Source organism: Peromyscus leucopus, chromosome 6 (assembly GCF_004664715.2).
Source record: "Peromyscus leucopus breed LL Stock chromosome 6, UCI_PerLeu_2.1, whole genome shotgun sequence".
Taxonomy (NCBI): domain Eukaryota; kingdom Metazoa; phylum Chordata; class Mammalia; order Rodentia; family Cricetidae; genus Peromyscus; species Peromyscus leucopus.
In genome coordinates, this window is record NC_051068.1 from 93344889 (window position 1) to 93489067 (window position 144179).

General features: G+C 38.0%; 1 protein-coding gene across 4 annotated transcripts; it reads right to left on the minus strand.

Annotated features, from left to right (window-relative positions):
* Positions 1-19155: 19155 nt before the first annotated feature.
* Ptbp2 (polypyrimidine tract binding protein 2) lies at positions 19156-85036 on the minus strand. Of its 4 annotated transcripts, none has more exons than XM_028880090.2 (14): positions 84857-85036; positions 83138-83168; positions 66492-66567; positions 60133-60305; positions 59027-59170; positions 47542-47706; positions 47346-47456; positions 39230-39425; positions 26070-26209; positions 24605-24638; positions 24093-24185; positions 21046-21262; positions 20862-20939; positions 19156-20727 (listed from the first exon to the last, which is right to left on the minus strand). In XM_028880090.2, exons 1-14 carry the CDS (start codon positions 84862-84864, stop codon positions 20598-20600), a joined length of 1596 nt encoding a protein of 531 aa, XP_028735923.1. In that variant the 5' UTR covers positions 84865-85036; the 3' UTR covers positions 19156-20597. The 4 variants fall into 4 exon arrangements, with proteins under 4 accessions (XP_028735923.1, XP_028735922.1, XP_028735920.1 ...); XM_028880089.2 differs by having other exon boundaries at positions 19156-20730; XM_028880087.2 differs by having other exon boundaries at positions 19156-20730; positions 26070-26224; positions 84857-85020.
* Positions 85037-144179: the final 59143 nt, after the last annotated feature.

Here is a 144179-nt window from a genome sequence, read left to right on the forward strand (position 1 = left end):
TAATTCCAGCTACCCAAATTACTTAACATTTAGATGAACACACAAAGAGAAATTATATTTTAATCTGCAATACTGCTGAATATTATCATTTTATGGTCTCTGAAACAAAGGCTTCCTTGCACTAGTAATAATCACTGTAAAAGTAATAAATACTGGTACATCATTTATAAAACTATGTTGTTTTTAATTCTGTTTTTGAGAATTCGTGTCCTGTTAGAACATGGTTCAAGAATGGAGGCATATGAGATTTCTGAGTGTTTATGAGTGACTTGTGACTACAGTTTCTTCAAAAACATGGAATTGTTTTTGGATTATGCTTCTGTGCACCTCCAAAGTATAGCAGACACAGAGTGAATTTACTTCAGATTATTCATTAAAACTGGCTATTGCTATTTGATTATATGCCTTTATGGCAAACCATGTTTTTGCCATGTGTGGCTTGTCCACCATGTGTGGCTTGCCCCTGTGACAGTACACTTTACTCATGTGACTCCTCTTAACCCTCAGAGTATAAATTGTGTGATGCTCTGAAAAAAATGTTGTTGCTTGAGACTTCAGTCTGCCTCACTTATGAGTTCCATTCTCCCAGGTCCCACTGCCTCTGGAGCAGTAAACAGTGTCCCTGTTGGTTTTTTGTCAACTTGACATAAACTAGAGTTATCTAGAGAGAAAGAACCCCACTAAAGAAAATGTCTCCACCAGATTGCCTTGTAGGCAAGCCTGTAGGGCATTTTCTTGAATAACGAATGATTGATATGGGAGGGCCCAGCTTACTCATGTGAAGGTAGACCTGAGTGGTTTTGGAGGCTGAGTATGGATGACCCAAGAATCCCAGGGTTAGCTACATCTGGTGTGGAATATCTGAGGGAAAAAAAAAAATCTACATACACTATGTTTTTATGTCTGTTAACTTTATTCTTCTGAGAAAAAATTTTATCAATACAGCTATAACTCTGTCAGGCATTCAGGACAAGAATAAATATAGATACACCAAGCTCTTTATCCATCTACTTTATTTCTCTGCGATGACATCCTGTCTTCATAGCTTCAGTTCCGTCCAGTTCCCTAGCTCATAGTCCTGCTAACGACTAAACTCTTATTCTTTCACCCACATCTTCATCCTCTGTGTCCTTTTTCTCCATCTCTGCTATTCTCTATTCTTGGCACTCTGAAAACTCTACCTGAAATCTGCTTACCATCTACAGAACCTCTGTCTTCCCCTCTTCTCTCTTGCCATGCCGTTCTGTTTCTACAGAAAATACCTGGCTTTTCTTTCCCTGGGCACATGGTTCTCTGCCTCCTCAGGAATGTTGTTTTTGTGAAGGGCCCCAAAACAGCTTGACTACACAGCAGCCATGACAGGCTTAGGGGCCCAGATACAGCTTCTGTGACAGGCTTACTGGCAGCCAACATCCAGATCCAGAGTTCAGGACCCTAATTGGCTGACAATTGTCTAGGGGTATCTGTAAAATAAAAAAATAGGTGTGTGCTAGACTCAAGGACATCTGGACCTTATCTAATGGTTAGAAAGTTTGTGATGTCAGGTACTTCTTCATCCCTGGGTGGATCCCTGGGTGGTATCAGCTTAAGGCTTTTCCTGGATCTAGGTGTTGCCTGCCAGTAAGCCTGTCTCAGAAGCTGTGTCTAGGCCCCTAAGCCTGTCATGGCTGCTGTGTGGTTAAGCTGTTTTGGGCCCCTCCACAGTGGCCCACTAGAGCTGAGCAAGCCATAGGGAGTAAACCCATAAAAGCACCTGCCCATGGCTTCTGCCTCAGTTCCTGCCTCTAGGTTCCTGCCCTGACTTTTCATGATAGACTGTAAACTGTAAGATTAACTAAATCAATCCTTTCCTCTCCTAGTTGTGTTTTGTCATGATGTTTATCACAGCAAGAAGAGTTATGTGTGAGTGCCTGTATGCATGGTATCTATACCACTCCTACCTCTGGGACTGGAGTTACAGGTGGGTGTAAGGTGCCCAATATGAGTACTGGGAGCTGAAACTGTGTACTCTGTAAGATAGCAAATCCCCTTAACCTGTGAACCTCTCTAGCATCAAGGATTTATGATTTTCATAGGAGGATATTTTTGGAACAAAACAGTACTGGTATGTAAGTTATTTGAGCACTGGCAAACAAATAAAAGCGGTATACACTTGTTTTTATGATAGTAGATGATTTGTCCTCATTTTCAGGGATATAACAAATGTTAGACTGGTTGTAGGTTTATTTTGGCTTTTAAGATCATCACAGCTATCAAAATAACTTCACAGCAATCTTCATTCCAAATTGTCAGTCTCTCTCTCTCTCTCTCTCTCTCTCTCTCTCTCTCTCTCTCTCTCTCTCTCTCTCTCCAATCACCCCCAATCACCCCCAGGTGTAGCTGTTGTTTGTTTTTGAGATAAGGTCTCCAGGAACCCCAGACTGGTCTCAAACCTTCCATTCTCCTTGCCTCAGCCTCCTAAATCCTGGGATTACAAGTTATGTTATGCACCACTGACCACAACTTCTTACAAGTTATATTAAATACTTATTTATTTGTATACATATCTGTGGAGGTCATTTGGCAAGTTTCCAAAGTTGGCTCTCTCCTTCACCATGTGGGTCCTGGGAATTTAGCTAACACTGAGGTCATCAAGTTAGTGGCAAGTGCCTTCATCTGCTGAGCCAGCTTGCCAGCCCAACTACAGATGTACACTCTGACTTTTATTCCTTTTAACTAGAACACAGAAAATCTGTCATCATCACAGAATTTAAAATGAATGTGTATTGCACTTAATCCAACTATCACAATACAACCAAAATCAATGACGTGAAGACTTTGGCAAATATCCCAACATACCTATCGTTAAATGAATGAAGATACACCCATGATAAAGTAGCAATACACAGAGTACTTACCATCAGAGAATGCTAAATTGAAATTTTTATTAAAAATAAATGATAGGCAATAAAATGTCTGTGATTGACTGATAGGCATTTCTCAGGAGTTCTACAAATAAATTTGAACTCCAGAGTCAAAGCAGTATTTTAGCTCTGGCTGATTTTCTGTGATGAGATAGCTTTCCTGAGATTTAACTTGAGAATAAATGAAAATTCCTGGCAGCTTCATTACTGGACTGAGACAGCTCTAAGACACTGCTTCGTAAAATCATAATCAAGTTTGTGAATTTTCAGCAAAGCTCAAGTTCAAATGTCTCAAGGTCATGATTACACTTTTTCTTTTTTAAATTAATTTTGAGGAATGGGTGAAAACCTGAAAGTTCATTCATAATCTGAATGTTGTTTTGTTGCCATGATAACTTTAAAAGTAGACCACTCTGGGAAAAACAGGGCTGAGGAGGACCAGTGCAAAGATTTTACATATTTATAAATCAGATCATTAGTATGACCAGACTAGTACTAAGGGTGTGCAGTCAATAGCTAGATTGGATACAGTTTCTGGCCTCGATCACTGGCTGGAAATGCAGGGGAACCGACAGTGGAAAATGCTTATTGCAGACTTGATAGTTACACAGTTACATATTAAGGACTGACACTAAAATGATAAACTGAACCACAGAAAAGAGATTTTGAAGCAATTACTAATCAGGAAAAGATTCTAATAAATCAATCAGCATTAAGGTTGCTCTTCATCAGCTGGATTCATGGTATTGCAAGCTATTTACATTTTTAAATGGCTCACCTGGCTTAGCAATGATATTGAAATAATTTCCATAATGTCGCTTGACAAGGACATCTTAGGAAATTGCTTATTTAACTTGGGTCTTAATGGAACAAGGAGAGTGTGTGAGTGTGGAGAGAGAAAGAGAATGAGGAGAGCAAGAGAGAACAGTCACCCAGCCAAATAGAGGAAAACATGAAGAAAAAAAGAAAACAACATTTTATAATGTGTCTGTAAATTTAGAGTCAGCCTTCTAGAGTACATTTGTAAGTGTAAAATTGTGTGATTTCCCTAGTAGTATCACTACAATTTTTGTCACAGAATAAGCAGTAATAGTCGACGTATTTTTCATACATCTGGTAAAAGCCATTCAGACCTCAGACTGATTTGCATGTTGTAGCCTTCCAGATTAGCGTCAAACTTAAATTTAAACTTCAAAGCAGGATGATACAAGTTAAAATATAATGTCAACATCACTTTGCCAAACAACAGCAACAAAAACTTTTCCATGTTCTTGAAAAGTCCCTAAGGTGAAAGAGGCAGTGTCTACAGTTACACAGTAAGTCCATAGAGTACCCAAGTCCTCCCATATGGCATTTCTTTACACTGTGCACTTTGCCAGAAATTACTTTCTAAATTTCTCTGTGCTGAATTGAACAGGGTGCACGAGCAAATAATGAGACAACACTAAAGAGCCAAAAGGGAGCACATTGCTTAACCAGATACCCTTCCATTGGGAAGTATCATTTTGTATTGTTGGATTTTTAGAGGCTGAGAGGATTGATAATAAACAGATCAATATGGCACCATCTATCCCTTTCTATAGAAGGCTTGTCCATTCTATTCAAGCTATTAACAACATGGTACAGCCCCAAATCCCTCCAGATATTGACTCAGCTCTTGTCTTTCTGTGAATCATGTATGCTTTTATAAAGTAGATGTTCTAACAAAAGTTTTCAAATTAACATGTAGCCATCTACCACTCTCTAATACAATACAGCAAGAGCTACTTATACTAACACAGATAGCAGCTTAACCCTCTGGTCAGCTCTTCCCTCTTTTTCACATCTTCTCAGTCTGTTCTCCAGCCCATCTGTGATATTTTCCTAAAAACTACACTGCTGGAGCATATACCATTATCTTTGCTTTGCAATGCTCCATAAATTTCTCCAGTTGATTTCAATTAACTAATTCACTACAATCCACCCTCATCCCTATCAGTCAGTCATCTTTCTTATAACTTCCTGAAATTTGACCATACAGAGCCCCTATTTAAATATCTGCTATTCCTATTTATAGGAAAGAGAAAATCCTTAGCCTGCATAGATATGAGATGATCCACTTTTGCAATCATCCCCCTTGCCATGTCTCACCTATTAGATTCAACTATTTACATGAGGTGAATACAAGATCTTATTATGATACTTCAAGAATCTTTCACTGTACCCAAGATGCCATCCTCACTGTCTTCTCCTCCTGGCAAATGTCTAGTGACTCTTCAAAACTCAAGTGTCACTTCCTCTGAAAAGTTATCCTTCCTGTATGTTCTCATAACTCATATACACACACACATATAGTGCATGGATATGTGTGTGTGTGTGCATGTGTGCATTGTGACCATGTACAACATGAATGTTTTTTACTTTCTTTGTCAGACCATGCTGTGGAATATTTTTATTTAATTAAATTATTTATTTTACAATTTTTGCTTAAACAAATTTGGTACATGCCATAAAGATATATAGAATAAAGAAAGGTAAAAATCCCAGAGGCAAAAAGAGAAAAAGGTTAATTTGTTAGAAAAACTGGATAGAAACAAGCAAAGCTAATGCCAAGCATTTATAAGTAAGAATAAGTTTTCATGTATTTATTTGGGAGGTGTGTGACAGGCAACTAAAGAGTAAAAAAAAAACAACAACAACAACAAAAAAACCACAATTCAATCCTGGGAAAAAGGACAAATCAGATAGCTAGAATCAATGGAACATTCTCCAGGCAGGATGACAGAAGCTCAATTTTATGACATCAAAGTATTTACTAAAGGTAAAGTTGAAAACATGCTACACATGGCAAAGAAAGTGAGGCCTTTATTGAATGTGGGTTACATGGCTATATTCGTTCCAGATTATGTAGAATGGGAATATAAGGTATTTTCAAAAGTCAGATATTGAAATATTCTTAAGTTTCAATTCATAGATGCAGTACTTAGTAAATAATTTCCATGGACCAAATAACTCTTAGGTTCTGGAGATTCAGTGGAGAGGGGAAAAAATGACAAACGCCAAGATGAAATTCATGTTTCTAGAAGGAAAGCAGTTTTGGAAAATACAAGACCTTGCTTATATTGTCATGATAAGAGATGACAATTGTAGTGGAGATCTGAATCCTTTGAGTTTAGGAGAGCAAGAAACTCCAAGGATAACATAGACGGTTTATAAATCAAAAATATTAAATAAGTTAATCAGGATGACAAGAATTGGATAGAAAAAAAAGCCAGGTGTAAATGGCTTCAGTGCATATAAAGGAGCCCCAAAGTTGATGAGATGATAATGGGTAGAAAAGGGGGCATGGTTAGCACGTGGCCAGATGCAAACACTTCACTGCAGCCATTGTTTTGGTTTTGTTGTTTTGTTTTTTGAAAGTAGAGACTCCTATGATATCCATGAAGAGAAAAGGGGGCTGGGCTTACTTTCAGAATGTATGTGAAATGACAACTCCTGGGTTGTGTTAGTATGATGGGAAGGGCATTATGACACACATTATGACACAGGTCATCCAGGGCTCTGGTTATGGAACTATAGACCCATGGAGAGAATGGCAGTAGAGAGTTAGCTCAGAAAAGCATAGTGACATACAGCAGTAAGAGTAATGTGAGACTAAGCAATTGAGCTAACCTTGTGAACAGCAGTCTAAGAATGAGTTAGCTGACTTAAGTTTTAAGGATCACAATACTGCAAATGAGGGCAGGTTCTTCCCAAGGTAAAATTCCAGCTTTACCAAGACTTGGGAAACTCTATGAAGTATTTTGTGCTGTTAGTACACGGGAATTCCTAAATAATATCTAGTATTAAGCTGATGTCCAAGGGAAAATGGACTGTTCTGTACTCATGGAAGTTAGTAAGTACTAAGACTAGGTTCCCCCAAATAGAGAACCACAGTCAGACGTTACACACTGGACCACACAACTCTAAATGAGATCTCTCTATCAAATCCTTCCCCTCAGAGTCAAGGAATCCCACAGAAAAGAAGATGGAAAGAGTATGGGAGCCAGAGGGAATGATGGACACCAGGAGAACAAGACCCTTTAAATCAGCTAAGCAAAGCTCATATAAACTCACAGAGACTGAAGCAGCAAGCGCAGGGCCTGCACAGGTCTGCAACAGGTTTCCTGCATAATGTACTATAGCTTTCAGCTTAGTATTTTTATGGGACTCTTGAGTGTGTGTGTGAATATGTGGGTCTCTGACTCTTGTGCATTCTCTTGGGGCCCTTTTCCTCCTGTTGGTTTCCTTTGTCTAACTTTGATGTGATGGTTAATGTTTTATCTTATTATATTTTATTTTGTTAAAATTGTTTTAAATGTATGAATTATAGTGGAATTAAAAATGTCATTGAGGTAATTGTTGGAAAACTCTCTGTCAACACAGGGGTTTGGAATTCAAAAAATTAGTTTGAGAAACAGTCAGCCAGGATGCAATTAGAGTCAATCTGTGCTGTTTAGCTGACATTAGTGGTTACTTTTCTTACTCTGAATAGCAAGACCTTATTGAAATAGCAAGACTTAATGAAATTTCCTGAATTTTTTTACCAGAATATGTAAAGAAAATTAAAGATGAAATGAAAAGACAAAAAATAAAATAAAAGCCATGACTCCTTTGCAAGATTTCCAACATTATGTCTTTTTCTCATTGTTATTACACTTCTTGCAAATTTGCTGTCATTTCAAAATTCTAATAAAATATTGCTTTGTATAGTTAAAAAAAAAGTAGGTTCACTGTGGAAATGGGGACCAGAGCATTAAGAAACTCAGGATGGATGGAGATCTCCCTGAAGTCCTTAAAAATCAGAACACAGCAAGTGAGCAGGTCTGGCAGCTTGCACAGGCATAGATGCTGTGGTAGTCAGTTGCCTGGTGTCTAGGCCAATGTAACTTGAATGTTAGTGTCCATCAGCTATCTAGAGAGCTTGGTTAAAAACAAACAAACAAACAAACAAACAAAAAACAGACCCTAACCCCTTGTTTTCTTTTTTTTTTTTTTTTCATTTTTCTTTTTAAGAAATTTTCTACTCACTCCACATGCTATCCACAGATCCCCGCTCCTCCGACCCCCAGCCCTCTTTCCCAAGCCACCCCACATCCCCACATCCCCCAAATCGAGGTCAGTCAGCAAGTCCCAGCACACTGAGCCTAGGCAGGTTCAAGCCCCTTCCCACTGCACCAAGGCTGTACAAGGTGTCACACCACAGGCACCAGATTCCAGAAGCCTGCTCATGCACCAGGGACAGATCCCAATGCCCCTGCCTGGGTGCCCCCCCCCCCAAACAGTTCTAGCCAAACAACCATCTTCCATATCCAGAGGGCCTAGCCCAGTCCCATGGGGCTCCACAGCTACCAGTCCACAGTTCATAGGCTTCCACTAGTGTGGCCAGTCATTTCTGCACGTCCTCCCATCATGATCTCAATGTCCCTTGCCTGCAGAATCTTTATCAATTGGATTCCCGAAACTCAGCCTGGTGCCTGGTCGTGGATCTCTGTATCTGCCTCCATCTGTCACTGGACAAAGGCTCTATGATGACAGCTAGGTTATTTGCTAGGCTGGTCACCAGAACAGACCAGTCCAGGCACCCTCTGGACCACTGCCAGCAGACCAAGGCGGGGTCAACCTTGTGGATTCCTGAGAGCCTCCCCAGCACCCTGCCTCTTCCTATTCCCATGATATCCTCATCTATCATGGTATCTTCCTCCCTGCCCTCCCATTCTGTCCCTGTTCCAGCTTGACCCTCCCATTTCCCTATGTTCTCATCCCCCACTCCTCGCGCTGTGCCATACCCCAACCCCAGTCCACTCATGTAGATCTCATCCACTTCTCCTTCACAGGATCATGCATGGATCCCTCCTAGGGTCTTTTCCTGTTAGCTAGGCTCTCTGGAGTTGTGGGTTGCAGTCTAGTCACCCCTTCCTTCCCATTTAGTATCCACTTTGAGTGAGTATATACTATGTTTGTCCTTCTGAGTCTGGGTTACCTCACTCAAGATGATATTTTCTAGATCCATCCATTTGCCTGCAAATTTCATGATATCATTGTTTTTTACTGTTGAGTAATACTCTATTACATTGTGTATATGTGCTATATTTTCTTTATCCATTCTTCAGTTGAGGGACATCTAGGTTGTTTCCAGGTTCTTGCTATTACGAATAATGCTGATATGAACATAGTTGAGCATGTGTTCTTGTGGTAAGATTGAGCATTCCTTGGGTATATGCCCAAGAGTGGTATAACTGGGTCTTGAGGAAGACTTATTCCCAATTTTCTGACAAACTGCCATACTGATTTCCAGAGTGGCTGTACAAGTTTGCATTCCCACCAACAGTGGAGGAGTGCTCCCCTTGCTCCACATCCTCTCCAACATAAACTGTCTTCAGTGTTTTTGATCTTAGTCATTCTGACTGATGTAAGATGGTATCTCAGTGTTCTTTTGCTTTGCATTTCCCTGATGACTAAGGATGTTGAGCAATTCCTTAAATGCCTTTCAGCCATTTGAGATTCTTCTATTGAGAATTCTGTTAAGCTCTGTAGCCCATTTTTTTTTTAATTGGATTGTTCAGTATTTTGATGTCTAGCTTTTTGAGTACTTTATATATTTTGGAGATCAGCCCTCTGTCAGATGTGTGGCTGGTGAAGATCTTTTCCCATTCTGTAGGCTGTCGTTTGGTCTTATTGACCATGTCCTTTGCTCTACAAAAGTTTCTCAGTTTCAGGAGGTCCCATTTATTAATTGTCGCTCTCAATGTCTGTGCTACTGGTGTTTTATTTAGAAAGTAGTCTCCTGTGCCAATTCGTTCCAGACTACTTCCTACTTTCTCTTCTATCAAGTTCAGTGTAACTGGATTTATGTTGAGGTCTTTGATCCACTTGGACTTCTTATTCAGTGGACATAGGGTTCATCTTAAGAATAGACACTGATACTAAGTTATCAAGTAAAGCTAGTGCGGGTCCTGGGGGCTACAATGAAGAGCATTACACAGATAAATCTGAATGGGGATGCATTCCTGGCAATAAGAGGCCTATTTTGAATGAATGAGATGATCAATTAACTATTATGAAGAGAAATGTGTGTGGTTAGACATGAGAGAAGATACTGCAGAGGCTCCAGTTGATACTGATACTGGAAGGAGGTAAGCTAGAGGAAGAAAGCTTAGGACAGAGATAGAAAAATGGAACTCAAAAGAAAAAAAATGCACACAGAGACAGCAACTAGTTTGAAGTGGACCATTAATTATTTTGTGCACACAACACACCCCTACTAGACAGCAAGGTTGCACTTTTGATGTATGTACCCAACTTGAAGGTTCAACAGTAATTGAAACTCAGATGCACTAGGAAGTAAGCCTGGCACAGTTATTTGTCCTATTGCCTGACTCTGAACACTAGAGCATCAGGTAGTCCCTGCAATGAGACTAGATTTTCAAAAAAGCACCAAAAGATATTTCTATAAACATGACAAAGTATTACCATTAAAAGTCTGGGCTAGGGTGATGGGGGAATTCTTGTTTAAAACATAGTCAGGCTTTACCATTTGCTACATCTACTGAGCCTTATTCTCCCCAAAGACAATACTTGCCTAACACTTGTCATAGGTCTTAAGTGAGCCAATGCAAAGAATTACAGCATAATAAAATGTGCTGTAAGTGTCTTCCATTAAGCATGCTACAGAACAGATGGATCAACCCACATCTACTGGCTATCAAGTATTTTTCCTGTTGTCACTGATTCAACAACATGTTATTTCCTATAGCTTATTAAAAAGGGAATATTGATGTTTTTCTTGTTTGATCCTATAACACACAGGACAGCTGAGAAAAAACTCTGACTTTTATCCAAAAATATTTAGTTATATACTAGTTGTATAATCCAAATGTAAACTGTATACTTGCATGTGATTAAGATGTACAAGACTTACATCCAAAGTACAGAAGAAATGTTAGTTTTATCAGGAAGGTTTTCTGTGTCTTGCAGCTGCTCAGATCCAAGTAAAACCACAGAGGCTTATATTAATTAAAACTGCTTGGCCATTAGTTCAGGTTAACTACTGACTAGCTCTTACACTTAAACTCAGCTCATTTCTGTTAATCTATGTTGCCACATGCTGCTCCCTGAACGGTGGGCTGGCATCTCCTGACTCAACCTTCCTCTTCCCAGAATTCTCTTTGCCTGCTTATCCTGTCTATACTTCCTGTCTGGCTACTGGCCAATGAGCGTTTTATTAAACCAGTGTACAAAAGCATTATCTCACAGCAGTTAGTATTGAGGGGAGAGGATAGTGAATTCCTAAATAGGTAGAAGATGGCTAAGAAGAGAGGTCCTAGGTCCAATGAGACTGACCTCTGAGCACTTCCATGTTAGATCCCAGATGGCTTTAGCTCCTGGACTCTTGTCCAACAAAACTTTCCTCATTATTGAGTCTCTTTCTTCTCTAGCAGGTCACTGGACTCTCAGCTAGCAAGCTAACTTTCGTCCCTACTCCTCTGTGGGCCACAGATGACCTACAGGGTGGACTTGATTAGGCTAATTTCCTCTTCCTTCCTGCTGCCCCATGGGCCAGTGATATGGAGAACAGGTAGACTCCATAGGTTTGCTTCCCCCGAATTTCAAATGTCCCTACCCGTGTCTCACCCAGTTGGGTCCTTGCTGTCCTTTAATATGACCCAACCAGCTAAATGCATTGTGCCCTGTTCAATTCAAGGAGAAAGGACACCTAGCCCTACTCTACCCTATTAAAAGTATAAAAGGCCAGGTGGTACCGCATACCTTTAATCACAGCGTGCCCGAAGCAGAGGCAGGCAGATCTCTCTGAGTTCAAGGCCAGTCTGGTCTACAGAGCAAGTTGCAGGATAGACAGGGCTACACAGTGAAACCATCTCAAACCAAATAAAAACAAAGTAAATAAACCCAGACTTCCTGGAGCAGACAATGCTCTCTGGGCCCCTTCCTACGTTATGCAGGGGGCTCTGGCTTTGTGTGCTTATGTGCTATCCCTGCTGCAATCAACCTTACACATGAACTGCAAACTTCTTGTCCTGCAAATCTTTCCTTGAAGGAAAGATAGCACACAACAGTATCAAATAATGGCAGAGATGACTTAGTAGAGAGCCAAGGATAAGATTGGAGGGAGTTCATCTTTCACTGAAGGAACCAATCATATGCTTTACTTCCAGTGTTGAGTTGAATACACAACCTAAAGGAGTTTCTTGTCTACTGAAAAATCTAACAAAGCATAGGTCCCTGGACAGACATCAAATTGATTTTGTGTCATCATAGTAAATAAGAGTTTAGTATCTAATATGGATATTGTAATTTCTACAAACTGTCAACAGCTGCTATAAGCTTGGGGGGGGGGTAGTCCATTTTTGGGGACATAAGGCATCACCATAAATCTAGACCCTAATGCATGAGTTGTTGGATGTAGTAGGAACATGAGAATAAGGTTCATGTTTTCTTTCAGGAATCTCAACACATTACATGATTGATACATCTTACTTTTCATTTAAATTGTCCCTTTCATTTCTCTCAAATTAATCTAAAGGAATTAAATAATTCATGCATCTACCCCCAAGAAATCATTCAATTATTTAAAAAAAAGTTGTGAAGGTCAGGCTTGGTGGTCCATACCTTGTGCTGGCTAGTTTTTTTGTCAATGTGGCACAGGCTGGAGTCATTTGAAAGTAAAGAATCTCAATTGAGAAAATACCTTTGTAAGATTAGCTGGTAGGCAAATTTGTGGAGCATTTTCTTGATTGATGTGGTGGCCCAGTCTATTGTGGGTGGTGTTACCCCTGGACAGGTGGTCCTGCAGTTCTTATGAAAATTGAGAAGTCTATCTACATTTGTGCCCTTTTCTCAAACCTGGGTAGTTTACATATAACTGCTCCCAAGAATCCTAATTTCTAAAAGCTGAGCATATGCTAGTGGAGTCTAGTTGTTTTTCCACAAATTGTTACTAAGCCGTACTATTTCATACTGGGCTGAAGGCCCTATATAGAACTAAAGTGTATTTTAGTGTCCATTTTACCACCAGTTATCTAAGCTGATACATTATATTTGTTGGATGAAGGGGTGATCATCAAGAAGCTAAAGCAGATGTTAGCAAAGGATATCCACAATCTAGTTTTAAAATTATGACATGGCAGACAGGAAGGGGGCTCTTATAGAAGGAAGTCAGGTAGGTATGGCAATATGCTTGTGATCTCAGCAAAAGTGATGCAGAGACAGAATCTCCAGAGCCAGTTAGCTAGCCAAGCTAGTGTACAATGCAATAGCCTCAGGCCACGACTTAAAACATGGGCACCTGTTTGGGCATGAGCGTGCACACCCCACAAAAAAACACAATGATGTTTGTGAGTGACAGAAATTCTCATTTTTAAAAGGCCTGTTTGACTTGAAAGCACAATGCTGGATTAATGACATGCAATCCTTAAGGCTAAATTTTGCCTCTTCTGCTCTCTTGTGATTAAGAGTTATTCATCTACAGTACAGAAAGAAAATAACAGGTGTTTTAAGGATGAAAATCTGTTCACTCAGAAAATTGTACTATCATCTAAAAATTAGTGCAAAAAGCATTACCAAACTTTTATTACCACAGCACTTACTACTTACAGTGGTCTCACTAGCTACCCTTTTAAAAACTTCAACTAGTAAAGACAGATTATCATCAGTTTCATCTCATTGATGAGGAAGGGGCTTGGGGAACTGAATTGTTTGGCCTGAGCTACTTGGAATAGCAACTGGAAATAAATTCAACCTTGTTTCCCATGTCCAACTTAACATTATTTTACTATATGCTACAACAATAAGAATTAAGACTAGAAGCACCTTGAATAGTCATTTCTTAAAAAGCAGTATCCGCATCTTAAATAAAAACAGCACCATGATTTTTCATGTTAAGTGGCTAAGAAATATTTAATACTACGACACTTTATTCTGAAAAAGCCTTGGGGCGTGTTTGAGGAAGAGGATACAGAAGGGCTGTGTCTTAATGTAAAGTGTTGGAAGGAGGCTTTCCTGAAATAAGTTAGCAACAGAGACAAGTACAGCTCTTAACACAACCAGAACTCAAAAGCTACCATACGTGAGGTGCACACAGCATCTTTATATTCCTACCCAGCTTAGTTCAACTGGGTTGTTTCCTGTTGCCATTCTTATCTTTTCAAAAGAATCACATGTAAGTAAACATTTTTATTTTCAAGATATCCAGAAAAACCTATTATACTGGGCCTCTGTCTTATTCCTGACAATCGATAACATACACCAAGTATCTCTTGAGGTGGGGCAGGGTACCCTTCCTAAATGGAATGCCGAAGTCTGTACCATGGGAAGAATAAAACTGACAATGGAATGGAACAATTTCACATAACCTTCACAGTCAACCATAGGCAGTGGTTAGCTCTATTTCATAGATGAGAAAATTAAGGCTCATGAAGGTCTCACAGCAGTAGAATGAGGTCTCAATACCATTTAGTGTCATCAATGCTTACACTTTACAGAAGATGCCTCTATAATTAAGTAGACTTTCACATTAGAACATTCCAGATTTAGTAGGAAGGGCTGAAACAACCTCAGCAGTATTATACATTCTCCCTGAGGCAACTTGTACTGATGTTATGAACTTGAATGGTTTCATAGAACTGGGACTTCTTAAAGGAGTTCTTTAGCCAAACTGACCAATTTTTCTCCATTAAGACTGAATACATTAGGGACAAAACACCTGGAAGTTTCAAGTTTCAGGAGACTTGAACTATCACAATCTAAGGTCTGTGTGTGTGTGTATGTGTGTTGTGTATGTGTGCGTATGTAAGAAAGCTACTCAGCCAGACAAGACAAAAATACAGTAAACATCTTATTACAAATATAAAATGCATTGTCTTTTGTCAGTTCACTAGCCAGAAACTTCTATAATCTAATTGACTAGTTTTAAACTATAAACCAGAGGAGCAAGAGACAAGTTCATTTCAAAGAGGAGGATAGGGACACAATGGAGAACTAAAGTGCAGAGATGGGCAGTGACAGCAGCACAAGGTTGACAGAGCAATGAGGAAGGAAGCAGGCACAGCAAGGCAGGACAGAAGAGACACCTGCTGGACTGTAGGTATGGGGAGTAGCCCCTACAGACACACTACTCTCCAGCTGAGGCCTTAGGTATCTGTGCTTCCAAGGAAGTGAAAAGGGACATTTAAAAGGTGCAAAATGAAAAGAAAATGACTATTTACTAAAAAGACTCCAGGTTGCGTTCTCTCTTAGTATGTTGACCAAGTTGGGGCTATAGTTAATTTGCAGTAACTTTTAAGTCAGCTCTAATGGAAATTCCCCTTATCATTAAATACAGAGCCACACTGATTTCGATATTTACCTATCAACTCAAACAATGTTTATTAATACTAACAGCAACTGCATTTCCTTCAATCAGTACAATGTAAGTCAAGACTGGACTATAATAAACGCAGTGACTGGCATTTTCATTACAATTGAGTCAGTAACGTATGTGGCTTGCTATTTATTCATCTGGTCTCACAGGAACTGTTTATTCTAACTTAAAATTACTATGAAAATTTCCTAAGGGAAGGAAACAGGAAACAAAACATCTCCAACTCTGTTTTATACCATGCCTCAAGCTTGTAAGACTGGAAATCCTCCACAAATGCTGCCTCAGTTGGTGAGAGGTTCCTCCTGGTAATTCAAAGCTGATACTAACTGCCCTTGGTTTGTGGTTTTATGTTGGGAAGCAAGAGAGAAATACAAGGCTGACAAGTTAAATTAGTTCAGCTATTAGTAAAGAGACATCCAAGACAAGAGAAAATACTGTGAAGTAAAATATAGCCTTGACGAAGCTTCTTGGGCTACACACTAAAATGGGGGAAGGTTGAGGAAAGAAAAAAAGTTATATAAGGATGTTGGATGTCTTTACTTTAAATTTCTTTTAGTTAAAAAAAAATTCTAATTTTCTTGGTTTAAAAATAAAAATGCTACATCACACTAATACCAGATAAAGGGGACAAAGAGAGAAATCAAATGTTCTTCCTGTCCATTGAAACAGAAGAGGAGGAGAGGAAGCAATGTCCTAAAGAAGTTGCAAAGTACTTTTGTGCAGCTGGTGGGTTAAGTTTATATGGAGATCTTAAATATAGCAGGTTCTTAAACATTAGCTATGACCACTTTACTTTCATATATATACGTGTGTGTGTGTGTGTGTGTGTGTGTGTGTGTGTGTATTCAGAAACACTTGAGATCCAAGTAAACTATTACTCACTGAGAAGAATTATAAAAAAAACTTCTTTAGAAAAGTATCAGTGCCTTAACATCCCAATCTTAACAATTATAAACTGTGATGAAAAAAAAAATTCACACCGAACAGCTTGGCTGTTACAGTATTTTTGTTCACTAAGAAGGAAAAGCTCACGCACAATGACAGAATACGGAACAAATTCTTTGAAAAACCATTGAATAAAATATTAAATTCAAAGTAATGATTGTCTTCAGTGGCAAAATGAGGTAGGTACACAAAGGGGCAGGTAAGTCAGTCTGTAATGTTCAGCAGAGCTAAGTGGACAGATTCGTATCCATTATGTTTTTTCTCTTCATTTTTAGACTTGTTTTCACTTTGAGTAACTGATGATCTAGAACTATGAAATATACATTATTTATAAAAACTGAAGATAATTTAAGGAAAATAAAATGAGATTAAAGTTAACTATGTAAGATTCTGAAATGACTGTAATGAAGACTGACAACTAACCAATATTCTAATACTAGTTTAATAATTTTTTCATTTCTTTTCAGACTTTCAGGAAACCAGGAAAATAGAATCCCATGTGTACTCAATTTCATCAAACAATTCTATATTTACATCCTCTGAATGGAGACTGATATTCCTTTTAAATCTGCTGGGTTACTCACAAAAATACGCTGTTTCTTCCATAGTATACTGAAAAAATCTTTATTAAGCTTAGACTCACCTTCAAGTTTCATGGCAAATTTTAAAGGTTTATATATAAAATCTCCTTTTCCTGGGTAGTCTTTAACTAAAACTATCTATAGTTTATTACTCAACTATCAGATAGTTCAAATGGAAATGTGAAGCCACACCCAAAGATTCCTTTTCTTGGGCTGTGAAATGTATTCTGAAAGTGCACTCTACACCTTTTTCCTTAAACAAATAACATGTAAGTGATCTTAAAACATTAACAAACATTTCTTTACAAAAGTAGAAAGATACTGGGATGTTGTGGATTGTTGGTAACTGGGTTCACTTCAGGCAAACCTGAAGGCTAGGAATGCTGGCATTTTAATAGTTTGTTTATTTTAGAGACAGTCTCACTTATCCTGAGCTAGCAATCCTCCTGCCTAAGCCTCCTCCTGAGTGCTAGAATGTAACTTTATAAAGTAAACATAACACTGACCCAAAGCACAGCATGTTAGCACATGCCCTACCTGAACCTCACAAAAAACCTTGGAAGGAAGCATAGAATTTAGACTCAATTTTACTTCCAGGCTGAGAAAAATTATTTTTCTCCTGAAAACTATTTACCTGGTGATCTACATGAACTAAGATAATTAACACATTTTTCTATCCTAACCCTAAATCCTCAATATCATTAGTATACTTTTTAACGATTTTACAGAAGTTTGTTAACCTCTTCCTAGCAAAGGTCTTGTTAGCTGCTTTCACACACAGAAATAGGTTTCCAACATTAAATATAAACAATATGAACCCCCTTCTTAAGGAGGTACTTTGAAACACATTTTCAAAAGAAATCTTATTTAACATAAAAAGAATCAGTTTTTCTCTCAATTACATATTTAAAAAAAATCAAGTTGTTTCTAAATTCCCAAGGCAAATCTAACAAAGCAGTTCACACTAACAATATTTTAATGTTAGCTACCAGGAGAAGGAAGGTCAAGGCAGTGAAAATATAAAATTGATAGTACTTTTACCAAACATTTTCTTGCCAATGTGGGCTTACTTAATTGAACACATTGAACTTTAAATTCCAGAGTATCAAAATTCCCACTTCTGTGTCTTGATACTTTTAAAATAAGACTGTGCTGGTAGAAACTATTAAAAAATGGTAAAACCAGCCATTACATCCTTGGATGGGGGAACTTGGTCTCTGGTTATTCTCATTAAAGGGAGATCAGGAACTCCTTCACTCATCAAGTGGAAAGAGCCCAGCTCAGAACCTTTTCTTTCCAGCAAATATCACTTTACAAAGAACTACCTGGAATGGAGTTAAAAATATACTTTCAAGTATTGGAACTACTATGTAATACTGAGGAAAACCCCATTAAAGTAGTTCTGTCCCAATGCTGGTTGTAAACTAACAGAATTAAGGCATAGCTGGTGTTCCTATACCGTGCCACTGTACTGCCACATCACTTTAAGGAAAAACATGAATGATCACCCATGGCTTCCAAGCAACACTCCAATTCTTAACTCTAAAACATAATCATTTTCACTTACTGTATTTCTTGAAGCTGAGTGAATTCTTGCATTAGAACTAAACTTTTAAACATGCTCCTTCATTTTAAAAACTCTTCTTAATGTCTCCATTATGTGACTTTGAGGTATACATGTGTAACTACAAAGTTAATCAATCAGTACCAGTATTTGTAACCAAAGAAATAACTTAACTAGCACCCCGACGATATCAGTAGAAAGAGTGAACACCACAGCATCATCAGTTAAACACTGTTTGTTCGAATACCTGCATGTATATAGCTCCACCCAACTAAAAGCAGGTGACATATTCCTTTCTTTCCAGTTACACCAGAGCCCTTTGCTGTAGCTCAGAAGGTAGTCTAAAATTAGTAGGAAATCTTGAGCAGACACAAAGATGAAAGATGAAACTGCAGCAAGAGAGCATGGCAAATCCAAAAGATCTATTAGTGCATAAATCTACGGGAAAACAACAACAACAACAAAAGAGATAGAGAGAATTAACGAGCTACAGTAGAAGTTATGTCTTTAAAGCAGATTATAAACAGGGTGGGAAATGTTTAATATGTGTCCTCCTGAAAAAGCAGTTACCATCTTTTGCATTAAAAAAAGGAACAGCTGGTGCATTTTCACAGCATCTAGATTTATTTATGGTATAAAGCCATAGGATTGTAATATTATTACTCCTTTCCCACCCTGGCAGAGAGTAAACATGAATTCAGAAGCACAGTGGAGTGAAAACAAAGGAGAGAGAGAAAAGGCAGCAGAGAAAGACAGAAAGGTGAATACAGAGCTACAGAAGTGTTTATTGAGCATGCTACAGAGGTAAGCAGAGTACACACAAAATGAAATTAAACAACCATCAAACCTCCCAACTTTGTTAGAAAATTAATTTTTAATTGTGCCGCTTTCAAACTATACTGAATTTTACATTTCTAAAGATGTAAAAACTCAACTAATAGAAAATATACATGACCATTCTGTCTACATAGATAACAGAATCTATGAATCTTGAAACTAAGTACATCAATTTCAAAAAGGATTGGTCATTTAACAGAATCAACAATTCAGATTGACAAGAACTGTTCAAATAAATTTGACCTGTAGATTCTGAGCCATGTTTTTATTAAAGTCAGATCTATTCCTAAATACAAAATATTTTGAAGATTTATTAAAACTGAATATTACAATGCAAGGTAAATTAAGACTAAAGGCACATAAACTTTGGTCCCACCTGGTTGTCAGTTTTAGAAAACTGCCACAAAATTAATCTTCCTGCAAGTTTTCGCAGTACACTTTCTTTGTCTTTGAAAAATACATGCACCAGTTCCTGAACTAGCTAGACCAGTCTGCACATGCTCAGAAATCCACAACCATTTTCCAAATCTTAATTACAAACTAAGGATGGCAATATATATTTAAATGCACATAAGTCATGTCAACTTCAAAAACATCTACGAAAAATATTCAGCCACAAACAAGACATTACTTAGTGCTGACATTTATATGATACGTCCCACAAGAGTGTGTACAAAAAGGTTAAGGTTCCACAACGCTTTCCACATAGGGCTCAAACTTACAGAAATCACTTGTTGTCTTAAGAAATTAATACTCTGCATCTTGTTAATTTTAACTAATGCCTACATTCATAACTGAATCTAGACCAGATTTGTGAGATACAAAAGGCCAATGTTTTCAAAAGCAACAAAGCCTAAGATAGTAGAAACTAAAAATGCTGCTTTATTCTTTCAGTATCAAGTATCTTATTAGATTAAATAGAAAGAAATGTGATAAGCCAATAATTCAAAATAAGTTCCAAGCAGGAGAAACAAAAACTTAACCTTTTGACACACCCCTGCCTAAACATATTTTAATTCCCACATAACGATGTGCCCTAAACAACCAATTCTTTTTTCCTAGTAAATGCAGAACAGCAACACTAGTTTTCCTTTGTAAGGCACGTATGTCAACTAAGTTGAAAAAAAAAAAAAAAAAAGAAAGAAAGCAAAATTAAACTAAAAATTTAAACAGACAATAAAATGGCTTCCCTATAGAACAGATGAAACATAGCAGTTAGTAACTCTGCCTTTACATATGCCATTTCATTTTATAACCAAGGAATGATAACAGCATGAAAAAAATCAAACTCTGGTCCCCACTTTTCTGAACAGTCAATAGGTGATGACACCGAACAATGTGATTTGCCCACAATCTTCATCTTCCTTTCCTTAAATTGTTGACTTGGAGAAAGACACTCTCAGATGATGGTTTTCACCAAGGTTATAATTATGAAGATCGATCAAAGCCTGAATAGCTTCCTCCACTGTCGCCATCTGAAGAAGAGCCATTTTGTGATCTCTTCTGAAACAAAATTATGAAATTAGATACTTCAAAAGAAGAGTTTAAATATTTGATTTTTACCTATTTGAGGTTAAACAAAAAGCTATAGTTTCTATCAAGTCACAAATGTAAAGACAAAGAAGCTTGCTTACTGAAAAAACTTAAATGCTTTCACAGTGCCCCCGGTGTTAGCAAATAGAGTTCGCAGATCCTCTTCTGCTACAGAAGGACTAAAAAAATTAGGCAGAAAGAGTACAAATTAATACAAACCGATAATGAATCTCATGCATTGCTAAACAAGATGAATATCCTTGGTGAATCAGCTGAAATACTCACGGGATATTAGACAGGTGAAGGGTGGCAGAAGGAGGAAAAATGTTTTGAAAATTTTTGGATCCAGGTTTTTTAAAACGGTGCAATGGGGAATTACCAAAATCTTTTGTTAGCCCTTGATCGTCAAGCCCCTCTCGAGGTAGTTGCACAGTCTGATGTTTAGAGAGAGTAACACGAATAATTTTTCCATACATTTTCTGCCCATTAAGATGGTTCATAGCTAGAAAAATAAAGAATGTCTATTAAGATATGAAGGTAGTATTTCTAATTTGAAAAGTTTGAATTTTCTTACAATTTAAAAATAAGTAATGAATTCAGCACAAGAGTTGGTAGTTAAGACTTAACTTTCATTTTCCATTTCTACTAGACAAGGTAGTTCTTCCACAGAACAAGAAAAACCTCTACAAACCTGTCTTCCGTGACAACCCTGATGATAAGCTGGGTTTTGTCACTGCTAATGTTCCCATCCTGCTGCTGCTCACTTCCTACTGTGTTCTAGCTCCTAGTCAGCAGGGTTTGCAATGATTTGTCTAGTTCCCTAGCAAATTTATGTTCCCTATACTTCTCATTGCTCACTGTCATTTTTTAAAAATCTGGGTAACGTTAATTCTTCATGTGCCTTTCTGTTTAATCTTCTTCTATTTCCCCCCAACCCACTGAATCCACAGAGCAGTAAAAGACTTTCACATGTTATGAACCTGATTCGGTCATTACTTAGTACAAGTAACTAGGACCAAAATCTAAGCTTCTGTTTTAACATAGCTACATTTCCCAGTCTGCCCCTTATATACTTTCTGGCTTCTTTGCAGATATTTACTGATGGTATGTAACACCAACTACTATATGAGTGCTGGGAAGCAAGTAGTAAGATACTATCCAAGCTATTATGGAATCCCATCTTAGAACTGTATTCCTTATATTATACACTCTCTGCTTAGAAAGCATAATGATACTTTCTCTTAGTTTTGTCATATCATTTTTTGAAGTCCCTTCTACATAAAGGCCTTTTTTTATCATATGTTGCAAAAGTTCAGTTCTCACTAAATATTCTTTATGGATACCCTATAACTTTAAATTCACCAAAATTCATTCAAATCATTTATTATTTTCTCCCTTCAAATTGTAATACACATAAAGACAAAACAACTGTCTCTACACAGCACATAGTACTGAGAAAATAGGACATCAATAGGGCTTCTTGAGGTACCTGTCAGGATGTCATTCAAAAAAGAGATTTTGACTAGTATTAGAAGGGGGGCTGTTTTTATAGGTTCTTCACTTTGTATTGAAAGTTCAACAACACAATGGTTAACACCAAACTTTAACACAACAGAATCTAGAACACCTAGGAGAGAAGCTTCTGAAGGGTTATGTAGATCAGTGGTTCTCAACCTGTGCATATCAGATATTTTTATTACAATTCATAACAGCAGCAAAACTACAGTTACGAAGTAGCAACGAAAATAATGTTATGGTTGGGGGTCACCACAGCATGAGGAACTTCCCGGGTAGAGGCACTGATCAAGATGAACTCAGTTGGGAAGACCGACAATAACTATGGACAGCAACATGCCATGGGCTTGCATCCCAGACTAGTCAAGGCTATATAAAGCAAGTTGAACCCCAGCTAGCATTCACTGTTCTCTGCTTCCTGGCCAAGAATTCAATTCACTTCAAGTTCTTACTGATGTGAGTACCTCATTGTGATAGACTGCACCTTTAAATTGTAAGCCAAAATAAACCCTTTCCCTCTTAAGTTTCTCTGGTCAGATATTGTGTTGAAGCAAAAAAGAAAGAAGCGAATATATTCAATATGCTCATATTGGGCAAAAGCACAGGTAAGGGTGGCTGTCTCCAAGCTCAACAAGATAGCCTTCCATTTATGTTAGCACCTTGATCTGGAACTCTATCATCCATAACTTGAGCATTTTGTTGTGGCACCCAAGCACAATAAAGATTAAAATACCACTTGTTTAAAGTCTTCATATAAAATGAAAACAAAAATTGTTCAGAATAAATTTGTTGATCACTATACCACAGACAATTCTCAATGATTAATTTGGTACAACTTACAGGAAGATAAAAGCCATGTTCAATTCAAATACTGGTAGGAAAAGGAAGTACCTGAGAATGGTTTTGTTCACTAGGAACACTATCAAATGCTGTATACAAAAATAGTTACTGCAGCTGAGCAGTGGTGGCACAAGCCTTTAATCCCAGCACTTGGGAGGCAGAGGCAGGAGAAGCTCTGTGAGTTCAAGGCCAGTCTGGTCTACAGAGTGAGTTCTAGGACAGCCAGGACTGCCAGGACTATGCAGAAAAAACTCTTGTCTTGAAACACCCCTAGGCAGTGAGGCAGGTCTACAGCTCAGAGGACCTGCCTAGTATATCCAAGATCTCTGGATTTGATCCAAAGAACTACCAAAAAACTACTCAGTGATAACAAAATAATGGCAGTGAGTCACCTCAAAAAAGAGACATGCACACAAACCAAGAAAATGATAGACCAAACACCTATAGATACTGTCACTTTAAAACCAGAAAGTCAGATAATTTTCTATCAGCTGAGCTAAGTTCACAGAGTTTCAGATGGGTTTAACATCAAAAAACATTAATCCCATCAAAAATGGTAAATTTCAAAGATTAAAAAATGTAATGCAATCAGAATAAAGTAGCCTCATTTTTGAATGTTAATGAATTAAATTGTAAGCTAAGACCCTGGTGACAGAGATGCAGATTATAGATTATTACATGCTGAGTATACTAGATGGAAGCACGTATGAAAAATGATACAGATGTAACATGACTAAACTATATTTTATGCCTTTGAACTAACCATTGGTGAAGATTTTTTGTTTTGTAAAACTTAATATCTGTAAGGAATTTTCCTTTCCATTGCTAAATTGAATCAATACCTATAAATGATTTTTAGAAGAATACAAGGACATTAATCAGGGTTTTATGACCTTTATGAACAATTCTTTTCTAATTCAGGAAATAAATCAAGAATAGAAATCTTAAAACGAATTCGGAATATATATTCCTCTTACCGAGCTGTGATTGGTTCCCATCAGCCATCTGTATCAGAGCACTGTCTTTTTTATTGTACAAAATCTTCACGCGCTGCACATCTCCATAAACACCTTTTTGTGGAGTCACAGAGAGGTAATCCAGAAATGGAATTAATTTTATATGCAAGTCATCTAAAGATTATATTTCTGACACATCAATGAAACACTCAGACATCAACATGATCACTCACTCAATCTCACCATTTGCACAAATGAATAAAGAAGAACAAGATTTTGAACAGTGAATTTGAAAAGAATAATTTTTGATAAACCCTCAAAGCTATGTGAATGATATTAAATTAAAAACCATGCAAAATAAATCAGCATGCATTAAAACAAACTTTGTGTCTATGGAGAGTTTTAAATAGCAAAGAAAAATAGCAAAAGATTTACTATTCAACTTTAAGCCAAAGTGCTAGCTACAAATAAGAATTAAGGTGAAACAAAAAAATCAAATCAATAATAAAAGTATAGTGCTAACAATAACATACCGAAGAGGGTAAACAGACTTTGGGGCGTAACCATCTTTAGAAGGAGAGAAGAGCAAGCAGCGTAAGACAAGAAGAGAGAAGAGTCGAGGAAGAGCGGAGATGAACAGATCATCCATAACGAAGGGTGGTTCCCGCAGAATGGTGAGGTGGTCATGGATCATGGTTCAAGGCGGTTAATTGGGGCAAGTTGGTCCGAGGAACATTTGTTCAAGCACAGAAGCATGAACATAGGGAATGGAGACAGGGAATGAAGACAAGGACAAGGAAAATAAAGGATAAGACAGGGAAGGGAATGGGCATTTGGGGAAAGACAAGGAAAGGGGAGGTGAACACACAGGGAAAAGGATGAAATGGGGAAGGGAAACAGCAATGCAGAAGAAAAAAAATAAGGAATTGGGGAACAAAAAAAAAATAAAATATAGGTCAGTACATAGGAAATGCAGGAATTTGGTCAGAAAATGGTTGGTTTATGTACTGTACAAGAAAAACTGAGCAAAATGTAGTCATCCAAGACAAATATGGGTAAAGTACATCTATATCAAAGAGTAAATTACAGCATTTCATCTCCACATAGGGAAGGAATGCATGCATAGGAATTTTAAACTTCAAACTTTAACTGCATAAGCATGGCTGGTTATGAAATGCAGGCAAGTCTTTAAACAAAGGCACTCTGATCCAAACACTTTAGCATGCAGAACTGTGAATGATAACAGTATTAAATGATAAAATTAGGTCATATCCATTATTAACAGAGGCCAATCAAAAATGAGACAAATATTCAAATTAGACACCATAAACTGATACATCTGAGGGCCCCACATTTCATACCAGCTTTCATAGCAATCAAAATAAAATATACCAGACATAAAATGTACAACTGAAGAAAATAACAGCAACTTTATTTAACAAGAAGGGAGTAGGGTAAAGTTGAAATATATTTGTAGAAGACAATGACTAAAAACTGCAAAGAAAAAATTACTAAGAAAGACTGGAAGAGTGCCTCGTCAAGATCTTTGGAAGAACCTTCAAAGAAAAATGTATTAGAGTAGTTCACACAAAATAAGATTAAAAAAATGCAATGACACATAAGCATGAAATGAACAAGCAAATCATTAGAAAAGGCAAAGAGCAAAACTGTTTTCTAGATACATTTGCAAAATTAGACCACATTTGCCTTTGAGAACAACAGAAAAATAAAAAGCCAGACTACGGTACTTCACCATATTTTTCTTAGGAAAAATAGGTAGCTATATTAAAATATATATACATATATAAAGATATATGACTGTCTAAAAAAACAGTACTACCTAAACAAGTGCGTAAATTTTATTCAGAAGCAGAAATACAAAAGATATTTTGGCTAATGAATATACATAAAAGGAAAGGCAAGTGCAAAATGAAATAAATATGAAAACTTCCACAAATGAAATGGAGATGAAAAAGCATTAAAAATTATTTCACTAACCTCTTCATTTAAATTGCTAACCAACAGGACTGTATTGCCACCAGCTGAGACTCCAGGCATACCCACTCGGCCAGCAGCAGCTGCAGCAGCTGCTGCAGCAGCATTTGGAATAGCCAAAGGACTGAGAGCTCCTGGAACAGCTGCAACAGGAAGCCCTAATTTTAAAATAAAGCATATTTTACGAAACACACACAAGTCGTTTACAAAACCAATTTAAGCACGATGGCTGCATGGCTTATGGCTGACCGTTCCAAATGGTTCCTGTAAGTTAATTTTTATGATATTTAGAAAAATGTTTTGTTGGTGTAGAGCAGTTATAAAAAAATAACTGATTTCAACAGTCATTAATTATTTGAACTAAGGTACATACCTGTATTATGTTAGCATATTACATACATGAGTCCTGTTATCTTCCCTATGGAAAAGCTAACAAAGCATGAAGAGTAAAATTTTCAATTCCAGGATTCACAGTGAGAGGTAAATATAAGAAAACCTTCAAGACAATGGTACTCGTCATCCCGTTTCTACAAGTGTTGTCTCCTTCATAACCTAATTTTGAATCCATGCAGCACTTAACAAATAGAGTTTAGTTCCTACAAACAAGATTGTTTTCTATAAAATTCAGCCCCTACAAACAAATCCTCCTAAACAATTCACACAAATGTCCAAAAGAAAATGATAGGACAATTTGCCTTCTCAATTTCAGACTCAAATGAAACAACAAACCGCAAATACTTTCAACCCTTCAATTCTTATTTCCTATTACTCATTACTCATTAAGTACAATGCTTAACAGTACAGCAGCATACTTGCTCAGAAACAGCTCTTGGCCGTGGCTGTGTAAATTATCTCTTTGTAGTGTTCTTATGTGCTGCTACTTCCAGGGGCAGAGACCTTATTCTTTCTTAGCAGGTTTCTTAGCTTTACAGAGACTGCTCTGACCTTTCACTGCAAGTTTCTCGTTTTAAGGACAAAATTCCTAAGCTTCTGACATGAATCATCCCCTTCCAATTTCCTCATTCAGCTTTCCTTCCTTTTCTGTGAGTACTCTATCACTAGAATGAAGACTCTCATAAGATTGTTCTGGGTGGGTATATTTTACAGCTTTTTGCCAACTTTCCTCGGTTGTTAGTTTTTGTTTCAGAATGTTCCAGCTTAAAGAAAAATAAGAAGACTAGAATAACATAACACCAAGTACCATCACACATGTTTAGTAATCCTGACACAATGTTTTATCAGCTACTAATCCATTTTACTCATTCTTGTATGTGGTATGTTTACCTGATAATGTAAGTGCGCATGTGTGTAGGCCCAATGTTTTGCATTGCTCTTTGGCTTGATGTTTTTAGTGAGTATCTCTCTGAACCTGAAGCTAATTGACTCAGCTAGGCTGGGTGGCAGATAAGCTTCCACAGCCCTTGACCCCTAGCTCTAGGTTTACAGGAGTGCTGCCACTCCAGGCTTTTCCACGTGCATTCTGGGGATCATTCCTTGGGCTTGACTGACAGTGGGCACTTTACCCACTAAGCTGTCTCCTTGGCCCTGACTTATTAAATACAATACTTCTCATCACATCTCACAGGTTATTTCCATTCAATGTTCAAAGTGTAATTTTAGTTTTTGTCAAGGGACGTATATACACTTATAAACTACAGACATTCATACTCGGTAATTTTTTTCTTACATTCTCTTGGTAAGTGACCTCTGAATGATTAGAAACAAAGTAACAACAACACAAGGAAACCACCCAGCATCTTCAGGCAGTTTGGCTGAATGTACAAAGCATTCAACTTAGGTTGACAATACAATTATTTAATAATAGTGGAAATACCAGATGTAGTAATTATATTGTCAAACCATTTCTTTGTTTTAGTGGCTTTAATTGGCTACCTCTTGGAAGGAAAACTAATTTAAAATGCTGTTAAATTCCATGGTCTTTATGAGACTCGGAATTAATCCTGGCAAAATTAAACAAACAAAAACAAAGCCACCAACTGCAATAAACTGGGTGCAATAGAAAAAAAAAACGTTCCATGTTAAGCCTCACATTTTTATATAAAGACTTCAAAATTCAAACAATTATTTGATAAGTTCCTTCCCACAATAACAAATGAAGTCGACTTCATTTATGGGCTACTTTCAATTCTAACAGGCAAGAAAAGGCACTCAATGCCATTAACCCAGAAAACTTTTCCTGAAAAACCAACCATAACTTAACACAAAAGTAAAACAACCTCAAGAATCCCCAAACACTATTTTCTCTAAATATCCAGTCTCTTAATCAGCATCTTCTGTTAAATACTGTAGTTCTCTTGAGCTTTGGACGTAAGCTAAAGGAATTTTGAAACCTTTTGGTTTCATGTCCCACCTTACACTTAAAAATTACTGAGGAAAACAAGCTTTTGTTTATATAAGTATTTACCTGAATTATATGCCCTGACATTTGCTATAATAAAATTAAAAATAAGAGAACATACAATTATGCCTCTATTAGACTTAAGGGTGATGTAGAAAACAAAACCCCTAAACATACTTGTAAGAAAAATCAAAGGCAAAAAGGCAAAGCCTATTTTAGTATTAATGTCAGAAATTTGGATTTTGTGGACACCAACAGGCATTAGGAGATGGCCTACAATCTTCAGGAACATTTTGTAAACAGTACACTTTACATAAGAAAATATTAAGAAATTTAAGACAAACAACTCCTTGCAAAGAGAAGACATGCTGTAGTGACACCTGAAAAGGATATCAGGGTATGTGTTAAAATTACTACTCAGTCAGTCTAAATCACTTCTTACTCATTTTCTTGCTGATATCTCAAAACAAATTATCCTTAAAATATAAACAAAGTCTATTTAAATTTTCTATCTAAATATACTTACCCCTTTGCTTTTTTGGGGGAAAAAAGGCTTCTTTTAAGATACATTTCTACTGTGACAATGATTCAATAATCTAACAAAATTATCAAAAATTTAAAACTAATTAAAATTTATTCAAAATTCTAAATATTTAAGCATAATAGTTTAAAAAGATACTCCAGGTTTTTAAATCTGGGTTTTTATCAGGGAACAAACTTGGTGGTAAAATATTTAGCTAAAGTTTTAGATTGTGAAATATCATTAAACTAAAAGACTTATTTAAATGAATCTAAAATAACTGAGAATTAAAAGGCAAACATTAATTGTTATAGATTCAAGAGGCAGTTTAAATAGTCTAATCCACATTTTAATAAATATTATCCTTTAATAAAGAGATAGCCAACTTTCATAAAAGAAAAGTTGGGGTTCAAAACAGAAGCAATTTCCAATCTCTTAGGAAGGAGGTAATGAAAGTATCACCAAAACGGTAAAATGTAAGCTTTGAGGACCTCAATAGTATTTCTACCTACTTAAATGATAATTCACAGTCTATTTATTATCACCACTCCTCAGCTACCAAGCTACAAAGCAGGTGAGTCAAATTATGTCAAAGGACCTAGATGATTATGTCATGAGTAATCTGCTATATGGAACCAGTGCTTTAAGAGCTGTGGCAACCACTACTTCCCCTTAATAACATGCTATGCTTTTATCCTCTATAATTTCTTGCTCCAGGTTGGTTACTGGAAAACTACCTTCACTTCTAAACCAGAGACATAGCTTAAACTCTTTAAAGCCTCTGTGAATGGACTTCAGCTTTTCCCCCAAAATACTCTTCTCTGAGAATTTAACTTTGATCAACATAGAAGTTTTTTAGATTTCACCTAAGTACTCGTGGCTGTTAAGAAAACCTAAAAGTTTCACGATGAATTATCTTTATTAATAAAACTGCAACGTTTACATAAATATCAACTCAATTATTTTACAAGATAATTGCTCCTTTGAAAAAAATAAAACATAAAATTTAGAAAGATAAACTGTAACTTTACTGATTTACAAACTCTAGCTACGAGCACTAATACATCTTCCATTACTGTAACAAAGTACTTGAAACTACGTACTGGCTTTGAAAGTATTTAGCTTTTTAGGCAGTCCCATCTGGTAAGAACTCCTTTAGGTACTGGTGTTAAGGAAGAAGCACATGTGTAAAGAAACCACACGGGGAGGTAAGTAAGAGGGGCCAGTCCCGTTTTTTCAGAAACCTTTTCTCAAGAACCACTAAAACAATTCTTTCACAGGACATCACCGAAGAACCTCCTACTAGACTCCACTTAAAAGGTTTCATCACCTCTTAATACTGCCCCAAAGGGGTTAAGTCTCCAACACACAAACTTTTGTTGAAACAACATACAACCTATCACTAGCTACTGTCAGTTTTGGCCCTAACTTTCTGTATGAACATGATAAATTCGTTCTAGGTCTTATAACAGTCCTATTTAAAAGGTGTATTTTCTAAACCTCAATATTTTCATTATTTCTTGGTCCAATCTGCAACCAATTCTGTAATTTTAGCCTGAAAAACAAACACCTGCCAATATGTAACAGACATTTGTTACATGCTAAGCACCGGGTAAAATCCTTCATATGCATCATTGTATTTAATTCTCCAAACAACCTTAGATCATAGGGATTATTACTGTTATGTTCACTGCAAAAAAAAAAAAAAAAAAAAAAAAAAAAAAAAAAAGAAAACCAAGCCAGACAGTAAAGCTACATCACATTTTCAATGTGGGAATGCTAGACTTCAAATCCATATGAATTCTGCCACACTGCAAACATTCCCCCCGGGGAATGTTTTACTGATCATGCCATTTCTCCTCTTCTTAATATTAATTGATTGTTCTTGTTTTTGTGAATAATCCTATGGCTCCTATGCATTGAGGGGCCACTTTGACTTTTAATCCTAACTGTTACAGCCATCAAGTTTCATTCTGAATACTGGGGATTGAAACCAAGGCCTTGTACTTAGTAAGCAAGCAACTCTACCAATGAACTATTTCCCCAGCCTCAATCTCATTTTGATACACAGTATGAATATGTACTTCCAAAATTTAATTCAACAATTTAATCTTGTTCTCTTATATTTTGAAAATTGTAAGTGAAGTTTTAAGTTTTAATCTCTGGCTTCTAAAACTCAACTCTCTAAAACTTGCCAAAATTTAGACTAAAACTCAAAATAACAGATTAGACTAGGCATGATGGTGCATGCTTTTAATCCCAGCACTTGGAAGACAGAGGCAGATGGATCTTTGTGCATTGGAAGCCAGCCTTCTTTATAAAGTAAATTCTAAGCCTGCATGGGTTACACAGTGAGACCTTGTCTCAAAACAAAAAAAATTCTACACTAAATTTCCTATTGCCTGATAGAGATCTTCACATTTCATTCTTTGTAAGTAATTATCATTAAAATAGGATGCTTTAGTTTACTTTCCCCACATTTGTTCATCTCATGCTATTTTAGACTCTTTTAAGACTTTAAGAAGCCTTTAGTACTCGTTTTTAGCTCCCAATCATCCCCTGGAACCAGTTTAAAACTAAACTGATCATCTTTATTCAACTGTTCCGACAACTGACTGATCCTTCACAACAAAGGTTCTTAACCAATTATTTTGGCTAATTATATCTTATTATCTTTATGAGATAGTTACAGAATACTTAGAAACTTATCTCTTTTGATGCTAAGAGGCTAATAATTCCTGTATAAAATTCACTTTTCACAGTAATTCCTAAGATCTTGCTCTGTAAACTTTTGTGGCACCATTTCATTCAAATTTTCCCAATTATTCTGTATGCCATTCAAAATATTTGGCCCTTAAAAGTTCTAAACAGGCTTTATAGTGTATTTTTTTAATATTATGTCCTTGGCAAACAAAACCCTCACAATTCTTCCTTTGGAAAAATCACTCATTTCAGTGTATTCAAAACCATACTATGTATGTTTGTTTTATTCTAAAATTCAACTACAGTAAAATAGAAGACTATGTATGTTTGTTTTCCTCTAATTATAACTATTCTTGTTAAACCTCCCACTTGACAATAAAATCTGTAAGATCAGGAACCTTATTTTTCTGTTCACAGTAATACAAAGAAAAAAATGTTCAAAATCAAGAATCTAATTGGAATGTTCTGTTGCATCTTGTATTTTCTAGTTGGTAAAACTCTCCGGCATAATCTTCACCTCAAGCTGCTGGAAGACTTTCTACCATAGGCAGTGACCTGTCATCTTCAACTGCATATAGAGGTTATGTGCATCTTTAGAAACTTTTTCTATATATTATGCATTATCATCTGTAGCTGTCAACTTTTAAAAATACAAAATTTCTATTTTGCTTTTCTGGTGGGACAAGGTCTCATTTGCTGTCCAGACAGTTCTTGAAACTCATGACACTCCTGCCTCAGAATCCCAAGTGGGATTTAGGTGTTCATGACCACGATGAATTTAAAATTATGTCTGTAGCCTGGTTTCATTCTAATAGATCTTTTCTAGCCATAACGTGCACTGTCATGGAATTAAGGCTATTCTTGATTCCTGGGATAATCGACTCAAGTCACCACAGTTGTCCCCCAATTTCGTTTTCAAAGAGTTAAGACTTAAACATTAAGAATTTTAAAATTCAACTACAGTAAAATAGAAGACAGGTTAATAAACCAAGACTCCACACCATTTTCTAAGATCATCTTTTCGCAAACATACTCACAAACAGGAGGTGCATTAAGACTGCTGCTGGAAAAACACGACATATTATCTTATAGTAAGTTTTGTAAGTAACTGGAGTCTTTTCTAAAATGTTTAAAAGCTATGACAACTATATAAGCCAGGAAGCCATTCACCATCATTATCAAGTATTGTGTACTTCACATTAACTATACAGTATAACTATACTGTATACTTTATACAGTGGGTATTACAACTGTTTGATAATGCACTTTGTAACATACAGTATTACTAGACAGTAGAATTTCTTAGCTACATTATAATCTTATAGGAACATCCTCATGAGATGAGTCCACTGCTGACTGAAACACTCACTAAGTAGTTCTATTTCATATGTTTCTGCCACAAAAAAAATGACATGAAGAACTTTATACAGAGGTGGAATCTTAAGCCATTATTTTTTAAACTGGTATTTTTCTAGTTATTCTGCAGGTAGAAACTGTCACCAAAAGGATATTTAGGTATTTAACAGTGGGGTCAAAACTTAAAACAGTAATTAAATAATGAGAGACAGGACAGAGAGTGCTAATCTTTGTACCTATACCTAAGATCCATGTGTCTACAACTCTTTTCACTGGCACTTCTTTTTAGGAAGGTACTTAATTCCAGCACTGTCTTAATTAATTGAAAGGAGCCTTACTTAGAAAACTAACAAGCAGCATTTCTGTCTTTCTAAGCACTGGTTCTACTAAAGGTTCAGGAAGATACTTTACAAGTAGTAGGACTCCAAAACCCCGGACAAACTAACAAACATACACAAATGAAAGCTCAGGCACTAGCATATATATTTGGAAATGATGAGAACAGCCCGATTACTCACTGCTACAATGCTCATTTGCTACTGTCTGCATTTGCAGTTTTCCTTCCCGGTGCTGTTATAAAATATGTAATACAACACATACAACATAATGTCTCAGAACAGTTGTTTAAATTTTTCTGCAGGTGTTACAGAATCATAAAAAAGCAAAACATTTGGCAAATGTAATTTCAGGAAATGCTTTTTAAAAACAGAAGACTGACAGAAAGGTACTAAAACAGCCAAGATTATCTTGAAAAAGAAAATGACAAAATGATGGAAAGCTTTTTATATTAATACCTAATACAGAACTAGAAGGACCAAAGCAGTTTGGTATCGACAAAAATATGAAAGCATGAATGAACCATACACACATACACACAAAGAAAATAAATCCAAACAGTATTTCTAATTATTATCTGAAAAAGAACAAATGTGATTCAATAGACATTCAGTCTTGGTTGGATTTGGAGAATCTGCTAGTTGAAAAATAACAACAAACTGTCCTAAGCCTCATTCCTCATACAAAAGTAACTCAAAATGGATAATGAAATGAAACTCAACTGAACAGGCTAGGAGAGGACACCTTTACAACCTAGCACCACCAGGGAAATAAAAGGTCGAAATATTATCAACTTTTATCACTTTACTAGCTCACAGTCACACCTGGCTCTTTTTTCCTCAAAATTCACAATAAGAGAGATGCTATTTATTAAAAACCAATTCATAAACCTGGCAAGAATTAGTGCTTATACCCATTCATTTTTTTTTTTTTTTTTTTTTTTTTTTTTTTTTTTTTTTTTTTGAGACAGGGTTTCTCTGTGTAGTTTTGGTGCCTGTCTTGGATCTTGCTCGGTAGACCAGGCTGGCCTCGAACTCACAGAGATCTGCCTGGCTCTGCCTCCCGAGTGCTGGGATTAAAGGCGTGAACCACCACCGCCTGGCACTTATACCCATTCTTAAATTGATGTAAGAACATAACTATTTACAGCAAATGCTGTGTCTAGCAACTATTTTCTTTAGCAAAGCAAGTAAGGAATTTATTGCCCGGAGAGGCCTAGGGATACAGCTGAGTGACATAGCATATGTCTAATAAGGAGTGAGGTTCTGAGTTTAATCTCTAGTATTGCCTTCAGACCCAAGAGTAGTGAAAGGAAAACCAGAACTGTTCTGCACACACTATTATACAAGGTAAAAGTCTAGCTTATTAAGGAAAAAAACAAATCTAGTTGTTACCACCTAATGAAAAGTTTTCAAAGGGTGGGCAATCTTTATAACCTCTCACTCTAATGAAAGACATTACTAGATCATTAGCAGAAAAATAGAATCAAGGCTTCATGTGACCACGTGAGTCACAATCAATCTCCAGTATAACTAAGTCAGTAAACATGAAAGAACCCATGGTACGTGTCTTCTTTAGAGATATGTAAGCCCAAATACAGAGGAGAGAGGAACAAATTATGATACTACAAGGAAATAATCAGAGCAACAACGTAAAACTAGAAACTTCTTAAACCTTAATTTAAGGCTTCTTTATCAAGTCAACAAAAGTGAAGTTGGTGCAAAGGAGATAAAGGACTGCCACAGTAGGAAAAGGAATTATGGAGACAGAAACAACAACCATCACTAGTATCTTTTTCAGATCCTGTTCTGCACAAAGCTACCCTTAAAAAAAACTTTTTTTTTTTTTTTTTTTTTTTTTAAATGAAGGGACTGGCAGAGCAATTCAGCCTGAGCTACATAATAAGACTCGGCCTAAAAATACCAAACATGAATAAATACACTTTAAAAAAAAAAAATTAAGGTAGGTTAGATATTTGGTCACATTAAGAAACTGTTGCCTGGCAGATGTGAACAAATACAGAGACCTACAGCCAGACAATACGCAGAGTCAGAGACCTTACATTCAGCCATAAAAGAGATGCCTCAATCAAATCCCTCACCGCTCAAGGCTCAGGAAACTCAGAAGGCTGGTAGAAAGTGTTAAGAGCCAGAGGGGAAGAAGGATACCAAGGAAGCAAGGCCTTCTAAACCAGAAGGATCAGCACACATAGAACAAGGCAGCATGCACAGTGTCGGCACGTGTCTAAACCAGATGGGGTTCTAGAACTAAAAGCAAATGTGAACATATGCCCTGTACATGTTCCTATCCCTAACCCAGAAGCAATCTCCAATAGGTTAACTTCTTGCAAATGAAAATTAGTTTTCTCCAAGGGAGTCTTACTGGGGAAACTACTCATAAGGGTAGCCTTGTGCTCAGCAGTAGACAGCCAAAACGAACAACAGTATCTCCAGTTCCTTGTTTTATAATGTCACTTCAAGGCCTTTTATTTTTCTCTTTTTTTTTAAATTTTCACTTTTTTTTTACTTTATTTTATTTATTTTATTATACTACAGGTCTTTTGTTATGGTTTTCAGTTTTGTGTTTTTATGTGATTCCTGAGTATGTGAATGAGTGAATTCCTGTGTCTATTTTTGTTTTGGGGGGTTTTTTTTGGCGTGCCTTTTTTTCTTTGAGCTTTTTCTGTTTGTTTTATCCTATGATGATATGTTGAGTTTTGTCTTATCTTATATTTTACTTTATTATTATCCCCTAAAAGCCTATTTGCTTTCTACTGAGAGACAGAAAGGGAGTGGATCCAGATTGGGGTAGAGGAACTGGGATAAATAGAGGGAGAAGAAAAAATAATCAGGATGTATTATGTGAGAAAAACAAATCTATTCTCAATTTAAAAAAAAATTAAAAAAGAACGAAAATCCACTGCCTGTTTGGGTGACAGAGGCATAAAGGAGGCTGAAGAACAAAACATTTTGAGTTTGAGGGCATTCTGTGCTACATAGATTCCTAAGGCCAGACTGTAGACTGGACCACATTAATGAGACTCTTGTTTCTATTAAATTAACCAGATAATTCTTGATGTGGTAGATATATTGTTTTGTTAACAACATTTTGAGATATTGTGGTGTTAGCTGAGATGTGACTTGTGGTATCAATGCTTTGATTTAAAACACAATAGAAAAAAAAAGTAAACCCACGGTGATCACTACTGATATGATTACAGAAATGCAGGATTCATTGTAAGACAACAATTGAAATATAAATGCAAATTGTAAAATATTACCATGTGAATGACCCATTCAAAAGCAACAATAACAAAACCACACCATAACATCGTCTCAACCAAGAAAGCTGTACTGACAGGGCAAAAGTACTACCTTCTTCACCATTTATGTTATTTCAAATTAATACGTATCTTCCAGAAAGAAATTTAAAACTATCAATAGTCTTCAATGTTTTTAGCAATAGTTCTAGGAATATAGCCTTAGGAAATAATTTAAGGTAACATTTTTAATATACTTTAATGTACACTTTCAAAGATTCAATGTACTGCAGCAGTTTGAAAAAAAAAACCAATGATATATATATATATATATATATATATAGCCATTGTAATAAATTATTAAAATTATTATTTCTACTTAAAAGTTCAAAGTTAAATGGCAATTACACTAAAACACAAAAGGTAAAATGGTTTTAATTTTGTACCAAAAATGTATATAACAGAAGACAGAACAAAATACATGAATGCTATCTTTTATGAATATCATAGCTTACAGGCTATTACTGAAGTTTTGAAAGTTATACTCACCTACTTTTAAAACCATTTGAGAACAGTTAAAGTCAAAAGCCCACTTACAAATGCAGAACAATTAAAACAAGTAAAGATGACAGAACATGTAAAGCAAGCTTAATTCCTCACATCTAACCAGGACCTCACCTGGCTTATTAATAAGCTCCAGGGATCCTCCCATCTCTTCCCGCCCCTTTCTACTCTAACCCTGAGGTTACAAATGGCCATCATTGTGAAGGCTTCTTACCAAGGTACTTGGGATTCATGCTTAGTACATGCCAACAGAGAAAGCACTTTACCAACTGTGTCAGATCCTCGGTTCATTGTATGAAAGATTTGTGTGTAAAACACTTTTTTCACCAGAGCCTTAAGATCACAAAAAGTTATACGAGTTGTACATTCCACAGAAAATTCCAGATGACTTCAAAATATGCCTCTACTCAGAAGACACACACACACACACACACACACACACACACACACACACACACACACACACACACAGCTTCTTAGAATCCTATCATGTTATATATAAACAACGTTTTAATGGAAATCTTTTGGTATTTTACCCTCAATTTTTTTCTTTAAGAAATGATAAATGATTTTTTAACTTTCTTAGAGACTATAAAATCTTTATGCCCTACCTACTTTATTTCGCTATTTATGGTTTCACTAATATACCTGTCAAAGACTTAGGAGAATGCCTAAGACCCACAAGCTACTCAACTGCAGGTCCTTTTTCTTCTTTTGTACAAGTTCTGTCAAGTAAAAAGTTAAAAGCAAAAGCTATCACTTATTATGGTCTCAATCTTGACTTTGTCACTAAACAATGAATTAATAAGGCTTTAACCAGACCCACACAGCAAATAAGATTCTGTAAGGAACATTGCCAGCAACCTAAAGCTATCTACTATTCAGTCACAATAAGCAGCAATGGTTCTGCTAGAGACACCAAATAAGGGGTCAATTTTTTTGTGGTCATTAGCACTGACTTCAAATAACAATAAATATTAGACTCATTTCACATACAAACCAATATTTTACATATTTACAAGTGGACGTGGAAGTTACATATCTATAGTAAGTATTTTAACATCTGTTTTTTAAAATGATGGACATAAACTAAAATTTTAAGATCTACTTTCTCAATCTTGGATTCTCTCTAGATAGTAATCCTGAATTAAAGATAGTATTAGTGGGGGATAAAGATGGCTCAGTGGTTAGGAGCACTTGTTGCTCTTGCAGAGGACCTGGGTTCAGCTTAGAATTCACATGGGAGCTAACAATTGTCTGTAAACTCCAGTTCCAGAGTATTTGATGCCCTTTACAGACATTGCACACATATGGTATACAAACATACATACAGAAAAAATATTCACACATAAATAAAAAAGGTAATACTACAAATTCCAAAATAAAAATCCTCAAAACATACCAAATCCAATAAAACTATTAAATTCTGACACATAAATCAGTTTGCTTATTCTAACTTACAAATTTTTCTCCAATCTTCAGTCCCTCAACTACTAGCTGCTTATCTTTACACTATATTTTTACATAAGTAACACAAATCCATAACAACGCCTAAAGAAAGAACAATACAAATTTTATGGAAAAATCCTCAATTATAATTTTTTAAGATTTTAAGATACAATATGCTTTTAAAAACTCCATGTGCCCACTCTCTTACTTTACCCATGTTAATACTTTGTTGTTTCTGCACACTGCTAAAACAATCAGATCAACCCTAAGAAGTAGGCATAAAGGCCTTAGGCTTAGACAGCAAATCTGAAACATATATATTTCAATAAACTTAACATTCTTTTTCATTCCAGTCTTTCTTCTTTCGTTTTAGGAGAGTTGAATGGGGACAAAATGAGGTGATAAAAAGAATACACTTTTAATTATACATAGCAAGTTAAAGGCTTCCTTGTAACAGAACTCATATAACCTTCTAAACAGACAAAAACAAAACTCATAAAATATGAACATAATTTGTTAAGGTTTAATATATAAAATTAATTATACTTACAGCAGTTTAACAGGTACTTTCCCACCGAACAATGGAAGAAAGGTGGTATAGACAGTAAAAATCATACCTAAAAGGGATGTCTCCTTGGCAAATGCTGCAGCAATAGCTGGGTCTAATGCAGGCTGGCCATCTCCAGATGGAAGATCAGGTCGAGTATAATCCCTACTTTTATCATTGTTGTATTTTACATTCAAATTCACAAGTTTGGAAAAATCAATCCTTAGGGTACAGCAAGCATTATAAATATTTTGACCATCTAGGGCCTGTGAAAGTGAATAAAATGTATCAGCTATTTGCAATTTGATAATTAGCAAAAATAGGAAAAGGATTAAAATTTCATACATCAAGCCATGCTACTTCTAAGTGTGTTAGTTTCTATCATTCACTGCCTTCATTAAGTAGGAAATACGACTTAACTCTAAAATATAGCATTTCATCATCAATGCTAACACTTTCTAATAAAATAAAAAACTGCTTTAAAAAAAAAAACTGGTAATAGTCACACAAACAGTCAGCCCTAATAGTATTTACTCATTTGAACAATATATTATACACACATTTTATTCAGGATGACACTAATATGAACTGATACAATTACAACCAAATGCCACACTGTATGAAGTTGCCTCATACCAAATAAATGCAGCCCCAAGATTTGTAACAATTCCCATGAAATGAAGTGAAAATAAGTACTTCCATAAGATGAACTGTTTGACCTGAATTAGAGTATCTTGATGAAATTAGAAAAGCCAATGTCATTACAGGAAATTCTGGAATAAAAAGAGCGTCAAGTCTAGAGTTAAAAGCCTAGACTTAATTACATCACCCCTAAGACCACTATTTAATCCTGAGTATCAGTATAGTAATAGAAATGACAAGGGCCACCAAGCTTACTTATAGGGTTATTGCTGGGATTAAATAAAGGATGACACATGAAAGTTTATTATGAATTATTACTATTATTATTATGATTTATTGCTGTTGTATATCAATCTAACAAGTCTAATAAGGTGTATATAGAAACAAACTGTAAATGGGAACAGTGAGTTAATTTTCATTAAAAGAATGAAAATGTCTTATTAATGGAAAAAGTAAACTATAGTTGGTGAGGTGTATAAAGTATATAAAGTTTGGAATTCATTCAAAACATTAAAATATTATCACTCTCTAGAAAAATAATTCTGTCTCCTCAATCTACAGAAATTTTACGACTACTGATCTGAAAAGCAGCAAAAAATTCATCATCAGAAGATCACAGGGCTGGTGAAAACTAACTTAAAGGCATTTCATACACATTATGACAAATTACATTTGGATCAAGCAAATCAATCACATAAAAAGTCTATACCACATAAAAGTAGACACCAAATATATCAACTTTATCAACAATTTAATGTAAAATAATCCAATATCCTCCCATGGAGGCAAATAACACATTAAAAATAGGTATTCGTTTACAGTAAAGGCATTACTGTAGGGAGAATGTGAGCCAGGTGACAGAATTTGTGATTTCTATGCAGTCTGAATGGCATTAATATCAGTGTTGCAAATGTCTACTAGTAGATGAGTAGCCAAATTTTACTCTTAGGTAAACATTTAAATATTACCAGAGAGCACTGTAACTATTAGATTATTATTAAAGAGAAAATGTCACGAGAAGAGCTGGCTTGAATCACCATCCCTAGGTTAATGCTAACAGTACTGATAGAAATTACCAAATCTACAAATCTAAGGACTTCTGAAGCATTATTTTAAATTAAAGCAATATTAAGATAGAGTTCCAAATTATCCACAATCAATGTAGCAATTGTTTCAATACCCTGTAGAAACCTTTGATATTCTCAATTTTAACTTTTAGAAAATATCTGTAAGCAGGTAAAAGATACACAGTTACACATAGACTGGTAAGAGGTGGAGAAACGCCCAGGCAAAATTTAAATTATAATTGTAGACAACAAAGAAGTGCAAAAAAGCAATCAAAAGGTGCCCAAAGTAAAGTGACTATAAGTAAGAGAGGAAGAAAATTCATATTAAAAAAAAATTATGCAAGCTTCATTTCAAGCTGAATTTACAATCCAAGAAAGAAGTGATACACAAACCCGTCCTGTGGTGCAGCCTTCAGGAATGCAATGATCTGGCTTGAGCAAAGATTACTGGCAGTTAAAGTTCAAGATAATGTGTAGCAAGCAAAGACTCTCAAATGTTCCTACTTCTAGTAAAAGTTTAGATACTAAGCAAAAATAATCAGGAAAAATTTGCCACAGAAAATTAAAATTTATAGATGAAACACAAGCATCGAAATGAAATTAAATTGTTAAAACATAGAATGTATAACAACAGTACAATGAAATAGGCAGACACTTCCATGTGCACTATTTGTACATAAGTTTTAATGAGAAACTGTTGGGCATCAGAGTTAGCAGGTGCTTTAGGAAGGCTCTAAAAGTTTACTCCAGGTTCTCTGATTACTTACTGTCCAGTTGTTACCAAGTGAGGAAAAAAGTTACTCATCAAGAATATAAAATAGGGCTTTTAACAATAATTAATTCAAATCAACTATCTGCGACAAAACTCTGCACTAGTAGATTATGTATAATTCTTTAAAACTGATCCATTATGAATTTTTAAGAAAGGTGGAATGCATAATGTTATAAACTGAAAAGAAGTATTAAGCAAGTTTAAGCAAACTGCCCACAAAGTATGATCACATTAGGTCTATCAAAACATCTACATAAAACAGTAAGTTCTTTGTAAGAAGGACTGAGGGACATGATCTTAGTGCTACAATCATCTCAGTTTTACTGTTGCTGTCTTAATAAAGCTGAAATGTAACCCACAAGTATGAGAAGATTCTAGAAGACACAGCACCATGATCTAGTGTCTACAAGGAAGACATGTTCATGAGAAGCTATTTCTAAGAAAAACAAAAGGACAGTTGCTACTCATGCACTGGTATTATAACTTAGATACAAAAAAACCACCTTTAAAGGCCCAAGTAAAAAGAAGATTCTATCATATATCTTGCTATTTAAAAGGGTATTTACATGCATCAATCAGTGTTATTCACTCCAGTTTTAAAACTGTTCTTAGGAAGCCAACGGAAAGAGTATCTTTGCTTTTCCCAGTATACTCCATGAGTTTCCTTACAAAATTATGAAGACCATTTACTTTATGATAACTAGGATTGTTGTTATTTCAGTTTATCACCATAAATGTCAATGCTCAATAAATACAGCAAAGAACAAAGTGGACACAGTATCTACTCATACTAATGGAAAAACAGTCCTCTAAGAAATAATTACGAAGCCGGGCGGTGGTGGGCACTCCCAGCACTCAGGACGCAGAGGCAGGCGGATCTCTGTGAGTTCGAGGCCAGCCTGGGCTACCAAGTGAGCTCCAGGACAGGAGCCAAAACTACACAGAGAAACCCTGTCTCGATAAACAAAACAAAACAAAACAAAAATAATTATGAAGAGCTAATCTAATTAAAAGTACAATATGGGAAGAGTTCTCCATGAAGAAATTTCTAAGCTGCAATTTGGTTAAAACAAACAAAAAAACAGTTGAAGTTGTGTAAAAGATAAAAAGAAGTATTAGCAAACGGAATAGCAACTGTAAGCCTCCAAGATCAGAGAATGCACACCTACACAGTATTTAAAGAGTCTAACATAGATAAAAAAGGAGGAAAAGAGACCTGAGAAATAAGAGGCCATTTAATCTCCTAAACCATGCTAATGACTACAGGCTTTATCCTAAGGACAAAAGGTAGTCACTGAAGGACATTAGGAGTGTAAGTAATCTAAGTTGATATCATCATGTAGTCTGTGAAAAAATACTGGGAATGGCATACGATCTTGAACTGGTGGGTTTCAGCAGAAAACCACCGACACTGAAGTAGAGATTTGCAAGAGGATGATGTCTTGATGGCTTAGACCAGACCAATGCTACTCTGACTTTTGGTAAAGGACCAGTAGCTCAGTTCATTCTGCATAAAATGAATTTGTGTCAAAAATTCTGTCAGTACCAAATGGACATGCTATTCTCTAACTGTCTTCTAAGTATTTTTTAATGTCACCTAAGTATTTTACTGTCACCTATGGCTTAAAGAAGCTTCTTTTGGCAGTAAGGAGCAGTTACTGCACACACAAGTGCTCAGCATTAAATAACAAAATCATTCTCTCCAAGGCTCAGGGACCATCACAAGATATAAGAGCCAGTTGAAGGGGTAGAGTGTTATGAAAACTGTCTTCTGGGCATGACATGGCCTTGCATTATTGAGCACTCAGTATCTGCAATTATTTGCACAAGATCTGTATGAGATTGAACCTGCCAACATTCTATCAAAGAGAAAGGAGAATCTACAGGCACTTATGATTACTAAGAAAAGACATCTTCAGTAGTGTAGGTACTGAAGTTGCCCCCGGTGGTGGTTTGAGTGAGAAGGGCCCTCACAGGCTCATGTTTTGTTTCAAAAGCACATGCCATTCCCAGTTAACTCTCTCTGCTTTGTGCCCCAGTATCACACCTGCCTTCCTTGCTGCATGCTCCCTGCCATGATGGTCACGGACTCTACGCTAATCCTCTGGAACTAAAAGTTTTCAGTAAAGTCTTCTACAAGTTGTCCTGGTCATGGTGTCTGTTCACAAACTAGAAAAGAAATTAAGGCCCTTGTTACTGTAAATAACCCTTCACACATACTCCTGTAAGTGACCATAAGATACTCACACATGGAACATACATGCTCTCGAATGCACACACACAAGAAGATTGACATGAAGTAGAAAGGGGACTAGTATGGAAGAGGAAAGGGATAAACAGGAATGATAGAGGAACAAGAAAGGGTAGTAAGAATGGGTGAGTATGATTAAAATACATTATATACAGGTATGAAAATGCTGTAATGAAGGCTGTACGTATAATTAAAACCAGAGAGAAAATATATGCCTTGTTTTTAAACACACAAAACATTCTATCAACATCAGCACTAAGTAAACTATAGCTACAAATGATTTTGCACATTAGTGCAAGTTAAAAAAAAAAAAAAAAAAAAAAAAAAACAGAAAAAAGGATTTTGAGCTACACCTGTTTAGGATGGAAACAGTTGAAGGACACACTGAACAAAAATTGAGGAATTTTTATGAGGCTTGTTAATGAGAACAATGCTGGCATCTTGTGCGATGAGACACAGGGAATACAAGGAATCAGAAGCTGCACTGAACATTCTAAGTTTGAAAGTATACAATGACTGGCTAGAGTCCTAGTCTGGGTCTTGAAGTTCTGAGCTACAGAAGCTAATGTAAGCATTGATATAACTAAGTTGTGTGAATAGACGTCTGCCAAACAGAAGTGGGGTATGCGAAGGGGAAAAGAGAGCTGGAAAGGTAGGAGAAATCTAGGTAAGAAGTGTCAGATACCAGAGGGAAAAAACAAAAAACTAAGAAAGGTGGGGTTCACAGTATACAGTATTACCTAAAGGTTAAGCAAGACAAAGACTGAAAACTACTACTGAAACTGAACTACTCTAATGACCAGTGCTAACAGTTGAAGGGTAGTTTGGGTAAACAGGGATGAAACCAAATTACAGTAGACAGAGAAATCAGGAGGATAGAAAAGATATAAGCAGCAAACAGCTTTCTTAAGAAGTCTGATTACAAAGGAAAACAGGAAGAAAGGATGGTGGATACAGAGACATGTAGAACAGTAGAATCAGCAAGATCTGAAGTAAATTCACTAGAAGCAAGCGCATTTGAAATCCTGGTGATTAAGCAGTTGAAATGAAAAAATAAAAGTCAAAGTAGATAAGACAATTATGGCATTATTACTAATACAGCCTGAGGTAGCAAAGAATGAGATCTATGGATCTGTTCTTCACTGATTTTAGAAAAGTGCTGAAATATGCCTTTTATTAGAAAGACAGGTATAAGTATCAGATTTTGCTAGAAACTACTAGAATAATCATCTGACATTTTAAAAACCTGTGACACAGGAGGGTGAGGAGAGGCACAGTAAAGTATAAACTCTGATACTGTGTAAAACGGAGTACTACTGACTAAAAGAATGTGAAAAGATTTCCCCATGAATGACTACTTTCTGATCACACCAACAAAATGTAAAGCATTTTCAACTATCAGATGATGTAATAGTATGTAATATTCTCTACGTACACCATTGAAGGCATGAAGAATGTAGATTGCTAGAATCACCAAAAGGTTTCCCATGTTGTTTATATGGCAAGAAAATAGGGCAAGTTAGTGTGGAAAGTGAATACCCTTTTCCTTCTCTAATAGGTTCAGCTACCAGAATGCATACTTAAGAAAGTTTATTACTCAGCTGGGCAGTTGGGGCCCACGCCTTTAATCCTAGTACATAGAGGCAGAGGAAGGTGGATCTCTGTGAGTTTGAGGTTAGCCTGGTCTACAGAGTGAGTTCCAGGACAGCCAGGGCTACACAGAGAAACCTTGTCTCAAAAAAAAAAAGTGTATTACTTTTAAAATTTTCACTTTAGACTTCTATCTTCTTTAGTGAAAACCTTAGTTGAGCATATATAAATAATCACAAATGTATATGGCTGGATGCTTATCTGCACAAAAGTATATATATATATATATATATATATATATATATATATATATATATAACAATTGTGGTTCTTTATCATGATATTAAATGTTAACTATAGATTACTTCAGACAAGATATACAGAACACCTATTTTTCTCTGTAACAAATGTAGCATAAATTCTAATCAAACTCCAGTTCATCGATCCTTTGTCAATATTTTCCTCTGGATTAGGCAGATTAAGAGACACACACAGACACAAACAAACAAATATATATTACACACCAAGAAAATGTATACCATTTACAAATACATCTGACATTGTGGAAAAATGCCATCAAAACCAGTTTCTAGTCACTCCAATAGTATAATTTCATACCACATCAATTTTTGGTATCTTAATAACTATTAAAATTTTCCAGCCGGTGGCGGCAGCACACGCCTTTAATCCCAGCACTTGGGAGGCAGAGGCAGGCCAGTCTGGGCCACAGTAGTGAGTTCCAGGAAAGGCTACACAGAGAAATCCTGTCTCAAAAACAAACAAACAAACAAACAAACAAACAAACAAACAAAAACTTTCCAAAGTTGGGAAGCAAAGCATGTGAAGAATAATTATTTTGGACAAGAAAATTTTAATGGTTAACTGGTATCTGAAAAGCATAGTGAAATAAGATTATATAACCTGAGAACAAGTAGGTTAAGACTAAAAACCTGAAAAGCTAAAAAGTAATATACCTCTTTAAAATCTTAACACTGTTTTATATTAAAGTGAGAAGATGCTATATTAGAACTATTCCATTATTACTAAGATAGCCTTTTTGCTGCTATCTGAAGTATTTTTTATTGGCCAAATCTGATACAGGAGGTGAAAGGAAATGAAAACAAAAAACTGGTCCAACTTTTACATGGGTAATCTTGATCTGAAGGAATCAGGGTAGTAGAGAACATGATCAATATGAAAATAAAAGAATAAAAAGTAAAAAAAAAAATTAGGTTGAGACTAGATAAACTAGACAGACTTAAAAGTTTTGTAACATTAAAGTCAATATGAATTTTTAATCGTTTAAAAATTAAATGAGATAATAAGCCAAAAGAAGTTAAACAGTAAAAACCATTGAATAAATTACACAGAAAGATTTAAGCATTTGGAACAAAAGATGTGTATGCGTTTCCAATGGCATCACAACAAGTGGTCATTTTACTTCTCTATAGTCTCTTACCTTCCATAATTAAAAATGAAAAAAAAGTGAATGATATGAATAAAGCACAGACTAAGAATCTAAAAAAAGTCTTAAGAATTCTTTTAAAACTGTGTAAGATACAATATAACTAGAGCTGATCAGAATGTCTGCACTACATCTATATCCAAGTATCTGAACTAAACTACCTTGAAAAGTTACTACCAGATCGCTACCAAAAGGTACATAACACTATGTGCACACATAACACAACCCCACCGTCTTACCAACATCGGAGAGTTTTGTACCAAATTGCACAAATATATAACACAAGCCTGTTACAGATGACTATAACAGCTATAGTTATTCTTAAAAGTCAATTCTAAGTTAAATTAATACTAAAAGTCAATGAAAAACACATCACTATCCCAAGAGGCTCAAACTTACTAGTTTTGCTTGTTGAGCATTTACTGGATCACCATACTGGAGCAAAGCCTGAAACTGGTTATTTTTTGTAAATGTGATTATCTTCAATACAGCACCAAACTTAGAAAATATCTGTGAAAACATTTGAATCAAAGCATTATTACCAACTATAGTATTTCTTCAAGTTCTAAGCAAGTATGCAAATTACACTACTTACTTGGTGAAGGACATCAAGTGTTACAGGGTAGTACATATTGTCAATAATTATTCTAAGTACTGGACTCTGGGCTGGAGTCACCGCACTCTCACTGACTGTGGTGCCACTAAGAGGTGTATTTGCTGTCTGGACAGCTGTCACAGCTTGAAGAACTGCTTGAGCACGCTGAAATTGACAGACAAGGAGGTTAGCAGCTTAGCCATTATTTTCACTTGCATTTTGTTACATATTATACTATCTCTTTATACTTTAAGTATTATACTGTATGTGTTTCAACATAGTCACCTAAGCACTTTGGCACCAATGCTGACACAGATAGGCAATGCCATTTATTTTGGGGAAAAAAAAACCACACCTGGATAGATATTTACAACCAGAGACCATTTAAAGACAAACTCAGAATTACAAAACTTTAACTCCATATTATTCACACTCTATGAAACAGGTACACTGCAGGAAAGGGACTACTAGTGATCTTTCACAAAAATTATCATTAACCTTATTATATCTAATATGAACTTAGCAATTGGATACTGGGGATTAAAAGCAATTATTTTTTTATATTAATACTATAAAATTTTCTGACCAGAAATTAATGTAATCTCCTAGAGGCCAGACCAGATCTAGGGACCCCAGTCTGTACCTCCTCCTCTGGCTTCCATATCCTGGTCTACAACTTTGGAAGAAGACTTAGGCCTTACCAAAGGCCAGGCCAGATCTAGGGTCCTATAGCCCCCCAAAAACCCAGAGCAGACACCCTACTGTACCCAGAGACAGGCTACTCACCAGAACCCTTGGCCATTTAGGCCAGAAGACCATAGAGAAAAGAGAAGCCAAGGAATAAAACACCCATCCAACAAAAACAAACACAGGAATCAACACCTAGACCTAAAATCATCCCAAATCCAGATGCCTAAGTGCCACAATCAATAACAGAAAAGGCAATATGGCATCACCAGAGCCCTCCTATCCTACAACAGCAAGACTTGAACAATCCAATACAGCTGAAGCACAAGAAAATGACTTTATGAAGATGATAGAGGTCCTTAAAGAAGATATGAACAAATCTCTTAAAGAAACTGAGGAAAAAACAAACAAAAAACTGAAAGAAAGCAGTAAATCCCTAAAAGAAGAAAAAAAAAAAAAACAGAGGAAACTGTTCAAGACCTGAAAATGGAAATAGAATCAATAAAGGAAACACAAATAGAGGGAATCCTGGAAATGGAAAATCTGGGTAAGCAAACAGGAACTACAGATGCAAATATCACCAACAGAATACAAGAGGTAGAAGAGATAATCTCAAGCACTGAAGATACAACAGAAGAAATAGATTCATCAGCCAAAGAAAATGTTAAATCTAAAAAATTCCTAACACAAAACATCCAGGAAATCTGGGACACTAAGAAAAGACCAACCATAAGAATAATAGGAATAGAAGAAGAAGAAACCCAGCTCAAAATCCAGAGAATACATTTAACAAAATCATAGAAGAAAAGTTTCTCAACCAAAGTAAGGACATGCCTTTAAAGGTACAAGAAGCTTATAGACTACCAAAGAGATTGGATCAGAAAAGAAAATCCCCTTGCCTCTTAACAATCAAAACACTAAACATACAGTACAAAGAAAGAATAATAGCAAAGGAAAAAAGGCAAGTAACATATAAAGGCAGACCTATTAGAATCACACTCAACTTCTCGACGGAGACCCAAATTGATGTCTTACAAACTCTAAGAGACCATAAATGTCAGCCCAGACTACTATATCCAGCAAAACTGTCAATCACCATAGATGGCGAGAACAAGGTATTTTATGACAAAATCAAATTTAAACAATGTCTATCCACAAACACAGCCCCACAAAAAGTACTAGGAAGAAAACTCCCAACAGGAAGTTAACTACACTCACAAAAACACCAGCACAATCCAAAGACAGACAGAAACACACACAGAGACACACAACAAACACACAACCACCACCACCAACAAAGTAACAGGAATTAACAATCATTGGTCATTAATTAACCTCATTATCAATGAACTCAATTCACCAATAAAAAAGACATGAGCTAACAGATTGGGTACGAAAACAGCATCCAACATTTTGCTGCATAAAAGAAACACACCTCAACATCAAAGTAAAGAGTAAAGGGTTGGAAAAAGATTTTCTAATCAAATGGACCTAAGAAAGCAGGCTGGCATAGGCTAACCTAATATTTAACAAAACAGACTTCCAACCAAAATTAATCAAGAGATGAAGGACATTTCATACTCATCAAAGGAAAAATCCAACAAAATAATGTCTCAATTCTGAACATCTATGCCCCAAATGTAAGGGCACCCACATTTGTAAAAGAAACATTACTAAAGTTTTAATCATGCATAGAACCCCACATCATAATAGTGGGAGAATTTAACATCCCATTCTCACCAACGGACAGGTCATCCAGACAGAAACTAAACAGAGAAATAACAGAAATTATGACTCAAATGGACCTAACAGATATATCTACAGACTATTTCACCCAAACACAAAAGAATTATCTTCTCAGCACTGCAAGAAACCTTCTCCAAAATTGACCATATACGCAGCCACAAAGCATGTCTCAACAGATTAAAAAAAAAAAAAAGAAAGACTAAACAAACAAACAAGAAAACAACTGAAATAACTCCCTAACCTTTCTATCTTATCACACCACCATGGATTAAAGCTGCATTTTCAACAATAGAAAGCCTACAAACTCATGAAAACTGAACAACTCTCTACTGAGTTACCATGGGGTCAAGGAAGAAATAAAGAAGTTAAAGACTTCTAGAATTCAGTGAAAATGAATGCACAACATACCCAAATTTATGGAACACAATGAAAGTCGTGTTAAGAGGAAAGTTCACAGACCTAAGTGCCTTCATGAAGAATTTGGAGAGATCCCATACTAGTGCTCTAACAGCACACCTGAAAGCACTAGAACAAAAAGAAACAGACACACCAAAGAGGTGTAGATTGCAGGAAATAATCAAACTGAAGGCTGAAATCAACAAAATAGAAACAAAGAAAACAATACAAAGAATCAATGAAACAAAGAGTTGGTTCTTCAAGAATATCAAGGATAGACAAACCCTTATCCAAACTAACTAAAAGGCAGAGAAAGAATATTCAAATAAAATCAGAAATGAAAAGGGGACATAACAACAGACACTGAGGATATCCAGAGAATCATCAGGTCAGACTTCAAATACCTCTCTTCCACAAAATTGGAAAATCTAAAAGAAATGGACAGGGCTGGAAAGATAGCTCAGCTGCTAAAGGCTAGGCTCACAACCAAAAATATAAGAAATGGACAATTTTCTCAATAGATACTACTTACCTAAGTTAATTCAAGATCAGATAAACAATTTAAATAGACCGATAACCCCTAAGGAAATAGAAGCAGTTATTAAATGTCTCCCAACCAAAAAGAGTCTAGGGCCAGAAGATGGTTTATAGTGCAGAATCCTACCATACTTTCAAAGAAGAGCTACTACCAATACTCTTCAAATTATTCCACAAAATAGAAGAAACATTGCCAAACTCTATGAGGCCACAGTCACCCTGATATCCAAACCACACAAAGATCCAACAAAGAATGATAATTACAGACCAATTTTACTCATGAACATAGACATAAAAATATTCACTACAATACTGGCAAACCAAATCTAAGAACACATCAAAAAAATAAGCACTATGACCAAGGAGGCTTCATCTCAGAAATGCAGGGATGGTTCAACATAAAAAAAAAAATCTGTCAATTTAATCCACCTATAAACAAACTGAAAGAAAAACAAAACAAAAAAACAAAAAAACCTCACATAATCATCTTCTTAATCGTGAAAAAGCTTTTGACAAAACCCAACACCCTTTCATGATAAAAAGTCTTACAGCAATCAAGGATACCAGGGACATACCTAAACAATAAAGGCAATTTACACCAAACCTATAGCCAACATCAAATTAAATGGAGAGAAACTTAAAGCAATTCCACTAAAATCAGGAACAAGACAAGGTTGTCCACTCTCTCTGTATCTACTCAATATTGTACTTGAAATTCTAACTGGAGCTACAAGGTAACTAAAGGAGACCAAGGGGTTACAAATTGGAAAGAAAAAAGTCAAAGTATCATTATTCCCAGATGATATGATAGTATACATAAGCAACCCCAAAAACTCTACCAGGTAACTCCTTTAGCTGATAAACACCTTTAGTCAAGTGACTGGATACAAGATTAACTCAACAAAATCAGTAGCCCTCCAATATGCAAATGATAAATGGGCTTAGAAAGAAATCAGAGAATCAACACCCTTTAAAATAGCCTCAAATATTATAAAATATCTTGGTGTACCTCTAACCAAGCAAGTGAAATAATGTATGACAAGAAATTCCATTCTTTGAAGAAAGGTATTGAAAAAGATATCAGAAGATGCAAAGATCTCACATGCTCATGGATCATAGGATTAAAATAGTCAAAATGGCCATCTTACCAAAAGCAATCTACGGAATCAGGGCAATCCCCATCAAAATCCCAACACAATTCTTTACAGACCTTGAAAGAACAGTACTCTACTTCATATGGAAAAATAAAAACCCAGGATAGCTCAAATAATTATGTAAAATAAAAGAAGTATCACCATCCCTGATTTCAAGCTCTACTACAGAGCTATAGTAATAAAAACCACATGGTATTGGCATAAAAAAACAGAGGCAAATCAATGGATTGAATCGAAGACCAAGATGTAAATTCACACACCTACAAACTCCTGGTTTTTGACAAGAAACCCAAAATTGTACAATGGGGGAAAAAAGCATCTTCAACAAATGGTTCTAACTGGATGTCAGCATGCAGAAGCTTGCAAATTGATCTTTATCACCCTGTACAAAGTTAAGTCCAAGCGGATCAAAGACCTCACCATAAATCCAGTTACACTGAACCCAAAAGAAGAGAAAGTGGGAAATAATCTTGAACACATTGGTACAGGAGACAATTTTCTGAACAGAACACCAATAACACAGGCACTAAGATCAACAATTAATAAATGGGATCTCATAAAATTGAAGTTTCTGTAAGACAAAGGAATACTGTCAATAGGGCAAAATGACAGCCTACAAAAAGGAATAAGATCTTTACCAACCCCATATCTGACAGAGGACTGATTTCCAAAGTATATAAAGAACTCAAGAAATGAGGTATCAACAAACCAAATAATCGAATTAAAAAATGAGGTACTAATCTAAAGTGAATTCTCAATCAAACAATCTCAAATGGCCAAGAAACACTTAAGGAGACCTTCAACATCCTTAGCCATCAGGGAAATACAAATCAAAATGACTGAGATTCCATCTTACACCTGTCAGAATGGCTAAGATCAAAAACACAAGTGACAGCTCGTACAAGAGAGGATGTGGAGCAAAGGGGAACACTCCTCCACTGATGGTGGGAGTGCAAATTTGTATAGACACTTTGGAAGTCAGTGTGGTGGTTTCTCAGAATACTGGGGATCAACCTACCACAAGACCCAGCTATACCACTCTTGGTCACATACTCAGAGGATGCTCAGTCATACCACAAGGACAGTTGCTCAACTATGTTCATAGCAGCTTTAACTGTAATAGCCAGAACCTGAAAACAACCTAGATATCCCTCAATTGAGAAATGGATAATGAAAATGTGGTACATTTACACAATGGAGTATTACTCAGCTGTTAAAAATAAGGACACCAGGAAATTTGAAGACAAATGGAGGGAACTAGAAAAAAAAACATCCTGAGTGAGGTAACCCAGACCAATAAAGACAAACATGGTATGTAATCACTCATAAGTGGATACTAGCTGTAAAATAAAGGCTAACTATGCTACAACCCACAGACCCTGAGAGACTAGGTAACAAGGAGGGTTCTCATGGGGGACACCCAGATCTCCCTGAGAAGGGAAAATAGAAGTGATTTCGTGAGTGGACTGAGGGCAAGTGGGGATGAGAACACGAGTAGTCATTTTGTGTTGAGGGGGGCAATGAAAGGGGAGAGTACTGAAGGGGACTGCTGGGAGGGAGCACTTTGGGATCAGATGGAAGCCTGGCACAGGGGAATCTCCTAGGAGACTAAAAGGAGGACCCCCAGCCTAGACTTATAGCAATAGCGGATAAATAGCCTGAACTGGCCATCCCCTGTGACCAGATTGGTGCCTGGCCCAACTGTCATCAGAGAGGAGTCACCCAGCAACTGATGGAGGCAGATACAGACCCACAGCCAAACATTAGGCAGAGTACAGGAATCATGTAGAGGAGGAGAAAGGCATGTAGAGGGGTCAAGGTCACCATGGGAAGGCTCATGCAATCAACTAACCTGGGCTCATAGGGGCTTGCAGAGGCTGAACAGACAACTAGGGAACCTCCGTGGTCTGACTTAGGCCTCTGCATATATGTTACAATTGTGTAGCTTGGTCTTCTTGTGGGACTCCTAATAGCCATAACAGGGCTGTCCCCAATTCTTTTGCTAGCTTTTGGGACCCTACTCCTCATACTGGGTTGTCTTGCGCAGCCTTAATACACAGGGAGGTGCTTAGTCTTACTGCAACTTGATATGCCATGTTTTATAGATACTCATGGGAGACCTGTCCTTTCCTGAATGGAGACTGAAGAGGAGAGGGTGGGGAAGGAGGGGGAAAATGGCAGGAAGGGACTGGGAGGGAAGAATGGGGGGAGGCTGTGGCTCTGATATAAAAGAGATGATTTAAAATAAAAATAAATTAATATAGTTTCTATTATAACTGTCGGGAAAATTTCCAGATATACTGTGAAGGATATTTTTCAGTGTTTATGGTAGATAATTCGCCATCCATACTGAAAAATACACCATTATTTAACTTTCATATTATCTTAACGATCTGACAAATCTTTATTTTCAGATAAATAATATGAATACAACTAAGTGATAAAAGAAAAATACATAGGCCGGGTGGTGGTGGCGCACGCCTTTAATCCCAGCACTCGGGAGGCAGAGCCAGGTGGATCTCTGTGAGTTCGAGGCCAGCCTGAACTACCAAGTGAGTCCCAGGAAAGGCGCAAAGCTACACAGAGAAACCCTGTCTCGAAAAACCAAAAAAGAAAAAAGAAAAATACAAAAGAATTAATATGCCTATGAGAGTGAAGAAGAAAATCCAGGGTTCACACAGCTCAAAACTCAAAAAGTTAAAAACACACATCTAAATAAACATTGTTTAAATGCTAATTAATAATTTGAACTGTAAATGCATGTATCAATACAAGGAGCTCAAATGAAACTCAGCATTTTAAGACTGTAACTACTTGATACTTTAATACTATGGAAAATAAAGAGACCTTAAGAGCATCATTTCCCTACACACATTTATCTACAATGACAGCATTAAATACCACAACAAACATCTGTTACAAATTCAAATGTCTTTTGAAACTAGGAACCATTAGATCACAGCATAAAATTCAGTAAATACAAAAGGTGAAGTTTTCCCTGCAACTTTGTCAGGGAAGTTTCCTTTCCTGTACTAATCTCTCACAATACAGACTGTGGCTATCTTTTCAGAAATAAAAATCAATATAAAAACACATATTAATTCCATGCTTTTTCATGGAATTAATTCCATTAATAATGCTTATTCATCATTAACCATTTCTTTTAGCTTGACAATTATGATCTCTCATAGTAGTAACAAATGACTTTACATTTGTTGTAATACATGAAGCACAGTTAGCTTGGCAATCTAGTTTTCAAACTATTACATATACATAGAAAAGGAAGCAAATGCTATAAAAGACCTCAGTAAAATGCCACAAATTGAACTTGTCTGAACTAATTTCACCTCCCAACAAAAATAATAAATAATAAAAATAAAAACCATTCTACTTTGGTCTAGCTTCTTTCAAGAAACACCATTTTATGATGTATGCTTACGCTTTGCAGATACACAGAGCATGTTCATTCTTTTTGGCCATAAATACTCCACTAAATGGATACATAACAACTTCTTTTACTGCTGCACATCTGGGTCATTTTCAGCTTTGGGCTACTACAATGTAATGGTTGCTTCATGAATTTTCTTTGCCTATCTTTTGATTCGTGTATATTTTCTCAACCACATAACTAGAAGCAGAAAATATTAAATACAGAACATGCATATACTCAACCTGAGCTATTTCAGTTTTCAAAAATGACTCTACCTATTTACATTCCAGTCATCTATATATGAGCACTCAAGCTTTCTTGCATATTAACTCCAACATCTGTTATTAGTTGTTTTGTCTATTTGTTTAGAGATAGGTCTTTACTACATTTTCCAGATTGGCCTTATCAACATTCCATCCATAGGTGAGAGCAAAATGGCAGCAAAAGACTTCAAGCAAGAGAAATCTCATTCAGTTACAAGATTAACTCATTACTTCTGAGACAGAAAAATAGGCAAATAGATGGCCATAAGGAAGGAGACAAACAATAGTTGTTCTGGGCCTTTATCTAACCAAGCACAGAAAGGACATGAGGCAGAATAACAACTTAGTGGAAATCAACACAAATAACTGTCATCTAAGCAATAGAAGTAGCAAGGATTAGAGAGAAGTATATAGGTAAGTATAAAAAGTGAATTGATAGGACTCAGTGATTTTAAATTTTTTTTTTTTTTGTTTGTTTGTTTTTCGAGACAGGGTTTCTCTATGTAGCTTTGCGCCTTTCCTGGAACTCACTTGGTAGCCCAGGCTGGCCTCGAACTCACAGAGATCCGCCTGCCTCTGCCTCCCAAGTGCTGGGATTAAAGGCGTGCGCCACCAACGCCCAGCAAGACTCAGTGATTTAATAAATGGTTGCAATAGAATTTATAGTTAAACACATATTAACTTGCCTCTCTTCTATTATCAAATATCAAAATGACTATAAATAAGTAAAATGTATCAAATACTAAACAATAGGCTAAGAATGATTTTTATTAAATTCCAAGAACAGAGAAAATAAATGAAAACAGATTAAGGACACAGTGAGCACACAGCAAGTTGGGAATTATATATAATTGGGAATTATACTAACAACAACAACAAAAAACACAAACAGGTATCAGTGCAGCAACTGGCAGGTTCACAAGACAGGAAGCACGAACACAGATTAATGGGAAGTTTAGATATTGAAAAAGCAACTCAATTCTTGCTTCTGACTCATCACCTCAACACTAAAAACAACAAAATCACCCCTTAAAAGAATCCAAAGTCCTAAAAGGCATATTTGTTAGATCAAGATAAGTCTCTTTGGCAGCAGCGGAACTACCATGACATACAATTCCTCATTACTTTAATCTGGGGGAAAATCATGTGAGTCTAACAAAATTCTAATTGTGCACTCTCAATTATGAATAAAAATAAAGAGCAATAAAGAGAATAAGAACAAGATAAACTAAAAGGTAAAACTGAAGGACAGACTACTTCCAAGAACTGCAATGTTCTTTCTGTGCCAAATTACTATGTAAAAACAGATGACAACAATGACACCAAACACTAAAGGGCTTTGGAAATTAAAAACTTGACTTACTTTGAACATTCCTTCTGTGTGTAATCAAATAGACTAGACTAAGTGATTTATTCTCTAACCACTTGGAAGTTCATTATTCTAAAGTCCCCCTCTATTTGGAGCTTTAAATAGCCATCACTACTTAAAATTATGTATCTAGAGACTCCCTATTTTTGTTCCCTTTCTTATATATTTCTTTCTTTTTAATCTTCTAGAACTGAAGATGGAAGGCATAACCCAGTGATTCAGTGCTCAACTACCATGTTTAAGACCTTGGATTTAATTCATCCAGAGCACTACATAAAATAAATGATAATGTGTTCAGAATCTCAAAAATTAAAATAATAAATAAAACTGGGATAAATCTCTTTACTAAGTATAATAAAATACATAGAAAAAGACATGCAGTACATGATCTCACATAGAGAATCTCATATAATCAAAACCATAAAAGTATCAAGAAGACTGGCTCCCATGGCAAAAAGGATGCTTAGAGGATGATCTTTGGTCAGGGTAAGTCTGAGTGGTCTATGACAAACTATGAAAACTACAGCTACCTGTATATTTCAAAATATTTTGCCCATTCTTACCATAAGGAAATAAAGTATTTCAGGTGGTAGAGAAGTCAATTTATGTCATCTGATTACCCACAAAGGACGAATATAAAAAATCACACTGTACTCCATAAATATGTACATTCATGATTTGCCAATTGATAATTAAACAAATGCAAAAAAAATTAACAAAAGGTACAGAATAAGTATTTCTTTTAGCATATTTTCTAACTTCTTTGATTCAAAGGGAATGAGATCTTTGTTACAAACTAAACCAATAAAAGCATATGGTATGTTAGCCCCCTATCCTTTAGGCAAAAGTTTTACAGCTTATTTCTCATAAGCTGTTAAAAATAATTTCAAGTCACTTTTCACAAAGTAAAGAAAATCTACAAGGAATGAAAGTTTTTGATGTAACAAATAGCTAGATACAGCCGTATCTTACTGAAGCAAATATATACAGTAAGTTTTAAAAGCACTGTATTAAAGAAAATAAAAGTCCTTAGACCATTATGTCAATTTAACATGTTTGGGTTTAAAAGCATTCTTATCTATTTTAACATTAATTTTAAACATTCTGCTGTATCATATTTTTGTAAGCCAACATTCATATAGTCCTCATTCTTAGTTTTCCTCAAGAAAATTAACACTTTTTTTTTTCTTTTTCATTTTTTTTGAGACAGGGTTTCTCTGTGTAACAGTCCTGGCTGTCCTGGAATGTACTCTGTAGACCAGGCTGGCCTCAAACTCATTGGCTCTGTCTCCCGAGTGCCAGTATTAAAGGCATGCACAACCAGTCTATGGAAATTAAGACTTTTTATGGAAAAAAATAAAAACAAAAAACTATGACAATGAAAGAACACAAGAGTCAGTCCATCAGAGGCACCGCATTTCGTAACGTCAGTTTAAGCAGCAGAATAGTGCAGTTTATACTAACAAGTTCCATCTCATCAAGCCTCTTCAACCTCTCCGGCTCCCCTCCTGCACCTAACTTCTAGCTCCAGCTGTGACTACAGATGATTGTCAGTGTTTGTTCCTTTGGTTGCTTGGTATTAGGGACTTAAACCCAGAGACTCAAACATCTTCAACTAACCCTTAGCCCTCGTTTCCATATTAAAAACTTTAAAATGCAACAAGAAATAGAAATCTCTGACAAGTGTTTAAATATAGTAAAACTAATCTAATATTTAGACCAGAAAATAAGTATCAGAAAGCCACATATTTTTGTAAATGAATACTTAATACGCATACACACTAAAATATTTTAAAGATAACAAGAAAATGCATATAGAAGCAACTTTTCTATTAATATATACTATTTATGAGATTCTTAAGATGCTATCAGCTACATATTGTATTTATATATACACACTCACTTGGTTTAATGTATTATCTGTCTTTAGTTCTTTGTGATTGGAGTACTGGATGTAAATTGGTTGGTTTCGAAGATGAGGTGTCACAGCAGAATAGTAATTAACCATAGTAATAGCTGCTTCCTCTGTTGCCAGTTCCAAAAATGCCTGAAAGTGAGTTTAGAAAAAAAACAAAACAAAAAACTATGAATTAAATTTTTAAATAAAAATTACAAATTTTAACTCAAACTCAAGTATCTGTGTAATATAGTCTGCTAATTAAACATTGTCTAGAATACAACCCTCAATTTACATTTCAGTATTCTAATAAAAAGCATTTAGTATCTTATTTAGGGCTGAAGGAGGTGGCCGGTTAAAAGAGCTTGTTGCTTTGGACCCATGTTGACACCCAATATCCATGTACGGTGCCTCACATATGCCTTAAACTACAATTCCAGGGGATGTGACACCTTTGGCTTCTGTAGGTACCTCCACTCACATGCATATATCCACACACATATAAATAATTTGAAAATAATGAAATATATCCTACAAATATTTTAATTTTAAATACACAATTAGAGCTAAATCAAGCAATCCCCCTCAAGAACAAACTACTTCTGTGGTTCATCTATGATTTACTACACCCCATTAATCTGTTTTCTAACAAAAACTAGAGAAAAATAATCATTTTCTAGCCTCAGAATTGTCCTAGAGGTCTCATTTAAAAAATATAAAGGGAAAAATGTGAAACAGCCAGAATAATTATAACATTAGCTGTCCGTTAGAGAATGTTAAGTTTCATAAATTCTACTAAATAGAACCATTAAATATTTTAAAACAAAATGTCATGCTTAAAATGCCTGGATCCTACTGCTACTGCTACTATTACTGAACGAGTATCCAAAACTTAAGACTGATTTCTACTAACACTATCAGATAAATAAGCAATAGATGCTATTAGTGCCCCTGGTTTCTGCTACTGAAAAAAAAAAAAAAAAAAAAAAAAAAAAAAAAGACTTCTTTTTAAGTTTGTCAGAAATTTAATCCTCTCATTAGGTGACAGATAATTCTCATTCTATGTAGTCTGGGGTTTATTTAACATGCTAGCAATGTTTGTAGAACTGTACCTGGTTTTTTCCTTTCAGCATAAGGATGTTAGTCACCTTACCAAAAGGTAAACCTAAAGCAATGACTTCCGTTTCAGTCACTTCACCAGGTAACTTTCGAATGTGAAGTACACGAGAGGGCGCCCCATCCATTTTATCTTCTCCTTTAAACTTCTTACTATCATTACCGTTGGCTGAAAGATATTCAGAAACACTCTTTATATTTCAGTAAGACAAAAATACATGGATTTTCCTTTTTTATGAAAAGCTAAGAATAACCTTAAAACATGGGTGAGTAAATATGAATTCTTGAAAAATTTCAATTAGACTTTTAAAAGAATGGAGAAATTATTAAATCAATTAAATCTACCATTTAGCCATGTGCAGTCTATGCAGAGAGAATAATAATCAGCAAAAATGTTAAAATTGAATTTTATACAGAAACTGTCCAATAACTACAGTATGTAAGTATATTGCCATTTAATTCTTTTCACAGACTAACAGATACAGCAAGCTCCCATTTGTCAAGAGATACATTCCAAAGCCCCCACTCTATATCTATATAAACAGCTAGAATAAAATAAACAGGTATTTTTTTCTTTGTTATAAGCAAGGTTTAATTTACATTGGGCACAGTAAGAGCTTACTAAGAACAAATAATAAAACAGAATGAAACAACAACATAATGAAGTAAAAGCATGCACTTCTGAATCATTTTTTAAAGTAGACTGGCAGTATCCATTTCAATAAATTTGCCTTCATTACAAAGTTTCACCAAAAAAGAAACACTCTGTAATTACAGATGCCTATAGATTAGATAATATATAATACAGAATTGTTTGTAAGGCATCTCTACATCTGATCAGTGTGTCGTAATTTACTAGATACTCAAGTGTATTTCTAAGACTTCAACTGACAAGAAAAATCCTTATACATGCTAATTTATTCATGAATACATTAAAATAGAATTTAAATACTTTATGATGCCACAATGTTCATGTGAAGTCAGAGGACAACTTGCCTGAGTCAGTGTTCTGCACCATGTGGGCCCCAGGAATCACAAGCAGGTTACTAGGCTTGGCAGCCAATGCCTTTACCTGCTGAGCCACCTCAGAGGCCCAGAAGTCACTAAGCATACCATTTATCATGTATTACTCAGTCCTGAGGCACTTTAAGGACAGTTTCTACTTTAAAAATACAAACAAATGAAATTTTAAAACTATTCCTACTGGAACACTTCTCTTAAGTCAAAATCTGTTTCCTATTTCAATCTAACATCAACATCTTAATGAGTAAAGACAGTACTCTCCCTGTTGCTCTGGTTTTTATTGTAATTAACTTCCTCACAAGTGCCTATCTAAAATTATTGTTTGTTCAAAACATTCGTCAGATCTCCTATAATTCACCACAAGTTACCTTCACATTAAGATAGAGCACTTAGGTTAAAAATGATAAAAAAAAAAATGAAATAAGCAACTTCATCATTGAGTCTATCACTTTTCTGGACCAGCCTTTAGGGACCACCATAGACTGAGGACTATTTCTTCTTTATTCAATATATTTTATATCCTGTCAACAGTTTCCCCTCCTTCCTCTGCTCCCATTCCCTCCCCTCTTCTTGTTGCCTCCCACTCCGATCCATTCTTCCCCTCTGTTTCTGTTCAGAAAGGGGAAGGCCTCCCATGGGTGTCAACAAAGCATGGCATTATCAAGTTGTAGTAAGACTAATAAGCACCTCCCATTGTATGGAGGCTGGGAAAGGCAAACCAGCATGAGGAACAGGTTCCCAAGAGCCAGCCAAAGAATTAGAAACAGCCCCTGCTCCCATCATTAGACGTCCCACAAGTAGACCAAGCTACACTACTGTCACATACATGCAGAGGGCCTGGGTCAGTCCCATGCAGGCTCCCTGGTTGTTGGGTCAGACTATGTGAGTTCCTAGGAGCCAGGTTAGTTGTTTCTGTGGGTTTTCTTGTGGTGTCCTTAACCCCTTTGGCTCCTACAATCCTTCCTCCCTGTCTTCAGCATATTTCCCGAGCTTGGCCTAATGTTTGGCTGTGCACAGGTCTCTGCATCCGTTTCTATCAGTTACTGAATGAAGGCTCTCTGATGAAAACTGAGGTAGTCACCAGAAATGGCTGATGACTGATCAGTCACCAATTTCATCACAGTTCAGGTTACATATCCACTATTGCTAGGAGTCTTTGCTGGGGTCATCCTTGTAGTTTTGTGGGAGTTTTCCCTTGCACCAGGTTTCTACCTGGCCTGGAAATTTCCAGTCATCTCTTTTAGCACTCTCCTCCTCCATCCAATCCTCAACCCAATCCCTCAAGTTCCCATCCTTACCGGCCTCCAGTCCACCCAGGAGATCCATGCATCCCTCCTTGAGCCCCTTGAGTCCAACTGAGGACTATTAACCCTCTCTCACTGGATCCCTTTCAATCACTCAAAATGTACTGTTATTTTATGATCCAGAATACACTATTATCATGATGAACATCCTATATATATTTATAGGTTGTTCTGCAGTTACACAGTATAGTTTTATAAAAATGGGTTACACCAAGGTGACAGAGCCATTGTTCTAATTCTCCATTGTATCCTTTTATTTACATTGTTAATGGATAAGCTTGTCAATTTCACTGGATTTAGAATCATCATGGAGACATTGTTATATATACTAGGGTATATTCTGGATCAGTCAATATGATTTAGTTTTCATTTCCTACAGTATAATATTTATAAACTCATATATCTATAGACACACTTTATTTTTGTCTTCTATTTTTCACACAATTTGACTTGGAAATTCGTCCCTACAGCTGTATCAATAACTCACACTACAGAGCTAATCAATACAGACTGTACAAAGAGCACATGATGCCAAAACAGGAATTTATCCATTCACCTGCCAAAAGACATTCAGGTTGTTTCAGATTTGGATTACTATAAATATAAGCTATTCAAAATTCACATAAGAAGATTTTTTTTTAATGAAGTTCATTTATTGTGAGTAAACACCTAGGAGAGAAAGCAGCAGAATCCTATAGTTAAGTGTACTACTTTAACTAAAGATCCTGCCAAATAGAGAAAACAACCTAGATTGACCAGGAACTGTCTCCCTACTTAGTGCTATGCAGCTTGCTGGCAGAGAAAAGATATCAATGGTCTCATCTAGCAATAAACCTTACATGCTACAATACCAGCCTATTTAGAAAGATGTGGATCAGCCCTTAGTAAGGCAATTTCTAATAGGCACTGCAAAGTTCCTACCTGTATAAAAGCAACCTAGCTAGCACCAAAATTTTGATTATGACCCCTACACCAAATTCTGTCTGCCTAAATTTGTATAATTTCCTTTCCTTCAGGACTTATGCCCCACAAGTCCCACATGTTTAGAATTCCAGTCTGAGTTTCTTTGATTCAGGGAAGCCTCTCTGCTTTGTCTATGCTGTTGTGGAGGCACTGTGTTTCAAAGCAGAAAACCAGAAGGAGCATGAGGCTCACTGCAGGGGTTTCCTTTCATTCAAGCTCATACTTTCTCTTCATCAATCGTAACAATCAACTTTGATTTGGAAGATGACTGGAAAAAGGATCAAGGCTACTACAGCACATGTACAACTGCTGTGGGATGGTCTGTATGTCAAATTACTCTGATTGGTCAATAAATAAAACACTGATTGGCTAGTGGCTAGGCAGGAAGTTTAGGCGGGACTAACAGAGAGGAGAAAAGAAAGAACAGGAAAGCGGAAGGAGACACTGCCAGCTGCCACCATGACAAGGAGCATGTGAAGACGCCGGTAAGCCACGAGCCATGTGGCAAGGTATAGATTTATAGAAATGGATTAATTTAAGCTATAAGAACAGCAAGAAGCCTGCCACGGTCATACAGTTTGTAAGCAATATAAATCTCTGTGTTTCCTTGGTTGGGTCTGAGCGGCTGTGGGACTGGCGGGTGACAGAGATTTGTCCTGACTGTGGGCCAGGCAGGAAAACTCTAGCTACAGACAACCATAGATATTAATTTTAAAAATATTCCTAGTACCCATTATTATTTATTATAAATAAAAAACTTGACAAAGCAGAGTTGCAGGTATCTGCTGTGGGATGTTTTGTATGTTAAGTGTGTTGCTCTGATTGGTTAATAAAACACTGATTGGCCAGTAGCCAGGTAGGAAGTATAGGCAGGACAAGGGGAGAGGAGAATTCTGGGAGGTGAAAGGCTGAGTCAGGGAGAAGCTGCCAGCCGCCGCCATGCCATGACATGCAACATGTAAAAGATACCGGTAAGCCACCAGCCATGTGACAACTTATAGACTAGTAAAAATGAGTTAATTTAAGATATAAAAACTAGATAACAAAAAGCCTACTGTGGCCATACAGTTTGTAAGCAATATAAGTCTCTGTGTGTTTACTTGGTTGGGTCTGAGCAGCTGCAGGACTGGCGGGTGAGAGAGATTTGTCCTGACCATGGGCCAGGCAGGACCAAAAAACTCAAGCTACAGGTATCTGAACTTGCTTCTTCATTATCAGAATCATGGAACTATGATACTGTTTCATAAATGCTATACACAAAAATAAATACTATATACTAGAAATTCATCTTTACATCATCATATTGCAGTTAGCAAATACTTATTATTTTTAAGGAAATGAAACATTAGAATTGTATATGTGTACATCCAAGTATATCAAAAGAGTTAACTGAAAAATAGTTGTTTATTCCATCCTTTTATGATCTTTATAGAAGAAAAGAAACTGGTTTCAGGAAAATAGGTATAAAATGTCAAGTTTCAAGATAAATTAATCTAATAATAATAATGGTAGTAATATATTCAAAATACAGCCTTACCATTCATAAACTAAAGTCTCAGATTAACATATATTTCTTTAGACATTAAAATATTATTTCAGATTTACCAAAGAAAAGTTCTAACTGTGGATATTATATAAATCCTCTTAGATTTTAAGTAGACAACAAAATGGAAATTCATTAAAATGTCATTAGAGCAAAGAAAAGATGAAACTACACAGAAGACAATTATGTAGGTCAACTTTGGATTTTTATTTACAGCATAGACAGGAGGGTTTATGGTATAAAATAATAAAGATATATACACAAAAATTAAAAATATAGCGCCGGGCAGTGGTGGCGCATGCCTTTAATCCCAGCACTTCGGAGGCAGAGGTAGGCGGATCTCTGTGAGTTCGTTCGAGGCCAGCCTGGACTAGCAAGTGAGTTCCAGGAAAGGCGCAAAGCTACACAGAGAAACCCTGTCTTGAAAAAACCAAAAAAGAAAAAAAGAAAAAAAGAAAAAAAGAAAAAAAAAAAGAAAAATGCAAAATCGAGGCCTGTGAGAATGGGTTCTACTTTTTAATTAAAAAGAAAGTTTTAAGACCATGTTAGTCTAAGGTGCTGATAGTCTCAACTACATGAGAGACTAACACAGAGGGGCTACTTGCCCACTTGAGCCTAGGAGGTGAAAGCCAACCTGGACACAGTGAAGACTGCCACAGAAAAGGAAGAAAACAGGAAGGGAAGGGAGGAAGAAAGGAAGAAAAGGAAATAAAGGCTTTTGAAAATATTGATTACAGGATCTAGATAAGTCTACAACCTAGATTTGATCACTTAAGTGTATGTATTTAGTAAAATGTGAAAGGGTAAACAAGTAAGAATATAGAATTTGTGTTACTTAAAAACAAACAAAAATAATGTTTTTAAATAAAAAATGTACCATAGTTAACAACAATAAACAGATAAGGGTAAAGTCTTAAGACCGGGTATGAGTCAGTGGTAGAATATTTTCCTGGCATGTGCAAGAGCTTGCTATGGAACAATCTTTGTATACTGAAAATACATATTACTCTCATTGGTTAATAAAGAGGTGACTGGCCAACAGCAAGGCAGGATAAGGTTAAGTGGGGGAGAACCAGACTAAGAGAATGCTGGGAAGAAGAAGGAAGAGGAGTCTGAGGAGATGCCATGAGACACGGAGCAAGCAGGATAGGAAGTACATACATGAGGTAAACGAGCTTCAGGGCAGCACATAGATGAACAGAAATGGGTTAAGTTATAAGAGTTAGCTAAAAAAAAAAAAAAAAAAAAACAAGCCTAAGCTATTGGCCAAGCATTTATAATTAAGTCTCTGTGTGGTTATTTGAGGAGCAGCTGGCAGGACAGAAAAGTCTACCTACAAGCCCTTGAGTTCAGTCCCTAGTATCACAATAACAAATTGAATCAGATTTAAACTTCACTTGTCCACAAAAATCATCAATTTCAGATTTCAAAACAAAAGCTATTCTGGCCTAAATTATCCTTTAGTTTTAGCATTTTGCCCTGGAAAATAGTAAATGCGGGCTGCTAAGGCAGCAACACTTACCTGTAACCACCATGCCACTCATATTAGAGTTGGGACTACTGAGAACACTGCCTGAGAGTAGCTCGTCAGATCCTCTCTATAAAAAGTAAAAACAAATTACCATAAGACACTGTACTTAAAAATAATACAAAAGCTTATCTTTTATTTCTAACTTTTCAACTACTGCACATGACTGAATCCCTAAAATAGTGGTTCTCAACCACCTTCCTAATGCTGTAACCCTTTATTTAATACAGTTAATTCCTCATGTTCTGATGATCATCAACCATAAAATTATTTTGTTGCTACTTCATAACTAATTTTGCTATTTTTATGGATCATACTGTAAATACCTGATATACAGGATACCTGGTATATGACCTGTTAAGGTTATGACCCACAGATTCAAACTGATGCCCTACAACAAAGAATAACTTCATCTCTTTTTACTCTCCCATCTCCACCAAGTGAAAGTGTTCACTTCCCTCTTTTACCCAAATTCCAAATAAGAAAAGTATAAAGTTCCATAATCAATTCTTTAAAAGGTTATACCTCAAATTTTTACTAAAAAGACAGACAAAAATAGGACAGAGGAGATAGCCATTCTCAAAAGCATTACTTGAATCTTTAATTCTACTAGTTTTGCTCATTCAAATAAATCAGGTCTTTAGGAAATTCACACTTCAAACCAGGGAGCTAGTCATTACCATAATAAAAGACAGGCATAAATATCAGCAACTAGAACATCGAAGACAAAAGCAACATCTAAGGAATGAGAAAGTTCATTGCACAAAATAAAAGAGAAAGAAAGAGAGAAATTGACTCATCTTAAAATTCTTTAGGGAAAGGTTATAATGTCTTTTATGTTCAAATCATTCATTGATGTTTTAGGTATTTGAAAATATCTGTATTTCATAAAAATATACTTCATTAGACTAACATTAAAGTAAATCAACTGTTTTGTCTACTTTAAAAATGTGTGTATTTACATAGATGGACATTAATATTTAAAATAAATAATACTGGCTGATTTAAAGAACTTATAATAAACTGAACACAAAAATCAAGATAAAATATAAAATAATTTTATATTATAAACTATAAAAACACAAAATCAAATCGTTGTACACACAAAGCTGGCTTCCACCTATAGGATGGCAGTTTCCTACAGTGAATAAAATCAGCCCTTCACTAAATCATTCCACATCTGATTCTAAAAGGGGGAACAAAAGGGGCAAGTCTTAGTGCTTTCCTTACCCGAAGATACACAGCCCTTTAGAAGGGCCAGTGTCTGATGTCACCCCTACACATAATCTAGCTTCCAACAGCCTTTCAGATGTGTATCATTATCACTGTATCTTTAAACTAATCACTTTCTTTTCCACCCTACACAATCTTAAGTAACTACAAAGTAATGGGTAGGAAATCCCTGTTCTAAGTTAAAAGAAAGCCTCTAACTGGCTCACTGCATGCAGAAAGCTCTCTTCTCCCTACAACAAATCTTCACCATGTATGACCAAGTTGCTTTGAGTGTTTAAAAATTTTTATATAGCAGTCACTTTTTATCCAATTGCTTCATACCTGTGAGTACATTTTATATATATTTTAACAGTCAGAATACAAAGTTATTAATGATTTTGAGATGTGAAGAATTACTGAGGACTATCTATACAGATTACATTCTATAAAAGAAAATTTCACTCACCTTTTCATTAAGTAAAAGGTTTACCACTATTATGATTCTACAACACTGATGTTAAGATTACCATATTAACTAATGGAATTTTACATGAAATATCTTACTCAACCTAGTCATTAACTTGGATGCTATAAAAATCACATAATGATAATAATTGATGGCTGTTACATTGTAGTGGCTGCTAAAAACAAATCAAACTTGTAATACTTAAATTCAGACTCAAACCTGTCCTTAAGAACATGTAATCTCTAAAACTGTCCATTCATCTAAAATGTCAACCTGATTTACATTCAACTAAAAATTTACATGTTAAAATTGTCTTAATGTTTCTTGGTAAATAAGTATGGTCAGAGAAACTTTGACATCTATTATAGTACAAATGACCATTTCAAGAATTAAGAAAATGCTCCCAAGAGGATTAAAGTTTTTGTCAGAGGAATGAATGTGATTTTTAAAAAATCCAAGTCATGTGTCATTATTTGAAAGGTCTGAATGAGTTTTTCTTATGTTATTAAATAGTCTTCTGCTTATTATAACTGAACCAAATTACCATCCACTACTCCCTTCGGAAGAGTTCCTAGGACTGCCAAGAAGGCAAGCAAAAAAGTTGAGAAGTCCATGAGCCCTGCTGGGTTGTAGACTGCCATCTAGCCAAGACACTTCCTACTCTAAAGATGCCAGTCTAGGAAATCCTAACCTGGGAAAAGAGAAAAATACCAAGTTCCTGAGAAAAACTAGACTTTCAGAAAATGATGTTACTCATCCTTGACAGAGAGAAAAGATGAACAGGTATGAGTGCTAACCCCTTATTAAATGCTAGAAAAGCACACGACACTGCCCATAAAAATACACAAAACGATGGCCGACACACCTAACAGAATTCTGACAGCCAAAAGTTACATTTGAAGAACTATCAACAATACAGACAGCCCTGCAGGAAGAATAGCAAGAAGGAAATAACAATTAGCAGTTACACATTATCAGACCAAGTAGCCAAGAACAAAAAGTATAGGGATCATTCTTATACCACCAGGAACTTCTTTAAAAAAAAAATATTTCAAGGATCCCTACAAAGGAAACTAAACCTAAAAGGAAACACTGATAAATCCTCGTACTATGTAGTTACAAAATCCCAATGCAAAAACTATTGCAATAATTAAAGATAATTAAATGTTTGTATGATATTGCAAATATATGTTTATGTACATACGCACACACACATGGTCTTCATTTCCATTTTTTGGCATAAAACTCTGAAAAATCCTTATAAAAATGATACTAACAAGATGACTTGATGAAGGCTCAAGGCAGGTTCAAGATTAGCAACTGGAAGAAGACCAAGGATGAAGAGGGAGGGGATAAATGTTAAGCTGATTACCAACAGCCAAATGGTTTGATCAAACATGCTTATGTAATGAAGCCTCCATAAAACTCTAAAAGGACTAGTCTCAGACAGTTTCCAAACTTAACATGTAGAGATTCCCCGAGACAGCACATCTAGAAAAGTTCTATAGCCCTTCTCTCTCACCCTGAGTACCTCTCTTCATCCGATCCCTAATAAAGCTCTAAGTCCTTTTCTTTAGTAAATTAAGTGAACCCAATAAGATAACTGTGGGAACCACTTATTCAAAGCAATGTCAAACCACCAGGGGCTTCTGACAGGCATCTCAAAATGGAAAGAAATTTAAAGACTGAACCCTCAACCTGTGCAATCTAAGGCTTTCTCCAGGTACAATGTCAGAAGTTATTTGGAGGACACCCAACTGGTATCTGTTATGGGAGAATTAATTACTTGTTTGCCAGTAGGAAGAAGCCTTCAAACCTTCTGGGGTCAGGAAAGCCTTCTGTGTCGACTGCCACTGAGTATGGGAAAGAAGAAAGTGAGTTTGTTTTCCCAAACATACCGCTGAATGGGCTTTCACCAATCAACAAAGACAGCCAGAAGAACAAGAGAAAAATTAAAATGTGCAAGGAATGGGTTCATACAATTTTAACTAACATGCAAATAATGTAACACATGGCCATATTTAAAATACCTTTAAAAGAAGCCACAGGAGATAGTCTTCAAGATGCTGGGGTAAGCAAAAACTTTTTAAATTAAACACTAACAGCATAGGAACTAGTCTCAAGTATCAACAGATGGGAGAACATAAAAATTGTTTCTATATAGCAAAAGAAATAATCAGCAGGATTAACACCCCACAAAACGAGAAAATTTTTACAACTATGCTTCAGACAAGTGTCTGAATTACACTAGAATAGCTAGAATTTACAAAGAACTGTAGAAATTTCACACTAAATAAAAAAAACAATCAACACAAAGCAAATGAACAATGTTAAAAAATTAAAAAATGTCCAATAAATATTTTTAAAAGTATTCAATATCCCTAGCCACCAAAGAAATGCAAATTAAAACTACTTTGAATACCACCTCACCCCAGTAACAATGGCTAACATCAACAAATCTCTCAAAAATGTCAGCGAGGGTATGGAGAAAAAGGACAGACGCCTCACCCCATTCACTGCTGGTAGGGGTGCAAACTAACACAGCTATTGTGTGGAAAATAGTTTGGAGATTTGTCAACAAAGTTAACAAAGAACTACTAGAATTTCACTCCTCAGCATACATACCCAAAGAATCTGCACCTCATGTTTACTGCTGCTTTGTTCATCATAACAAATAATAGGGATTAACCTAGCTGCCTATCAACAGATAAATGGATAATGAAAAATGTATGTAAAATAGAAAACTAAGGTCTAAAGAAAAAAAAAAAAAACCTAAAAAATTTGCAAGAAAAAAATGGACTTGGAATGTATAGTATTAAGCAAGATCACACAAACTCAGAAGGAGAAAACCCTGCATGTCCTCTCTCATATGTGAAATGTATATATGCTTATGTGTAAACAAATGTACATGCATGTAAAGTACATGTTACAGACAATAAGAAAGGCTAAATGTAAGGGGATGAGAAAGGACTGAAAGCAGGCAATGAACGTGAATTACGAAAGAAGATAAATATAAAACAATTGTTTTTCTAGTTCTAATTCTGCCATGAATTTTTTTGTTCTTGGTGGTGGATAAGTGCATGAAATATATCTGATACTGAAAGTGAAACGCTAATGTGAAGCTCCACATTAAAAATAAAAACAAAAAAACAATGTACACTCCATTAAGCAGGAGAAAATAACAAGAAAACAAACAAAAAATTACAACACACCAGACTAGCAGAAATTAAGAAACTATATATGCAATTCAAAAAATGCCAGAAGGAATTGACATGTAACTCTTCTGTATTAATCTGAGACATAAATCAGAATGAAATGCTGGGAAATAATCTACCATTGCCCAGTAAAGTTTAACATACTCAAGACTCAGCGTATACTCTCAAAAAACGGTCATACATATACCAGCACTGTTCAACTTTAAAAACCTTATCCCAAATATCCACCAAATGAGATAATTTGAACATTTTCACAGAAGAGCTCTCCACAGTATTATGCAACTGCACATATAATTTGGCTAATTACTGAAATCATCACTGAATCAAAACAGAAGTCACAGCCTCAGTCAGGTGTAATGGCTCACAATGGTAATCTCAGCATTCAGAGGCTGAAGCAGGATTGCCACAGGTTGAAGACCAACCTGGACTACAGAAGTAGTTCCAAATTAGCCTAGACTACAGTGTGAGACCCTGCTCCCCTCATCCCCCCCAAAAAAGGCCCATTATAGAAAACATTATACAGGTACACTATTTTCAGAAAATGTATTACATTTGTGTACCTATATGCACACACATGAACACACACACCTCCAGTTCCTAAGTATCTGGGAGAATTAGCTTTTGGATCCTTAGGGATATTAAAATAAGCGAATGCTCACGCCCTGTGTATGACATGGCGTAAGTGCTGACAAACTGTACGTATCTTCTGACACATATTACGTGTCTAAATTACTTAAAATACATAATACAATATAAACAGTAGAGATAATGCATTGTTTACAGTAAGAAAAAGTCTTCACACAAACATTTTGGAGGTAGTATTTTCAATCCAAGGTTACCTGGAGGCAGAACATAAGCTAATGAATATGGAAGACCAAATATTAATCTTTTTCATTTACATGACAAAATCATATTGGAAAGAGTAAAAAAAAAATCTTCAGGGCATATCTGTGTTAAGATACAAAGGGAGGTAAAGCTGATATAGGCATACACATAAATGGTAACACACTTTTAAGCAGTAGATAAGGGGCTAATAATATTCTCACAAATTAATTAAAGGTTCCAGGGAGAAAACAATGAATAACAAAGCATTTTAATAACCCCAATAAGCCACTTCTGTGAAATAATCAAATGATAAGATATCAAGTAAGAAAAAAAGACTCAGAACAAACTACAATCAATACTGTAGATTAAGGTATCACACAAGGTCAGGAACAGGTATCAGCAGGTAAACTAGCTAACAGGGAAAGCCTAATGACAAGAGTGTAGATCCTCAAAACCTATGGTAAAGGTGGATGTGTAGAGCCACTAATCTATAATCCCAGTACTGGTACAGGAAGACAAAGGCTGAGACAGAACTGGTCCTGAAACTCCCAGGCCAGGTAGGCTGGAGTAAAAAAGAAACGAGAAATACTGCTTTAACAAAGTGGAAGATAAGAAATTTACAGAAGATGCCCAGTGACCTCCACATGCACAATATGATACACGTACCCCCAATAAATAAACAAACAAATAAATATTTTAAGGTTATCACAAAATTATTTTCATAAGCAACATATACAACTTGACACTACATAAAAATTTACCTCATATTCTGGTCATTTCTCCTACTCACCAAGTAACATTTGTTTAAAAATTCATTTTTACTACTTTATGTGTGTCTGCATGTGTTTATGGCCCGTATGTATACAGGTACCCATGGATTATACAACAACAACAAAAAAAATGTTCAATCCTGTCTTAGTTCCTCAAATGAGAGGAACCTGGAGGCAGGAGCTGATGGAGTGCCATGGAGGGGTGCTGTTTACTGGCTTACTCATCATGGCTTGCTCAGCCTACTTTCTTACAGAACCCAGGACAACCAGCTCAGGGATGGAACATCCCACCATGGGATGGAACCACCTATAATGGGCTGGGCCCGCCCCCATCAATCACTAATAAAGAAAATGCCCTACAACTGGATCTTACAGAAGCATTTTTCTCAATCAAGGTTCCCTCCTGTAGGATAACTACAGTCATCCTAAAGATAATACTAGCCAGGGCACATCCCCTGGAGCTAAAGCACAACCTGACATGAATCCTGGAAACTAAACTTGAGTCCTCAGGAGAGCAGCAAGTGTTCTTAACTTCATCAACCCAGGCCCAAGATTTTGTTTTCTAAAGACAATATATAAACACCATTTTAAAACAGGAATATGCAAAGAAAGAAAACATGGACCATACCCTTTCTGGCCAAAGGAAAAGAAGTTCAAAATAGTAGACTGAAAATCTGTTTCATTCCTTCAACATCATCCTAATATTGATTTAAATGCCCATGAAAAAAAAAATCCATTGTAATTTGAATTCTACAATACATTCCATGTTTAGCCAAACACAGGAAGAAATTTATAATAAAAAAGCATACTGAAGAAGAAAAATGCAATCAAGTTCAACTGGTTTAACCAGATAAATTTTTGAAATAAATTTTAAATAAATGAATCAAAAAGGAAATTTAAACTTCAAACACAGGTTTAAAAACTTGGAAGTTTTTGGCATAGGAAGTAAAAATGATGAGCTGAAAATCTGTTTATTCTTCCTTATGGTAAAACAAACCCAAATTAATTCTGTATTTGGATACTTTCTCACCCACCAGACTAGCAACACTTCCAACTTTTTCATTTCCTGAGACAGGGTCTCTCACTAGGATCTGGGGCTCACTAATTATTCCACAAGGGCTAGCCAGTAAGTCCTTGGGATCCTCTTATCTCCCCCACCACCAACCTGGAGCTATAGGCACATACTATGTGTTCTTGCTATGAGACACTATCATTCATATTTCTGGATAGAAAACAACCCCCACACAAAAACATTTAGGAATATCTGGTAAAACAGTATTTATATTACACATTGACCAAAAAAAAAAAAAATCACATTTAGGAGCTATTCTATAGAAATACTGGTGATTTTTCATACTAGCAAGAGTAAGAACAATGAAATACAAGAAAGCAATGAGAAAGTTTCCTTCTTACAGCCAAGCAGAGTCTTCCAAGGACATATGCATCATTAAGTAAAATGTCAGCTATACAACATTATGCATACTGTGCTACTTTCTACATATTGTTGGGAAGAACTTTATACTTGACTATAATGGATGAGCTGAAAAAAGCAATCAATTAAGGAAAATACATATAGAAGGAATACAAAAAGTGGGGTGGTAGAGGTGGGTGGGAGCCTACCTAAGCTTCTCTGACTGTAGCTTGTTACAGAGGTCATTTTCTTGTAGTTTGTTTCAGAGGTCAGAGGAAATTTAGTTACAAATAATTTTTAAAAATGAAAACAAATCTACCATTAATTTGGTGGTAAAACAAAGAGGAATTTCAACAAACTTTAAAATTCAAAGGTTATACTATGCCTTTTTTGTAGATTATACCTTAGAGATAAAACATGGCTACAAAAAATAATAAATTGTATTAAATAAGTTAGTACAATATTAATATTGCTTTAAAAAAAACTAGTGTCTTTTTTACAAGGCTGGTGTTTTTTAAAGTGCCATGTGTGGTATACCAAGGTTAATATTAGCAAACAAGGTTTTTCAGGGACAAGAGATACAACCATAAAATCAGGGGGCTGGAGAAATGGCCCAGTGTTTTAGAGCACTCGTTCTTGCAGAGGTCTGGGGTTTGATTCCTAGCACCCACACGTCAATTCACAACTGTCCATAATACCAGGTCCAGAATGCATTCACATGATACACAGACATACATGTGAGTAAAACACATAAATAAATCTGAAGAAAATCAAATAAGCAAAAACGGTGTAACTTTAAATATGAATCAGAAATAAAACAATGAGCTAATAATATATTTCTATCAAAAAATATCTCTATCAAAAAATTCTATCTGTCCACTGAAAGGGTCCTGAAGCAGTAACAATCTTAGAGCAAGTATCCCCTTGGCACCCATTACTGTAGTTTCTAAAGAACATTTCCCACATCTTGGACAGAGACTTTAAAAGCATGGCTGATTAATTTTAAAACAAAGATACTTGAACCACATTATCACAAGTTACTGCTATTTGAAGCTCCACCTGCCCAAGATGTAATAGCATTTTTAAAAAAGTCACTGCAATGGACTAGAAGATAAACATTAAAATGCTTGATTTCATAATAGTAACAATAATTAAAAAGAAGGAACTCACACTAACTACACTGCACTAACTACACCAGAAAAACTGAGGCTTATGAGACCCAATTCCTCCCTCCCAAAGGGAATGTTAGCAGTTAATGGTTGCTGGGAGAGGGCTATCTGTTTCTTCAGTGGTATATGCATTCATAAAATTGCCCATACTCCAGTAAATAACCTCCCACCCAGGCTCATTGAAGAAACCAGGTAAATCAGTGGGTTACACTCACAAAAAAAGATAAGGTAGGAAGAGGCCTTCGTAAGAAGGAGGGCTATAGCAGAAGAGGGAAGGGGGAATGAGGAAAATAGGTATGAGAACAACTACAATGCATTATACACATGTATGAAACTATCAAAGATAAAATCTATCCTGCTTCCATTTTTAAAATGGTGTGTGGCTACAATGTAAACAAATAATTCATGAGCAAAGTTCTTAAAGGAGGAATTTTAATATATGAAGAGAAAATATGTTATTTACACAACACCAATAAAATTCCATGATCATTCGTTACTAAAAGTGAATAAATGATAGGTGCATTCTGTAATGAGTATGTGACACCTCACCCTACTGATCAACATTAATGTTCTGTTCCTCTTGACAATACAACAGAAATTACATGGATCATAGCTACAAGACATTCTTGCTAAAAATTAAACCTATATTTGATCAAGTTTCATCTAATTTATAAGTTCACAATTAATACAGAAGATCCGAGAAACAGATGAAACAAGATATAATCAGCAGAGTACTAAAGAGTAGAAATTGTACAGATGACCCAGATTCTCTAGCAAAGAAGGGGTTTGGGGATTACAAGAGGCGGGGAATAGAAAATGAGAATTATTGATAAAAAGAAGTCTAAGAGACATTAATCAAAATGTTGGCTTTCCTTTGTTCCTAATATAAAAAGAAAATTACACCATGATATTAAGTTATTGTAAATTTTATTGTATAGAAAGAATGGTGTCAATGTAACCAATAGATCATCCTTCACTTTTGGTGTACTTTTAAAGAAAAATACGAAAGAATTCAAGATCAACTTAAAGTAGACAAAATAATGGTCTATTTGTATGGCAAGACTTTTAGCAGCATTCTTAATTTGGTTACAGGTGGAATGCACTAGAGAATAAAGTTACTATTTTCACTTTAAAAGCAATGAAGCATCACAAAAAGTTACCACAGGAGTTCTGCGAACAAGCAGTTCTTCCTGTAAGTTTATATTTTAATGTGATAATATTGGAAACTAAAGGAATCTTGAACCTGTAGCTAAGATATGAGACTCACCACAATCAATTCTTCCCCAGTGACTGTGACAACTTCCATATACCCATGCTGTTTCCTATGTAAATGTTTCAGTGTTTTCCTTTCAAAACATGAACTCTCAAAAACCACCCAACAGCTATAACACTATTAGGACATCCAAAAGTTTGTAATTACCTAGTATTGTCGGAAGTTAAATCTGTGCTACAATTTGTAACTTTTCATAAATGTCATCCTATTTCATAGGGTTTACTAAGTGGGAGGAAAGATCAGAATGTAACAAAAGCCACAGTGAATGAGTTAATTATTACCTCTTAAAACATCTTTTTACCCAGAAGTCCTCCATCCTTCAATTATTACATCTCATTTGCTAAAGAGAACTGATACACATTTACAGAATTTACAGAACTGCACAGAGCATGCATCTATTTGCTGTATTCTGTTCTCTGCATTTTCAGTTAACTGGTTGGTACACAGAGACTTATATGGTTTTCGAGGGGGGGGTAACTAAGCAGGATTTTTTTTTCTATTAAAATAAGGTGCATTTAACAAGTAAGTTGTATATATTTATCACCAAGAATATTCCTTTATGTTTTGATTCATCATGTTTTGCTAGACTGAGAGGAGCATCTGTTGATCAGTAAGCACTTTTACAGTAAAAAAAAAAAAAAAAAAAACACTAAAACTCTAAAATTTAGTGCTAAATAACTGAATTTCTGCCTGTCAACACATGGATTTGTCACTGTCACTGTGTACCACTCTGTGCTCTTCCTGTCTCTCAACCTATCCACTACAAAGAAGAGCTTATTATTTCCAGGGAGCCTACTCTGATCCTGTCAGTATGGCACTTACTTAAAACCTTCAGCATTTTCTTAGGAGACATGATCCTTCTAAAGACTGGATCTTTTGAATATCCAACAAATAGGAATGTAGTAAAATAAAATTATTATTTATTTTTAATGCTAAATTGTTCTTGGATTATAAACATATTAAAGGTCAAGACACTTCCAGAGTCATTAAGTATTAACTGAGTGATCATAACTGCTTAATATGAACACTTAAAAGTGGAAGAACAATCAACAAACTGTTTTAAAAGCCTATGCTCAACAGAGCTGTTGTTCAATAGAGATTATGTTATAAGCTGAAATTCTTAGAAAAAGAATCTAGCACAAAGTATATGCTATGGTATTACATTAAAAGATTTTAATAATAATCAAAATCTAAAAAAAGCAAACAACTTTTTTCAAACACATACCTTATTAAAAATCAATTATATATTCAACTATTACCAAAAAAGATATGCTCAGCATTATTTAATTACTCCTTAAACCAAGCCAATGATGAGGAATTCAATAGTCATAGTACAACTTACAACTGTGAATTAGGAATTTATAATGTGTTACTTTTAGAGCAGAATCCAATTTGGTTAAAAAAAAAAATCAAGCTGCTTTTAACAACACTTTATCAGCACTTCAGCTATAATCACATCTTGGTTTTTAATTAACTCACTAGAAAAACAACCTCTATAAATCTGGCCATACAAGTCTGCATCTAAAGTTGCTGTATAAGGTAGCTATAAACAAACGAAAAACTTAAGGGTTAGGGTTGCTCTTCAATGAAGAGCAACAATGAAAACTTAAGAGGATACCATCAAAGCACCACTAAGAGAGATATATAGTAGCAAAACCCTGCCTTAGAAAAGGTTCATTATGTGTCTATTTGACACAGAGACAACCAGGAAGAGGGAACTTCAACTGAGGAATTTGCCTCCATCAGACTGGCCTATGAGCAAATCTATGGGGCTTTTTCTTTGATGACTGACATGGAAGGGCTCAGCCCACATCTAAGAAGGTGGTCCCAGGATGTATCAGAAAGCTGACAGAGCAAGCCATGGGAAACCAGACAATAATAAGCAGTACTCTTGCATGGTCTCTGCTTCAGTTCGTCTTGAGCTCCTACCCTGGCTTCCCTCAATGACAAAGACTGTAGCTTGTAAGCCTAATAAACCCTTCCTTTTCCAAGATGCTTTTTCAGTCATGTGTTTATTCCAGCAATGGAGAAGCAATAACACCATGAGGTATAAAAAGCACATGCCTTTATTCATAGCACTTGATGAACAAAAGGGAGGACACAACTTTGAGTTCTAGTCCAGCCTGCCTGGTCTACACAGTGAATTCTGAGACAGTCAGGGCTACAGTGAGATTCTGTTTCAAAAAGAAAAGAGAAGGAAAAGCAGAAGTTAACATGAGACAAAGGCAGAAGGGAGAAAAAGAAATGGATGAGAAGGACAAAAACTTGACAGAAAACTTCATGAAGGTGACTACTGTGAGAACATTAATAAAATCAATCAACAATCAAAACAAGGTAAAACATGAATAACCAGTATTAGAAAGCAGAAAGCTCAAGTGATTAAGGTTCTAAACCAGTGGTTCTCAACCTTCCTAAGGCTGCAACCCTTTAATACAGTTCCTCACGTTGTGGTGACCCCAACCATAAAATTATTTCATTGCTACTTCATAACTGTAATTTTGCTAGTTATGAATCACAATGTAAATATCTGTGTTTTCCAATGGTCTTAGGTGACCTCTGTGAAGATCCCCCAAAGGTTGCAACCCATAGGTTGAGAACCACTGTTTTAAACTATAGTAGATAGAGTCACACAACTTGAATCCCAGTCTCATGAAGCTGGCACATCTGTGACCTTAAGACAGGCCTGGTCTACATAGAGTTTTAGGCCAACCAAAATAACAATGAGACCCTACCTCAAAACGAAAGAAAACAATATAAAGTGTAATAGAGTACCATGAACAACTCCATCCAAATAAATTCACCAGTTCTACAGAAAATCAAATTATGAAAGTAACCCAAGAAGAAATGGGTAACCTGAATAGCCCTGCTCTATTAAACAAACTCAGTATGTAGCTTAAAACTTTCCCAGAGAAAACAAACCAAAGGCCTACAGAGCTTCACACTGTAATGACATTCCTTCCACTGTGTGTTCTGTACAACTTACAATTCATAATTAAGGGAGAAATAATATTCACCCTGATGGGAAGAACATGGTAAAATTGACAACTCTTACCACTTCGATTCAACCTAATACTTACTAACTAGCAGTCGTGGGCAAGAAAAGAAAAAAATGGCACCCAAACAGCCAAGAGAGAAAACTATCTAAGTACAACTAGACATCAATGGTAAATGTAAAAATTCTAATAAAATCTAAAACAAACTTATCAAATTTACAAATTGAATTAAATTTTTGAAACTATTTTTACTGCTACTTCATAACTGTAATTTTGCTGTTATGAATCATAATGTAAGTATCTGTGTTTTCCAATAGTCTTAAGGGATGGTCATGGCCCACAGTTTGAGAACCAATGATTTATAACAAGCTGTGAATACTTAAGGATGAATCTAACCCCTCCCAAATTAATAATAATGTATAAAACTTTTACAGTGAAATCTTAAAGAACAATCTCAAAGAACAACAAAAATATAAAGGCCTATGTGAATGAAGAGATAAATGTATTTTGTCATTGATAGGAAAATTCACAATTAAACTGTCAATTTTCCTCAGATTGTTTCACACATTCAATCCATGACTCAAATTTGAAAAAGAACAAAGTCTGACGAACCAAGGCAACTGGATTTCACACACACAAGAAAGAGAGAAAGACCAAGAGAAACTGATTCATTCTATCACTTCTATTCCTCTAGACTAGAACCCTGTCTATAAGACATCCGACATGGTGGTGCAAGCCTTTAATCCCAGCACTCAGGAAAGAAGCAAGAAAGCAGAATCAGGCAGATCTCTAGCCCAGTTGAGAAACCAGCCTAATTTACAGTGAAACCTTGCCTCAAAAACTAAGAGGAGGAGGAAGAGGAAGAAATCACTAACAGCTGGCAAAAGGCACACTGAAAATGATCATAATAGATACCACACAGAAGTACAAATTAAAACCACAATTAAATTATCACTTCACACCCACTAAACACTAAAAAACACTGAGAAGTCTCTGGAGGAACTGAAATTTTCATAGCCTGCTGATGGCAAGATGGTACAACCACTGTGGAAAAGAGACTGCAGTTTCTCAATTAGTTAAGCATATGCCAAACATATGATTCAGCCATTCTTAACAATAGGCCCCAAGAGAAATAAAAGCATATGTCTACACAAAAACGTGCAGAAATGTTCACAGCAACCTTATACTATACCCCCAACACAAATGCCCACTACAAGTTCTTAATTACCAGATAATATAATGATTCTAAGCAAGGGGTAGGGAAGGGATCACAACACACATGTAAATAACTTAAAAATTTCTATTGAGTGTAACAGGCTAAAAGACCTCGCCTTCTGATTCCATTTGTTTAAACTTCTAAAAATGCAAGCAAATCTATAATGCCAGCAGATCACTGGCTTCTGGGGGAAAGAGTAGGGGTGGGACTACAAAGGGGCAGGATAGCATTTCTAGGAGTAACAAAAGCTTCTACCTCGATTGTAGTGCTGGCATCAAAGTATGTATATAGAAAACATTGCATACTTTATAAATACAGCCAATTATGTCATATACTGAAATAAAAAATTTTAAAAGGTCAAGATATGGGTCATAACACAATATATTTGTACAAAAAATAAGACAATCATGCAATATGTAATACACAAGTCAATAATTTTTTTTTTTGTTGTTTTTTTGTTTTTGTTTTTTTGTTTTTTCGAGACAGGGTTTCTTTGTGTAGCTTTGCGCCTTTCCTGGGACTCACTTGGTAGACCAGGCTGGCCTCGAACTCACAGAGATCCGCCTGCCTCTGCCTCCCGAGTGCTGGGATTAAAGGCATGCGCCACCACTGCCCGGCAAGTCAATAATTTTTTTAAATGTGAAAGAATTTTAAAAACAATTTATCTATCTACACCTAATCAAAAAGAAGTGCATGCTACATTTTCAATCATTTTAAACATGCACATGTATGACTTTCCTTAAAATTATTTTTTACTTTTTAAGAAAGTTTAAGTGCTTGTACATAATTTTGATACCAACAAACATATTTAACCAATGTTCTAGAAAAGGATATAAAATTAATTTTAACTTTGCAAACTTTTATATTAAACAACTTTTTTAAATGGGTAGTATTCCTATACAATTTTCTAACAGTTTCTCCTTGAACTACAATACTGAAAACTGGTAAAGCCAACATATCCTATCCAGGCAGTCTAGTCTAATCCTCTTCCCTTTTCTCATGACTGCTCATGAGGTTTTGTATGTAAACTTACCTGCTAGTAAAAGACCAGAGTCTTAGAAAGCCATTTTTACAAATTACCTTCTATCATTTATTCTTTTACAAAATTCACAGAAGAAATCTATTTGGATAATAACTACAACATCAACACATTTTGTACTTTTGAGCTATTCCCGACTGCAAAGCTTTTAACTATCTCAACTTGGGCTATGACTGAAAATAAAACTAAATGTTCTATACAACATGAACTCAAGAAATAACCTAAGTATTAAAGTACGAACATCTAGTTCATTATCAAACAGAAAACACAATAACATCTCCTAATCTAATGTGACAAATAAGCCATCAAAAACACAATTTTTTAAGATCCAAGAAAAATACTGAGGGTCAACCTCATTAAACCAGGAATCCTAGCAATTCTCCTAAGGGTACTGATATTTGAGGGGTTTTATATTTATGCTTATAATTACGGCTGAGGGCACAAGCAATCTTCTTATTCCAGGCTTGGGCATATGCTAAAAGACAGGGAATATGCCCTAACAGGGCAGACAGAATTACAAAAAAGAATCTGTAATACACCAACAAGGTCTATGTCTTCCAGGAAGCGCCAGATGGTAACCATGGAGGCAATTGTAAAGGTTGAACAGTTTTCCTACCCAAGAAGTAAGTAAAAACCTATTACAGACAAGACAGCTCTTTAGGGACTCAAGCTGAAAGGACTTGAACAACTTTGCTCTTCTTTGGTGTCAGGGAAACTAACTCCCAATGTGATTCATTCCTAACATGCACATTTCACTTTAATCAGAGTCAAACTATCTTGAACTAACAAAGTGAACACTACTTCAAGAGTAAAAAAAAAAAAAAAAAAAAAAAAAAAAAAAAAAAAAAAAAAAAACACTTATTATCAAAGCCTACAGCCATTTATACTAACTATCCAATGGTATAGTTGTTTATAGACTCTGACTTTACAAATTAAAGGAAATATCTTATAACTGGGTTTTGTTGTCAAGGTTAACTGAAATTTTAACTTTATAATGGTAGTATGTTCAACAATACTAGTTTCCACTTTACTTTCAAACACAATCTCCTACCTTCACACCAACAGCAACCTCAGTGACAATTCTGTAAAGGAAAAAATAACAGTGTCAACCTCTGACTCTTCAAATGATCATTGCATAACTTTTAAACTTTCAAGATCTTTCATAAATTCTCCAGACACTGCAATACAGTCAGAAAACAAGTAGAGAGATGCTCAGTGATACTTTTTAAAGCTATTATCTACCTGGATTTTTTAGAAACAGCTTGAAACATGAGATGTTTTAGTCAGTTTATGGTAATTTTTAAGAACCTTTAACAGCAAGATGAAAATCCAGAACACTACATGCCATTCCTACAGTGCTTGTCTACTGACATGAGCAACGTAACTCCGGTTCTTTGGTAATCTAGATAGAATCTGGGAATTGGAAAACACGGGTTTCTGCTCAGGTTTTGTCATCAATTGTCTGGAGGGAATTCAGAACATGTCCAAATCTACATTTCATGTGGAAAATGGTATCCCATTAAGGTAATCTGTGGCATCATTTCTAAGATCTGTTACTTTTTATTATCTCTAAAAACATCAGATAACTAGATTGATAATCAACTTAATAAACTCGGATTTTACTTTAGATCCCTCAAACACTGATACTCACTTTAATAAATGTTCATGTTACCCGAGTTTCTTTTAATCCCCCTTGCCCTAAATGAGCTGTGAGTAGTGTCATGTTTTTATCCAGAACTGTGCCCCCTTCTCTTCACAATGAGTTGAACTGAGTCCTTTGAGATGTGGAGTTAACACGGGTGCGACATTGGTCCTCATCTTCTCACACAGCTCCCATCTCATTCTGCATCCTCTATCTCACGCCCAAGCTTTCAAAGACGCATCACGACTCTGTTCCATGTTTGCTCGGATTTCTGTTTGTTTTTAGTTTTTATTTCCCCCAGAAACTAACCAAAGCGACTTGAGGAAAAAAAAGAAAGAAAGAAAGAAAACCCTGTGTGGAATTTCTTTTCTTTTCTCTGCCATGGCTTGGTGGCCCTTGCCCATGTGATTGATGCTACCTCCATCCAACACTTCCTGGGGTTCTGTTGTGTTTACGGTTTAATTTCTGGGCCCTTTGGGCCAAGCCTTGAAATTTTTTGTTGTAAAGGCATTTCGATGGCCTCCCGCCCCCGCTCCCAGACTTGGATGAAAACAAAGGAGTGTGACATGTGCCCTCCTCCCTCCCTCCCTCCCGCCCGCCCGCCCGCCGCCGCGCGCCCTCCCCTTCCCCGCGGCTCCCACTCGGCTCTCCCGCCGCGGTGGTTCGGGCGAGGCCGGGGATGGCGGGGCCTGGGGCTTCGGGGCTCGGCACAGGCCTCCTTGGCGTTCCCCGGCTCGCGCCCGCGCGGCGGCCGCCGCCGCCGCCACCCCAGGGTTCGGGTCCCCCCGCGGCGTCGACATGGCTCCCGAGGGGGCAGGGCCGCCCCGGGCTTCCCGCCCCATCCCCCGCCGCCCGGCCCCCACCGAGTGCCCACAGCAGCCCCGAGGCCTCCCCGAGGCCTCCCGGCCCCGGCTGCGGTTCGCGCTAAGTCGCCGGAGCCGCGGAGGGAAGCCCGGGGAGGGGTGTGTGTGTGTGTGTGTGGATGGGGCGGGGGTTGGGTAACGGCGGCGCGGCCTGGGAGGGGCCGCCCGAGCCCCGCTCCCCGGCCCGACCCCGACCCCGGCCGGCCGCAGCCCGGCCACACTCCTCTCTCCCTTCCCCATCCCCTCACGGGCGCCGGGACCTTACCCGTCCATTGCCGAACCGGACAAAGCTTCGCTCCCAAGAACCGAGCCACGCAGCCAGCGAGCCACACAAGCGGCGAGAAAATGGCGGCCAGGGCACGACGGAAATTGCCGAAGGTGCCGGAGCGCACGGGGCAGCGCGCGGCGGCGGAAAGAGCCGAGCGCTCGGGCGCCCGGCGGCGGCGGGAGCCGAGCGGCGGGGCACAGGGACCGGGGTGGGGGAGTGGGCGCCTCCGCCGTTGGCTGCCTCCGCCTGCCCGCGCGCCTGCTCCCGCCCTCTGCGACGTGCCTGCTGCAGTGGCTGGCTGGGCTGCCTGGGTTCCCTTCTGTGGGCGGTGTGAGTGGGACAGCCTCCAGCCTGCTCCCCCCGGTGTGCCTTAGGCTGGCCCGGATGGCAGGATTGCTCCCAGGCAGCCTCCACTTTTCCCTCCAACCCCAAGCTGGCTTACTTCCACCCACACAGGCCAATCCCGGCCCCAGCCTGGTGACCCTCCACCTACTCAGCCCTAGGGAAAAATATTTAATAGCTGCATCCTATACCGTGTTTACAGACTGTTACCCTACTGAATAAAGACCCACTGTTTTAGTAATAATAATTACTTCTAAAACAAGGAGATCATCAGATTGGCGTTTGCTTCAGAACCCGGAATCAATCCGGCCAAGTGGAAGAAAACGTGATCCTCTTTTAGGGTAGTAATTACTGTGCATCTGTTAAAAAGCAGTAAATAAGACAAAACAAAAAATATAATCCCAGTTCCCTAAATGGGAATGGTCACACGCCGAGCAGGGTGTCCAGTGCTTGTACATTCCAACATTTGGGGATATGGAAAGGTGAGAATGGCAGCGAAGACAACTGAGTTAGCCTTGGTCAGAGAGGCTGAAAATGTTAAAATGGTCTAAACAAAGCCGCTCTTTTTTTCTGTAGGACTCAAGGTCTTAAATTTAATAGCATATTACAGGTTTTCCGTTTTCCTTTAAGGTATTTGCAGCATAGCATCAACAAAGTTTGGGTTCTGGAAAATGCTCACTGGATGATGCTAATGCCAACACCCTCTTTCTTTTAGGCTTCACTACCTACTTTTCAACCTTCACCAACTGTGTTTCTCCAGTTGTTCTCAATACCCCTTCCAGATCTGCCAAGTCTCCTTCGGGAAAACCTCTTGCCCATACCAGCTGGAATTTCACTTCACTAAATGGTAGGTTGTGGATATTTTTTAAAATGGTAAATCAGAACCTGGCCCGGTCTACTTCAGAGGATGAGATCAGCCTTTGTGCAACTTAGTGAGACCCTATTTCAAAAGCAAACACACACACACACACACACACACACACACACACACACACACACACACACAGTTGCTCTAAGAACTTTTCAAAGCCACTACACGGTTAAATATTCTTGATTTGCCTCAGGGACTGTCAATTCTTTTTAAAAATATAACTTCCTTTAATGCCTCCCTTTTGTCTACACTATTGACTTATGATACATGAAGGACCCATTATAATTTCCATTAATAATAGTTTTTCATGTGTTGTGGTTTCGTTCATGTGGTTTCACTCAACAATTAAATGTGTATGCTCCCAAGGGGAGGGAGGAATACGGTGTTCATTCTCTATATATCTCACATTGGCTCAATCAATATCGATTTATTGGTTCTTGCTTTATCTTGGGGAAGACAAACTGTGTCATGAGGGACAGAATTTCTTCTGTCAAGTGTCAAGTATTCATTAAAATATATTCTTTATTTTTCTTCCTAATAAAGTATAGGAGAACAAACATACAACATAATCAATATGTTGGTTTATTTAAGTCAGTACTTTGTAGAAAATATTTGAGGTAGTTGACCATTGTGTACCCTAATAAACTTATATGGGAATCAGAGGACAAAGACAGACACTAGATTAGACATAGAGGCCAGACACTGGTGGTACACAACCTTAATCCTATCACTTGGGAGGCAGAGATCCATCTGGATCTCTGTGAGTTCAAGGCTACACTGGGAACAGAGTAAGGCAGTGGTGGCACACACCTTTAATCTCAGCACTTGAGATCTCATGCTTTTGCTCGGAAAGCACACACACCTTTAATCCTAGGAAGTGACATAGCTGGGTGGAGAACAGTATATAAGGCGTGAGGAGACAGGAACTAAGCAGCAGTGCAACCGAGACCCTCAGGGGTGAGGACTCAGAGGCTTTCACCCTGAGGATTCCTGGAAACAGGATCTGCTGAGGAGCTGTTGAGTTGAGGTTGGCTGTGACTTGTTCTGCTTCTCTGATCTTTCAGCTTTCACCCCAATATCTGGTTCCAGGGTTTTTTGGTTTTTTTTTTTAATTAATAAGACCTTTTAAGATTTATGTTATAATATAGCAAGTACTAGATTTTAAAATGTAGTAAGGAAATAAGAGTAGCCGAGCCATGATGGTGCATGCCTTTGATCCCAGCACTTGGAAGGCAGAGGCAGGGGGATCTCAGTAAGTCTGAGGCCAGCCTGGTCTACAAAGCGAGTTCCAGGACAGCTAGGACAGTTACACAGAGGAACCCTGTCTCAAAATCCCTCTCTGACCCCCAGAAAAAAAACAGGAAGAAGAAAAGAAATGAGTGTAAAATATATTTTAAGTTTTGAGTGGTACTAATGCATCACCACAGCTGTAGGCTCCCTTAGACATCTGCCTGAGGTTTCAGTTCCAGCCATTTGTTCAGTGGTAAACACTGGCTGGGAAATACTAGGTGTAAATTCTAGAAGTAAACAATTTTTAAGTTTTAAATTATGCACCATTCTGAATAAGGCACCACGAAATCTTCTCCATCCCTCTTTGTCCAGGCAGGACATGTGTCATCTCCATGTGCAGTGTATCAAGGCTGCATATACTATCTTCCCGTTAATTTATTCACTGGACAGGTATCTCTCATCAGCTTAACTGTCATAGTAGCTCAGGGTTTGTGTATGCAAGAGTTTCTTATTTCACTCAACAGTGGTCCTAAAATGCAAGGCCAGTCATTCTAGCAATGCATAAAATGCTCCCTTGGAGGTGAAAACACAGTGGGATATTTTAAGACACACACACACACACACACACACACACACACACACAAACACATTTACATGACTTTCACTAGTATGTTCTTCAATTTACTCTGTGTTTGTTAGTTATTGTTAATCTTTAGCTGTGTCTGACATACTAGCAGTGTGAGATTGACTTACATAAGTTGTATAAAGAAGATGGATGTACAGAAAGAACAAACAGATACAGAGTTTGGGGTCATCTGCAATTGTAGGCTTCTGGTGGTGGGATAAGACTATATTCACCATGTGCTATATATTCCACAAATACACACTGTGGTGATATTCTAATTGTACTGAAATGTGATTTTGATTGTATGTTAATAAATAAAGTTGCCCCGGGGTCAGAGCTATTAGAGCCATAGCAAGAGTGTGGTGGTGGTGGCACACGCCCTTAAACCCAACACTTGGTAGAAGAGCTAGGTAGATCTCTGTGTGTTCAGGGATACAGCCAGCATTGGAGACACATGCCTTTAAGACCTGGGGGTCTGTACATACAGACAGTGATGAGGCAGTCACGTGTTTGGGTTTACAACCAATGAGAAGGCAGAGCAAAAAGACTATGAAAAGACATACACACAGGAAGTAGCTCTTTTTCGGAGAGCTAGGACCACCACAGGAGGAAGGGTGAGATTTTAGCTCTGAGCTCTGACCTCTTGGCTTTCTCTTTTACATTGTTCTGTGTTTCTTATTTAATAAGATGGTTGGTTACATCTACAACATACCCATGAAAGCCTGGCTTCAAATTTGAGATGTTCCATTTATTAGCTATGTGATATTACACATATTCATTATAACCCAAGGATGAAGTGTTCTTTTTGTGAAAACTAGATTAAAAGGAATGCCATCATCCCAGATAGTTGTGAGGTCCAAATGATTTGACTGGCTGCAGTAAATGCTTCAGAAAGGGTGCACCTGTCACCCTGAAGGTCGTTTTTGTTGTTCTTGTTATTGACACTGGTCTATTCTCTGGAGAAGGAACAGGCCACATGTTTGGCTTTCAGAATTTTTGCAGCAACCTATGTCCATATAGATATATCTGTATAGAGATTCTTCACAAAGGTTAAACATATCGCTAATGAAGTTAAATTGACACATGTGCAGATGGATAGACCAAGGGAAATGTCACCAGTAAACTTGCAAAGTCCCACCCAAATCTCAATCTGTATGATTTTTGGGGGCTAACCATGGCCCGGATTATTAATCTTAACAGTAGAGGCCGGCCAGCGTTTGTAATCTCTGACAAGGTTCTGTCCATTTTATGGACTCCTAACAGAATAAAGCGATAAAAAATGAAGTATCTGGACAGTATTATTTTCATACCCATATCTTCTTTCAGTATAATGATTGTTCTTTCTCATATGAATGGTAAATGTTTTGACCTTTTGCAGAGATTTTCACTTATGTGAACAATGATTAAATCTAAATTTCAGCATAGGCTAAGCCATAATGAGGTCTAATATTGATGCAGTAAAAATAGGAAATGGGACCATGTTCACAACATGAAGAATTTATTTTTAGCCTCACCATGGTCTGCTTAGAGTACAGAAGAGTATCATTTAACTTTTTCACAAGAAAAAGAATAATAATGCCAATTAGATAATATTTTTAAATAGGTAATATAAATTCAAGGCAGAGAAAAGGAAATTCAAAAGCTATAAAAATGTATGCAAATTCCCTGGAAAAGGAAAGCAATTAGAAACAGAAGGCAGATACTAGGTTACTTAGCACAGTGAATGGGGATGGAAAATAGATGTAAATAGGCATAAAGTTTCTTTTTAAGATGAGGGAAATGATCCCAAACTACCATGTGGCAAGGGTTGTATAATTTCCTAAAAATACTCAAACTCATTGAAACTTGATGCTCATGACTTTCAGAGCATGTGAACTATGTACCAATAAATCTATTACAAGAAAAAAGAGCATATATTTTAGGACCCTGCTCCCCCTGATTAGTTTCATATTCCTTAGCCATCCATCTTGCCACTTTATCTCATATGTTTCTCAGATATGTTCTAACACTTGTATTGACATTATCATGGTTGATTTAACCATCAACTTGACACAGTCTAAAATCACCTGGGAAGAGAGTCTCAGGAGGAAGTGTGTACATCAGGTTGACCGGTGGGCGTGTCTGTGGGAGATTGACTCCATCACATTAACTGAGTGGGAAGATGCAGTCCCTGCTGTGGCTGGAAGCATTACCTAAGGTTGGGTCCTAGACAGTATAAAAGTAGAGAGAGTGAGCTGAGTAGTGAACATAGATGCTTTCACTGGCTCTCTGCTCTGATTGTGGATGCAATTCCTGTTCCCTTGACTTCCCACCAATGATGGACTGTGCAGTGGTTTGAATGAGGATTTCCCCCACCCTCTAGGCTCATATACTTGAATACTTGATCCCTGATTGGTAGAACTATTGGGAAGGATTAGGACTATTAGGGAGTGTGGACTTGTGGAAAGAGGTGTGTCACTGGAGGTGGGTTTGAGGCCATGTCTTACTCTCTGCCTCCTGTTTGTGGATCAGATGTAAGCCCTCAGCTACTGCTCCAGTGCTCTGCTTGCCTGCCTGCCTGCTTCCACATTCCCCACCATGATGGCCATGGACTCACCCTACTGACACTGTAAACAAGCCAACAATTACACGCTTCCTTTTATAAGTCGCTCATGGTGCCTCTTTACAGCAATAGAATAGTTACTGAGACTGTCACCTGGAATTGTAAGAGGAATAAGACCTTCCTCCCTTCAGGTTGCTTCTCTCGGGTATTTTATCACAGCTACTGGAACCTAAACTAGGATGATAATTGTTCTTTTACTCAAAGGTGGTAATCATTATATACCAGGTACTATTTTATAAATTGAAAATATGTGTACTTGAGATATAAGAGATAAAAATATATTATGGAGTTTAGGAATATCTTGTTCTTTCTACATGGCTATGTATTCCACCAAGTAAATCATACTTACCTAGTCATATTGATGAGTCCTTAGGTGGCTGTGGTGATATTTTATTTGTCCTCTAACAAATAAAATGTATCTGGGGATCAGAGGACAGTGGTGGAGAGATCCATTTGGATCTCTGTGAGTTCAAGGCCACACTGGAAACAGAGCCAAGGCAGTGGTGGCACACGCCTTTAATCCCAGGATTTGAGATCTCATGTCTTTGCTTGGGAAGGACACTTTTGTGGCTTTAATCTCAGGAAGTCATGGCAGGAAGCAGAAAGGTAGATACGGCATGAGGACCAGGAACTAGAAACTTTTTAGCAGCAGTTTGAGGAAACAGGGTCAGCTGAGGAGTTGGTGAGGTGAGGTTGGCTATGGCTTGTTCTGCTTCTCTGATCTTTCAGCTTTCACCCCAATATCTGGCTCCAAGTTTTTCTATTAATAAGTCCTTTTAAAATTTGTGTTACAGGTGGCCTCTATATTATTTTTTGTGAGAAATTCTGCAATTAATTACTTTGTTTCTACGTCACTTTTAATACCTGAATACATCTGCTAGGTGACTACCATAAAAAAAAAAAAAGGTAATGTTTTGTTTTGTTTTATTCTTAATTGTGAAAGATGCTACTAAATTGCCCTACATGGGACTTGAGACCTTGGGGGAAGATTAGCAGTTGTTGTTGTAATTAAGTAATTGTCAAAAGCTAACAAGAGATAGCTCAACAGGTAAAGGTGTTTGCCATCAAGTCTAGCAGACCCATACTGAGGAAGGAGAGCACCAACTCCTCCAAGCTGTCAGATGGCCATGGCATTTGTATCCACATACATACATACATACATACATACATACATACATACATACATACCACACACACATAGGAAAGAAATAAAAATGCAGTCTAAAAGTAAACAAGTAAAAGCCAACAATCAAACAGAAAAATGAGCAAAGCATTTGACTAGGATACTAAAAGTTTACACAAAAATGAGAACAAATCTCCTCAGCTTCCCCTAACAAAATCCTGGGAATACTGTACTAGGTTGCTTTTTCTCAAGCCCTCAAAACAGACAAGCACGAAACTAAATCCTGAGGAGAAAGAGTCTCTTCCATGCTATCGTTGACACATAAAGACAGAACAGAATTGCATCAGGGCTGAAGAGATGGCACCGCAGTTATAAGCCCAGGCTGTTCCACTCCTTTGGAGCACCTGAGTCGGGTTCCCAGCACCATGTCCAAAGGCTTGTAAATGCCTGTAACTCCAGCTTTTGGGCATCTGACATCTCTGGCCTCTGAGGGCACTGGCACTCATCTGCACATATGCACACACATACACATAAATAAAAATAAAATCCTTTCAAAAAATCCTTCTATGTGCCTTAAAGTTAAAACAAAACTAACAACCAAAGCTCTTCTATACACAGTTAACTCTTTTGTTGTGACGTGTCTTTCAATACTCAGGAAAGAAGGAGATGAAACTTCCAGAAAACCTGATGTCCCATATGTGATCCAAGAGGACATTGGATGTGGGTGAGAGAAGCCCCAGGCCCTACCTATAACCCAGCCCCTATGTTCTTGTGGAACTAGAGAGCAAACACTGTAGGAAAGAGTCTCCAGGAAAAACGTGGAACACACAGGCATTAAATATATAGATCCACTAAACAGAGATGTATGGTTCTTGGCATAGGAAAAGAATAAGGAATACATGGAATTCTTAAAAGTTCAACATGTATTTATTTATCCTGTGTTGCATGTGTCTAAGTATGGGAACAATGTGCCCGCGGCATGTCCATGAAAGCCAGAGGGCAACTTGCAAGGGTCAGTTCTCTACTTTCATCATATGGGTTCTGGGGATCAACTCAGATCATCAGGTTCAGTGGCAAGTGCCTCTACCAGATGACATCTTTCTCCCCACACAAGATTAAAAACAATAATATTTCTAAAATGTAATGAAATATCATCATAGTATATTCAAAATTAAGACTGTGAAACAATTTTACAGAGAACAGTAGAGAATGCGTGTGTGCGTGTGTGTGTGTGTGTGTGTGTGTGTGTACAAGTGTGTGTGTGTGTGTGTGTGTACAAGTGTGTGTGTGTGTGTGTGTGTGTGTACAAGTGTGTACTCCAGTGTGTTAGGGTTAAAATTTTGCATCTTCCAATACAGGAAGTCAACAGATAGTTTGTATACAATCCATAGTTGAGAAAATGGCAGATGAGCTTGTAACCCAGAGGTGAGGACTAGGAGGTCACTAGGTCAGGGAGATGTGAAAAACCTGAAAGTCGTCACTTCTATCTGGGTGGAACTTGGGGAGGAGGAAGGGTGTAGTTTGGGTTCAGTTTCTTTCCTGACAGATCATCCAGAACTACTTGATTTCAAAGCTATGTGAATGTTTTACTTTGATAGAAACTAAGTTTTATGTTGAAAAAAGGGGGGGGGAGTAGGTCATAGGGAGCAAAGTATGGTTTTAGTGCGGTGTTGCTGTGTTTGTATTCAGCAGCAGTGACCGCTTGTCTGCATGTTTACTGAAGGGAAGTTTAGCAGAGATGACGGTCCGTCCTATATTGTGCACATGATAAAGATTATTCCTGGAAGAGCACACAATACCTTTGATTGGATCAGTGTTTTTCAGAATGATAACACATAAAGACTCAAACTAGGGGTGAGACAGAAAATAAAAAACACATAGAAAAGTGAAAGAGAGGTGGGTGAGTGAAATACAGAGAAAACAACATCACCTCACTTTGGAATACTATAAACCATAAAATGAAGCCTGAAATCTATGTCATAATATATGTGGCTTTGTGTAAACACCCACATACATGGTCATTTGTGAATATACAGATTTTAGCTCATACCAGAAAAGAGTAAGGCTTACACATTAAATTCTTTTTATAACTTTACAAAGAAAGGAACCAGCTTTCATCGCTATGTAAGCTAGCCAGCAGGCAGTGTTTCGTGGTCAGTTGAGCTTGCTTTCTTTATGTCCTGCATCCAAAGTAAGGGGTGTCTTCAGCAGTAGGGTTTTATCTTCTTGTTATGGTGGGTAATCAAGAGCAATGGCAATGGCCTGTGTCATGTTGGGTGATTCTGGCTTCTGGAGGAAGAAGACATCAGTGGTTTCATCCAGCACTGGACTCGGCATGCAACAGCACTGACCTGCATGACAAGATGGTCCTGCTGGCGCAACAGTGGCGTGAATGCTGTGGTGGTAACCAACTACTTTCTAACCAGCTTTCAGGCTTGTTCTACAAGAGGGATGTCATGCCCAGGACTGTAAACATGGTCAAACATGCCTGGAAATATCATAGGCCCTAATGGGAGACTTGCTATTGTTTTGCTGACTAGTCATGCTCTCGAACTGCTTTTGAATATTTACGTTTTTTTACCCATAGATTTGTGTTGCTCTCAGCTTGGCTCAGAGAAGCTTCCTTTTGCAGTGAGTAGCAGTTAATGCAGGGGCTCATAACTGGTCAAAATGCCAAGATATGTTACTGAGGTACTTAGCTATGGCTAAATCATCCATATCAACCTTCCATAATCCAAGGCTCAGGGAACATCACAAAAGACAGGATAGAAAGAATGTGAGAGCTGACAAACAAGGAGGAGAGCTGTGAAATCCAGATTTCTGGATGTGACCAAGGCTGTTATGCATACCAACTCACAGCAGCTGTTATTAAACACAAAGACCTATATTAGGTCAAGGCAGTCAGAACTCTAGCGTGGCTTGGAGAGGACCTTCAGAAGGACCCTTAAGATCCCACCCTTGAAATGAGGAACAATTGAAAGTTGATGGCTACTGAAGGAGTAAGAGTTACTTTCCTTTAGGGACATGGCACCTGTAGGTTGCCAGCGCCCCATTGGATGTCCCTACATTCATGCTCATATAGACATAACTCATTGAATTTAGAAGGTTGTTAATAACAACAACAAAAAAGGGAAGACATGAAATTGGGAGTGATACAAGGTGGCACTTCAGTGGGAGTTGGATGGAGGTTGTGTTGGATGGATAGAATCAAACTATATTGAATACATGTATGAAATTTTCATAGACTAAATAAAAAATATTACTAAAAAGGAACATTGCAAATGGAAATAGTCAGCCTCTTCTAAATCTCTTACTATTTCTAGCTTTCAAAGTAGTTTGACTCCTTAATGATAGAGAGGATGAAATGAGAAATGAGAGTTGAAAATAATCCCAGTGTGGTTGTCCTTAATTGTTTCATAATAGATGTCTCTGTTGGAACACTGTTCCTCCAATCCATGTTTTTCTCACCCCATGCCTATTTTTAACCATAGGAATAAACATTTTTCAAAAAAGGGAATGTAATTTTGTTCTTATTGAATATTTCCAATAAATAATGTTTACCAGATTTTCAAGTGATAGGTGACTTATACTACAAAAGTAGAATCAGCACTCAAAATATTGAAAGGACTACACCACAAACATAAGCACAAAATCTTTTATTCAGATTAAAAACAAAACCCCAGTTACTTGTGTTCAAGTCCCCAGACACACACCATGGAATACGAGAACAGATTCCTACAAATGGTCCTCTGACTTCTTCATGTGTTCTGTGACATAGCCCCCAAATAAATAAATACATGTAAAGACAAAGCAACATAAAAATTAGGATAGCAAGATAGCAAAGTAGAAAAAGATGCTTGTCACCAAGCCTAATATATTACTTTTCTGTTCTTCTGCTAAAATACCATGGCCAAAAGCCACTTGCAAGGAGAATTTCTTCTGCCTTACAGTTCCAGAGAGATGTCCATAATAGTGTGGGAGGCATGACAGTTAAACAGGAAGGTGAGCGATCACATCTTCAACAGCAAGCACAAAGTAAAGAGCGTGAATTGGAAGTGAGTTAAGACTATAAACTTTTCATCCCCAGTACCTAAAGGATGGAGGGAGACAATTGACTTCTTCAAGTCCTCTGTAACCACACATGTGCTATACTATGCACTTTCACACATGTGCAAACACACAGGCACTCCCCCCAATACATTTAATTAAAAAATAAAATGAATGCTCTACATTTAAGGAGATTCATGCCTTTATAACAATCCCCATCAAGAAACCATGAGACACTGACCTAAAGCAATTACAATCTTAGATCTTGTTAATGAAATTAATGTACTCAACTAAGGATGTCATAGTCCCATTGCCCTCTATTCCGATTGTGCTGACTGTTTGTGCTGAATTAGAACAAGCATTAAGACAGCAAATACTATTTGTGTCAAATTGACTGTGGAAAGTATTGTGACTGGCAGATTTATGTTTATTCTGTCCTTCCCTTGTGGAGTAGCCATGCAATTTGGGTGCATTTGACCTTCTTTTGCAGCTCTGAGAAAAGCTAATCAAAGTAATGTTCCCCAGCTATCATGATAGTTACTGGTAAGACCCAAAGTCAATCTACGCTCATGCAGAGATGGCTTCAGAGGTAAATCAATAGCGCTGAAATTTATGTTTGATGATAATCCAAATGCATTCACTGGGCGTATATATCTCTGATGGATACTAGTGGCCACACAGAGCACAAGAGAACCTACCTAGATGTAAAGCTTACAGAAAGAAAGAAAATAGTCCTGTAACTTAGCAATCTGTTCTTTCTAAGAACTGAGGAGATCATTTGAGAACATAGGGCCATCTCACTTCTCTGCTTAGACTCCTGAAAGGAAACCTTACCTCATCTGAGTAGAAGCTCAAATCCTGACGGAGGTTCATAAGCCAGCATGCACTGTTCTCTTGTCCTCTCTCTGACCTCATTCCTCACAACTGTCTTGTTTGTTCATTCCTAACTAGCGCATCAGCCTCCTCCACAGTCCCCAATGTGGTTGGCATGCAAGATCCCATCTCCTTTTAGGGTTTTAGTGTAAGCTGTTCTGTTCTCCCTCAACGTTTCTTGCCTCCCTGACAGATAATGCCTTCATTTCTCAGCCCTTATTCAACACCCCACCCCATCTCAGAGGGATACCCAGATCATGTCATCAGGATCCCACTCTAGCCTTTGTTCAGCTCCCTTGTCCTCTTTATGTCTCTATCAAAAGAATTCAGATGAGACTCAGAGCATAAAGTAAAAGACAGAGTTTATTTTTAGTAAAGTGGGGCATGAGAGTGGGCAATGGCCCGAGAGACCATTGCTTCAACCTACATTTTTTGGGTAGAGTTTAAACATTTTCCTCAAGTCTCCAGATCATAGAGCTTTCCTGAAAGTGTTTTCTTGCCCAGATGATTGATACCTTTTGGATTAACTCTTAAGGGAAGGGACAAATGGTATGGGTTTCTGTTGTTATTGTTCATTACCAGAAATCGCCCAGCTAGATAGCAATTTTATGTTCTTTGGGGGCAGTTTAGAACTTGCCATGTTTCTAAGAAAGGCCAGAGATATTATCCAGAATCTATTCTTTGACCAGTAATCAAAGTCCTGCGTTTCAATTTCTGGTTTTACTAGCTGGTAATAATGAGGGACCTTTTAACCCGATAATATCTGATTGGCTAACTAATAACCATCCAACAAATATACTGCCCCTTGTAGTATTAATTTCTCAATGCACATGTTAATATTATAGCATACTATATAATTTTTTTTAAACATTCATTGCTTTCTGCCTCTCTCACCTGGAATATAAGACACCTGGTGAGCAGTAGATATTCCCTAAGCCTTTATAGAAACATGAAGGAATAATGGCACTGGTGGATCACATATCTTCTGCACACTGAATCTGATGGGAGCCAAGGTAATTCTTTTACTCTTTATGCGTTTGCAGTCAGAATATGTTTTTAGACAACTGAAAGCCAACTACCTACTAAAATAATGAAGAATGAGCCATCCATGACATCCAGAGAAGGTTTGAAGAAGTTGGTGATGTTTACCTTGGGGAAAACCAGAGAAGAACACATCACTTATCTCCAAACAAATAAAGGGCTGTCATATAAAAAGGAGAACTGGGCATATTGTAGATTTTGGTCGACAGAGCAGAGTGGATTAAAGTTATAGAAAGGCAAATTTCAGCTCAGCATAACAACTAACTTCTAACAATGAAGCTGCCTCCCACTGGAATGAACTCCCTCCCGCTTCAGTGAGCTCTCTGTTAGTACCCTGTGCAAGCAGGGACTGAGTGCACCCATCCTTGAGGGTGGAAGGCACCCCTGCACCGGGCAATGCCTTGGACCTGGTGATTTCTACTCCAGAATGTGTTATGAAGTGTTTTGATGTGGACTCCATAACCAAAACCCCTCTCTATGCCATGCCGCTTTCCTAGTTCCTAAACCCTCTTCCCACAGAAGGGCTTTCAGCTGTGCCGCTTGCTCCCCTTGCTCCCCGTGTGCAGAGTCCTCTTGGCCATAGTGGATTAGATCATGAACCCGCAGCTTGTCAGTCAGTCTCCAGCCTACATATTCACTGAGAGGAAGCCTCCAGTGCCCTGAGGGTAAGCATCCTAACACAGGAGCAGTGGACAGCCATTTTCTAACTCATGGTGAGAGGCAGCCACTTCTTTAGAAGGAGCAAAAGAATGAAGGCAGGGCAGAGAGATGAGAAGGTGGTGGTGGGGACTTGACAGATGGAGGACACTTACTGCCTGGATTGCCTGGATTGCCACACCTTCACTCCGGGATTTGCCAAGGCCCAGTGATACTGGTACCTTGAGTGGGATGCTTTCTTTTTCCTCCCCTGCCTTCCTTTCTCATCCTCTTCATTCAGGATTCTTCTCTCTCTTTTTAAGCTAATTAATTACTTCCGTTAAGTACAACCTAAGAGTCTTAACCCATAGACATTGTATTTTGATTTTCACCTCTGTTTATTTGTATTTAATTTCCTGAATTCCTAAAGTCTTGCATCACTTATATAAATGGTGAAAAGTATGGTCTCTCTGCACGAATTGGAATTAGATACTATGAGTTGTAAGATAAGTTACATAGCATCTCTCAAAATGAATCACCTGCGTTGTCATCATTTTATCATGTGTTAGTACCCAAGGCAAAGTTCTACAATTGTGTATTTGGGGATATCATCAATGTGCCATGCATTCTTATTTTTTCTAAAGCAATTATTACATCCTACTCACTCTGAGGGGTGGGTGTTTGTTCACTGTTGTTCCTCCTCCCTTTCCCTGACCCTTTTGTCTTTTCAGGCTTAGGTATTGGTAGTGGTAGTGTGGTTGTGATAACACATGGATCAAAGAGAGACACTTTTTAAAATCAGTGTGGAACTGCAAGCCTTTAACCCCTGGACTCACGCCAGAGAACCGGAGTTACAGCCAGCCAGCTGTGGCATCATCCCACGGGGTGGGGACTTGTACTGAAGGAAAAAAGGAAAAAGTGAACTGAGCACAAGCATGCATGCACTCTTCGTTCTTTTCTGGTCATGGATGTGATGTGATGAGCTCCTCAGGCTGTGGCCATGGTGACTTTGAAACAGTGAGCCGAAATAAATTCTTTCTCCACCAAGAAGCTTCTGTCAGTCTGTGCTGTCATTACAATAAGATAGAAAACTCTTTACTTGGGTATTTTCTTATTTGCTTCCTGTGCTAAGTACTGGATTTAATGTAATACCGCTTGTTGATATTTGGAGTTATTTCTACCACTGAAAGAAAGTTTTTGTCTCTTCCTGTATCTTAAAGGTTTTTTTTTTTAACCTATGTTTTTTTTCTCTAGCAATTTCAACATTATCATTCTTATATTAATGTCTTTAAATCACTTTGAATTGATTTTAATGCACATTGAAAAATGTAGGTCTATGTGGATATCCATTTTCCCCGACACTACTTTATCAAAGAGGCTGACTTGTTTCTAATGTGTGTTCTTGACACCTTGATCACAAAATAGATGGCTGTAGCTATGTTGGTTAATTTCCTCTATTTCATTCTATTGGTCTACTGTGTTGGTTCCAAGAGTATGCTGTCTTCATCATCATAACTCTGAAGCATAGTCAAATATTATGACAATCTCATATTGCTCTTTTGGCTTAGCCTTGTTTTGGATATTTGGAGTCCTATGTGTTTTCATGTAAATTTTATGACTTTTTTTTTCTAATTCTGTGAAGAAGTAATTGAAATGTGTGTGTGTGGGGGGGGGATTGCATTTAATCTGTACTTGGCTTTCAGTAACATAGCCATTTCCACAATATTAATTTTTTCCAGTCCCTGGGCATGGGAAGTCTTTTTGTTTTCTGGTATATTCATCAATTTATTTTTTTCAGTGTCTTAAAATTTTCATTATAGAGTTTTTTCACTTCCTACATGAGGCTTATTTCAAGGTTTTTTTTTTTTAAAGGCTCCTGTTAATGGAGTATTTTTTTCTACTTTCTTATCAAGTTGAATATTGATATGTAGAAAAGTTACTGATTTTTATACATTGGTTTTGTAAAAGTATAAGAATTTAGAGTTTTATAATGGAGTTATTAGGACCTTTCAGGTATAGAATTGTGTCATCTGCAATGGGGATATTTTCCTGTCCCTATTTGTATTTCTTTTATTCACTTATCTTGTTTTATTGTTCCAGCTAAGACTTTGGGCATTATGCCAACTAAAAGTGAAGAGAGTAGGCATCCAACTATTGTTCTAAATTTGAAAGAAATGCTCTCAGTTTTCTTGCATTTAATATAATGTTGCCTATTATATGGTTTGTTGTATGTAGCCTTTATTATGTTGAGGTTTGTTCTTTCTTATACTTATTTCTTTAGGAATTTTGTCATGACAGAATGTTGAGCTCTGTCAAATGTCTTTTCTGCATCTATTGAAGTGATTATATAATTTCTGTCCTTCAGCCTATATATTTTATGTATCATATTTATTGATTTGTGTATGCAGAAGCAAACTTCCATCCGTGGGATTAAACCCACAAGGTCATGTCATATGATCATCTGTGTTTTTAACTTCAGCTGCAAGAGGTTTTTTGAGAACATTCTCATCTATGTTCACTAGGAAATTGGAGCATTGTTAGCTTTTTGTTGTTGTGTCCACATCAGCTTTGTTATCTGACTATTGCTGGCTTCACAGAACAAGTTTGTAAGTGTTCCACCCCTTTCTATTTGTTAGAACAGTTTGAGGAAGTATTGGTATTTTTCCTTAAAAGTTTGATTTTCCTTAAGAGTTTGCTAGAATTTAATAGTGAGTCCATCCAGGCCTGAGATTGTCTTTATACAGATTTTTAATCACTTAAATCGGATTGCTGGTTATGGTCTGTTTATGGTGTGGTTTTTTTTCTTGACTTAATTTCCATAGACCAGACAGGGTAAGAATGGGAAGGTGCTGTTGCCTTTAGGAAGTGGAGCCTTATGGGAAGAAGTGGGTCACTGCCCCCAGGCCTTGAGGCTGGATATCTGGGTTCCACTTTCTGACTCATTTTTTGAGTGTGGGTACAGTGTGGCTAGCCAGCTTCCTGCTCCTGTGACAATCTGTTCCTGCCGCCATGCTTTCTCGACCTGCTCCTGTGCCTTCCCATCCATGGTGGTCATTCCCTTAGGAACTATGAATCAAAACAAATCCTAATATCAGGATATTTTATCACAACGAGAAGAGAGGAGTTATAAACACCTTTCCACTCAAACCATGATGCCCACTTCAAAAAAAAAAAAAGAAGTTAAAATAAAATCACCTTTAAAATTCCACAACATTCAGATTTTATATAATTTAGAATTTCTAAGGCAGAACTGAACTTGCATAAAATTTAATTTTTGCCACATAATTCATTGCTTACAGTTAGTACAATTTATTTCTAAACAGGGTATTTAGAATAGTGCAGAATATAAACTGTTTCTAAGTACTTTTAACAACTTCAAGTACTTCACAAGTAGGGAATTTAAATACAATTGATATACTAATTATGATTAATTTATGAATAATTATTATCTATCCATTAAACCATCCCCCTAAGGATTTGTGTTCATTAATATGTTGTTTGTTAGCTATGAGAGTTTAAGTTGCTTAAGACTTAACTGATCAAGCTGAAATTATGAACTATTTTCTGCCTTTCATCTTTGTCAAATGAACTAGGGCATTTTTCTTTTTCCTCCTCAGTGATTGTGGGAATTTGGATCCAGAGTATCTCTGGAAGGCCCACAGTTTGGAAGCTTGGTCTCCAGGGTGCTACTATTGGGCTTTGGGGTATGCCATTCCCCTTCATGGGATCAGAGGACTGGGGTCCTTTCTTTCTCTTTTCCTTTCTAGCCATCATGAGTTAAACATCTTTGTATCACCACATGTTCCCTTACATTGTATTTTGCCTTTCCATTGTACCACAGCTACAGAACCAAGCAATCATGCATCAAAGCAAACATTCCTTCCACTTAATTCATTTTGGGTACTTATCAGAATAACAGAAACCTGAATCACACAGCAACTACTTCTACCTATTCAGCTAACCTCCTCCTTCATCACCAGTGCTACCAAATGTGCTGATAACATCCATCCACAGATACAAGGGGTAGCTCTTGAAGATATAATTGCTCACAAAAGCCTAGCTTCTCTCTGTAACCTCTGATAGATTCCCATAACCAATAAACTCTAAACTATGCCCAACACATTTTCCCACTAGTCATAGTTTGGAACTGTTTCTTTAAAAAGAAAAATATGGTGGCCCTGCTTTGTTGACATCCTAAGCACACATTCAGCCTAATTACTGGTTAGTTCAGCACTAGCTATGATAGTGACAGACTTGAAGAGCCTTTTGCAGTCAATGTCCCAGACCCACCAACCTGAGACCTGACAGCCAGCATGTGCCTGTGAGGACAGATGCATGGATCTGTGAGCAGAGGGCTGTTATGAGGGTGGCTTTCCAGTCCCAACAGTGCATAGTGGCTCAGGATGCACATGTATTTCTGGTCACACAATCTCTCTCAGAAAATGTTCATATACTCTCACAGTGCTCTGATGTTTGGAAATGTCATGCCCTTGTTATAAGAAAATGACAGTACTGAGTTGTGCTTCACGTTGTTTATTTAGAAGCAATAAAAGGTCATGGATCCAGTCACTCTATCTCTTCAGTGTCTCCTAGAAAAGGCAGCAGATGCCCTTGAGAAGGATGCCTCAAAATGTTGTCTATCTAGTGAGCTTCCAGAGGGTATAAGGTCTATGTAAGGAGGTCAGGGACACAGAAGCTGCAGGGGTCAGGCTATCATGCTAATTTTGAGGTAGACTTTATGTGAAGCATCAGTGCCTGGGCCTGGAGGCTCTGTTCCATGTGATCAACCCTGCCTACAGTTCATGTGTCTGTCTCTTGCATCTTTACACTTTACCCTGATGTACATGGGAAGTTCAGTCCCCTCTCTATTTACACGAATGAATCGATATTCTCTAAGTATGTGTGAGGCTGTTCTCTCTCTCTCTCTCTCTCTCTCTCTCTCTCTCTCTCTCTCTCTCTCTCTCTCTCTCTCTCTCTCTCTGAGGATGGTGGATGTCCTGCTCTGTCACTCTTTCCCTTGTCCTTTGTAGACAGGACTTCTCATTGATCCTGGAGCTTGCTGATTTTTCAGCTAGGCTGGCTGGCCATGGAGTCTCAGTGGTCCTCTTTCTTCTGTCCTCCAGGGCTAGATGTGCCAAGTCATGCACTGTGCCTTCTCTGAGTGCAAAGGATCTGAATTCAGGTCATGCTTGCGCTGTAGGCACTGTTACCCACTGAGGCAGCTCCCCCCACACCCTGTCCTCCCATTCCTAAGGATAGCAAGGAAGAGGTCTCTTGAGCAGTGTTTGACTTCTGCAATCTCTTTCTCTCCCTCGGTCTTTCTGATAGGTACACCCTCTTCTCCTCTCCCTGTTGAATAAAATGGAATTTCTCATCTTTCTCATTTTAGGGAGACATGGTTTGGGGAGCCTTTAGAATCTACTCCAAGAAATAATGCTTTCAAATAATACTGCAACTTGTTTCTGTCATGAGGACCTCTCATAGGTACCATCCCCTTCCATTGCGGGAATATTACAGCCAAGCTTTTTTTTTTTTTTTTGGTATGAGGGAAATGTTGGTTTTGATAACCTTAAGAACCTTTGACTGCTGCCCAGGGAGACTCCGAAAACCTCTGTCCTCCCACTCCTATCAGCACAAACCCCAACCAGGATTCCACTGGTAGTCTTCCTTCCTACACTTGAACACGCGTGTGCCACTAGAGTGAAGTATCCTAGCCTAGGGCTGCTCTACCAGAACCTGGTATTTCCAAACCTCCAACTAGATAACAACATTTACAGGAATAGTTTCTCCTACTAACTCTTTGATCTGTACCGAGACCACCACCCTAAACCTGCTTACATCTTAGCCATCTATGCGCTCCCATGCAGAATATTCAGGTGGGGGGGGGGAAATAACCATGAGATACATCTTTCTCAGCTAGCAGATCTTATACTGATGAATGCACACAAACTTTTCGAATTTCTTTACTGTAGTCTTGAGGATGAAGAGCACACCTTTCAGTACCTTGATGATGAAGAGCATACCTTTCAGTTCCTTGATGGTGTACCATCTGTGCTGTGTTCTCATTTCCATCAATGACCGCCCCCCACTCCCATTCATATTCTGTCTGTTGTTGAGGGGCAGGCACTATCACCTCTTTATTCATTTGCTATAGTAACTTTTGGATGGTTAAAGCTATCACTATCTAGGTTGGGCGTTGGTGGTGTACGCCTTTAATCCCAGCACTCAGGAGGCAGAGCCAGGCGGATTTCTGTGAGCTGGAGGCCAGCCTGGACTACCAAGTGAGTCCCAGGAAAGGCGCAAAGCTACACAGAGAAACCCTGTCTCGAAAAAACCAAAAAAAAAAAAAAAAAAAAAAAAAAGCTGTCACTATCTAAATTAACTCCACATTTCACTCTATGTAAAATATAGATCTCTTTAATGGGACTCCATCTTTTGGAGCCCTCAGAGGACTCTCCTTCACCATAGATGAAGTCTAACCTTGTTAGTATGGGATGAAAACTTCAATAGCATTAAGCCTCACTCCCAGGTACTGCATCTCCCACTTTATGGCACAAATAAAACACTAATACCAGCTCCTTCCATAGCATTTCTTGCGTTAGTGCCCCTGTATAACATCTTCCCAGATTGATTACCCGTGTTCCACTGTGCCCTCATGTCATGCTACCCTTCACATAATTAATTTCTGCCCACCTCGTTGGAGACAATATGTCTCTTCTACACGAAAGTCTTTCCCTTGGCGCTGTAGTAGTAGCCCTTGGTTCTCCATCACCTATTCTCATCTACAATGTTCTCTTTAAGTCTGTGTTTCATGTTCTTCACTGACGCACACTTTGTAGTATCTCAAGGGCAGAAACTTTGTTGCATTCACCTTGATAAACCAATTTCTTCACTTATGCTATAATGCTGAAATATATTTAACCAAGTTACACATAACAATTCATCATTTCCTCTGCATACCTTATGTTTAAATTTGATGATCCATTGGAAAGATCCATTGTTATGCTCCCCCCACCCCATCCTATGCTGGCTTTGCTTGTTTTGTTTTTGTGTGTTTGTTTGTTTTGGTAACAAAGTATTTCTAGGACTATCCAACTAAAAAAAATTAAAATGCAAATTATGAATTTTATAATTACAAAGTTTATCTCACTATAAGCATTTGTATTGTGAAATATTTCATAACATTTAGTGTAAATACATAACATAGCATGCAAGTATTTACAGTACTAAATAGCTTAAATATATTAATTAACTTGCACCAATTGGGTTAAGAAATAATGGCCAAGATCCTGCATGAATCTCTGATAGCAATAAGGTTCACCACAGTCTGGACATTTGGCCTAATTGGAATGGGGACAAGGTCCTTGAGCCACAGTGATGATGGCCGCAGGGAGCACTCAGTCCTCTCTCCCCACCCTAGACTACTACAGTCTTCAACCTGTGACTCTCAAAATGAATATTGTCATTTTCATATTATAATATCTGGGTTCTCAGCTAACCCCTAACCCAGCTTCAGTGGATGAAAAGGAAAACAGAAACTTCACTGGTAAATAAAACAAACTGACCACAATAAAAAGACACTGAGCTGGTGTCTGTGAGTGATCTGTCTCCTTTAACGTACAACCTCACCTCTCTCTTACATATCATTTTAGTGACACATAGCTTTGGGAGCCTTTAGCATCATCTCCAAGAAATAATAATATTGTGCTTCTCGGAGGAGCTCTGTTCCCTTCTTCTATAAGAATATCACAGAGATTTTTTAAAAAGTTAGGTAGGATTTTTTGCTATTAGAGAATATTATCTTATTCTTTTGCACACATTAAGATTAAAAATTGGGCCGGCCGGTGGTGGCACATGCCTTTAATCCCAGCACTCAGGAGGCAGAGCCAGGTGGATCTCTGTGAGTTCGAGGCCAGCCCGGTCTACAGAGTGAGATCCAGGAAAGGCACAAAGCTACACAGAGAAACCCTGTCTCGAAAAACAAAAAAAAAAAAAAAAAAAAAAGATTAAAAATTGGAAACAGTGAGGAATTTTGCAAAAGGTGAAGACCAGTGTTTTCATATATTGGACAAGTGGTTCAGAAGAGAGAAAAGGGAAAAGCTGAGACAAGCCTTAGGAAGCCTCCAGCTCGTACCTTAAGGTGTTTGGGAACTGTCCTGAGAAGAGAGTCAGGCAAGGCAGAGACAGGGCAGCAGAGTTCAGATCCAGGCGAAGCTGAGGCACCTTAAGTGTGCAGTGCCGAGGACTGGAAGCGAAGGGAGCAGAGCAAAGCTCCAGCCATCAGCAAGAGTGATCTCTGTTGGTGCCAAGTGAGCTGCACCTGTACAGGGTGAAACTTCACAAGACCAGGAGATGGGAACAAATACAGAGACCCACCGCGAGACACTGTGCAGAGAGAGACCTTGGAACAAACAGAGCTCAGGGAACCCCATGGGAAGAGGAGACAGAAAGAATGTAAAAACCGGAGGGGATGGAGGACACTGGGAGAACAAGGCCCTCTAAATCAACTGAGCAAAATTCCTGTGAACTCTAGAGACTCAAGAGAATAGAGACTGAAGTGGCAAGCAGAGAGCCTACACGGGTCTGCACCAGGCCCTCTGCATATGTATTGTAACTTTCAACTTAGCATTTTTGTGGGACTCCTGAGTGTGTGAACAAGTGGGTCTCTGATTCTTGTGCCTTCTTACCTTTTCCTAGTTGTTTGTCTTGTCCAACTTTGATGTGGTAGTTTTTGTTTTGGTTTATTGTATTTTATTTTGTCATGGGTTGTTGCTTAGAAGTTTGCTCTTTTCTAATGAGAGGCAAGAATGGAGTGAATCCAGATGGGAAGGGAGATGGGAAAAAGTGGAGGGAGGTGAAACTGTAGTCAGGATATATTATATGAGAAAATAATCTGTAGCTGGTGGCTGTTTGAGACACACCCTGAAGCACCGCCCCTAGTGAGGCAGCTGTAGCTGTTACACCTGCCGATGACCTTGAGGTACCTGCCTCTGGGGTGTGGCCACCAGGGACCCTCAAAACTTGGCATGCACATGTGTCTACCCTCTCTCTTGGCTACCTCGTAGTTCTGGATTGCTGAGATCTTGGTCTGAACCATTCAGCGTGGTGTGGTGATATATTGTGTCCCCAAAATAATAAAGCTTATCTGAGGATCAAAGGAAAAAGCCAGCCACTATATTAAACATAGAAGTCAGGCAATGGTAGCACAGGCCTTTATTCCTAGCATTTGGGAGTCAGAGATCCATTCGGATCTCTGTGATTTCAAGGCCATACTGGGAACAGAGCCAGGCATAGTGGCACACACTTTGAATTTCAACACTAGTTGGAATAAAGGTCTGGAGGTCTGTATAGACACATGGGAAGTAACAGAGCTGGGTAGAAAGAGGCAGTGATGTAGCTGGGTGGAAAGAGGAAATGATATGGCAGGGAATGGCAGGGGCAGAAATGCATATAGGTGTGGGTATACAGGAAGTAGGTCTCTTTGGAGACTGAGCAGTTGGTGAGGTAAGGTTGGCTGTGGCTTTTCCTGTTCCTCTGATCTCTCAGGTTTTAACCCCAATATCTGCCTTCTGGTCTTTTATTTATAAGACCTTTTAAGATTCATCTTATAGCATGAGACATAGCTCAGCCTTGCCACACCCTATGATAAATCTTCCTTGGTTGTGAGTTTACCAAATAAATTCCTTTGATCATTAAATAGACTCTGTGGGTTAATCCTATTAATAACCCATTTTCGAGAAAGGGGAAAAAAAGACCAGTAAAAGTGACTGAGGAGGTATCAGCTCAGTCACCCCAGTGCCACACAAGGCAGGGAGAGACTAGAATCCCTGCAAACTGGAGTCTGTCCCCCTGGGTATTCAGAGGAGATCCACGAACGGCCACAGATGAGCTATGAGCCTGAATTAGTGTTAAGATTCTTCATAATCATTCCCAACTAAGCTATAAAAAGAATCTTGAAAGATTCAATCTCATCCAAAAAGACCTTAAATGTCTGCCAAACAAATGTCAACATTCACTAAAAAACAAGAGAGCCAAGGGTGTGGCTCCCTGGTAGAACAAGTGCTTAGCATGGATAAGGCCCTTAATTAACCCCTCAGCACTGACAAAAGAGAACAGGAGGAAGAGATAGAGAGGGAGAAAGAATGTAAACATATATACAATGTAAACATTGCCATGTCCAGAATTCAATATAAAGTTGAAGGCCATCCAAACAAGCAGAAAAATGATTCTCATATCAGAGAGATATCAATCAATAATAGAATTATGTATGTCAATTATAAAGGTGATGGTTTTGTTTATTTTTGAAACAGGATCTCATAGTCCAAACTGGCCTCAGACTCACTGTGGAGCCAAGGACAACCTTGAACTTCTGATTCTCCTGCCTCCACATTCCCAGTGCTGAAATTACAGGCTTACAGCACTTCAACCAGGTATGCACAGCTGAATCCTCGATTCTGTGCATGCCAGGCAAACACTCTCCAGATGAGCTATACCCCAAGCCTGAGACGATGGAGCTCAGCAGATACTTTAGATATCACAGTATGCTCAAAAATTTTAACAAAAAATATAAAAATCATGAAGCACACAACCATGAGATCAGGAATAGAAAACACAAAGCATTATTATGGGGCTGGTGATGTACATTAGAGGGAGAGCTTTTGCCTAGAATGCATGAAGCCCTGGCTTTGAGACCTACCACCGTGGAAAAAAAAAAGATAACCTCCTTATACTACTTTGTTACATAAGATCAAATATACAGTCGGGTTGGCTTTTCAAATACCATGGAACTTCCAGGATTTGGAAAGACACACCTGAATTTTAAAAGTTGCTAGTGGGACTTATTGGAATGTAGAAGTGTTAAAAATAATCTAGAAGAAGGTCTAGGGAGACAGCTCAGTGAATACAAGCTCAGGCTCTGAGACCATGAGGACCGGACTTTGAATACTTAGCACCGGTACAAAAGCTGCACATTGTTGTGTACGCCTGTGACCCCAGCACTAGGGGGATGGAGACAAGCAGATTTGGAGCCTGAATGCAAAAGGAGAGCCACCTCCATTGATGTCCACTAGACACACTGCTTAAATACAACGGAAGGCCAAAGGGAAGTAGCCATTTGAAATGGCAGCAAAATGACTATGTTTCATTCACTTCTTTATTTTGTGAAGTAGGATTCAATTCAAAGGCCTTGCATATGCTCCGCAGGTGCTCTACCACTGAGCATAGCTCCAGACCTTAAAATGATAGTGCCATCTCTTAAAAATCTATTTTATTCTCCAAGTAAAATGAAACTATATAAAGCACCATCAGTAATAAGTCACAGTTCAATTACCTTCTCATTTGTAAGCAAATTATTACTCACAGAAATATAATTTTTTCCATTTTTCTAGAATTAAAGTGATAGTAAATATTCCCATATGTCACTGCTAATTTTAATAATACAAGATGCTGTTCTGACCCTTTCTTTGACTGGTAAAATACACAGGTCTATTTTTAACCTGCAATTTTCAAGAGATGTGTTTGCCTGGTATCCTAATCTTCAATGCATTGTTATTCAATGTCTTTCAAAGGTCTGGCCAGAGGAAAGGTATTTTGAAGAATTGACTGAAAGCAATCTCATCTATTTCCTTGCATGCTACAAAACCTGTCCTTGTACTGTGACATCTAAGGGCACCCATCTACGAACCATATCATGTTGACCTTCCACTGTGCTGTTGGTTTACCTTCAGGTGCATTGGTGGGTTACTCATAGAGTGACTATACACCCTAGTTTGTTTGGGACAGTTCTGATTTCTATTTGCCATCCCAGGGGAATTATCCTTAGTGTCCTCACTCTCAAAACTGTCACAGTTTTGTCCATTTGTCCAAATTATATGGCCATCCTAGTTATAAATGAGTTTCTCTTCCCTACATGTGTTTCTTCTTTCCTATAATCAACCTTCTCTTGTGTTCTGCATTAACCTGTTGAGGTTTACGTACACCGCAGGTTCAGCCTCTGAGAAACATCAGAAGTCTCCTTGGAAGATCAAGGTGCTGCTACATTCAGAGTATGAGGACCTGCTTCTGTGCCCACTAACTGTGTCTTCATGCGAAATAAGGTAAAGGAACCCTAACATTTCTCCTGAAAAGCTGCTTATTCTGTACTGGAATAATGTTCCTATTAGGAGGAAGAGGAGACCCCTGAAATTAAGGAAGGAAGCAGAGGACATGTGGCAGATTCTCCAGACTTTTGGTGAGATTCACAGGAGTAAAGAACTGATTGGGTGGAGTCTGACCAGCCAATCCGCAGAGAGGAGCTCTTGGGACTCATAGAGCTGCCTGCAAGCTGTGTAGAGCGTTCCAGAGTTGTAGCTTTTATGAGTCTTAACCCTGTTGAGGTCGAGTTTTCAGTTATATAGCTGATTTTGAGCCATCCATGCTCCTGTAAGTCCCCACAACACTCCTGTTAGTAACCCCTGTAAAAACTCACTGTTTTACCAAATTGCGATTTTGCTCGTCATGCATTCTCTTTCTGAAGTAAATGAACTCTCTCTTTCTCTCTCCCTCTCCCTCTCCCTCTCCCTCTCTCAATCACTGTGTGTGTGTGTGTGTGTCCAGAAAAAGTCTTTCCCAAAGTTTCTAAAGGTAGTAATCTGATTCACATGTTCATGGCTTCCTTACCTACCACAGGGCAGCACTTTGACTACTATCATGTCGGGAGTTAAGATCAACAGAGTAATCTAAGGGGGATGTACTCAATATATAGTGTGCTCACCACTTATAAGTCAGAAAAAAAGTGTTCTAAATGTTGCTTTAAAAAGAATATAGAAACTTTCATACCATCTGTACAGTCTTACAAAATATCAAACTTCCTATATAATTTACTAAACTTTTAGCAAAAATTACTGGATAACTTGAAATGATTTAAGGGTAGGAGGATTCTTAGGTAGTCTACATTGTCTTAAAAGCAAGAGATTGGAGACCAAAGGTTTTTGTGCTTAACCATAATCATTCTGCTAGGAAGAGGCAGCAGAGGGGTTTTTAGTTCAGAGCTATCTAGTACACTACCTATTAGTCATATGCCAGTATTTAAATTTAATTTAAGGTGAATATTATCACTTGTCAGTATGTGTGCAGCCTAACCATTGTCTAATATTGGTAGTCATAGGTATCTAGGAACTGCCATCATGCAATCCTCTTCAAATACAGTGGTTAAAGCAATGAGATTTTTAAATTTTATTTTATTTAAACATTTAAAAAAGTTTATCTTACATACCAATCACAGTTTCTCCTCCCTCCTCTCCTCTCAGTCTCTCCTTCTCATCCATCCCTTGCCCTTCTACTTCTCCTGCATCTCCATTCTGAAAGGGTCAGGCCTCCTATGGGCTTGAGCAAAGCATGGCTTATCAAGTTGAGGCAAGATCGAGCTTCTCCTGTTGTGTCAAGGCTGGGCAAGGTAATCCAGCCTGGGGAACAGGTTCCCGAAAGTCTGTTAAGCGCCAGGGACAGGTCCTGATCTCACTGCGAGGAGCCTTACAAAGAGACCAAGCTACACTTCTGTCACACACATGCAGAGGGCCTAGGTTGGTGCCATGGAGACTCCCTAACTGTTGGTCCAGAGACCATGAGCTCCCACCAGCTCAGGTCAGCTGTCTCTGTGTGTGTCCCCCCCCCCCCGCCTGTCATGACCCCCTTGGCTCTTATAATCCCTCCTCCCTCTTTTCAGCAAGACTCCCAGAGCTCAGGCCAGTGCTGGAGCCAGGGAAATCCCCAGGAATCCACAACGATGACCCCAGCTAAGAATCTTAGCAATAGTGGAGAGGGTGCCTCAACTGGCCATCTCCTGTAGTTAGATTGGTGACTACCCTAATTGTCCTCAGAGATACTCTATCCAATAACTGATGGAAGTGGATGCAGAGATCCACAGTCAAGCAGTGAGATTTCTAAGCACTGGCCAATGACCAAAGTCTGGCTGCAAAAGTCAGTCGGTTATTGTATCAATTGGGATTATGGAGGGCACGTGAGGTAGGAAAGTGCACTTAAGCCCCACTATAGAGTGAATTTGTTAATTCACAGAAATAAGACATCTGAGAGGAGAAGTCACTTCAGGTCCATGAGGTAGCCCATTCTGTGAATCCCTTCCTGTATTCATGCCTTTTCCGGTGTGACTTTTCAGGATGTTCTCACAGGACTGAGTCCATTTCAGTCCCATTTGCATCTGACCTTTCCCGGTGATTGCTTGGGCTAGCAGAATTTGGCAGAAGTAGTGGTCAAGGGTAAGAAGTCCCCTGTACATTCCTGAGACCACTGTTGGAATCCTACCATTGTCATGGAAAGAGACAGACCAGTTGTATTCCTGTATCATCTACAGGCTGAAAACGGGGAGAGCCGCATGATACTCAAATGGACTCCAAGAGCACTAACCAGCTAAGACAGAGCTGCAGAGGCTCTTGCATGTGTTCCCAACCTGCCCGGCCAGTGGGATCCTCTCAGTTATTTGTTACATCAATGCTGGCATGCACCCTTCCCATCCTGCTCCCCAGCCAGCTCGCTTTTCTTCTCACCTAATCATCCAGAAACATTTCTCCAAGGTTTGCCAGGATCTTCCTGAGAAGAATCAAGAATTACTAATTACTCACATCCCCCCCCCCACCTTCCTCAGGGGGAGTACTCATTCCCTCACTTTGTTCTTAGTGATCTCAGGACTTTGGTTATGACCACTGAATAAAAGTTCTGTTTCTTTCATGGGGTTGATCGCATCAGTTAAGGTCCTGTATTCATCCATGGCTAGGGCACATCATGTGCTTCCACAAATAAGCAGGCACAGTGGGAGGTTGCTCCTCACATGTGGTCAATTCACAGAAGAAAACTCTGCAGTCTTTGCTGTGTGGAGAACAACAGTGCCCACAAAAGAAAGTTAACAACAATTAAGAATTAAAGTTATCTTCACAATGAGACATTTTACTGAAAATTACTACGGGTTTCCAAAATGTGCCATCTACTTTAAAGCTCGATGTTGTTACAAGCAAGAGCTAATTTGCACATGACAACAGACTTCCACTATTGTGCTGCTGGGAAGGCTATACACTGGCTCTTGGAACTGATAGCACACAGGAAAGGTCAGGAAGACTTGGCTTCAGAGATTCGAAATCTGTCTGGGAACCCCAGTCATTCTGTTTAGCTGCCAGCTCTTTTCTCCTCTGTTTTGGCTCTGTTCAGTTCTGAGGTATAGCCTCTTAATTCAGCCACTCTAGACAAGAGTATTTTCTCCTTCCCCACAAGCTCCAAGAAAAAAAACCCATATTGATTTTGATCTGGCCAGCCCTGGACCACATTGCTACTGGTGCTAATTGCTGGTAGGGTGGGATCTAGAAAGAGGACTTGCATGGCCTTCTCAGAACGAGGTTACGCACACACCCAGTTGTTGCTTCTGGAAGAGAAAGGGAGGCCGAGCTAGGGAATAAAGAAAGAAAGGACTCCATTGGTCTAGTCAGCTATGTATTCACTTTAATAATAGATATTTGATAATCCATAATAGGCCTGGGTTTGTTGTCAGGCCTGGATTTGAATGACAAAATTGAGAGAAACATGAAGGAACACAAGACAGACCTCATGCTGTACACAGGCAACCATGGAAATTCTCCCTGAGGCCTGATAGCATCCTAAGAAGGATGAATGTAGTGATAGGCAAGGTACAGGGGCCCCTAACACAGGAACAAAGGAGACTTTAGAATATCTCTGTGCATTTGCAAGTGGAGAAAAGGGAGAAAGAAAACAAAGCACCATTATCTCCCTCTGATCTCTCAGATTTATCACTGTGCCCTTTGAAGCCCAAATCTGAATTACTTGATATTTACATTGAATAGTTCCTTAGCAACCATCTCAGGTATGTAGAGAATGGTACAAAACTGATTTAATAGAGCTGGAAATTAAGTATCTCAGCCATTTCAAAATATTACCATATAAACATATTCCAAGAGAGGTTTTTCTTTTCTTTTTTTTCTTTTTTTTTTTTTTGTCACCATGGAATTACATGTGCGATTATCAAGCATTCTTCAAAGTGACCAGCAATGCTTCAGTGACTACAAGGGTTTTAAAATAATAAAGAATTCCAAGCCTCTTAGCAAACCTCAACATGTTAATGCTTAGCGAATACATCACAATGGCCAATTACCCCAGAAGAATTGGGAAGGATGCTTTGGTTTTTTTTTTTTTTTTTTTTTTTTTTTTTGTGTGTGTGTGTGTGTGTGTGTGTGTGAGAGAGAGAGAGAGAGAGAGAGAGAGAGAGAGAGAGAGAGAGAGAGAGAGAGAGAGAGAGAGAGAGAGAGAGAGAGAGAGAGAGAGAGAGAGATCAATGGTCAGACAATTATTTAACTTTCTAGCAAAGCTAGAAAACTCTGGTGACATGGAAGGTCCAGGCTCATGAGTTCCTCAGTCCAGAAACTGAAATGCGACAGCATTTAGGAACAGACAAGGGTGTGGGCGTTTGCACATCTCTTCAGCAGGTGGTGTTGCCAATGGCTCCCTTTAGCTTTTTAGAGGAGGTGGGCAACTATTAGCCTGCAGAGAGGCAGCGGGAAGAACTACAACTCTGGCCTCCAGAGAGTCAGAGACAGCTCAAAAGGCTACAAGAGGATTTCGGGGAATCTTTAAGTTAGCATCTAATGAGATGCTGTAATAAAAACACATAGTCACATTACAGAGGAATGAAATTCAGATGTGCAATATAACACAGGGAATATTGAAAACATCCAACGAGATGAAATCCTAAAATACAAAATCATAGACTGTGTGATTTTACTTATATGGGTGTTCTGAATAAGCCAAGTGATGAAAAAAAGCAGAAATATAGCAGTTACCACAGGCTAGCAGGATGAAATGAAGAGTTCTTTTTAAAGGAGTTCAGTTTTATTTATTTTTCCTCTTCTCATGGGCATGTGTATGAAGTGTGTGTATATGTGTGGCGCATACATGTGTGTGCACGTGTGGTTAATGTCAGAATCTTCCATGATTACACTTCCATCGTATAATTTTCTATAGTCTCTCAGTCCATCTCAGCTTGGTTTGGGGAATCTCTTGTCTCTTCTTTGTAGGCTGGAATAACAGGAGGGACTGTACTCACCCAGCATTGATGTGCATTCCGAACTCCAGTTCTCAAACTTTCGTGGAAAGCACCTGTAGTTTGAGTGTGTGTAGGAGGGGCTTCCTGACCTGAAGGTGGATGGAGAAAACAAGGAGCCAGGGATAAGAGTCCTTAACAACCCACCTCCAATGACTACTATCTCCCAATAGGTTCCAATTCCTGAAGTTTCCAGAATATCCCAGAATCATAGCTGGAGCCAAGCCTTTAACCCACCAACTTGTGGGATACATTTCATATTTAAACCACAACAAATAGGGAGATGTCTCAAGTTAACGTTAAGAAAACCAAAAATAGTTGGATGGATTCTAATTTCCAAGGCTTAGTGTTTATATACTGTTGCTATGCTATACTTTGGAATTATTTTTGAAAGATTGACCTATATTTTATTTTATGTGTACAGGTGTTTCACCTGAATGTGTGGCTATGCACACCATGTGTGGGCCTGGTGGCCATAGAGGTCAGAAGAGGGCATCAGTCCTCTGAACTGTAGTAATAGACGGTTGTGAGCAGCCATATGGTGGGTGTAAGTAGAACCCAGGTCCTTTGGAAGAGTGGCAAGTGCTCTTAATTGTTAAGCCATCTCTCCAGGCCCACTGTAGTGTAAAATTTATAATCCTATTTGAAAGAACATAATCAAAGGGAAGATTAAAAAAACACCCACTTTTAAAATAGAAAGACGATCTATTTGAGACTACAGTGATTATGGTTTCCTCTGTGCTGGTATTCTAAAAATTGCAGAGTATTTTTCACATAGATTTCATTTTTGAAATGATAAACACCATGCTCATTCCATTAGTATTGCAATACCTCACAATTGCTCCTTCATTTCTCATGTCCTGCTGCAGTCTGTCACCAGCCTCTAATTGTCCTGGCACATAGCTCTGGTACTGTTATTGCCTGTCCAAAACCCATCAGTGCCTCTTCTCTGCTCAGAATAATACTCCAAATCTGTGGCTTTGATGTCAAGTACCTTTGTGGTTCACCCCTTTCCTCACCTCATTTCATTCTCCAGTCTTACCTCTGTCGTCTGGTGAACTCCATCTTCCAGAAGGTGAGTTACTGCGTCCTTCAACCTCCTTCCATCTTTTGATGTCTCTGTCATATATGTCTTTTCTCCCACATTAATTCCTTCACATTTTTTCCATCTTTAAACATAATAGCTTTTCTATTTTTTTTTTTTTTGGTCTGTTCTATTTTGCTAAGACCTTCTGTGATAAATAGCTTTGTAATCTTACACATAAATTAAAAAGAAAAAATTCAAGCAAAAAAAAAAAAGAGCACACTTTCTCTTCCGGAGAAAGATGCTCATCTTCCTTTTATGGCTCAGTATTCTATTCTCTACTACTCTATCTTGTTAAAATGAGCATGCGGAGATGCATCCCATCAATTGCCTCTTGGTCCACTTGTGAATCACTGACTTCTATGGGAAAACCTCACTGTAGTGCTGGCCTAAAGGACACCTGCTGCAACAGACTTAATCCTGTGCCTTCCTTTCTTTAAACTCTGATACAGGCTCTTCACTTCCGCTGTGCTTATTAACACAGAACTCTATGTGATTGGGACTTGTGTGCATTTTAGAGTCTTAATCAACTGTAAACTCTTTGAGAGGGAGACTGGTGCTTTATTTTAAGTACTCTGGCATCTAGAACATATTAGAGTATTATAAGAAGTTGGTGAGATAAGAGAAACCTTATATTTAATCGTCCCAAGTCATCGCATATATATTCACCCAATGTATCCTAAGAGATCCTTTCTTTCTTCTTGAGCTATATACGATTTCAGGATACAACGATGATGAGATCATTCACTGAGGGATACAGCATTATCTGTAATCAATTTATGAGGTTATTAAGTAATTCCTGAGGCATCCTCAGTTCCTAGAAACTTCCTTAGTTTGGGTACCTTTGCCTCTGACCCACACCCATACATTAGAGAAGCAATAAATGTTGTTGAAGAGAAAACACCACCTGGTCAAAAGAATAGACTTTCTGGCTTAGGTGGAGACCTAACATTCCAGTTGAGTCGGGTCAACCATTCCTAATAAAATGAACAGTCTTTAAGCCATGCTAAAGAGATAGGTGGGATATGTTATTCTTTAGTAAGATACTGTAGGTTTTCTTCCCCTGCTCAGCCACTAGCATACACCCAGTGAGCCACCAAAATCTTCCTGCCTTTCTGAGATCTGTGTCAGAAAGGTGCACATTTCTCCTTTTCTTTTCCTGCCTTTCGTTTGGATGCTGGCCAGAGCCTAAGGATGTTTTCTCTTTCTTTGGCGAGCTGACTAGTTTTGTGTCAACTTGACATAGCTAGAGTCACTGAAGAGAAGGGAATCTCAATTGAGAAAATGCCTCTGTAAAATTGGGAAACATGTAGAGAATTTTCTTTATTACTGATTGATGGGGAAGGAGCCAGCCCATTGTGGGTAGTGCCAGCCCTGGGCTGGTGGACCTGGGTTCTATTATAATGAAGGCTGAGCAAGCATGAGGAGCAAGCCAGTAAGCAACATTCTCCATGACCTCTGCATCATCTCCTGCCTCGGGTTCCTGCCCTGTGGAAACTCCTGCCTTGCCTTCACAGTCCTTCATTGGACTATGATTCAAAATATGTAAGCCAAACAAACCCTTTCCTCCTCAATTTATCTTGATCATGGTGTTTCATCCTAGCAATAGTAACCCTAACCAGGATACTTGGGCTTCATTATTCTTTCTCTAAACCCTTTCTCCTCACCCTGGGGCTGCTTATCTGCCATGTGTGGGACCTCTGGGATGGCTTTAACAACATGGCTTATTTTTTTCCTTCTCTGTTCTTTTCCAGAAAGCTGGTAAGATTTGCAGCTTTACTGGCCTAGGAGGTTTTCTTTTAAACTCTAATAAAATTATCTGTGAGCTTCTCTTCTGAGTCAGTTCTTAAATTCTTTAATTATGAGACCAAGAACCCAAAGACAGGGCTCCAAGTTCTCGTGCATGCTAGGTGAATGATCTATGACTACACCACATCCTTATTCCTTTGCTATCATTATTTTGAGACAGGGTCTCACTAGGTTGTTCATTGTGGTCCTGAACTTGCTTTGCAGCCCAGGCAGGTGTTTAACTTGTAATCTTCCTACATCAGGTCCCTGAATAATGGGATTATAGACCTGACTTTATTTCTACATTGGTTACTTAGGAGTTAGTAATTTTGTAGTACTTCTAAATCTGAAATGATGCAGGAAGGGGTTGAGAAACCTGATCTCATTTTCATAGTGTTTAGAAGTCCTGGTCTAGGAGTCTCATTAGAACACAATGATTGAAGGGAGAATAATGAAGAGGGGAAAGAAAAGAAACTGCTCTAACAGAATGAACACTTCCCCAGAAAATCAGCCTCCATATCATGAAAACATTCGAAAGGGGGGAAATCCTTTAAATATTGTTTTTAAAAAAACTTCAAAGAGGATACCCAAGACACGCAACTGTTTTTTAACATGAAAATCTTCAAAGAATATATTTCCCATGCAATACTTAAAATTCTCAAAGGGGGCTCCTTCGGGAGGCAAACCCTTTGAAGGTGAAATCTCTTCAATCATGTGAGTTTTTTCAAAGAGAAAACCTTTTTCAAATTTTCTTTAAGCTAGGGACATTTTTAAGGAGGAATTATTTCAGAAATGGGGAAGAGAAGCCCTGTCTTTTCAGTGGTTTACGCTCTATCAGACTTCTCCAAATAGAACTATAGAAACAATGAAAACAGTTATTGCCAGAAATTAGACTACAGTTAGGTTTGGAAACAAAACAGAAAATGTTTCTCTGCCCTACCCACAATGTACCTCATTTTAATATTGTAAAAATATCTAAATGCTGTGAGGTTGTTAGATACTTGTATATTTAATTAAAGTAATAAAAGCAACATTTTGTCTTCCCAAGATCCTCTTTTTGGTTGAAAAGAAAAGTGGGAATGAACTTATTATGTGTGATTCATCTTAATTTCTGGATTTTTTTCTTAGCCTCTGATGGAATTACACTGGCAGTATCCTGTCAACGCTCATTATTAAAGTTAATTTTGTCAGATTACTATGTCATCTAAAAAAGAAAACTTGCCAGGCATGTTGAGTCACATCCAGTGTCCTCCGAGCTTAGTTCTCCTGCTGGTACCCAAAGATGTACTTCGGAGGCCTGGCTACCCAGTCACTTATTTAAATGATCACTTAACAAATGTTTGTTACCATCCTTGTGTGCCTCATGATATCAATATAAAAATACTGAACATAGGCCACCAAATAGTTTATTTATTTTTTGTGTTCTCTTGGTGCTACTACAATCATGAACAAAATAATCTAGACAATGGTTGTCTTATCCAGACTCTTTATTTAGTCTTTGGCCCTCTCTCTATTGAGGAGGCTCCTAGTGAATCTTTATGTATCTAGAATATACTTTTAGTTCTCCCTCCATGTCTGTGTGTGTGTGTGTGTGTGTGTGTGTGTGTGAGTGAGAGAGAGAGAGAGAGAGAGAGAGAGAGAGAGAGAGAGAGAGAGACTGCAGTTGCAGTACCAGTGGAGGATTAGAAGAGGGTGTCCGAGCCGGGCGGTGGTGGCGCACGCCTTTAATCCCAGCACTCGGAGGCAGAGGCAGCGGATCTCTGTGAGTTCGAGGCCAGCCTGGCTACAAGTGACTCCAGGAAAGCGCAAAGCTACACAAGAGAAACCTGTCTCGAAAAAAAAAAAAAAAAAAAAAAAAAAAAAAAAAAAAAAAAGAAGAGGGTGTCCGATCCCCTGAGATAGGGGAACCTCCTGACGTGTGTGCTTTTAAGCATTGTGCCATCTCTCTAGTACTCCATTCAATTATTTTTCTAGTAAGTCTTAAAAATGTCTATGTAGTGCCCCTTAACAGATCACATTAAGGACTGTTTTTAATGTCTTTGCATTTTTGAAGACAGACAATTGTAATGACTCCAAATAAGGTCTTCTGCTTTGTTAACCAACCCTCAACATTTATTCATCATAGCTTCTGTGTTTTTACACCTAGCACTCTTCCAGGTATTCTTTCAAATATGATTTTCATGTTTATATTAATAAAATAACAATAAAACAACTTGTGAACCATGTTTGCCATACATACCAAGAAAAAGTTATATTGGAAAAACACAGCATATATGAAGAGTAGTTGCCAATGTAATGGAGGCTAGACAGGAGGAAACTGCAAAAATTCATAGACATGTAAGCATATTCTTGAGAGCCGCTTAAGCATAAGAAGTACCATTTTTTGACAAAAAAATACTCTTTGGCAAGTTTAATTTCCTTTGACCTCTACTAAAAGGTGGTAGTTTTTATAAAAGTCTTTTAATGTAAAGTGCATTTTACAAAACCAAGCATGACTTACTATCAAGACAAATTTTAGATCTGCTAATATATATATATATTCCTAGCCTCTGAGACATAATGGTGACAGCTTCAGCTTGGATTGATGGGCCAAGCAGGATTCCCTTTCAGAAGCAAGATCCACACGGGCCAAAAGACAAGTCAGCCATGTTTCTCTTGATGTTTCCCTTTTTTTCTCTGTTTCAGCCCCTTTATTCATCTCCAATCCAGGGCGCCCAGCAATATATGGAAACCTAGTTGAAGAGCTACTTTGAGATCACCTTGCTCTGCTACCCTCCCCAGTCCTAATAAAAATTCTAAGATGTTGAACTGAATTCTGTCTCTCTTTCCCTCCCCCTCCTTTTTCTGCATGTATAAATGCACATACATAGATATGTTTATATATGGACATGCTGCCATTAATGCTAATATATGCATCTATATTGGTTATTGTGAGAATTCTATAAAGGCTCACATGATCCTCAAATCCTGGACTTTCTCTTCAGATGAATTATTTATGAGCTTTAGGGATGGCTGGAGAAACACAATAAGATGGGGCTAGAAATGCAAGGGATTTATGGGGGAAATATTTGTGAAAGGCAGAGGGGAAGGCACCTAAGGAACTGGAAAGAACATATAGACACTGTGTGGTGTAGGCTTGGTACCCATGAGGGAGAAAGGGAAGACAGAGTTAGAAGGAAGAGGCACAGACTGAAGCTCAGTTAGTTTGGGTCAAGGCAACAGAGTTCTCGGGCAAAAGATATTCATTTAAAGGGTGCCCTGTTTTGTAGCATAAGCTCATCCATATGCAACACATTTCCGTGATCACACCAGCAAAACTCCTTCAAACTCCTTTATAGACCATCTCAAAGGCTGCAGGAAATGCTGCTTCATGATGTCCCCATATAAAATGTCTCACACTGATCCTACTTTAAATGTTCATTAATGACAAATCAATAATTTAAAAGACCAATTGTAGGGAGGGATGAAATCACTGTTTATGAAATACATCAGGACAAATTCATCTTGCCTTGGCTACACGAATTTGGGGCCAGTCGTAGCTACATGAGACCTTATCTCAAAAAACAAAGCAGAACAAAAAATAACCTCAAAACACCAAAAAAAAAAAAAAAATGAACCCTAAGTGTAGACTATGACCTTTGGGCAATTGTGATGTATAATGCAGGCTCATCAATTAAAGTAAGTGTACCACTGTGGTAGGGCAGGGAGTAAAAGGGAAATTACACATATGTGGGGAGATGAAGTACATGGGGATCTCTGGGCCTTCTCTCAATTTTGTTGTGAATCTAAAACTCCTCAAAAGCAAAGTCTTAAAACTAAGAAAATAAAACTAAGTAAATGAAATGAAAACAGTTTCCCTTTTAGTGGGTGAAAGAAAGATTAATTGTTATATGATAATTTGGAGGAGGTCACATATTGTATTCTCTATATTGGGAGTTTTCAAATACATACTAAGAAATTCTCTGTGTAACCTTGGCTTTCCTAGAATTCCTTTGTAGTCTAGCCTGGCCTCGAACTCACAGTGCTCCATCTGCCTCTGCCTCCTGAGTGCTGGAACTGAAGATGTGCATCACCACTGCCTGACTGTTACTTTTGAGATCATTACTAGATGATTCAATGTGCCAATTTATCTTATTTTTAATTATGTAATTATGTATGTCTCTGTGTGGGTATGTCCATGTGAGCACATTGCTTGTGGAGGTCAGAAGAGAATGGAAGATCTCTAGGAGATGGTGTTACAAGTGGTTGTGAGCATAAAACTGCTATTCATTTGAACAATATGAGTATTTCCTATTAGTGCTATACACTCATACACACAAATACTGAATATTCTGCTGTGGGATGGTCTGTATGTCAAATTGTTCTGATTGGTCAATAAATAAAACACTGATTGGCCAGTGGCCAGGCAGGAAGTAGGTGAGACAAGGAGAGAGGAGAATTCTGGGAAGCAGAAGGCTGAGGAGAGAGACACAACCAGCCGCTGCCATGACAAACAGCATGTGAAGACGCCGGTAAGCCACCAGCCACGTGGCAAGGTATAGATTTATGGAAATGGATTAATTTAAGCTATAAGAACAGTTAGCAAGAAGCCTGCCACGGCCATACAGTTTGTATGCAATATAAGTCTCTGTGTTTACTTGGTTGGGTCTGAGCGGCTGTGGGACTGGCGGGTGACAGAGATTTGTCCTGACTGTGGGCAAGGCAGGAAAACTCTAGCTACAATATTCTCTTCCCAGAATTAATATAATGAACAAGTAAATGTGTACGGTATAAAGATGTACAAATGATACTTTTCACTTTTGAGGGTAATTCATCACACTAGCTTTTTCAGTGTTTGCCTATAGTAAGATGATAAATTATGGCTTGGTTATAAATTGCTCTATTAACCCACTGTTGCTGGCAGCTCAACTTGTAAACCTGTTTGGGAACACACACACACACGTATACATGAACGAACTAACCTTATTTATTATTTTGCAAATGTCCCATTTTTCTCTCTTAGTTCCATAGAAAGAACATATTTTCATTTGTGCTGCAAACAGGCCCAGACCTCAAGAAGCAGTGTATGTTTTCACTTATCCTTCTAGTAATGTCAGTCTTTAGGATGAGAAGAACATTTTCAAGTTGCTTCCCCAATCAGCTTGGGCTCCTGACTAGGACACTGAGCTGAGCTACCACACCAGAATGAAATACTGAAGAAGCTTCCCAGGCGACATTCTGATTCTCATGCAAATAGTAATACTGATAGTAAAGCTTGCTGTTGAGTAACACTAAGACATTTTGGCTATTAAAATGAATAAGCACTTTAAATATATTTATTATTTCATTTATATATCTTTGCTTATCTGACATTGTTTATTCTTCATTTCAATTAAGAAACAGTCATTATTCTGAAATTAATGTCATATAATTTATTGTTTTCACAATATATGCTTTAATTTGTAATAACTTAATTTTTGAGCCATATGACTTGAAGACTAATTAATTTCTCAATTTAATATTTTAGCCAGGGTGCCACCAGGGTGCCAAAATATTTACCAATTTTGAAGGACTACTTATTTATGTATTATACGATGTGTTGTTCTAGAAGTTTACTATTATCTCTTAATAACGTTGTACACCGGCTGCTCATAAATTTAGATGATATTGACGAACGTAATGCCGCAAATTGAAAGTGACCTCAATTACATTTCCACCTAAATCTTCTCTTTTCCTCTCCTACTCCATTTGTTATATTAATTACTCTAGTGGTGATTGTCATTGTCTTAGGTTTCTATTGTGGCAACAAAACACCATGACCAAAAGCAATTTGGGAAGGCAAGATTATTTTATCTTACACTACCAGGTAATAAATAGTCTATCATGAAGGGAAATGAAAGCAGGAACTCAAGGCAGGAACCTGGAGGCAGGACCAGAAGCAGAGGCCATGGGATGGGCAAGGATGGAGCTACTTACTTTCTTGCTCACCATGGCTTTTTCAGCCTTTCTTGTATAACCCAGGGTCACCAGGCCAGGGGTGGTACCATCCAGAGAAAGCTGAACTGCTGTGGATATTGCTCTATATAAATAAAACACTGATGGCCAGTGACCAGGCAGGAAGTAGGTTGCCAGGCAGGAAGTAGGTGGGACAAGGAGAGAGGAGAATTCTGGGAAGCGGAAGGCTGAGGGAGGAGACACTGCAGCCACCGCCAGGACAAGCAGCATGTAAAGACTCTGGTAAGCCACCAGCCACGTGGCAAGGTATAGATTTATAAAAATGGGTTAATTTAAGATAAAAGAACAGTTAGCAAGAAGCCTGCCACGGCCATACAGTTTATAAGTGATATAAGTGTCTGAATGATTATTTTATATGTGGATTATGGGACTGCAGGGCTTGGGGAACCTGGAGAGAAGCCCTCCAGCAACACTGAACTGTCCCATACCAATCAAGAAAATGCCCCACAAATGTGCCCACAGAACAATTTTAGGCAGGCATTTTCTCAATTAAGATCTCCTCTTCCTAGATAACTCCAGCTTGTGTTAACCTAACACAAGGTCAACTATAACAGTTATGATTTTAAATATTAATATTATTTTTCTTGACGTAGAATCTTTTGAGTTACTGTTATACAATGCAAAGAATAAAGTTCTTTACTTATCCTTCCAGGTCTCCTAATGGTCTCCTAAATTCTGTCATTCTAATGATGTCCATTACAAGAAATTATTTATTTTGAATCATTTTACAAGTATAATAAAAAATTTGTGGTTTTGAAAATATGTTCACTCAATGTTATAAGCTAAAAATAGTATTTATAACTATAGAACATGAGACACCACCACCCAAACTGTACGATTTACCAGTTTAAAAAAAGGAAAACATAATCATATGTGATTAAAATTACACTCCTCAAAACTGAATGTTCTAGCATTATGTCAAGTGGATTCAAAAGGAATATGAATTACAGAAAATCACAACCCCCCCCCCCACTGTACAGCTTAGTTTAGAACCATGGCTTGTACAGCTTTATGTATTCTCTTGAATTCATCATTGATTTCTCTTTTCTCTGTTGGTAAAATAGATTGACATTCTACAATCATATTTTTATTGAAATGAAATATGGTAGTGTGTGTGTGTGTGTGTGTGTGTGTGTGTGTGTGTGTGTGTGTAAGCATGTGCATGCCACACTGCAGTTGTGCAGGTCAGAGAGCAATTTCGGGGACTTGCTCTTCTTCCTCTACAGTGGATTCCAGGGATAAAACTTAGGTCACCAGGCTTGCAGAGCAAGCACTTTTGTGTGCAGAACCTTCTCACTCGCGTAGATGCTTCTTTTAAAAATGGGGTGTTTGTCAGACATGGTGGCACTTACTTTTAATACAAAGGAGGCAATTCTTCCGTTGAGGCTTCCTCTTAGGAGCTGCCTCTAGGTTTGCACTAAGTTTCCAGCTGGAGCTAACTATGACACCCTGTCCTAGATCAACTTCTCATATATAAATGGTGTCAATCACATTCAACATTATGTATGTTATGGTTGCTATGTTTTCTGGAATTATTTCGCCATTACCAATTGTCTGTAGTTGGTTTTACATTGTATCTCTTTTATTCTTCAAGTGCAGGTGTATTCTGAAAATTTTGACAGTATTTTAGACTTCCAAGAACTTTTTATTTTCTGATATTTCATCTTTCAAAAACAGCTTGATTATATGAATTGTTATGAAGGTAACAGCCCCTTGAATCTTTTTAAGGGATATTATTAGACATCTACTAAATAATTTTCCTGACTTATTTTGCTTCCCATAGTGTTAATTGTTCTGTTTGATTATGTTAGCTGCTCTACTTGGTGTTACATATCCACTTCAAGTGTCTTGTTTTTCTTCCTCCTCATTCCATTAATGAATGGAAAGCTGAAGGAATTAACATGAGGTATTTTCATGGATTTCTTCCACCAAGGCTTTAGTGGTAAAGAGTACAGAGGTATGGAGCAAGGCTCCCTAGTTTAATGTCTTTGCTAAGCCACTTGAAATCTGTGAGGGCATGAACTTATCACTTCACCATTTTTTAACCTCATCTGTAAAATTACACCTACCTTATGGAGTTGTCCTAAAAAGGAGATAAATTAATGTTTAAAGACAAGTACTATGCAATGGTTAACACCAAATGCTTGGGCAATCTGTTTCCAAATAGTTTTCTTCCATACATTTGATAGACATCTGTGGGTTTCTATATATAATCATGACTGTTTCAACTTCGATGAATGAGAGTGGAAGAGACCAGAGCAGAGAGATGCATGCTAGAAGCAACACACTGGTTTCTCTGGAGTGTATTTTGGGGGGCGCAGAGTTGTTTTTCTCCATCTCTTCCCTAGGTCTAAAGTCTCTGCTTTTGGTCTCCTTATTGTCGAGTTTTATAACACAAAATCTGGATATTTTCAGGAATCCTCACTGGTGACTATCTTATTTTAGTTTGGGGGCAAAAATGCTGTAAGTTTTTCTGTATTGGCCACAGAAAAATGTGTGTGTGTGTGTGTGTGTGTGTGTGTGTGTGTGTGTGTTGCATAAATAATCCTTTGTAAATAACTTTGCTCCCCCCTATGGCTTCTCTAGTCCATATGAAAACTCCAAGTTTGGAAACTTGCTGGATTATTGAACCTCCATGTGGTTTACAGTCTTTTCTGTGTTCATTCATGTTGTAGCCTCCTCGACAGTGTCCTCACTGTATAAGATCTATGAATTCTGTATGATGTATCGGGTACTGTTGAGGACACAAAGATTAGAAGACAGTCTTGCTTCCTCTGCATCTGGCTGGTGACTCCTGACTCTGCTCTTCCTCTCCCCAGCATTCCTGGTTTGGTTGTCTCACCTATACTTCCTGCCTGGCTACTGGCCAATCAGCATTTTATTAAACCAATTCGATTGACAAATTTTTACAGTGCACGAGAGGATTATCCCACAGTAGAGCCAGAATATGCCCTCTTTAGATCTTTGCCTAATTTTCACAAAGATATTATGGAGTGAGTACCTCGTGTGTAATCTCACCCACCATCTGTCATGAGACATTCAGTGCTCTATCCTGGAAATTTATCAAAATTTCCCATCTTAACTGTATAGTGTGCTCACTATGAATGCTTTCAAGTTGAATCTGTATTCTTTAATTTGGAAATAAATGATATAAAAGTGTGGATATTTAATAATTTGAACAATCAGTGTTACTTCGGGATCTCTCTTATTTGAGTAGGGAAGAAGACTACTTCATGTGTAAAGTTAGTATTAGAACCTCTGAATTTGTTTCTGACATTTGACTGCTCAGTGGGTGGGGAGCTGCTATCTCCACATAAGACTTAAGTTTACTTATCTGCATGAATGGTTACTGAAAGCCTCCAAGAAATGGCCAATCAATAGAAAAATTAAATATATCTAATGCAGGTGGTATCATGAGAAATAAGAATAATGAAGTTATACTATAATCTCTAGGTGTCTAGGGTTACAGGCTTAACCATCAATACCACCAACACCAACACCAGCAACACCAACACTAATAACACCCTTCAATACTAATATTACCATTACTATCACCACCACCAACAGCAACCACCACCAACCAACAGCAACAACAACAGCAACACCAACAATACAAACAATACCAACACCAGCAACACCAACACCTACACTAACCAACAACATACCATAGAAGAACAGAAAGACATCACTAAGAGACTGTGCAACAGTCAACATTAGAAAAGGCAGATCTTTATCAAAATTGTTTTGTGGTGATCACTTGGGTGTTCTATATTTCTTGTTATAAATTTATTATCATTTAAATTTATTTAGTAGAGTTGCTATTTTAAAAAGAAAAGCAAGAGATTTTACCTGTGATGAATATCTATATGTATCTAAATCTATATCTATCTATCTATCTATCTATCTATCTATCTATCTATCTATCTATCTATATGTACCTCAGCTTATGGTGTCTTCAGCTGTCATAAGCTGTCTTCAGCTTATGGTGCTATCTATAGAAGGAGGAAACAATAAAAAAATGAGTCCTGTTGGTAGGTATTGTTTGGGGGTTAAATGTATAAAATCATGAGGTATGAGAAGGGATAGGATGAACACATGAGAATAGAACATGTTCATGGGATGAACAGCCATAGATTAGGGTAGTGTTTCTATCCTGAGCTACCTGTTGTTATGCTCTTTTGGACTTCACTGAACCCACTGTCGTGCTATGGGGTTACACTTGACCCTTTAAAGTGAATGCTTCATAGAACCATAGCTTGAAAAGCCATCCTCACCCCTAATGTACAGCACAAAGCAGCATCAGACCCACCAGTCTACCCACCTTGCAATTTGTTCTTTGTCTCCGGGTCCACTCTTAATTCCTCTAATCAGTTATCTTGGCAGCAACAGACAGGGCCAACTTCAGTGACAGAAGCAGTAACACCCAGAGCGCAGGTGAAATTAGAAGATTATCCATTATTAATAAAGTACTGTGAGAATAGAAGATGATAGGCAGGATGAGTCCAAATAATTCTGTTATTAGAAGGATGTTGCTATATAAATCTGCACATATATATGCACATATGTATATCTGTATATATACACATAATACATATATGCATGAGGGAGTTAGCAGGGAAAGGAAGTGGATTTTGCGATGATGAATTCTAAACTTTGAGTGAATCTGTCACTGTCACTGTTGATATGTACTGGGAATATTTAAATGATTAGACATTTGTTTTTTAGCCACTGACAAGTTATGGGAATTAATCCATAATAGGTTCGTGATGGCTTGTTACTGCTTTTAGTTTAGCAGAACAAACAGAAGAAAATTTGGGGTTGTCATTGTGACATTCAGAGTTTGCCCCCATCCCTTTATATTGTTGCCTTTTTCTCCATAGACATTGTTTCATTCAGTTTTGTGTTACATTAACATTTGACTCTTTATATGGGCCCCGAGAAGCCCACTCATAGAACAGTAATGCTCATGGATGGTGTCAGTATGTCATTGGAAACATCCACAGCCCAAGCCAGCTGTAGCAGTCACTTTCCCTACTCACACTGAATTTATTGTACATGATTTTTGGTTCTTAATAGAAAACTAACAAGGTTATCATTTTTAAAAACAGTTGGAAAATTAGGGGCATTGGGTGCTTTAAGAAAAGGATGTTTCTCCTTTTGTTTTTGGAAAGCAAAGCTACTGCTATTATTTTAGACTCCAATATTGGCATAGAGAACAAAATGCTAAAATATTCACATCGAAAAGGCATATTGCTTATAAAGCTGGGTTTGCAACTTCAGTAAATATATATTCTCAGAGAAGAATTACTATGTATATTCTATATATGTATAAATATATACAATTATATGTAAGTATACACTATATATAGTATACTATATAAACTTAGAGAAGAATTACTATGTATCTGTCATATGTAGTAATTACTATATATTTATTATATGTATGTAGTAATTCTCTGAGTTTTCCAGACATATATATAATATAGATATAGATATATATACTCTTTCTCTCTCTCTCTCTCTTTCTCTCTCTCTCTATTAGAGTATATACTCTAATATACTAGTTAGGCCTCATACGATCCTTTTAAGAAAATTATTATGTTAATGTGTATTTTATGATGGAATAAGTATAGGATTACAAAACAAGTTAGTGACAGAACAGGATTAGAATTCTCATTCATAGTTATTTAAAAATATGGATTCCCAAAGACAGTACAAATTTAAGAGCCATCTAGAAGTTATCTAATCTACATTTTTTTCTTTTTTTTTTCAAATAATTTATTTAATTATTTATTTTATGTGCATTGGTGTGAAGGAGTCAGATCCCCTGGAAACCGGAGTTACAGATAGTCATGTGGTTGCTGGGAATTGAACTCAGGACCTCTGGAAGAGCAGCCAGTGCTCTTCACCACTGAGCCATCTCTCCAGCCCCTAATCTACATTTTTTTCAACTTTCCAATGCATCATAAAATTAGACACTAAAATCAGGCATTAATATCATGGTGGGTTTATAGTTAGTCTGAAGTAAGGGTCTATTTTAGTTACTTTTCTATTGCTGTGAAGAGACACCATGATCAAGGAAACTTAGAGAAGAAAGAGTTTATTGAGGGATTACAGCTTTAGAGGGTTAGTCCATGACCCACATGCTGGGGAGCATGGCAGCCAGCATGGCTCTGGAGCAGTAGCTGAGAGATAACATCTGATCCACAAGCATGAGGCAGGAGGTGGGGAGAAGAGGAATGATGTGGGCTTTCAAAACCTCAGAGCTCACCCATAGTGCCACACCTCTTCCCACAAGATCACATCTCCTAATACTGCCCAAACACTTCCACCAACTGGGGGACTAAGCCTTCAAACATATGAGCCTAAAGGGGCATTCTCATTCAAAACACCACAGTGACTTTAATTAAATTTTAATCTTTCATTCTATAATGATGTTTTGAAACGATTCATAAAGTCCTAAAGTATATGGAACATCCACCAGAAACCAGCCCTGCCTTAATCCCTCATGGTGGTGATTTTCATAATCCAGTAATGTATTTTCAAATTCAAAATTTTATTTTTCTAGCAAAGAATGTATCCACTGGCCTCATTTTTATGTGGCCACCAATCTTACAGAACAGCCCACATAAAATCCGTGGTTTGCTCTTGAATATACACAATGGATCTAAAACCTTAGGGGTCCCTGTGAAAACTTCTAGTGGCAATAGTATGCCCCACTTATTTTCTTTCAAAGAGGAAAGTAGTTTGACTAAGCTGTTGTTGGGTGATTTTTTCTGGGGAAGACATGAAGAAATGACTCTTCCCCCCAGACAGAGCACCAAAGACAGACTGCAAAAAAATATGTTACTGGAGAAATTGGGGTTCTCTCTTTTGGGTTCTTATGTTTGGTCAATAAAAAAATTTAGAAATGCATCCAGAAGAAAATTTGGAGATAAGTTTATTAGCATTTGTGAGAAAAAAAAAATAACAAGGAAGAAAGCTGTAAATCTCAGCAGCTCCAGGAGAAGGGCAGCAGAGACAGGGAAGCTGGGAAGCCAGGCCGTTTGAGGGAAAGTACTAGAAAGCAGGCAGATCTAGAAGGGCAGGTCAGCAAGCAGCTGAGGATGCGTGAGGTGGAGGCTTCAGTGAATGGGAAAGCCTGAGTGTCAGGGAAAGCATGCCCCTGTCTTGGCCAGTATCTCAAAGATAAAAGAGAGAAGGAGGAAAGGTAAAGGCATATTTTTCTGAGTATCTCAGCAAGGAGCATGTTTAGCAAAGTACATGGCAGAGGCTCCATAATTGCTCTGTTCTAGTGAACGGAATCTTCCTCCAAGTGGAGATGGCCTCTCGTCTCCTCCCCTAATTCAGGCAGGCAGGTCAAGGACCTGGCTAAGAGACTAGGCTAGAAAGGCAGGTCCACCTTAAGACAATGTACTTGTCCTTCCCAGAATTCTTACCTCTGGTGCAGTCCCTACCAGCTGCCGTGTATTTGGCTCTGTCTGTCCCCTTTTCTGAGTCAGGAATACTCCTTGTTCTTTTGTCTTTTCCTCCCACCCAGAGCCTAGGTAAGTCTTTTCTGGGACTTGGTGCTTCCTTATTCTTTCTCTAAAGCTCCCTGCCCTGCTGTATAGCTGACGTCAAAAATGCTGGGTCATCTTAAATGGTGTGTTCTCATTTTCCTTCTCTTTTCTATTTTCCACCCTGGGCAGCTGCAAGCTTAATGGCCTGCCTGCCTTGGGGGTTTTAATTTTAATTTCTAATAAATTGTCCTTGACTTCTATTCTCTGTCTCTGTCTCTCTCTCTCTCTCTCTCTCTCTCTCTCTCTCTCTCTCTCTCTCTCTCTCTGTGTATGTGTGTGTACATATGTCTGTGTAATGAGACCAATATTCCCAGGACCTCAGTTTTCTCAGGACCATATGGTAGTTCTGCCTGGACTTTCTGAGATCTGCAGTAATATTTCTTTCCTGCTTTTTAGTTTACTAATCATCAAAGGAAACATCTTTCTTCCTGTGCCCCTAGTATCAGGGCAGGGATTCTGAGGAAGTCTGTTTTCTCATGGAAGGGTAGTCATTCTTCCCATCTCCTTAGCATGGCTTTTGGTTCATCAGCTTTCCTGAGGCATAGTCTCTTGGCCAGATGATTGACAGAAACTGGTAGATTAGCATTTAAGGGAAGAGATAATAGTATATAATGTTCCAATCTTTGAAACAGATTGGAATATCATGTCTCCTCCAAGAGTCAGAGATAACGCAGAAATGGGGCCCCAAATTATGAGTAAGGAGTTCATCCTCTGTAGCCTCTAAGGCTATGCTAACAATTCCACCCCAGTCTATTTTAGGGAACCAATACATATATTGAGGTTATACAGGAATACGAGTGAGGGGCTACTCACAGGAGTATAAGTGACTCAAAGGAAGCCCAATCAGGGTGACGACTCACAAATCCTACATCCCTGGAGCACCTTGCATGACTTGAAGCCTGCTGTCTGTCAAGAGTCTCTTCTCCCCAGAAGTTGCCTGTTGTTTTTATACCCTTGTGAATTCTGTAACTCTCTGAGGTTCCAAAGTTTCATTGGCTTCCTGAGTCTTCTAAGCTTCATTTACTTCCTGAGTTTTATGAAGCACCTTCTTTCTTTGAGTAGTGAGTATTTCAACTCAGGAGAAATACTATGACCTTTCTTATTTAAAAATCATTAACATTTAATGACCCGCTTTTCCCCACCTACCTCAGGGGAATTTACCCTTTTAAAGGACATGCTGGCCTGTGGCCTCTGTGTGGAAGATGATTGGCAGGAGTGGCCTGTGGCTAAACCACTGGCTTGTGTGTATAAAAAAAATCTTTGGTTTTCACAGCAGAATGTCTCAGGTGAAAGCCAAGTCTGGTCTGTGATTTGGACTCAAACAGCAACAAAGAACTCTTAAAATTTTACTTCAGTACTACCTCAAGCAATTTGACATCTGTGTAGATAGCTGGGTGTTATACCACACTGACACTATAGATCTGGGTGTTGTACCACACTGACACTGTGTAGATATCTGGGTGTTGTATCACACTGATACTGTGTAGATATCTGGGTGTTGTACCACACTGACACTATGTAGATCTGAGTGTTGTACCACGCTGACACCGTAGATCTGGGTGTTGTACCACACTGACACTGTGTAGATCTGGGTGTTGTATCACACTGATACTGTGTAGATATCTGGGTGCTGTACCACACTAACACTGTAGATCTGGGTGTTGTGTCACACTGACACTGTAGATCTGGGTGTTGTATCACACTGACACTGTGTAGATCTGTGTGCTGTATCACACTGACACTATTCCTGGGGATTATGAACAAACATCTACCCACCTAAGATATCCAAAGTAAGGAGACCACTGAATTCCAACTTGGAAAACCAGTGTTTACTGGAACTACTTACAAGAGAGTGGGTGACAGATTAGTTACAGAAGCAGAAAGTCAAAGACAGCTGTACCACTGTCCACTCCAACACAGGTGACAGTTCAGGAAATCTGGCACTCTGGAGCTCACAGCACAATTTGAAGGCAACTTGGCAAGTTTAAGAGTGTTTCTTCCAGGCAGTTCAGCTGACTGGAGTGTCACTCAACAGTTTTTACTGCTTATATGTAATTGGGGAAGGAGGAGCTAAGTGAATCTGGTCAGTTTCAGGGGCTTCCTGAAGCTGTTGAGTTGTTTACTTCCTGAGCCTTAATGAGCTTCCCAACAGAGTGGAATATTGCACCTCCCTATAGAACATCCTGCATCTTAAAGAGTTTCCTCTAAATTTGAATGTTTTATCTAAGAGCAGCTTGCTACATAATTCTATCCTTCAAGCCTCAAGTTCCACAGTACGGAAAGGAGTCATTCATTCATTCGTTCATTAATTCATTCATATACTTATCTATTGGGCCACAAGGAATTGCACTCATTGTTTTGGGTACACTAGACAAGAGCTCTGTAACTGAAATAACATCTTCATTTCCCCCCCCCCCCCCACCCCTACCCCCTGCTCTTTGTTACACTTTATTTTGAGATAGGATCTCACTAAATTTCCCAGGCTGGCCCTGAACATGTGATCTTTCTGTCTCAGCCTTCCAAACAGGTGGTATTCCAGTTGTGTCTGGCTGTAGATTGCTCTTTGGGAGAGAAGGAATCAGTTGTGTAGCTGCCCAGAAGCATATCATAAAACAGAACCAAATGCTGGAGATGAAGGCTGATCTCATCCATTCATTCTGAGACATTTGTTGGACACTAACCATGTGTTAGATACCACGGTAGACACTGGTGGTTATTGGAGATGATAGAGTCTATCCCTAGTCTCTTTAGCATAGACCACAGAGAAGAAAAAAAGCAATCACAAATACTGGTACATCTCAGGTGCAGACGAGTAAGTCAGATGAATTAATGAATTTAAAATGTGACCATCCTACTGTGATAAAATGTTAAATACTATTCATGAGATATCTCTTCAATGTATTAATTATGAGCAATATTATAAGCTTACAACATATTTATAATTGTGGAATCATGGTCTATGGATAAATATTAAAAATGGATTTTGAAGTGCTTTTGAAAGTGAAAGCTATAGTATAGTATTAAGATGTTAGAGACATAAACCTTAAATGGAAATAACAATTTTTGCTACTATTCCAGGACTGCATAATAAGTGTGTGGTAAATTATATGTGTATTTTCATGCATGAGGACATAAGCTGTGACAAAAAAGAGCTAGATATTAGAATGGGTTATTTCTGTCCCATTTTAATTTTTAAAGGCATAAAACTGAAGCGAATAATTTAAAAGTATTCCTCTCCTTAAACGAAATTCTCTAATATTTCGCTTTTACTTGCCAAAACACATTGTTGTTTTTGAAAATATGAGTGTATTTGCCCAAAACACTAGAGGGATATAGAGATTGTGTGCGTGTGCATGTGTGTGTGTGTGTGTGTGTGTGTGTGTGTGTGTGTGTATGTGCAGGAGGAAAAAGAGCAAGGGAAGGAGGGAATGTAAAATTGGAGTCTGGAGTACAGAATAGGAGTGAAGTGAGCAAAGTACCTTTGACTCGTGGTCATGTCTTTTCTTTCTCAGGCAGAAGTAACCTTGAACTCATTATATAGCTAAGGATGACCTAGAACTTCTGGTCCTCCTGCCTCCACCTCCTGAGTGCTGGGGTCACAGGTGTGCACCCCCACCCCTGGTTTATGTGGTGCTGGGGAGGGAACCCGTGGATTTGTGCATGCTGGCCAAGCACTCTACCACTTGTTAACTGGGCTGCAGCCTCAGCTGGGCTCCCTCTACTTTCTGTCGACAGCACACTGTTAGCAGATTTATTCTGGTTACAGTTGAAAGTCTATTGCTAGTTTTGAATTCCTAAGAGAGAAAAGAGAAACAAAGATATTTTTGTCTGTGTTTGAATATTCTTATGTAGTATAATGCAATCAATAATTTTTCTCTTTTAAAAACATTACATACAGTTTTTATGGAGGCACTGAAACATCTGGATGTTTTTCTCTCCCTGCAGCACCCTCATCAACACCCTGGGAAGAGGAGACTGAGTGAGCACTGACTCTGATTTTGAGAAACAAGCACTTATGGCGGCTGCTAACTTCTTGTCCTGACATCTGATCCTGTTTCTTCCCTTCTGTCTTTCATTTCTAGTATTTCTTTTCCTGTTGTTGCCTGTCTGCCGTTTTCTCCTATCCCCTTTGCATACTTCTAGCCCTGAAGTATGATCTTTAAGAAATTATTCTGCAAAATGTTTACCACTTGAGAATTACTTGTAGTGCCTTAGGGAACCTCGTCAAATCCAATATAAAATGTAACACACGTACACACCATTATACGCAGTATATACACAGTATATGCAGTGCATGAATATAATTCCCTTAAATTGATGCAAACTTTGATAGAAGAGTTGATATATTTGTAAAAATATACTTCCTTATTTTAAAGGCTAGAAAATTAAAATAACTGGCATCCCAGCTGTGGTTGCAGACTGGCTTGTCCAGAGGACACAGTTTTGATCAGGAATAATATCAATTTAGAGTTAGGGGGAGAGGGTTGCCCAGAAGAAAAGCCTTGTAACACGAATTGCTAACCAGTCTTATTAATAGAAAAATCTGGAGCCAGATATTGGGGTGAAAGATGAAAGATCAAAGAAACAGAACAAACCAGCAACGTTCTTACTTCTATGAAATCCTCAGCCTCAAGAAAAAGTCTTCCTGTCTACTCCCGAGTTATATACCTTCCTGTGCTCTGATATCTTCCTTTCTTCCTAGTGCTGGGGTTGAGTGTGTGTGCCACCACACCTGGTTCTGTTCCCAATGTGACCTTGAACTCACAGAGGTCCGAATGGATCTCTGCCTCCCCATGCTAGGATTAAAGGCGTGTACTACCCCTGCCTGACCTGTATGTTTAATACAGTAGCTGGCTTTGTCCTCTGATCCCCAGGCAAGCTTTATTAGGGTACACAATATATCACCACAAAACTCTGTTGAGAAGACGACACATTAGTCTTCTGCTTTCTTCCTCCCTCAACACAGATGTGACCCATAGAGGTATGGTCGCTATTTTGTAAATGAAAGAGAAAAGTCTTTACGTTAAGTACACCCAGCAAAAATATGGAGTGAGTCTAGGTCTTCCCTGGCATTTGAAAAACACAACAGACTCTAGACTTATTATTATGCAAGATAAACAAGCTTCTAATTCAGGCTAAGTAGCCAGATGATGGCTTTTGCACCTCTGCTTTCATGGGGCAGATCCTTAGAGCACCAAGGCCAGGCTGTCTGTGAGAAGACGAGATACCCTGAGCACAAAAGATGTCACACTCAAGTGTTTGTTCTTGGGAAGGAAATGGGTTTTCCTTCTTGTCTTCCAGCCCAAGAATCATTCCATATGCATATAATATCCTAGCATTTGAGAGAACCAAGCAGGGACCTGAGCTGGGTGGTGGTGGTGGCACACTCCTTTAATCCCAGCACTCAGGAGGCAGAGGCAGAGGGCAGAGGCAGGAGGATCTCTGTGAGTTTGAAGCCAGTCTGGTCTACAGAGTTAGTTCCAGGACAGTCAGGGGCTGCACAGAGAGACCCTGTTTTGAAAAATAAAATAACAGTAAAAAGTGTAGACCTGAAAGTCAATAGTATAATACCTATTTTGTGTATTGATTGTTTTCTTATTAGCCTGATGGTCTTGTGTATTGATGGTCTTCTTATTAGTCAGCAGGCCAAAGTCCGACTGTTCTGTGTTCCAGAGATCCCTAGTAATAAGAAGAGAGGCTCTCCAGGATATTATGTAAAACTGCTAGGCCATGGGTGGTAAGTTTCCCCCATAGAGGCAATTAAGGTGAAATAAAGGAAAATCATGAGGGAAGCTTTTAGGTAGAGCTCTGCTCTATCTGGGAATATAATCTCTAGGCATCCAGATCTAGAGTCATCATCTAGAGGTACCTGTGACAATTCAAAGAGAATCAAGACTTAAAAAGGGTAAAAGCGTGGGGGGACAGAATTACTGAAGTATCAAGTTCACCATATACAAGTCAGAGTCTGGTAGGATAGAGCCATTTTTTTCTTTTTCTTTCATTAAATGTTGGCCTGTAAATTGTACTGAAATAAATTGAAACTTACAAGTTTAAGGTCCATGCACTTATCCGTGGCTTACTAGAATTAACAGTGATGTCTAACAGAAAGACTTTACTGTACAAATCCTATGGGTCTTATGTCTAAGACAAACATAGTTTGTTTGTTCTATCTATACCAAACAGTCAAGCAAAATGACAATTTCTTTGGGGTTGTCTAGAAAGTGAGAAGAAAGGGGTTTAGACGTAGGCTGCACAGAACAGTTTCATTTTAAGGAGCAGGGCTTTTGAAAACAAAGATCAGAAAGGATAGGATGGGCTAAGAAGGCCTGGAGAGCCCGAGGGGACCAGAAAGGAGAATGCAGTGGTCTACATGTGAAGCATCCTCCACAGGCATACCTGTAGGAACATCTGACCTCTAGCTGGGGGTGCTGTTTTGGGAGGTACTGGAGCTTTTATGGGGGATCTTCCCTGGAGGAAGTAGGTCACAGGAGGTGTCCTTGGGAGTTTTAAAGCCTGGCTTTCACTGTCCATCTATCTATTCTCTTCCTGACTGCAGAGGCAAGGTGAGCAGCTAGCAACTTCCACACCGTGCAGGATTGTACCCCCTTGAACCATAAGCAAAAATACCCCCTTCCCTTAAGACACTTCTAAGTCAGTCAGCCTCAACAAGGAGGAAAGCAGCTAATACAGAGCATCATGTCTTTTCCTGAGGAGGAGAAGCTGGCAGGCCCATTTGATTCCTGTGCATAAGTGCTTTGTAGTTGTGAAGCGTCTTAGATTTTTCAAAGTCTGACCTGACTGCATGAGGCATAGTTGAGAGAAAACAGCGACACCCAGCAAGGCAACTATGTTTGCCCCTTTTCCTGTCACAGTGACAAAATACTTGACCAAGGCAACTTAAGGAAGGACTTACTTTGGCTCACAGTTCAAGGATATTGTCCCTTAGTGTGGGGGTGTCCTGGTGGCAGCTTATCCTATTGTATCCACAGTCGGGAAGCAGAGCAAGATGAATGCTGTTGCTTGTAGATGAATTTCTAAGCTGTCTTATTAAATAAAGAACATGAAGCCAAACATAGGGGTGAATGCTGTGGGTTGAGTTTGGGTGTAATTATGCCTCCTTATACACGGGGGATTGTATTACACCAGGAAATGTTTTTTTCGGAATTGTACTGTGTTTAAATATGTTTACAATAAACAGCCCGGGGTCAGATATTCTAGAAGATTCACCCAGCACCACCTATGTCGAGTTGAACTGAGTTTTCCTTCTTGCCTCTCACGGTTTGTCTCCCTGCCTGCTGTGGCCCTTGCAGGGACACCCCCACCCCGCTCTTCATGATTTGTCATGTGAAAGTAACAACTGGTACAGAAAGAGTAAGAATTCTGAGACCCTTGGTGGCCACAGGATGCCATCCAGGATATTTGAAGTGTCCAAGTTCTAAGCCCTGAGAAGGCTTTGAGGTGCCTGTCCCAGAGGTTGCAAGTGTTGTAGCTCTATGCTCTTGAAGGGCTTTGGGGTGCTAGTTGAGAGCAGACCCTTGCATAGCAAGCCTGCAGGTCACACCACATGTCACTGACAGAAATACTTGGAGCAGGTCTCCTGCCACCAGCAGGTCTCAAAGGCTGCCGTCCCTGGTCTCTGGTGGCTGAGACAAGAATCAGCTACTTTGCCTGCACCCGTTGGCTGAATCTTAGAGTCTGGCTGAAAACCTTAGCCCTTGAGGAGTCCCTTTCTGGTGAACTTCCTAGGTAAGGCAAAGGTGAGTCTATATAGAGTGTCAGCTAGGCCATGATTGACTAGATGTGAGTATGCAAACATGGTTTGAAATGGGGCCAATCAGTGAAGAATTGCCATGCAGTTAGCATTATGTCCAACAGCTATGGTGGCAGCAGGCCACCTGCTGATTTTCCAGCATGGTCCTACTTAGAACTGTGTCTGTCAAAAGCTAGGACCCTCGGGCAGCTTCCTTGATGTCTGTACTTCAGTTTCCCACCAGGGAACTCTGAAGAGGACCATTTGTTGGGAGAGAAGCTCCATATCAGGGCCCCTCTGATCCCTCTCAACAGGATCATTCTTATCTTCCCTGATGAGGATTTTATAAAGCAAGCTGCCATGTCACCCAGTCCTAAGGACATTACCGTGTGCAGTGCAGCATCCCACTAAGAAGGGACACTGGACCTTCCTGGCATCAGTAACCCCTAGTGAAGGCACCTGCACCTGATTCCCATCATCGTTCTGGTGGCATTTTTTTTTCTCATGTGTGGCTTCTTTGCTCACTCCTTTGCTTATTTACTTGTCAATCTTTGTATGTCTTGAACATTGCAACACCTTCTCTGGGCCAGACATAATGCTGAGAATTAATATCTTACTCGATTTAACAGAGCTGTCAAACCTGTGAACACATGCTTTTATTTCCATCTTTTCAAAGAGAAAAATCTGAAACACAGGAAAGTTAACAATCCAAGATCTCAAAATTAGAAAATAGAAGAATCAAGATTTAAACCCAGGTGTGATTCAATTTAAAATGCCAACTCTGTTCATTAAGGAAAAAAAAATGTTTTTCTTTCCCAGAGTCCAAAACTCAGATCATGTTCATTTAAAGTGATTATGAAGCAGGATACAATGTTTCAAAACCTGTATAGAGGGGCAGGGTAGGGAGGGAGCAAAGGAATAAAAAGATAAGAAAGCAATAATTGATAGATCCAAGAACATGGCTAACTGTCTTGGTTAGGATTTCTATTACTGTGAAGAGACACCATGACCAAGGCAACTCTTATAAAGGAAAACATTTAATTGGGGATGGCTTGCTTACATTTCAGAGTTTAGTCTGTTATCATCATGGTAGGAAGCAAGGCAGCATGCAGGCAGACATGGTGCTGGAGAAGGAGCTCAGGGTTCTTACATATTAACCAACCGACAACAGGAAGTGGTCTTAGACACTGGGAGTGGCTTGAGCATATATGAGACCTCAAAGCCAGCCTCCACAGTAACATTCTTCCTCCAAAAAGTCATACCTCCTCCGATAAACCCATACATCTTAACAGTGCCACTCCCTTTGGGGGCTATTTTCTTGCAAACTACCACACTATCTAAGAACCCCAGGGATCTTTTTTGCTTATTTCCTATGAAGGATTATAATTCACCAAGAGATAATCCTGATTAAAATTAATTTATTGGCCAGGTACTCAGCTTTCGATGTGAATTGGTAAATGCTTGAGTGACATGTCCACCTATGTTCTGATATGGTGCTCCCACTGTGTGATTTCCATGTGATAATGAAAATGAACAACCTACTGTGGTGGTTTGAATGAGAATAGCCCCAATAGACTCAGGTATTTGAATGCTTGGTTTCTAATTGGTGGAACTGATTTGAAAGAATTAGGAGGTGTGGTCTTGTTGAAGGAGGTGTGTCCCTTGGGGCAGGCTTTGAGCTTTCAAAAGACTTTTGCTGTTCCCACTGTGGGCTCTGCCTCCTACTTGGAGATCAAGATGTGAGCTGTTAGCTGTTCCTGTCACCATCCCTTTGTTCCACCATTGTGGACTCTAACCCTCTGAAACCATGAGCCTAATTAAACGCTTTATTTTATAAGTAGCTTTGCTCATGGTGTTTTGTCACATCAATAGAAAAGTAACTAAGACACCTGCACTTACCAGCAACAACCTGAATTCCTCCTTGAAGTAGGTCATTATTTGAACAGGTGAATAATAGAGTGGTAACTACAATGCTTATCTGTTTTACAAATCTCTACCCTCCTTCATCCAACAGTATACTGTTTCATCCTAAACAAATTTGTGATGAAAAGCCAGGAGGAAGGGGAAATAAGTAAACTGCTTCCTGTTCAAGCTGAGGACCTGAGTTAGGATCCCATCATGCTCACAAAAGGTGGGATACAGATGACCACATCTATAATCTCAGAATTGAGGAGATAGACACAGGAAGATGGCTGCAGCTTGTTGGCCAGTCTGTTTAACTGAATCAATGAGCTCCAGGTTCAGTGAGAGATCTTGTCTTAAAAAATAATAAGGTAGAGAATGATAGATAAAGACACCCAGCATGAACCTCTGGCCTCCACACTCACATGTATAGACACCTGCACACACATTACAAAGATATACACACACACACACACACACACACACACACACATACACACCAAACAACAATACAACAATAAACATTTTTTAGAGCCACAAGGAAAAATTATGGGAAAAATAAACAAAAGTTCCACTATTATTTCTTGTGTCATGAGGGAGACCAAATGGTACAGGAAAGGAACACATGGGCAGATGTGGGTTAAAAGCCTAAAGTTAAAAGATTAGCTTGTAACTGTTCAAATTTGTGTCTCATAAATGATTTATGTTAAATAAATTCTTACAAATGTGTCAGATATTAATCAGTAACAGAGTGGAAGTGAAACCTCATTGACTACCACTCCCCTTTTAAACTACCTAGGGTATTCCAAATTACTACTAATAAATATTTCTCTTTCTTTCTCCAGGAGCTTGCCAATCATGGTGTCTCAATGGAAGATTTTATTTTGAACTTTATAATTAATATGGATGAGGACACTACAAGTATTTTGGATATCAAGTAAAAGGAAAGGAACTGTAAGTTTATATGGTGTGTGTGTGTGTGTGTGTGTGTGTGTGTGTGTTTGCCTTACCATGTTTCCTTCCTCCAGCAGAAGCAAAATTATTAAAAACTGTGTTGAGTTCTGTGTGATCTTTTCCATTAGGGAGACTAAAGAATTGTAGGAAAGAACTGATCCAATTGTTATCTGACCAATCAGACGTCTTGACCAATCAGATATACTAATGAGAAGCAATCCATACCACTTCAGCTGGGGCAACAGTTGCATTACAGCTTTAGTGGAGGGTATATCTTACATAGGAAACTATGATGTACAATTTAGAACTGTGGCTCAAACAGCAAAGCCCAACGTCAGAATTAGCTACCTTTGATCATAGTGGAAATGTCTTCTCAGAAGCTGGTATCCTGCAAAATTGCTGTGGACTCTTGCCTACAGTGAAACCAGACTCCAGTCTTTTGCATGAAAAATTCATTTTGCAATCAATTCAAATCACAAAATCATTTTGCTATTTTGTTTTTGGAATATCTGCCAAGAAAGTAGGGCCAACTGCAGTAATGTATTTTCCATGTTGGAATCTCCATTATTTAAGCTGCACGCAACTTGTGAGATGATAACGTCCCAGGGATGAGAGAGCACACAGCACCACGCTTTCTTTATACGCTCCGGAAGGCGCTGAACGAGAGTCTCGCCGGCTAAGCATCGTAGCTTCTTTCCCTAATGCCTCAAGCAAGTCTTTGGGACGCTACACATCACAACACAGCTTTTCTTCATTCATTTTAATGCGTTGCAAGGAGTTTGGAATTTCTTAGGTTCAGAAACTGATGCAGTCTGACTCTGACCTTTCTCAGTGTGTTAAATGCCCTCCAGCCCTCTGCACTGGAGTGTGGCGAGCAGAGCTGAATTCTCATCAATCTCACGGAGGAAGGCAATACATCTGATCTACTGAATAGTTTCGAGCCATTGCTTCAATAATTCAAAATATGTAGTTGCCATCCATTTGCTGCAAGAGCAGCTGCATCAGTGTCTAGAATCTGGGGCGCTGAATATTCATTCAAGATCTGATCCTTGTCTTCCACATCACCAATATCCAATTTCCTTATGCCCTTGCCTTAATCTTTAATTTACAAGAAGGATGGAGAATCTTAGCAAATGTTCTGCAGGACAAAAAAAAAAAAAGTTATCTAGAGATATTGTGACCTTCCTCTCTACTTCAACTTTGGAGGAGTTTCCTCTTAGCTGTTACAAGAAGCGTTTAAAATGGTGAGCAGAGGCCAGTGATATTTCTAAGATGCTAAAACATGGAAACAATTTCATCCACAAGGTAACAGTTGTAGCCTTTCCCACTGCAAAATCTCCCAGGACTTAAAAAGGATTTTTTTTTTTGAAGAGAATAATAGATATACTGTTCAAACTGCAGGAATTTTGAGTTCAAAGGTTTGTTTTCGTTGACGAGTATGTGTGTTTGTCCCGGGTGTGTACAACACGAGGGTGCCTGCACAGGTAAGAAGAAAGCCTCGGCAGGTAGGCTCTACTGGAGCTGCACTTAAAGGTGCTTATGAGCTGGCTGATGCGGGTGCTGGGAAGGAAATCTGAGTCCTCGCAATAGCAGCACGTGCTCGTCAGTACTGAGCCATCTCTCCAGCCCCACGGAGTTCATGTTTTAAAAAGAAAAAGATCAGAACTTCAAATTCCAAAGAGTTTAACTATTAAATATAAATAAATACAAATAATGAAAACAGCTAATTAGAGTCCAAATTCTGATCTTCGGCTTTAGCCTTCCTAAGTGAAACTCGATTTCTAGTACGTGTGTCTACTGC

Coding starts and splice junctions, on each gene's coding strand:
- Ptbp2 (XM_028880087.2), bottom strand. Junction 66,568..83,137: donor AGGTTGCTGTTGGTGTGAAG/GTAGGAGATTGT, acceptor TACTTTTTATAG/AGAGGATCTGACGAGCTACT. Junction 47,457..47,541: donor CACTTGATGTCCTTCACCAA/GTAAGTAGTGTA, acceptor ATGTTTTCACAG/ATATTTTCTAAGTTTGGTGC.